At 44.3% G+C, this 128,343-nt stretch overlaps 4 protein-coding genes across 7 annotated transcripts; 1 reads left to right on the top strand and 3 right to left on the bottom strand.

The window, feature by feature from the left end:
- Positions 1–6,665: 6,665 nt before the first annotated feature.
- LOC100725733 (fatty acid-binding protein, liver-like) lies at positions 6,666–13,257 on the bottom strand. Of its 2 annotated transcripts, XM_063229694.1 has the most exons (4): positions 13,055–13,257; positions 11,348–11,520; positions 9,917–10,048; positions 6,666–6,787 (listed from the first exon to the last, which is right to left on the bottom strand). In XM_063229694.1, the coding sequence occupies exons 1-3, from the start codon at positions 13,119–13,121 to the stop codon at positions 9,935–9,937; spliced, it is 354 nt and encodes a 117-aa protein (XP_063085764.1). In that variant the 5' UTR covers positions 13,122–13,257; the 3' UTR covers positions 6,666–6,787; positions 9,917–9,934. The 2 variants fall into 2 exon arrangements, with proteins under 2 accessions (XP_063085764.1, XP_063085766.1); XM_063229696.1 differs by lacking the exon at positions 9,917–10,048.
- Positions 13,258–30,426: 17,169 nt separating this feature from the next.
- On the bottom strand, positions 30,427–35,075 carry LOC100726004 (fatty acid-binding protein, liver-like). The gene is made up of 4 exons (XM_003468944.2): positions 34,918–35,075; positions 33,374–33,546; positions 31,961–32,053; positions 30,427–30,541 (listed from the first exon to the last, which is right to left on the bottom strand). The coding sequence occupies exons 1-4, from the start codon at positions 34,982–34,984 to the stop codon at positions 30,491–30,493; spliced, it is 384 nt and encodes a 127-aa protein (XP_003468992.1). The 5' UTR covers positions 34,985–35,075; the 3' UTR covers positions 30,427–30,490.
- Positions 35,076–76,326: 41,251 nt separating this feature from the next.
- Positions 76,327–105,598, bottom strand: Smyd1 (SET and MYND domain containing 1). Of its 2 annotated transcripts, XM_003468945.4 has the most exons (10): positions 105,108–105,598; positions 91,266–91,442; positions 88,640–88,853; positions 86,726–86,856; positions 85,000–85,038; positions 82,851–83,040; positions 82,510–82,602; positions 79,388–79,551; positions 78,215–78,383; positions 76,327–76,786 (listed from the first exon to the last, which is right to left on the bottom strand). In XM_003468945.4, the coding sequence occupies exons 1-10, from the start codon at positions 105,242–105,244 to the stop codon at positions 76,628–76,630; spliced, it is 1,473 nt and encodes a 490-aa protein (XP_003468993.1). In that variant the 5' UTR covers positions 105,245–105,598; the 3' UTR covers positions 76,327–76,627. The 2 variants fall into 2 exon arrangements, with proteins under 2 accessions (XP_003468993.1, XP_003468994.1); XM_003468946.4 differs by lacking the exon at positions 85,000–85,038.
- A 9,823-nt stretch (positions 105,599–115,421) lies between these two features.
- On the top strand, positions 115,422–128,020 carry Krcc1 (lysine rich coiled-coil 1). Of its 2 annotated transcripts, none has more exons than XM_013151507.3 (4): positions 115,422–115,628; positions 123,031–123,134; positions 124,261–124,373; positions 126,678–128,020. In XM_013151507.3, the coding sequence occupies exon 4, from the start codon at positions 126,700–126,702 to the stop codon at positions 127,459–127,461; it is 762 nt and encodes a 253-aa protein (XP_013006961.1). In that variant the 5' UTR covers positions 115,422–115,628; positions 123,031–123,134; positions 124,261–124,373; positions 126,678–126,699; the 3' UTR covers positions 127,462–128,020. The 2 variants fall into 2 exon arrangements, with proteins under 2 accessions (XP_013006961.1, XP_003468936.2); XM_003468888.5 differs by having other exon boundaries at positions 124,199–124,373.
- The last annotated feature ends 323 nt before the right edge of the window (positions 128,021–128,343 follow it).

The raw sequence follows: 128,343 nt of genomic DNA, 5'->3' as shown, positions 1-128,343 counted from the left end.
TATCACTTTGTATGCTTTAATTTTGTAACTTGAGCAACTATTTCTAAGATGACGGTATGTAACTTATCAGCTGGTGATTTCTTACTGTTTATTTTTCTGAAATTCTGTATTGTTTCTACCATTTTTTCCTGTTTTTTTTTCCTTTCTCTTTAAATAAAAAAAAAGAGTTGAAACCTTAAAAGAGAGAACAATTTGCACACAAGGGAAGAGCAATAAACAAAGTAGGAAACACAAGTTAGCTGCCCCTCCCTACCTCTAGTAAAATCCAATGGAGACAAGGGGAGTAATAACTTCTAAACAAAACTTTATGTAATATATAATGACAAGTGTTTTCTTTCAGATCCAGACTTATGCTTAGAGATGCTTCACAAATTTCTTCAACACTCAAATGTTAAAATACCCATGGTTAATAGCCATTTAATGTTCTATGTTATGTTTACTGCCTATACTGCACTGTACTGTTATCAATCTTCTGGATGTTCAACAACTGAAATTAAGATATAATTATAAATTCCTTTTGGGTTCCTTTTGCTGGGATCCACCAGATCTTTCCAGAAAAAAGGTTATATGATATATGCAGAACAATGAGACCAGCACTGGGGCAGAAGCCAGGTTTGAGCCTTTCCCAGCCCATCTGCTGGCCCTAGCTCAGCCCTCTGCTGAGCCATAATTAACTATACTCAACTGGTGTTAAATGACACTAGCTGATCTCTCTCCTAAATAAAAAGGTAAAATTAATAAAACAGGTCATCCTCCAAAAAATCAGATGGCATTAGACATTCTAACAACATAAAAAAGTACTTATATATGACAAATAAATGACATGCCAGTTCCTAAAATTCCCTGGACCTTATCCTCCTTATGGGAAGCCATTACTAAAGTTATGATCATAAATACCCTGTTGATTATATTATTTGACTCCTGCATACTTAATTGATTCTACAGATACCTTCCACTGTAGGCCAGATCCCAAGACAAAAGGCTAAAGTTGGCCCTCAAACCCCACAGGGAGACCTTCTTAATATGGCTTTTTGTGTTTTCAACAACAGAGATAAAAAATAACAATCTGATCTTTTAGCAGTGACACTTGGAGCTCTGAGACAGGTAAACTGACACAAGGTGGGCTGCCTGAGCCCTTCCTGTACCATGCTTCAAGTGCAACAAAAAAAAGACATTGGGCAAGATAATGCCCCAATCCTGGAGTTCCTTTAGGGCCTTGACAGGGTGGTTAAAAGAGCGACTGTGCTAGCCACCAGGGAGTGGGTAAGCCATCCTCTTAGCTTCTACCCCTCACAGGAAATGCCATCACCGCCAGATTCATTGCTGACAGATGGGCTCGGACTTGCTGCTGAAAACTGACGGGGCTCTGGGCCCACAGCCCCCATTAAGGTGTCCTTCTCAGAGCCCCAAGTCCCACTAGAGGTCTCAGGTAAGACATTCTCTATACTTGTAGCCATAGAGGCCATGTATAGTGTTCTTCCTGAGTTTTCAGACCACTATATTAAGTCTTCAATCTCTATAGAGGGTGTTGACAGCCAACCTATGCAACATTTGCAGACAGGACCTATTTCATGCAGGTTCCAGACTCACTTCTTCTTTGGTAGATCCCATAGTTTGAGATACCTCCAGTCCCACCTACACTGCATGTGCCATGCCTATTTTAATTTGTCTCAGGGATCCTTCAATTTTCCTTGTGTTCCCCAATATCCCATAGCTTCCAAACATTTACAGGGACTTAAACCTTTAATTAAGCACCTTTTAGACAATCATTTTATTAAACCTACCCATTCATCCAATAATACTCCTATTCTCCCGGTACTCAAGCCTGATGGGTCTTACCCTCTAATACAAGACCTTACGGTAATCAATAGTGCTGTTACCCCAATCCACCCAGTGGAGCCAAACCCTTATACCATGCTCTCTCATATCCTTCCCTCCACCACTCACTTTACAGTCCTAGATCTTTTTTTTTTAATTTTATTTAAAAGGAAAAAGAGAAAAACACAAAACAAAACAAAGCGGTGTAAGGGTACATGTAATACAGAACTACAAAAAAAAAACAGTAAGAAATCACCTGTTAATAGATTACATATTATCATCTTAGAAATAGTTGCTCAAATCACAGTATCAAAGAATACAAAGTGGACATTCAAACAGAGAGACTGCAAACAGCTGTGCTCAATGATCCAAAAACATTAATATAGTCAGCTACTTAACAGCCCTAAACACACTTGCTGTTATATCCGTTAGAGCTCTTTTTTTCCCCTCTCTTTTTTACAACAAAATTTACACATTTTGGATTTTATTACTCCTTAGTTCTTATTACTTTTTTGGGGGGGAGAGAATAAAGTCAAATATGGCAAAACAAAGCTGTCAGTCAAAACCAAGGATAGACATAGCACATGATGTAAAACAGAGTACAAGGTTATCAACAATGGTTATCAACGATGTCTCTTGTTTCCTTAAAAAGAATTGTCTATCTCATTAGATATTATAAAGTTCTACAATACAGTAGAGAACAAGACCAATAAAACTTAGGCATTGTAAACATTATAGGACTTCCAAAGGAGACAATAGTCAAACCAGAATGGGCATCTTAGTGAATCTTATTGCCTTCAAAGTAGTTGCCTATATCCTCAAATTTGATACTATCATACAGAATGGAACAGAGTCTAATCAGTCAAAACAAGATCATGGGAGTATTACAGGACTTCAAAACAAGTTAATAGGAAATCAAAAGGAGTTACTATTATATACCCTGCTAATTTTTTAAATTTTTCCCCTTAATTAAAACAAACATAAGAAATAACTAAATAATTTTTTTAAAGAATAAGGGAGAGATTGAGATAAAACAGGACATAACAATATAACAATACAGGTCAAAGCATGACTGTTTCAGCAATCTAGTGCTTCACCACCAAATAACCCGAACAGTCCTAGATCTTAAAAATGCCTTTTTATTCCTTTGTGTTTATGCAGATTGACCCAGACACTCTGAGGTCTTAACAGCTTACACCTGTTATCTCTAGTAAACCCTCTCCTCAGGGATGCATAGCACCCCCTTCCTTTTCTATTCATCAGTTTCTCAGACACAACCCTGGTCAAGACTGACAGATAAATTTTACACACATGCCTTGCCACAAAACTCTCAAATATCTTCTCACCTTTGTTTGTACTTTTCAGGATAAATAAAAGCCTTACCTACAACCAGACTGCTGATATACTTACTAAAGTCCTGTCATAGCAAATCATCCCGAGGACTACAACTAAGGTGAGTGGCTCATACCTAGTGTTCTTGGCAACCCCAACAGTGGTCAAAGTTGCTAGACTGCCATCCTGGTTTCACATCACTCAGGCTAAGCAGTGCTCTCCCAGCCCTAGATCTAACCATCCTTTTGCCCACTCATCTCTACCTCACCAAGGCCTCACAGCCACAACTCTCAGGCTAAGTCATGTTTTGTTGTCCAATTTGGTTCCTAATTTCTTACAGCTATTAATTATCCTTTTTACAGCAGAACTCTCAACAGTCTTTCTTAAAGACTCCCACATCATGCATACCAGAGACAAGTCTTACCTATCTACCCTCTTAACTTTTACCCTTTCAGCTGGGGGAATAATCACTTCTCATAACTTCACTCCTCCTAACCCCACACTTATTTTTCAGAATTCTACCTCATCATAGTAATGATTTTACATATCTAAATCAAAGGCACCTTTTCTTCTACCTCACCTGGGTCCTTAAATATGATAGTGGCCCACCTCCTCATAACACTTTGCCTCTTTGTTTTTCCAGTCTAACATGCAGGCATTCACCAATGATAAAGTTGTCCTGGCTAAAACACCTGGCACCAGCTTCTACATGGGCATCAACCATCATCCTGTTGACCTTCCTAAACCCCAATACAGCGCTCCCTTTCAGCAGGAAATAGTAAAAGAAAAAAAACTTCGCCCTTTTCCTAATAATAAAAAGATGAGACTGAAAGGATTTTTGCCCTGGATGGGATGCTCCAGCGGCAAAAGGCTGGGAGGCGGAACCAAGGGGCTCTATCTTGAGTTCATCTTCCCCACCCCTAGGCAATTTACCTATGGCACAAAATGAATTCCAATGGGCTACTTGTGCATCAGTAATGCCCCTTAGGCACCACCCCAAACCTAAGCTATATGTATGCTCCCACACCACATGTCCGGTAGAGAGAAAAGCCAGACTTCAGTGGTCGTGGGGTTCTCTCTCCGCATTCTTAAAATAAAGGCCACTTTTATTTTGTATTTCTATCTTTTTAGCCACACCAAAAATTCTACCAAAGAAACTACTTACAAGACTCTTATTTAGTATATGAAAACATATATATTCCCTACAGTCACTGTATACACTACACTACATACACATGCATTCCCACACATCCCATTGCTAATTTGACCTTATTCATGAGGCTCCTCCTAATCAATCTATCAATTCGAGAAATAAAGCCCTGACAAGGACAAACAGACCCACTAGGAATATACACATAGGCAATTGTGTGGGGGTCAGTGTCTTAGGGACTGGGATCCATCTACGAGTCTAGAGAACAAATCAGCTTGCTACAAGTTCCAGATATTAACCCAGTAGGGACAAATATGATGAAAGGAAGCTGAAAACAAAGACTCACTAGTATTCACTTCTCTGAAACTCACTATCAACATCTTCCTGGGTAGCTTTCTGTCCCCTGCCTGTCTTCTTTGTTACCAATAAAGTGTCTTCCTGCTTAAACTTGGTTCCTTTAATTAGTTACTGAGTTGCTGAGATTATGATCGGGATTCAGACACAACAATTAGTGTCTTAACACCTATAAAAATTTCAGTGCCGGTATTAGTGTCTCTCTTCATCACTGAGGCACAGTACCTAGCATTGCAACTTAAAGAAGGCAAGATATATGTTGGGTCACGGTTTGTAGAGGTTTCAGTCCCTTGTCAGTTGGCTCCAAGGCAAGACAGCATGTCACAGGGGGGGTGATGGAGGAAAAGATGCCTTGGCATGGGTACTAGAAGGAAACAGAGCCTGCCAGGTGATGCCCATAGTGACCCTGCTTTACAATCAGACTCCACCACCTCACAGCAAGTCAGTTACAACACTGCCTTAATCCGGTCAGTTACCAAAGGTCACATCCATGATTGAGTGAGACGTGGTGGGAGCAACTAGATACAAATTATGGCAATCCCCATAGAGAAAATTTTGCTGGAACACAACCATGCCCATTTGCACCTCATCTGCAACTGCTTTTGTGCTGCAAAGGCAGAACTGAGGTCTGAAAACAGAGATCAGATGATCTACAAAGTTGGGAATATTTTCTCTCCAGATGCTTACACAAAAAGTTTCCAGACCACTAATGTGGATGCTTGGATGTGAGGATTAGTAGACTGACTGTTAAGCAACAAAGCATGACTCTAGACAACAAAGCATTAGGAGTGGTGTGTTTAGGAGAGATGACTCCAAGGAAGGGAAGAGAACACAGCTCAGGCAAGGACAGGGAGGTGGCGCATGAAACAACCCCCTCAACAAGTAATGAGATTTCAAGATTTCACCTCTCATGTGAAGGGTATAATCCTTAAGACTTACTTTGGACTAGGTTGAGTTCTGGGCCCTGAAAGACACTATGTAAGTGGAACAGCAGAGCTTGGCAACTCTCTGGACAAGGGATCTGAGCACTTTATTAATTTTCAGGGGTGTCTGTAGCAGAGACTGTGCAGCTCAAATCACAGAAATGCCTTCTTTCACAATTCTGGGGGCTGGATACCTGGATCCTGGTGTAAGCAGGACTGATTTTCCTCTGAAGATACTGGAAAGGAACTACTGGACTATGGCAGCCTGACACAGATACTACCTATGTGGGTGTTTCTGGGCCCAAGTTGTCACTTTTCATAGGGATACATAGCCGTACTGAGCCAGGCCCCACTCTACTGCAGTATGACTTCCTTTTTTATTTACTGTATTATGACTGGTACCAGAAATCAAACTCAGGACCTCTCAATTTCCCAGCAGGTACTTGCTCCACTGAGCTATATTCCTGGCCACTCTAGCACATCTCAATAAGGTCACAGACTGGGGTACTGAAGGTTCGGGTTTTCATGTTTGGATTTTTGAAAGCATAACACAACCCATAATAAGTACCTGTCAGTGTGACATAGCATCTGGGGACTTTCTCCTATATCTACTTCTGCCCATAGGGTGCTGCCGTCGGGCTCTGGATCCGCCCACTACAGCCTTCAGCCAGCCCTCCCATGGGAGGAGGAATTGCTCTCTTAATGAGCCAGTTCCTGACCCTTTTGCACCTGACTGCTGTGCAGTGGGCCATTGTCACCGTGCTCCTGGACATAATCCCCCCTTGCCTGCCCAGGGTTTTTGCCCCTGTCCCTGTGGGGAGCCACCCCAAGGTCAGCCCACTGCAAACCCTCTGATCTGGCTCCATGTCCACACAGCTGCCTGGGAAAGGCAGGCCAGAGTACCCTCTGGGTGCAGCCACACCTGCTCTTCCTGACATAGATGGGTAGCGTGAGTTCTGTGATCAGGTGAAATCGCACTCAGATCTGACATGGTAGAGGAAACAAGTGGATTAGCAAAGTCTACAAACATGCAGAGGTTTAGAATTCATTGATACCAACAGCATCATCAGTGAGAAGCCATCATAAAAGACCTTTTTTCATCAAATTCACTTTATTATATTAATTTTGCACAGTAAAAGAATATGGGATGCAGACTTGTCTAAATTCTCTTACTGATTCTCTTGAAGACAATGTCACCCAGTGTCATGATCTGAAGGACAGAAAAGAAATCATGGAATAGTCACTTGACATGAAATAGTAAAAATAAATAATGAAGGCCCCCCACATAGCTGCAGATATGGTAATACAGGAAATTACTCCATGCCACTGGACAGAGTGGCATGCACATGCATTGCAACACTCCGGAGGCTGAAGCAGGAGGATGACCATGCATTTGAAGACAATCTGAGTGACATAGTGAGTTTAAGGCCAGAAAGTACTACCTACCATGATTTTGCCCAGAGAGAGAAAGAGACAGAGAGAGAGAGATTACCTCCAATGCTCCTCTGTTTCTCTGTTTTCTATAAAACCAGGTAAAGGACTAGAATTTTTTTTTTTACTGAAATATTATGCAAGTCTGTGTCACTCCACTAATTCTGTGCAGAGTTGCATTGCCATTTCTTTTCTACATCAAGTCCTATCAAAACAAAATCACTCAGACTTGATCAATCCAATTCAATCTTGCAGTTTTATTGAACACATGCTGTATATCAAAACCACACTGAGCACCCAGGACACATGTGCATGGAATAGCAAGCAGATGGCCTGGGACCTCATGGGCACTGCCCAATTTCCCTCCCAAAGCTGTGAGTAAAGCAGGCAAAAACCTGGGAACATCAGCTTTGGAGTCCCAGAAGGATGCTCCTTCCATCACTCCATCACTTGATTCTCTTAACAAATTTTTCTTTTTTTTTTTTTGGTACCAGGGATCAAAGTCACAACCTTGCACTTGCAAGGCAGGCACCTATGCTGCTGAGCTAAATCCTCAGCCTATCACCTGGTTCTCTTGAGCAACACAGCTGCAGTGACACAGCCTGTCATCAGTGTGACAAAGGAACCCCTTAGCCTCAGCAGCAATGAGGTGGCTGCTCAGGGCAAACAGGAGCCTTGGTTCTACCACTTGTCAGTCAGATAGATGACCTTGGATAGCTGACCTGACTACTGAAACTGTGGCCTTCTCCCTCACAGGAGACAGGAGGACGGGGCAAGATGGAGCTACCAAAGGGTGTTGGCCAGGTCTCATCCCGGACAGCTCATCTCCTGTCCCCTGTCCTGCTGGGAAGGCCCAGTGTGGGCACAGGGACTGCGCATTTCACGGTTGATGCTCACGGTGTCCCTGGCTGAGGGATGCTGACATGTGAACCTGGGGACCACAGCCTCCTGGGCTGGTTCTGCCTTCTGTGATTTACTAAAGCAAACTTTGGGAGTCAAGAAGAGCAAGGGGGACACAACTGCAGGAGAAATTCTGCAGACTGACTCTGAAACTAGGGATAGGATGTGAGGATTAGTAGACTGACTGTTAAGCAACAAAGCATGACTCTAGACAACAAAGCATTAGGAGTGGTGTGTTTAGGAGAGATGACTCCAAGGAAGGGAAGAGAACACAGCTCAGGCAAGGACAGGGAGGTGGCGCATGAAACAACCAAGCGCTGAGGACCCCTGCAGACCTGGAGTGCGACACTCACAGCGGCCGTGCATTTGCCACGAATGTGATCCTTATGATGCCAGATAGACACAGGCATTCGTTAGACCCCCGGGGCATGAAGGGCAGCCGGGGCCCTGTGGCCTGTTGGTTAGTGCCAAGGCAGAAGGAAGGGCTGTGGCCATTAATTGGGCGACAGCATAGAAGCAAGAAAGAGCCTGATGTTCTGGCCTAACACAGCCTCCCTGTGAGGGGCGCTGTGGCTGTGTCTGTCAGAAGAGGAGCTGTGAGCAGTGAGCCCGCAGGAGGGCACTGAATGGGTTCCTGCAGGTGCGATGGATTCAGCTCAATACTCTGAGCCTTGTCCTGCTGCAGACAGAACCCGTGAGCTGTGCTGGTCACTCTGCATGACCCTGTGCCTTTCCTGCCAAACCCTATATGGCATTAGGGAAGGGGAGGGGAGATGGGGTGGGCAGTGGGGAGGGAAAGAAGGAGGGGCTGGCAGGGAAGGACAGGCTGAGTGAGGTAGGGACACCAGTAGGGTTGACACCTGCTCACATGGTGGCTTTGGTGAGTTAGAAAAGGGTACTCCTTGAGCCAGGCATGGCGGTACATGCCTGTAATACCAGCATTTGGGAGGCTGAGGCAGGAGGATCGCTGTGAGTTCAAGACCTGCTTGGGCTACAAAGTGAGTTCAAGGCCAGCCTGAACTTCATAACAAGACCCTGTCTGAAAAAGACCAAAAAAGGAAAAGAAAGAAAGGAAGGAAAGAAGAAAAGAAAAGAGCGTCCCATCTTCAAGATCCTTCTCTTCTGTCCCACAGTAAGTGGTCCATGGTGCTGGCCTGTTTGGTCAGAACAGGATTGCTACAAAGCGGTGGACACGCATGGGAAAAGCACAGTGAACATTTACACTAAGCAGATGATTGTCAGCATAAAGCACCTTGGCCTGAATGCCTCGGGAGAACTTGCCCCATTCCTGCCACCTTCCGAAGCAGTTCGGGTGTCTTCTTTTGCTGTCTTTAGCGAAATGGTCATGACTGCTTGCGTGCCCCAAATGACTCCAAGAAGTTGGCCTTCATGCTCATTTCGAGTTTGGCCAAGAGCCAGAAGCCCCCGGGGCACGAGTGTCAATGAGCCAGTAGGATGAGCCCACAGCACTGCTCCAGGCCTGCACCCCCTGGCTGGCACTGGGCAGAAGTATTCATTGTATTTTTGCCGACACTGCACACAGATGCTCACAGAAGCAGCTTCCAGACCTGCTCCCGAAGATGGCAAGGCCCTGGGCTGAGTCTGTCTGAGGGGAGATGGAGCATCTGGAGGGGGGACCATGGCACTGTGTCTTCACTGCGATACATCTGTGAGAAGTGTGAACCTGCACCGTGATTGCAGGCCTCACCCTCTAACTGCAGAACCCACATAGTCTGTGGTGTGAGGCTGAGTCTGTTCCCTGGGAACAGCTTGGGTGGCAGCCCCGAGAGACCAGTCCATCTCAGAGGAACCTGGCCCTGCCATTCCATGACTGTTTTTGCCTCAGTTTCCCCTTTAGAAAAATGCAGTTGGGAAGCTTAGAGATGCTGTGTAAACTACCTGCTATGCAAGAAAGCTCAGGGAAATGGTGGAAGATATAGAAAGGTACAGAATTCGGGGCTCAGGGGATAAAGTTAGACTTGGGGTGAGGAGTGCAGCTGCCCCTCACCCTTCACCTCCTCCTCCCTCAGCACCCAGAGTCACTTATGCTGGTCAGGGTGTCCCCATTGATTTCAATCACGGTCTTGATGTTTTTCAAAGTTGTCACCAGCTTGTTGGCTCCTTCCATGGTAACCACTGCCTGTCGGGGACAGAGAGGCCTATAAGGCAGAGTCTGTGGAGAGCGAGACCCTCGCTAATGATTGGTTCCCCTGTGCAGGTGGCAGCTGATGACAGCAATCACTGTCTGGTCCCTGTGCTCCTGACCCTGCATGTTGGCAGAGGAGAGGAGCATGGAAGACAGATGGAAAACATCAGGACATCTCTGTCAGACTTCAGTTTATGCTGTGTGATCTAGAAAAGAGCACAGGACAGCCGAGCGGTCCCAGGACAAATGCTGGAACACAAGCACTGAGGTCTCAGCTCTCCAAGCCAGTGGAGGGAGGTGGCATCTGAATTCAGGGCCTGCACACATATTGCTCTGGTCTGTGTGGGTCCTCCGGGAACACCTGTCATCCCTGCTGTGCTCTCCTCTCCAGCCTGGGCCACCCAGGAGGAGGAAGCACAGAAACACGACCAGGAGCACAGGACCCTGCTGAGCTTGAAAATTCCCCTCCATGGACACTTGGAGAAGGCCCATGATAGAAACATGATGGCCTGTCCCTTCCCACAGACACAACCCAGGAAGTCCTGAAATGTGCTCCGGTCTTCAGTGTGACATCTACAGAGGAGAAATCAAGAGCTGTAGGGAGAGGTGGGGACAGCACGCTGAGCCCAGTGCACAGAGTCATCTGGGGAGCAGAGAAGGTGGCTGCTTAATGGTGCCAGCTGCCCTGGGATGTGTGGTGTGTCATGCGAGGAGCAGATACCCAGGTCCTGGCTTTCAGGCTATGAGGTCTCAGTTCTGTGGAGACGGAGCTGCTCTGCACCCTGCCACCAGGTTAGCAGGCTGTCTTCTCCCTCTGCACAGTAGAAGTAGCAAAGTCTATCAGTTTAGTGAGCACCCCGTGTTTTCGTCTGAGTTGACGCTGAGATTCTGGTGTTACCATCACCTCTTTAAGACATCTTTCCCTGTTACCAGCAGCACTGGGCTCAACTGAGGCCAACGTGATTTCACCTGGGTTTGGGCTTTCACTGACTCCTACTAACCCCATTGCTAGACCCTGTTCAGGAGACTTTGAAAGCCAGGAATCTGAAACTGAGAAAACCCAAGACTTGGAATTTTGCTTTTTGCCTGGTTCCCTCCCATACTGCATACAGGACAGTTTAGGCTTGAGATCCACAACCACAATACCGCCAGGAAGGCCCGAGGTAAATAAAAACAGCTTCCCTACAAGTTCTCTGCTTCTCCACCCAAGAGGTAGCTCAGAGGTGGGGTACTCAGAATGGGAGATGTGAGACCCAGGAAATATTCCAGAAGCAGAGGAAGGGCTCCTCTTACCTTGACCTTCTCCCCAGTCATGGTCTCCATCTCACACTCCTCCCCCACGGTGAACTCATTCATGATCACATTTGTCCCCATGCTGCTTTTGAGCTTGAAGTGCTTCCCGTTCTGCACGATTTCTGATGTCCCCTTGAGGTCCTTCCCCTTCTGGATGAGGTCGTCAGCCATCCCTGACGGAAACCATCTGAGGTTTAGGAACAGCAGGGCTGGGGTCACAAGTTTAAGGCAGACAAGAGAAACTGTGACATGGACAGGAGGAGGTGACAGGCACTGGGGAACTGTGAGCAGCAAAGGCTGTCACCTGGGATAGAGATGGAGAGCGGCCTGGCCTGGCTGCTGCAGCCTTGAGCCTTTCTTCCCTGTGGGCTTGCTCTCGCTCGCTCTCTCTCTCTCTCTCTCTCTCTCTCTCTCTCTCTCTCCTCTCCCTCACTCCTCCTCTGGCAGCTTTGCTATAAGATTTAAAACATGTCACCTTCCATGCTTAGGGGGACCAGAGAGTTTCTTCTCAAACCAGATCACTCCTCAAGTGACAGGAGGAGCTACTAATAACTAAGACAGGCCACCATGCTGAAAATGGGGCTCTACAAGGCAAACATGGACTCTGGGAGTCTCCTGAGATGTCCTGACAGCAGGAGTGATGCATCCTTTGCGCAGGTAAAGGAATAAAGACACAGACATTGTTGAGATCCCTACAGAGGGTGACCTCAGTCAGGCTTAGTGGCCACACCTGCAATCCCAGCATCAGGATGATGAGATGTGAGTCTTATGAGTTTGAGTCTAGAAATATCCAGGCCAGTTTGAACTCATATCAGGACCCCATCTCAAAAAAAAAAAAAAAAATCAGGAAGAGATCTAAGTGCTCAGGCATCTTGAAGGTCCCCTTCCCCTGCCCAGGCTGTTTCCTTCCTCTTCTGCCTCTCCTCTCCTGCCCTGACCACACTGCATGCAGCTTCTGCTCACAGGGCTCCCCCTACCTGAAACACTGTCCCCTCCCCAGTCCCCTAGGGGGCACCTGCTCATCTTCCCAGCCTCCCCTTCACCACCCCCCATTCCTCCCTCCACACCCCTGCCCTGTGGGAGACAGGGGGTTAAAGCCAGGTCCCTGGGAAGCAGCGCCTGCTTCCAGTCCCTTCCCAGACACTTCCCATCATGTGACCCAAGTTCAGGCCAGCTTACCTTTCTCAAGCTGGGTTGTAAAGTGGGAAAGTAATTGTACCCAACTCAGAGCTCTTGGTGAGGATTAAATGGGGCACTGCACAGGAAATGCTCAGCCCAGTGCCTGGTACAGAGCCACCCCTCCTACATGTTAGGGATATTGGTCGCCTTTATTTCCTGTCTTCTCTCCCTAAATGCTGACCATGGAAATGTGGCTCTTCGTCTGGCATCTTAGTGCTATGCATCCAGCAGAGCGCTTGATTGTGGCTGTCTTTGAATCAGCATTTATTTGTTAGGAGACTAAGTGAACGCACCCATGCGTGTATGAATGAGTGAACAGGACCTCACAGTGAAGTACCAGTGATGCTGGCTGTCGGCTTTGAGCCAGATCTCACCTAGTTAAACTCTCTTTCCATTTGCCTTGGGGTGCCCTTGTCCAGTAAGTGACAGCACATCCCATCCCAACATCTGACACTGATTTGCCACTGCCTGTGAGGTCAGGTCTTCATGGCAGTGACCCATGGCCTTGGTGGCCTGTGCAGCACTCACCCACTGCCTTCATGAAGGCCTCGAAGTTTTCCTGGCTCTGCAGTTGGTACTTGCCGGTGAAGCTCATGGTGGCAATGAGACTCCCTCTCCACAGCTAACCCAGCTCAGTAGGACGGGCTGCCCACTGGGCTTCTTACTCTCCAAATGCAAACCATAGGTCACGACTCTAGCTTTTTATAGCTAGGTTCAAACATTAACTCTCAAGGCAATGGTCAACAGTAGACAGCAAGGCCCAGCAGAGGTTTGCTCTAATTCAGTAAACATTCATGAATGGTTAACACGCAGAGTCCCAGGGCCCTCTGGCATTCAGGGTGACATCCTATCACTTTCATGAACAGTGTGTGTGCATCAGATGTGTGTGTGTGTGTGTGTGTGTGTGTGTGTGCAATATGCACCTAGAAAGTATGACCAAAATAGACAAAGTTTAAATTTTTTAGTCTATTAAATAAAGGACATATGGTCACTAACTCCCTTCAGAGTAGTCCCCCTCTCTAAAACACACTTGCTCTATCCTTCTCGCCTCTTCTTGAAGCAGGTCTGGAACTCTTCTTCTGTAAGAGGGTCTTCATGAAGTGTAACTTTAAAAAATACAGTGACTGCTGCTCCCAAATGGCAAAGCAGGCTCTTAAATCATTACAGTATGGCCTCATCCCCTTATTTACTGGGTCTGCTGTGATACAACATTTGGTTCTCCTTCCAAATGCCCATGGAAGGTAAGGGCTTTGAATCCACTCAAGACTTTGTAGCAACCATGGTTCTGCAACCAGAATCTCATGAAAGGAAACTTCTAGAACTGTTTCAGAAAGTGGCAAGAAAAAGTATGTTTGAAGCAAGAGTATTTTAAGGAAGATTAATGACAACGTGACTTTTACAATAATAAATTTTTAAAATGGCCAACATTCATCATATTTTTCAATCACACTTCATATGTATACTTACATGGACACATACATGTATTGTGTGCATAACTATGCATGCACATGCTAGTATGCACATGTGTGTATATTCACATGCTTTGTGCATGTATACATACACTTGCATATAAGTATGTGGACCTGTGGGTATATATTTATGTTTATATATAGATATGGATTGTGTATGTGTGTATAATATAAAGAAATGCCTTTGACCTCAAAACTTTGTCCTTTACATACCCGTGGGATCATTTCCTATCTTTATTATCGTTATACACAGACAGTATTTATAGAATTGTCATCACCCTCTAGTGCTGGCTACATTCAGGGACTTCCTCTCTGATGATGTGGGTGACTCCACAGCTCCAAGAAGCCTCTCTTTTGAGATGGGAAGGTCACACATGTCACAGGCAGTGCAGACCCCTTTGCCAGGTGTGTGGAAACTGAGGCACATTTTATTAGGCAGGGACAAAGTAAGGGAAAGAGACACAGCAGTGTCTGCTCACTTGCCCCTCCCTGCCGAGGAGGCAGGAACAGGGACTTGGGGTGACATGTGGGGAACCTGGCTTCATGGAACCCCTGTCTGGCACTGGCCTTGGGAAGACAGCATAGAAATGCTTCCAGTGACCTTGGGGTGCTGCTGTTTGTCATGAAGCACAGAGGTGATGGTACCCAGTGGGTCTGCAGCCCCACTCCTTGCCTCTGAGGCAGCCCTAGACAAGCACCCTCACCCTATTTCTCTCTCCCCTCTCCCTGGACCTTGGCATTGGCCTCTTCACTTGCAGCCTCCACTCTCCCATCCTCCAGGCCTCTGTGCTGTGGTTGCACAGACCGCCCTCCAGCCCAGCCTCAGCACATCGCTTCTCTGTGTATGAACAAGAAGGAGAGGAGGAGAAGGAGATGCTTAGGAATCTTGCAGCCTAAAACAGTGAAATAATCATCAAGTTAAATAATAGTGATAGACTCATTACCACCCCTACCCAACCCCATTTACTAAATACGTACTTATTTTGGGAAGTATACCTGTCCACACCCAGGTACACCATGCTGTCTCATGCACCAAGCTGACTGCCTGACGTCCAGCCTTAGACAAAGGGAGACCTGGCATGGAAACCTCACATTCCCACCTTCCCATGATCATAGCTTCCACACAGTGCAGCCTTCTGGGCTCCAAAGTGGGGAATGGGAAGCAGGAGGGTGAAAGTTTCTTCAAAGTGCAAGTCACCATCAATCCCAGAAGCCTCTGAGGAAGCCTGGATCAGATGCAACTAACCCTTGTCCTGCCTGAAGAAGAGCAGGACCTTTGAACTGGCTCATGCCAGGGCTCGTTCCTGGCCTACCCTGTTCTAAGCAGCACTGAGAACAGCACTGGGGATGCGCCTGGCTTATATGCTGGTCAAGGACCTGGGCCAGCAGATGAAAATGTGACCACTTCCCAGGAGGTGGACAGCCCAACAGAGAAGGACCAGGAAGTGGACCAGGCTGATGCATGGGAGTCAAGGATGCCCTCTCTCCCTGACTCCAGACACAGTCATTGATAGGTAACTGCCCGGGCCACTTGAGTCCAGATTTGTTTGTGTGTATGTGTATGTGTGATTGTGCGTGTGCGTGTGATTGTGCTTGTGCTTGTGTGTGTGCATGTGTGTGTGCGTGCATGCTGAGGCCACAGAAAGAAATAGTCATTTCAAAAATCAGTACGTGTGGGTAGTTGTCCTTAAAATTAGGCAGGGGCAATGACATCTCCCACCCACAGGGTGAGCAAACATAAGAAGAGATAAGTTGAATTGCAATTACAAAGTTCAAGTACCTTTGGAGGAAAAATAGAAAGATTCCAACATCACAGAGACAGCATTGGAGTTTGGTCACCCAAAGACTTGTTTCCATCCCGGTGCCCACTGGATGCCCCTCCCCTGCTGCCCAGTCAGAAGCCCAGGGTTCAGACACAGAGAGGCGTCTCTCAGCAGCCAGGAAATGCCAGTATTCACTTTCCAACAGGTGCCCGTCAAATAGGACCCGAGCGAGGCGCCCTTCCTTCCACTAGACCAGAGTCACAGAGGAGAGGGTTTGGAGCTGGAACCAGCACTTCTTTTTGGTTTTTATTTGTTATTTATCTATTTTCTATTTTAAAACTTTTTACTTCTCTCTCTTCTTCTCAGGTGCATTTGTTCTCATATTTTAACATGTGGACTAGGGATGCACCACACAGCTACCACTGTCGACTAGGTGACAGGAGTAATATGCTTGACCTTGCCTGGGCAGGCATAAACTTAGGCACATTCCTGAGGGAACAGCTTGGCAATGTTCCGTGGCACCAAAGGAAATGCCTCTTGTGCTTACCCCATTGCCACTGGCAGGTGCACCCACACTCTGGGAAATCCGGCTGGAAGTCACTCCGTCACCTCCCCTGCCTCCACCTACAGACCGGGCGTTTGCTCTGCCTGAGCAATCCTCTCTCCAAGATGAGGTATATGCACTGGCCTTCTCCAGCTCCTTGTCACAGTACCTTCTAAAACTTAGCAGGACACAAAAACCATCAAGTCACACTTGCAGACTGTAGATGGGGGAATAGTACTTAAGGCCCAACTGGAAAGACACAGTCTAGGGCCTGGAATTTTCCAAAGGCTCACAAGTGCCTTGCAGCAGGGCGGGAGAGACTTCAGTCAGACTTGGGGCTCCTTGGACTTCCCACACAGCAGCTCTAGTTCCAAACCAGTTCTTCTTTGCATCCTGGAGCCTCCCGGGCCCCCATTTCCTTATTTATTAAATGGTCATAATCTTTGCCTAGTGGAAAAAACTGCATAAACTGCGAGATCCTTCAAGAATGAAAAGTTTTTATCACAAAGGATGAGAGCGATCTGTGTTTGCATCCACGGGGTGTCCCAGAGACCAATGTTTTCAGGCCTACATGTCCTCCCCAGGCCTCATGCACTCATAGGTGCTGCTTTTCCAGAGCTGGTTAAATGTAGTACTGGAATTAAGGAATTAAGTACAGTACTAAATTAGTCCATGGATTGGTATTAGCATACTCTGGGTGTGGCTGAATGGATTTGCTCAAAACAGAAGCCCCACGTTGGGTGTGGGTGGCACCACCCAAAAGGCTTGTACCCTGCGTTGGATAAAAGGGAAAGGCAGGCTGGCTGCTGCTTCCTGCCTGTCTTGCTGTTTCTCTGCTGCCATGTTCCTGGATCATGCCACCCTGCCATGGAGCCAACCAACTATGGCAGGGAACCTCTGCAGACTGTGAGCTGAATAAATCTTTCCCCTTTTAGCTTTGCGTTTGGGTATTTTGTCCTAGCAACAAGATAAGTAACTAAGTCACTGTCATTTTAAATTTTATTTTATTTTATTTATTGTTTTTTGAGACAGGGTCTCACTATGCAGCTCAGGCTCAAGTGGCCTTGAGCTCACTTTGTAGCCCACGCTGGCCTCGAACTTGCATCAATCCTCCTGCTTCAGCCTCCCGAGTGCTGGGATTACAGATGTGCACCGCCACACCCAGCTTAAATTTTAATAAAATAATTTCTTATTATATAGAGAGCCATTCCATTCATTTATTGTTGATACAATTTTAGAAATAATTTTTATAAAACATTTAGTGTTTGATTGGGAATGAATCCATGCATGGTAACATGATTGCTACCAATACAGAGTTCTCATCCCCCCCCCATTCTAACTGATTTTGAGACATTTTTAAACTACATAAAATAAGACAAGATCTCCATATATCATAATTCTGGCCAATTTCTTCATAGATTTACTCGCAAGCTGTAAAGGAAATGACTATTTGTATAAAAGGCGGAAGCCTCTTAGGCTCCACCCACCTCCTCCCTCCCTCGGCCCCTCCCCCCCTTCACAGACCACCACTGTCCAGAGTTTGGCCTGCAGCCTTCCAATTAATTAAGGAAACATTTGCACACACATACACAGCCATTACCAATACACAGTGCTAAAATTTAATTCAAATTTATAAAAATGTGTTGTACCAAATGCATCCCTCAATACTTGTTAGATCTTCTCATTAATGTAGAGGTGTGAAGCTCATATTTTATACATATTTTTCCTATTTTTCATTAATAGAATTTAAGTTGTTTCCAATATCAAGCTACCACAAATCCAGCCCCAGTAAATCTCCTGAGCATGCACACTCACAAGTACAACTGCTGAGTATTTTCACATTTGTTACAAGGCACAGTTTCCTACTCCCCAGATCATAACCATTTTAGTATGCAGTCTTTCATATTTCTGTCTTCAGTCTTGTGGGTTTTATTTTTGTAAAAATTCATGGCCTTTGTCCCTCACCCACAAGAACAAATTACCTCTGAGTAATTTTTAAGATAACTCTAGTATTTCTTTATTTCCTGATGCTGCTTCTTTCTTATTCCAAATTCTAACAAATGTACAGGTCTCTTTCTGGAGTCCCTTCTGCTCTGCAGAGTTAATATCACAAAAGTTCATTACCATATTTGTTGATAATGATTTGTCTCTACCTTTCTTACAATTACACCTTCTATTTCTTATTATCCTGGTGAAGAACTCCAGATCTATTCTGAAATCAGTAACAAAGTTGTTTTGTGTTCCCAAATAAAGGAAATACATCAAAGAATATCAGCATTACTTTTGATGGAGATTTTTTTGATTGAGCACAGTCTTTTCATCATACACTGTCTTTCAGTAGGAATTGTTAAAGTCCTCTAAGTTCTTGGCATTTTCTTGGGTTATACTGTCTGAGGATAGTCCTGTCACTCCCAAATACACCAGTGCTTCAAAGCACAAAAGAGATGAAAGCTAGGATGATTACTGTGTTTTTACACATTAGGTCACTGACCCTTACCCCAACACTGTCCTCTCCTCCACTTGTACTGAGGCAGACACTGAGGGTCCATTAGTTCAATATTTGCAAAGTCAAAAAGTTTTACAAGCTGAAAATCAGTTCCAGCAGTCTGATTTTAGAGACTTTGATCTCAGAGTCTAGTCTGTATAGCATATTTGCCAACAGGAAAGACTGAACACAGAGGAAAATCACTCATGTAAACACACATTCACAGTGTTGCTCAGGTTTTCTCTCAGGGTTTGAATCTCAGCTTTGCTCACTCAGTAACTACAGACAGATTATTCCCATTGCCTGAGCCTCAGTTTCCTCATGTGTACACAGGAAGGGGTGGACTAAGGCAGGTCTGAATCCCTCCTGGTCTAGCTGGCAATCTCTGGGCTTTCCTAAGGAAAGTCCAGCTAAGAGAGGACCCATCCTCAGAGAGCTCAGAGCATGCAGGGAGTGCCCCGCCCTGAGCTGCTACTTGCCTCTAAGTCCTTGGTGATGGGGTAGGAGGGTCCGTGTATCACCAGGAGAATGGCGTAGGCTTTGCAGATCACCTGTGCCCCACGTTGATATTACCAGCATGCCAGTTGGTCATTGGGCATTGTTGGGATGGTAGAGCTTCCTATAAGGGCACAGTAAGGATGCTTCATTGATTTTAATCAACAAGGGCAATTTAGAAGATTAGAGTGTCAAAGGAGACAGGCACAGACAGTTCTCTAATAATTCTGGGCTCAACAAAATGGTACCTCCTTGACCAAGGTTTGAACCTCTAAAAAGGAAGCAAGAGTAAGGAGCTGAAAGACACAGGCAAAAACTGGTGTGCAGGCACATGGTAATAAGACAAAAATAAAATAAAATCGTGCGAGTGATAGGTGAGTGACAAAATTTTGGGTCTGCTCTTCTAGGTGATACAAAGTCAACACAAATTCTTAAGCAGAGGAACATGGCCAGATCTGTGGCTTGGAAAAGCTGCTCTCCAGGCAGCATGAGAGGGGATAGAGAGGGGAAGAGTGGGAAGTAGGGATGCAGGTGAAAACACTCCTGCAAAACTTCTTGCAAGGGAGGATGAGTACTGACCTTGGTAGTTCAGGAAGGCAGGGATCGGATCGGAGAGAGACTCTGCTGTCATAAGAGAGAGGGCTTTTGGGATCCATTGTGGGCGGGCATTAGGGGAGAGAAGAGCTGACGGTGCACCCGGAGGACAAGTGTGACACCGTGGCATTGCTCGTGGCATCCTCTGTGGTGCTCGATGGGGGAAGAGAGGCATCCCCACCCACTCCTTCCCCCTTCTCCTAGTTGGGAGAATTCTCTTCTCACTCCGCACCTCCTGAATGAGTTCCATTTTGAGAGCCATTCTTCACCTAGGTTCCAATTTCCTTTTCCCTTTGGAGAACAATGTGCTTGATGTCAAGGTACAAGGATGCATTTGTGTCCCCAACCCAGCAAAGAGACAGACTTAGTGAATGACAAATGATGTAATGATAACCTTTGGGGCGGTGGGGTGGGATGGTACAGAGCAGGCAGGAAGGGCTCACCCCGTGTCCTGGCACCAGCACCAGCCAGGCGTGAGCTTGGGGAGATCACGCAGTCTTCTCATCTGAAAATGGGAACGACAGCTGCACTACAGGGCTGTGATGGGGACTGAACCAGATGCTGTATGGTCAGACAAAGGAGCACAGCCCTCAGGAAACTTTGATCCCACATTAGCCACATGGTGGTCAAGTATTACTGAGCAATTCAGATAGGGAGATCTGATGGACAGAGAGGCCTGTGGTCGGCTTGTCAAAGATGCTCCTGGTCCCGTAAGATGGCAACATGGAGATGGGTCAGGCTTACTGGCAGGGGCGGGGGAGCCTGGCAGATCTTCTCCTATTCCTCCTTTGTTCCACCTCCCCTCTCCCACCTTCCCTGCCTATGCAAGGTCGGTCCCTACATCAGGCTGCTGTCACACACGCCAGCTGTGTCTGGAAACGCCCTCACAGTATACCCTGCAGGGTGCTGTACTGCTTTCCGAGGCCTTTCTCAATCCAGTGACGCTGACACTCAGGTTGAACCTGACAAAGCCCTATCAAAGGCTCTGGCACTTTATAGACCTGTGGTTGGAGAGAGCTCAGGCGGGAAAGGATGGGGTATGGGAAGAGGTAGACATCAAGTCTGATGGGGAAGAAAGTCTTCTAAGTTGGCTCTCCTAACCCTTAAGGAGCCCTCCTCTGTGGAGGTATGTGAGGGGACTCAGCTCAAAGCCACAGGTAAGGAGACTCGGGGGAAAGGTGCCAGCAGTGTGGGTGTAAACCTGTGAATGAGGAGAACAGGCAGGAGGCTGAGTCTTCAAGTGCAGCCCCACGGAGGGTGCCATGTGCTGGCTGTGCAGGGGACACCTCTGTCATCACCTACACACAGGCCTAGGGACTCACGCATTGTTTTTAAGGAGAAGTTGGACTCCCCCGGGTGGTCCACTGGGCACTGCTACAAACCGCACAGTGCCTGCATGCATTTAAGACGTGTGTGCATGTGCGTGCGCGCGCGCACACACACACACACGCACACACACACACACACACAGATGTGTTGCTACACATCTCCTGCATCCTCTGTGTGGGCAGAAATTTGCTTAGAGCCAAGGCTAAGTGAACCCCTCAGCACCGATGCTGCGCCCCTCTCATGACTTTATTACTCAGGTCTCTGATCTTATTCAGGAAGAACTTTCCCAGCAGGAATTGGCTCTCCCCTTTAGCCCCAGCATACTTCAAACTCACTTCCCACAGAAATTTATTTTTATTCTTACTCTGTAACACTTTTACTCTATGTCCGTGAAAGTCTATCTCTAAGAATTTACCCTGCGAGGATACTTGAACCTACACACAGACGTATGTGGCTGTACTGTTTGGAAGAACGAAATGTTGTCAAGAACTCAGATAATGAGTGAATGGGAAATATTTAAGTGAGGGAAATACAAGAAACCTTCAAAATGAATGAGGCAGATGTTGGTGCTCATAGAGGCAATATTTTTAAGGGAAAAGAGTTAAGGGACCAAACAAATACACAGGCCTCGTGTATTTGACTGCTAGGGCTGCTGTGACAGGTACCAAAAGCTGAGTGCCAAAGACCACGGGAATCTGTCTGGCAGTTCTGAAAGCTACGAATCCACCATCACACTGTGGAAAGTCTGACAGTGAGGGAAAGACGCATTCCTGATCTCTCCCCTGGGGGCTTCTAGATGGCCATTTCCCACTGTGTCTCTTCACATCATTTCCCCTTTTTTCTTGTCTCTCCTTCTTCACTTGACAGGCACCATACTGGATTAGGAACCCACCCCGCTTCCTTCTGATCTGACCTTAACTAATTTATCTACAGTGACCCTAGCTTCAAATAGGGCCCCATTCTGAGGTACTGGGCGCTAAGGCTTCAGCACGCACATTTTGAGGCAATGCAATTCAAACCCATAGCAGAGTGGAGGCTAGCATTTATGGAAATCAAGAGACACATGCACAGACCAAGCAGCCTATGCCTGTGCAAGCAGAATGAGCTCCTCACAGACAGGCAGAAGGGAGCTGTGACTAACGGTCAGTAGAGATGGAGAATCGCAGATCGAAGAAAGGGGACAGCGTTAGGATATATGGTTTAATATGATAGATAGAACAACGTCTTCTTCATAGAATCAAACATTTGGTGTTCTAGGAAAAGGATGTCACACACGTATGTACCACAGAGTGCTGGGCACTCGGAGAGAAGGAGCTGCTGAGGCCACCTTCGCCCTGACTTGCAGCTGCTGTGGATGTCCTGTCTTTGGTGAGCAGCCCGCCTTCCCTCCTGGAGCTTGGCTCTGGGCCTCTGATTCAGACTTTGTTCCCATCGCCACCTCACTACTGTTAAATAGACAGGGTCCTCTTTTGTCATTTCCAACACTGTGCAGCGTGTCATCATTTCTCTAAACCTTGGAGTGTTTATCTGGCACTTTTATGAGTTCCGTAGGTGACGTGCAGACTTCAGTTCCCAGCCCTTCCCTTACAAAGGCTCTTCCTCCTGACGATGGGCCCGAGTCTTCCAGGCTGAACTGCAGAGCTGGCATCACTCTTGGTACAAAAGATTCATGATTTCTGCTTGAACCTAGCGGGACTCAAAGCAAAGCTTCTTATCACTTTAAAAAATATATCAAATTAAGTTTCTTTATTTTAAAAAAAAAACCTCAAAATACAAATAACTTCATCTAAGTAGTTGAATGTAAAAACTGAGTGTAACTTTTTAAAACCAAATGCAACCTCAGCCATAAAAAGCCACTATAAAGCAGTAAGAACCTAGCAAGAATCCTGGAGCAGAACGAGAGGCCTGTGTTCTCCTCTGGCTGAGGCCCTAAATGTCTGAGCACAGGCGATTCTCTTCTTTCAGAAGTTTCGTCTCCTCACTGATGAAAAGTAAGGTAGACCAACGTTGTCACGGCTCCTCCCACTGAACTATCTACACTGTCACCACTGCTGTTTTCCTTTCTTGTCTTTATCATGCTCTACCCCAGGTGGAGACACATGTCCATGGTGAGACTCCGCCCTTCCTCCCTTCCCTAATATGTAAGCCTCCCGGCTCATTACCACTCAACACATTACCAGCATCATTCTGTGAACTCCCCGAGGCAGAGGTTGTGTCGGTTTATTCATCTTTCAATCCCTAGAGTGTAACACGGGTCCTGGGAAATCCTCAGTAGATGTGTGTGAATGCATGAATGAATGAGTAAATTTGCTTATGTCAGAGCAAAAGAGACAGCAAATAGAATTTGAGTGTTTATGTTAAAGCAGGCAACAAAGCCCCTTAAACCTCTGCATTAGCAAACAGCTGTGGTTTCTTTCTTTCTCTCCTTCTTACAATCTTTTCAGAGCAGACCTGTCTTGCAGAAGTTTCTGTGACGATGGAAGTGAACTGCATCTGTGCCATCCAGTACAGCCATCACTGACGCTTTCTGAGCATGACGGAGGAACTGAATTTTAATTTATTTTGTTTCAGTTAATTTATGTTTAATAGCCAGAGTCCATTAGCTGCCATATTAAATTGTGTAATATAAATAATTGAGCAGGGAAAAAAAATGAGCATTAAAGCAAATGCATCCTGAGTCATAAAAAACCATCGTATAATGGATGCACATCTCTTCCATGGATGGCAAACAGATGTTACGACCGTTCCTCCTGCAAGCACAGCAGAGATTGTGGTCACACATTGTTCTTTTTACAGCTTTCTTTTTTTAATCAGCATGCTCTGAGCAGTTGTGATGAAACAATTAGAGCTGGCGCTTGAGATGCAGCCTGTGTGTCACCCCCGTCTTTTCCAGATCCTCGTTCCTCACTTGGGTGACATCGTCCGCTGTTGATAATCTTAAGGGCCCATGCAACTTGATTCTAAGGGCTTGGAAAGATTCTTTTTTCTTCCTAAGAATCAACACAAAGTTCTCTTTCCATGATGTGTTTATTGAAGGAAAGGGAGAATGAGATGGGTCAGTCATCCTTGCTTGTGAATTACATATGCAACCGCGTGGCCTCCCCCTGCCGATGTCCCCTCCTGTATCTTCACTTTCTGCACGTGGGCAGGCGAATCTGTATTTCTCACTAATGAATGAATGAAAACAAGAAGCCGTACATCTTTGAAAGGATGTTGTTTATACAAAAATAAAGCAGGTATACTGCACAGGTATAAAAAGGAGCCCTATCGATAGAGGCAAAGAGGCATGTTAAATTGTTCTTCCCCTTAAATTTCATTTCTCTTTTGTGGAAGAGGGCTGAGGGGCTAAGGAGGGCCGCAGGCTTCCTGAGCTCAGCATCAGTGCACCATCCTGGCTCCCTTCCCTATGAGGACAAGGCTTGGCAGCCCAGGTCAGAGCCCCAGCTCTCACAGCCTCACTGCAGGGTTGTGTGCTGGCACTTTGTGCCTCAGTCTCCCCTTCCTCCAGCAGGCAGATGCCTCACAGCACCAGGAGGAAGAACACATGGACCTAAGCAATGAGAACACTTTAGAAGTTGTTAATGAGGTGCAGGTACCAGGATGGTTATGATGGTTCTCTGTGCCCCTTTAGGAAGCTCTACCACCCCAACAATGCATGGTTGTGATGCGGGCATGGCTGACCAACTGGCACGCTGGCAACATCAAGGTGGGGCACGGGATGATCTGCAAAGTCTATGCCATTCTCCTGGTGACTCATGGACCCTCCCACCCCATCACCAAGGACTTAAGAGGCAAGTAGCAGTTCAGGGTGGGGCGCTCCCTGCCTCCTCTGAGCTCTCTGAGGATGAGAGTTCTTGTTCAGCTGGACTTTGCTTAGGGAAGCCCACAGATTGCCAGCTAGACCAGGAGGGGTTCAGACCTGCCTTAGCCCACCTCCTCCTGTGTACACATGAGGAAACTGAGGCTCAGGCAATGGGACTAATCTGTCTATAGTTACTTAGTGAGCCGATGGCAAAGCTGAGATTCAAACCCTGAGTGTGCTGTATCAGTAACCCTGAGCCTGGGCTGGGAAACTGAACAGCAGTGTGCAGGGTGTTTATGTGTGTGCCCTTGAGATTAATAATTTTCATATCTGCCCTCCCTGACCTTGCACATGCTCTTGGATCTTCTGCAATATCATCTCAACATGTCCAAATGGGACTCTAAACATCTCCTCTCCATCACATTGTGAGCTCTTAAAGACAGGCACCGTGTCTCTTTATTTATCTACCAATTCCCAGAACCTAACACAGGTCCTGGGGGCATGGTGGATGCTCAGTAAATGCATGTTGAATTAATGAATGAATAAATAAATGAGTGAATGAATTTGTGTATCTCAGAGCAAGAGATGGGAAACTGTATCCAAGTTTTTTATGTTAAAGCAGTCAACAAAGCCCATGAATTCCTCTGTGTTTCCAAGCAAAGAGATTGAGTTTCTTTCTTTCTTATAATCCTTTTAGAACAGCGCTAGCTCACAGAACTCCCTGAGATGGTGGAAGTGAATTATACCTTCAGTACTATCGTCACTAACATTGTGCAGTTACTAAGCATTTGACTGTGATCGACTGAATTTTTCAATTTAATTTAATTTCAATTACCATATGTTTAAATATCAAAGCAAGCAGTGCCTATTGCTTTAGATTGTGCAGTTTTAGTGAGATATGTTAGTGCAGTTTTTAAGAGCAAGGACACTGAGATAGCTATTCAAGCTTGCCTTTATCACAGCTTTACTAACTCGCTGTGTGACCTTGGGCTGATTATTTCACCCATGTGTTGGTCAGTTTTCCATCACTGATACAAAATACCTGACATAAGTCAACTTAAAATAAGAAACACTTTTTTTGACTCATGGTTTCAGAGGTTTCAGTCCATGATTGCTGGCTCCAAGGCTGATATAGCATGGCTGGAGGGCGTGGCAAGGGAGACCTCGGCTTTGGGAGAGACCAGGGGAGGAGCTGGGGAGGACGGGCTAGGGACCAGGCGTATCCTCCACATGGGCGCCACCTTCCAAGAGCCCATTCACCTATGGACTCGTCGATGGACAAATCCATTGACGTGATAAGCACTCTCATGATTCTAATGCCTCTCTAAACCCCGTTACTAAACAGTACTGCACTGCGGATCAAGCTCTCAGTAGGTGACTCTTTGGGGCCACTTCTGGTTTGAACCATGACAACCCACCCTCACTGATTCACCTGGGGTCTCCTGGATCAAGTCCAAGCCATCACCAGAGGTAAAGGAAATTCACAGTGGAGACTCAGTCCCTTCTCTCCCTCTTCTCTTTCCAAGCCCTACTTTCCTCACACTCCTTGGAGAGCAAATATTCCTAGATACTTTCAAACTTCCCCTGAAGTTTTTCTGGTAAGAAATACCGGAAAACCACGGGATTCTCACCGTGAATTTTTTTTAAAAGAGATTTTTTAAAAAGGCAACAGCAAGTAGAAACGAAGGTAGACTCCTTCCTCCATCCCAACTCCCCATTACTTCATATATATATGAAAATACAGCTTCTTTCTCAACGTGAACACCAAAATCCTGCATTACCAGTGTGCTCTCACTGGAAAGAGCGCCCCCTGCTGGTGAGATGCAGACAGGTCAGGCTCAAAGGAGGCGGAGAGATCAAGATAAAAATAGCAGATCCCACACACAGCTGTTCATTCCCTTAGTGTAAAGCAGGCTTCCTGCCCACAGCTCTCTGGGCACCTGCACAAAATCCAAACGCATCGTCTAAAATAAATTCTCCTATCAGGCAAACTCATCCAACACTCCCTCCCCGGAGCTGTTCCCAGGGGAAGAAATCTGGTTAGCAGGAGCCTGGGACTCTGGCAGATCCCTGGAGGCTTTGCTGAGAAGACTTTGTTCTATTTGCTCCTCCTGCAGCCTGAGAGTCACAGAGCCTCAGATCCACCGGTTATCAGCTCAGTGGACGTAAACCTCTTGTCCTCCCTGTTCCTCTGTCCCTGAGCTCAAAGGTTAATTTCTCTGGGCGCCACAGAGTTCCTGTCAAGGCTCTGCATATCACAGCCTACCGGCACTCGCACTCTGAAGAATCTGAGAACATCAACAGTGATGGGTTTTATCTGGATGGCATTTGGCTTACATCACTTCACAAAACCACAGGTGAAGCTATTGTGTTGCTTACTAGTTTATCTTAGAGATACTTCTATGCCAGTACCTTTAAATCTACTTACTGTATACATTTAATGTACTGCAGATCACTTCAGAGCATGGCTGTGCCAACATTTTTACCAATGAACATTTGTTTCTAGTTTCCGGTTATCAGGTCCTACACTTTTCTCTTTGCGCATGCGCACAAATACTTCCATACTGCCTTACACATTGCTGGGTGCTGGGGACTTCACATAGCAAATACTAAGGGAAGCCTCCAGGTGACGCTGCAGCCATCTAAACCTCATAGTTTACATCTCCGTCCCTGAAGGTGCCCTTGGTCACCATGTCCTTATAAACACTGGGTGTGATAAAAATTCCACTGTTTACTAGTAAATTCTTACTTCGAATATCTCGTGTCACAGGCTTCATTTTTTACTATACCTCATATTGCGAGTTGTCTAGCAATGCCTTTCACTGAATTCTTGGTGTTCTTATTAACTTGAGTGCGATTTTTACATTCTGTTAACCTTTGTTACATAAGCCACAAATATTTTCTCCCCTATCTTGCTTTTTTAAAAGCTATTCACTTACACTGTCTTCTATTTCTACTTCTCTTTCGGTGTCAGGGATAAAACGAGGGCCTTGTACACTCCAGGCAAGCTCTCTACCCTGAGCTACACCCTCTGCCTTTACATAATATTTCTCATATAAAACTTCAACTTATTAATCTTTTTCTTCATGGACATTACACTTACATAGGAAAGTGTTCTGTGCTTGTAATTATTTACCTACTGTCATAGCCAACATTTCATATTTGTCACTTTACTTCATCTGGAATGGCTTTCGGGAAGGGCATATTATCGTGTGCTGTTGATTCTTGCCTTGGCCCTAAGTGCTTCCTTCAGTCTGCCTTAGTTCCCTAAGGAACTGTTCTCTTTTTCCTCCAGAATTGCACTCCAGGTGGGGAAAAAAGAGCAACTACATGGAGGAAAACTATGGACAAAGTAGAAAGAATTCCATTCCCAAGAACTGGCAAAGAAAAACTTCCATAGAGAAGGAAAGAGCACTTTCTGCTTAGCTAATTGGGAAGAGTTCATAGAGATGGCCTCAAGTGGTGTGGAGACCCAGAGGTTGTTTTGTTTTGTTAGAAAATGTGTTACAGGCTGCAGTAGGACCAGCTGGGGTTGGCATATGAGAGCCTATAAGCTGAACCTTGCCACTTTCAATGTTTGTAATTTATCAGCTAATAAAAAATCAAGATGAGGGTAATATGATGTATAAACATCCTGTGAGCAAAAATTCAGTGTCTGTCATAGGCCCTTTCTTCATTGCTGAGACACAAAATCGGATACCTTCAAGTTAAGCAGGAGAAGTCTCCCTTGGTTCTCACTCTGTAGAGGTTTCAGTCCATAGTCAGCTGGTTCTAAGACATGGGAGCGGAGTAGAGGGGTATGGGAAAAGAAAATCTCTCAGCTTGCCTCTGTGAATTGAGATCAAACCTTTTGGATTACACCTGCGTGACTCACCTGTTGAATCAGGGCCCTACTTAATAAAGTCAGCTATAATACTCCTGTAATCCAGGCACTTTACAAAGGTCACACCTAGGATTGCATGAGGCTGTAGGGAGGCATCTAAGTATGAATCATAACAATGCTCACACATAAAAGTTTATTGGAATACAACCACACTCTTTTGTACATTGTCCATCACTCTTGGCTAAAAGGGCAGACCTGAGTGCTGGGACAAAGTCCAAATGGGTCAGAAAGCTGAGTATATTTCCTCTCCAGAAACGTACACAGAGGTTCCTGACCCCTGATGTGGGTATGTGGGTGAGAGAATTAGCAGTGTGACTCTTAAATATAGACCACAAACCAAGGGTCAGGAAAGGTATGTGTAAGAAAGGCGAGTCCACTGGGAGGGGTGCAGGTTACAGGTGAGGAGGGAGGGAGGCGACCCTGAAGCAATCAAGCTAAGTAGGTAATGAGGTTTCAAGTTGTCATTGCAATGTAAAGGATCCAACTTTTTCTTGAGGATGGCTGTTTCCCAGGCACAGTGCTAGGCGTCAAAAGACCTCCTGTGGGTGGAACATCAGAGCCTGGAGGGTCGGTCGGTGTACCACGTTAGATTTCAAGGCTGTCTGTCCTACAGACTGTGTGGCCCAAACATCAAAATGTCTCATTTCACAGTTGTGGAAGCCACAGGCCTGGATCAAGGTGGCTCGGGGCTGGCCTTTCTCTGAAGGACCTGGAGAAGAATCTGTCCCAGCCCCTCTCCTAGTTCTGAGGAACTGCTGGTGTGTGGCAGCCTAACTCCAGTCTTCACATGGACACTCACCATGTGGCATCTCTGTGTCCAGGCTTCCCTTTCTACAAGGAGGCCAGCATGTTGACTTAGGGGCCCCGCCTGCTCTCGGGTGACCTCCTTTTGACTCACCCAGTCCCACCTGCAGTGTGATCTTATTTCTGCACAAGCTCACATTCTGAGCTAGAAGGGTTTAGGGCTTCAGTTGTTTGCATTGTTGAAGGGTACAATTCAACACGAACAGTGTGACAGGTAGTATGTAGCGACTTTGTCCCTTTCTCCCATATCTGCTTCTGCTCTTAGGGCTGAGGGAGCTTTTCCCAAGCTGCTTCTGTCCAGTTCTGGCTGGACAGCCCCTCACTCAACCTTCCCACAGCAGGAAGAGCTGCTCCTCTGGGGCTCAGTGCTTGGCCCATTGCACCTGTCCACTGTGGTTGTGCTTGGGGACACAGCTGTCCCTTGCCTGTCCAGGGTTCCCGTCCCCATCCCTGTGGGGGAGCCATTGCCAAACCCAGCCCTTGGCACACCCTGTGTCCTAACTCCTAATCTATGCAGCTGCCTGGAAAGGGCAGGCCAGGGCACCCTCCAGACCCAGCCACATGCAGCCTCCCTGCCCTGGGGGCAGCATGAGTGCTGTGATCAGGGTGAAACCGCACTCAGATCAGATGTGTTAGAAGAGAATGTGCTGGATACCTAAGTCTACAAAACGTCAATGATCAGAGTTCACTGATACCAACAACAATATCCGTGAGAATTCATCACAAAAGAAAAAAATTTAAATGAACTTTATTCTATGAATTTTCCACAATAGAAAAATATGAAATGCAAACTTGTCTAAACTCTCTTGCTGACTCTCTTGAAGACAATGTCACCCAGTGTCAGAGTCTAAAAACCAGAAAAGAAATTATGAAATTTTCACCTGATATGGAATAGTAAAATTAAGCAACTAAGCTCCCACTCCCCTCCCACTAGTTGCAAATACAGTAATGCATGAAACAACTCAATGATTTCTCTATTTTCTATAGGACCCGAGAAAGACTAGAAACTGCCCCTGAAATTCTATGCCAAGACTTTGTCACCTCCCTCTCTTCTGTGCAGGGCTGTGCTGACTTCTTCTCCACACAAAAAGATGTGATAGCAGCATCACCCAAATTTGCCCAGTCCAATCCAATCTTGCAAAATGTTGTCCAACACCTACTATGTCAAAACCACACTGAGCACGAAAGATATGTATGCATGGCATAGCAGGCAGGTAGCCTGGGATGTCATGGGCACTGCCCGATTTCCCTCCAAAGCTGTGAGTGAAGCAGGCGAAAACACTGGGAAGGTCAGCTTTGGGGGCCATGAGGCTCTCTGGAACAACACAGCTGCAGTGACACAGCCTGATGTCAGGGTGACAAAGGAGCCCCTTAGCTTCACCAATGATGAGCCCTGGCTGGTTCTGTCACTTGTCAGTCAGATAGATGATCTTGGATCGCTGACTCGACTACTGAAACCTGTGGCCTCCTCCCTCCCAGGAGGCAGGAAGACTGGGCAAGATGGAGCTACTGAAGAATGTGGTCCAGGTCTCATCCGGACAGCTCGTCTCCTGTCCCCTGTCCTGCTGGGAAGGCCCAGTGTGGGCACAGGGACTGCGCATTTCACGGTTGATGCTCACAGTGTCCCTGGCTGAGGGATGCTCCCATCTGAACCTGGGGACCACAGCCTCCTGGGCTGGTTCTGCCTTCTGTGACTTCATAAACTACATTTTGAGGGAAAGAACCAGATACCCAGAGCTGCTGGTTGAAAACTACAGGTTTGCTCTGCCACTGGGAGAGGCTGTGGCCAAAGGCCAAGCACTAAAGTCTGTGTGAAGGGAGGTGGAGCATTCAGAGGAGAGGAGAGAGGGTGTCCTCCTCTCATACAGTTTTCAAATTCATGAACATTCACCGAATTCTTAGACCACTGCTAAGCTCCCAGATGAACATGTTCTGTGGTGTAGTCTGAGTCCCTCCATGGGAACAGCTGTGAGTGGCAGCCCCGAGAGACTGGCCCAGCCAGAGGAACCTGGCCCTGCCCTTCCATGGCTGTTTACACCTTAGGCTCCCTTTCAGAAAACTGCAGTTGGGAAGCTTAGAGCTGCTGTGTAAACTACCTGCTACACGAGGAACCTCAGGAAAGCGGTGGAAGATATAAAAAGCTGGAGAATTCAGGGTCCAGGAGAGGAAGTGAGACTTGGGGTGAGGAGGAGTGAAGCTGTCCATCACCCTTCACTTCCTCCTCCGCCCTCAGCACCCAGAGTCCCAGCACACAGCCCCAACTTACGCTGGTCAGGATGTCCCCATTGATTTCAGTCACAGACTTGATGTTTTTGTACATTGTCACCAGCTTGTTGTCACCTTCCAAGTTAACCAATGACTGAAAGGAACAGAGAGAGGCCTGTGAGGCAGGGTCTGTGGAGAGCCAGACCTCGCTAATGATTGGCTCCCCAGTGCAGGTGTCAGCTGGTGACAGCCAACACACTCGGGTCCCTGTGCTCCTGACCCTGCATGTTGGCAGAGGAGAGGAGCATGGAAGACAGATGGAAAACATCAGGACATCTCTGTCAGACTTCAGTTTGTGCTGTGTGATCTAGAAAAGAGCACAGGACAGCTGAGTGGTGCCCAGGACAAATGCTGGAACACAAGCACTGAGGTCTCAGCTCTCCAAGCCAGTGGAGGGAGGTGGCATCAGAATTCAGGGCCTGAACACATATTGCTCTGGTCTGTGTGGGTCCTCCGGGAACACCTGTCATCCCTGCTGTGCTCTCCTCTCCAGCCTGGGCCACCCAGGAGGAGGAAGCACAGAAACACGACCAGGAACACAGGACCCTGCCCAGGTTGAAAATTGCCCTCCATGGACACTTGGAGAAGGCCCATGGGAGAACCATGATGTCCTGTCCCTTCCCACAGACACAACCCAGGAAGTCCTGAAATGTGCTCCAGTGTCCAGTGTGACATCTGCAGAGGAGAATTCAAGAGCAGTAGGAAGAGGTGGGGACAGCATGCTGAGCCCAGCGCAGAGTCATCTGGGGAGCAGAGAACAGGGCTGCTTGGTGGTGCAGGCTACACTGGGGTATGAAGTGTGTTATGGGGAAGAGCAGAGGTCAGGTCCTAGATGTCATTGTGTCCCGGCGCCCCAGACCTGTGTGGACAGAGCTTCCCTGCCCACTGCATTCAGCATGGCAGGCTGATTTCTCCTTTGCCCAATGAGGAAGCCAACACTATCAACTTAGTGAGTAGCCCAAGGTTTGGACTGACGGCATGCCTGAGCCCTGAGATTCTGGTGTGGCCAGAGCTCTTCCAAGTTATCTCTCCTGTTATCATCACCCCAGAGGCCGGTCTATGGCCTCATCCATTGGCCAGTACTTTGGGCAGTGTTAAGGGTTTACAATAATCCTGATTGCCCCACTGATGGCCCTGCTCAGAGGTTTTAAAAGCCAGTAACCCAAGCCTGAAAGAGCCTGGGACTTTGAATTTTGCTCTGTGCTTTGGTCCCTCCATGAGCTACATACAGGAATCCCTGGAGCAGAACCCGGGGAAATAAAAACAGTTTCCCTTCAGGTTTTTCAAATCTCCCTCCGAAGATGTCAGTTTAGAAAGGGGGATCTAGGATGAGAATTATGAGGCATGGGAACCTTAAGGCAGAAAGCCCATGGAAAGTTCTGGAAAGAGAGCATAGAAGAAAGGGCACCCCTACCTTGATCTTCTCCCCGGTAATGCTGTCCATCTCAGTCTCCTCGCCCACGGTGAACTCATTGTGCATCACTTTGGACCCCGTAGTGATGGTGATCTTGAAGTGCTTGCCGTTCTGCACAATTTCCGTCAACCCCTTGGCGTCCTTCCCCTTCTGGATGAGGTCGTCAGGCACCCCTGGTGGAAACCATCCGAGGTTTAGAGAAAGCAGGGCCAAAGCAGACAAGAGAAACTGTGACATGGACAGGAGGAGACCACAGTCACTGGGCTCTGTGAGCAGCAGCCTCAGACGGGGAAGGAGGGCAGTCTGGCCTGGCCCCTGCAACCTTGAACCTTTCTTTTTGCTGTGGGTTCTCGGCTTCTGGCTCTTTCTCTTTCCTCTCTCCCTCTTCCTTCTCCTCCTCCTCCTCCTCCCTTAGCTGCTCTGCTCTGGGAGTTAAGGCATGTCACCCTCTACACCCAGAGGGACCAGAGTGCTATCCTTCCACAAGAGGTCACTGCTGAGGTGACAGAAGGAGCTACTAATGTTTAGGCCAGGACACCAAGTACAGATCAGAATGTCCTGCCAGGTATTCTGGACTCTTTGAGAGGCTTATGAGAGATGTCCTGACAGCAGGAATGGCAGGTCTGTTGCACAGGTGAGCACTGGCTATACAGGATCGGGGTGAATTTCCTACAAGAGCCCCGTGCTCTCACACACCCCTTCCCCTGCCCACACTCCTTCCTTCCTCTTCTTCTCTGCTCCCTCCTTGGCTACACTGCAGCCTCTGCTCACAGGGCTCCCCTGCCTGGAACACTCTCCCCTCCCCAGGTCCCTAGGGGGCACCTGCTCATCCTCCCAGCCTCCCCTTCACCACCCCCATCCCTCCCTCCACACCTCTGCACTGTGGGAGGCAGGGGGTTAAAGCCAGGGCCCTGGGAAGCAGCGCCTGCTCCCAGTCCCAACCCAGACACTTCCCATCATGTGACCCAAGTTCAGGCCAGCTTACCTTTCTCAGCATGGGTTGTAAAGTGGGAAAATAATTATACCCAACTCAGAGCTTTTGGTGAGGATTAAATGGGGCACACTGCACAGGAAGTGCTTAGCCCAGTGCCTGGTACAGAGCCGCCCCTCCTCCATCTTAGGAGAAACTATGTTACATTACTTCTTTTCTGTCTAAGGTGTGACAGAAATGCGGCTCTTCCTTGGACATCTCAGTGCTATGTGTGCAGCAGAGTACCTGGTGTGTGCTGAATCCATATTTGTTAGAAGAATGCATGCGTGTGTGAGTGAGGCAACAGGGTCTCACGGTGAAGTGACAATGCACATGGGCATCAATGCAGATCCCACCCTAATCGAGTGCTCTTTCCACTGCCACTTGGTGACCTTGTCCAGTGAGTAAGGGCCCATATGGCAAGAGTTCACCCTAGTCAGAAAAATGAACCCCCAGTTTGATGTAACTTGAATCTCTCCTCCCTTCCCAACAGCTGACACTCAATTTCCACTGCCCATAGGGCCAGGTCTTCACTGCAGTGACCAGCGGCCTTGGTGGCCTGTGGTGCACTCACCCACTGCCTTCATGAAGGCCTCGAAGTTTTCCTGGCTCTGCAGTTGGTATTTGCCGGAGAAACTCATGGTGGCAACAAGATTCCCTCTCCACTGCTGGCCACAGCTCTGCTCACCAGGCTAGCTACTGGTGCCTGTTTTATAGGGGCTTCTTCCTCTCTGAATTTGGACCATAAGTTAATGGCCATAATTTCTTTATGACCAGGTTCAAACATTAACTTTTGAGAATAATGCTCAAAGATAAAAAGCAGGATGGGCCCTGCAGAGATTTCCTCAAATTCAGCAAACATTTGTGAGCAACCATCATGTGCAGAGTCCCAGGGCCCTCTGAAATTCAAGGTGACACAGCCCATCCCTCGGAAACTGCGTGTGCGTCCGTGTGTGTGAAATGCCTCGGTAGTAGGCACAGCATACACATACCCAGTGTGATCAAAGTAGAAAGCTAAATTTTTCCCATTAGTACCTGTTTCATTATTATTTATATGTCACCAAATATTCCATGCACACTTACTGCACCATGCTTTCTATTTTCTGAGCAGTTCTGGAATTCTTTTGTAAGCATCCTTGTGATTTGTAATAATAATAATAGCAATAACCTGGATCCACTGCTGAGTGCATTCAAGGCTCTTAAAAGCTCTTAGTGTGTCCTCAACAGCCTTATTCACCGGATTTGGTTCCAGGCAACTTTTAGCTCTTCCCCAAAGTCCAAATGATTGTGAACAGAACATGAATTGAATCAATCAAAACACTGAAGCAGCCACGACTGTGCATGAAGGAGAGTTCCGAAACTGCTTCGGAAACACACAAGGATGATAGAAGAAGTACATTCCCCAAAGTGAGGGTGTGAGGAGACGCTTCACAGCAGTGCAGCTTAACTAGAATAAGCTTTCTTTTTCTGAGACAGGCTCTTACTATGTAGTTCAGGCCAAATTTAAACTTATTATGTAGCCCAAACTGGCCTCAAATTTGAGGAGATCCTCCCGCCTCAGCTGGGATTACAGATGTGATAGCCACAATCCTGTAATCCCAATGCTAAACTTTTGTTAAATAAACCTTCAGCTCGTGGCTGCAATCCCAGTACTCAGGATGTTGAGTCAGGAAGATTCCTTCAAGTTTGAGGCCAGCCTGAACTGCATAGTGAAACTCTCTCAAAAAAGTAAATAAACAAATAAATGATCACTTTTCTTTTTCAAACTCATGCATGTGCATCCATAGGGACACAGACAAATGTATGCACACTACGTGTGCATGTGCATGTAGGAATAAACACATATGCATATGTGTATATTCATGTGTGTTTGTGCATGTGTACACACATGTGCTTATGTGTGTGAACATATAGATATACAATTATATATCTCATGTATGCATGTGTGTGTGTGTATAACAGAAATATCTTGGAGTACAAAACTTTACCAGATTTTTTTTTTTTTTTTTTTTTGTACTAGGGATCAAACTCAAGACTGCGTGCTTACAAGGCAGGTGCTTATGCCGCTGAGCTAAATCCCCAGATTTACCTGATTTGCATAGTCTTAGGGTCGTTTTCTATCCTTACTTTTTACACACTTAATTTTTACAGAATTGTCATTAGCCTCTCGTGCTGTTTCCACTCAGGGACTTCCTCTCTGATGATGTGGGTGACTCCACAGCTCCAAGCGGTCTCTCTTTTGAGATGGGAAGGTCACACATGTCACAGGGCAGTGCAGATACCTCACATGCCAGCCAGGTGTGTGGAAACTTAGACACATTTTATTAGGCAGGGACAAAGTAAAGGAAGAGAGACAGCAGTGTCTGCTCACTTGCCCCTCCCTGCCGAGGAGGCAGGAACCGGGACTTGGGGTGACATGTGAGGAACCTGGCCTCATGGAACCCCGGTCTAGCACTGGCCTTGAGCAGACAGCATAGACATGTGTGTTTGTGCATGTGACCTTGAGGTGCTGCTGTTTGTCATGAAGCGCAGAGACGATGGTACCCAGTGGGTCTACAGCTCCACTTCTTGTCTCTGAGGCAGCCCTAGACAAGCACCGTCACCCGCATTTTTCTCCCTGGACCTTGACATAGGCCTCTTCACTTGCAGCTCCCACCCTACCCTCCTCCAGGCCTCTGTGCTGTGATTGGCCAGACGGCCCTCCAACCCAGCCTGAGCACGGCACTCCTCTGGGTAGAAGCCTCTGTCTCTGGGGCTCCAATTGCTCCTGAATACTCAGGAGGGTCCTGGTATCCCAATGGCACTCCTCCTTTGCTGCTGTGAGCTCCAATTCTGAGCTTGGCAACCCTAACCCACAAACTGGGAAAAAAATCTTAGTGAACTGTCCCTCAGACAAAGGACTTCTATCTAAAACATATAAAGAATTTTTAAAAATCAGAGCCCTGAAATTCAAAGACCCAATCCAAAAATGGGCATCTGAGATGAATACACAGTTCTCAGATGAAGAAATATAAGTGGCAAATAAATACATGAAAAAATGTTCATCATCATTACTTATTAGAGAAATGCAAATTAAAACCACACTGAGTATTAATGTTTTTGGTTGGATCATTGAACACAACTGTTTGCAATCTCTCTGTTTGAATGACACTTTGTATGCTTTGATACTGTGACTTGAGCAACTACCTCTAAGATGATAATGTGTAATCTATTAACTGGTGATGTCTTACTGTTTTTTGTTTTTTTGTAGTTCTGTATTACTTGTACCCTTACACCGCTTTGTTTTGTTTTGTTTTTTCTCTTTTTCCTTTTAAATAAAATTTTTTAAAAAACACACTGAGATTCCATCTCACTCCAGAAAGAATGGCCAGGATCAAGAAAACCACCAACAACAAATGCTGGAGAGGCTGTGGGGAGAAAGGAACTCTCCCGTTCTGTCGGTAGGAGTATAGACTGGTGCAACCACTGTGGATGTCAGTCTGGAGATTCCTCAGAAACCTGGGATTGGAAATCCCATTTAACCCAGCTATTTTACTTCTGGACATATTCCCAGAAGAACTGAAAATATCATACCGGAGTGACATACGTGCACCCATGTTTATAGCAGCACAATTTGTAATAACCAGATCTTGGAAACAGCCTAAGTGACCATCAACTGAGGAATGGATAAAAAACATGTGGTATTTTTATACAATGGAGTACTACTCAGCTATAAAGAAGGATCACATTGCAATATTTATAAATAAATGGACGCAACTTGAGACCATACTCATAAGGAAAATAAATCAAACTCACATGTATAAATACTGTATAGTCTCCCTAGTGTAAGAAATGGTAAGAGTACATAAGTTTATGGTAATCAGGATTCCCCATTACATTGTTTTGAAGCCTTATAATGTTTGCTTTCATTAGTCGGAATGTTTTTATTCTGTTTTGTTTGATTTTATTATGTGTGATGATGTGAACAGCTATTTTGAAGAAAACAAGACATTATGATAGCCAATGCTGATTTAATGTCATCTTGCTTTAAAGTCCTACTATGCTTTTGTTCTTCTGTTTCCATTGGTTCTATCATGTTGTGTCTTATTGGATTTTAATATGTGTGATAGTATAAACAACTTTTTATGGAAAATGAGATAATGAGATGTAGTAGCCATTGTTCATTTTCTGTTATTTGGTTCTGAATGTCTTGTAATACTTTCATTCTCTTGAATGGTTTTATACTATTTTGTTATGCTTGATACTATTGTATGTGAAGGTATGCTCAACTATTTCAAAGAAAGAGATATTATGGTAGCTACTGTTAATATCCAGTTGTCTTGTGGTGAAGTGCTGTGTTGCTTACATTGTTCTGTTCTGATCTGCTTTGTTCTGTCCTCTTTTGTCTTAATCTCTTTAAAATAAAATAAATTTAAAAAGAACCAATTGCCGTCACCTGAACTTAGAGCAGGGCCACAAACCTTGCAAAATCCAGCTCCAGTTTCACTCCCTCTGCAGGTCACAGACACCAGGTCAGCTGAACACATCAGGGTGTCCATGCCTCTGCTTTTGTGTCCATGTCACTCCCTCTCCATTTTTTCTGTCTCCTCCTCTGTGAATCCTGAGCTCAGCTCACAAGTGTCCCCCTGCTGACCTGCTGGGATGGTGTCTCCTGTGCCCTCTGTCCCTGTGCTCTCTCCTTGGTGTTTTCCTCATCCTGCCTTGAACAGGAGCTCGGTCTGTGAGACAGAGATGGACAAAAGATAATGAGGCGGTGGCTCCTCTGGTGAAGAGAAAATGAGAGTAGTGAGGTCAGCACTCCAGCTTTACAGCACTGGATGACTGGAGCTGGACAGCAAGGGTGTGCGTGTGAGTGTGAGTGTGTGTCTGTGCACAAGCGCATGTGTCTCGGGGGTTGCAGCTTGGCTGGGAGTGCAGTGGAAGAGGATGTGTGATCTTGGCCTCAGGATCTTCTTCCTTCTTTCCACCCCTCTCTGTTCTTTCTCCTTCTTCTGCACCTGCCTTCTGCCACTCCAGCCTGTGCCTAGCAGATGGCACAAGATTCCAGATTTCTCTGTCCCTGGCCACTCCCCCCTCCCCCCACTGTGGATCCCATGGATCCTTACTTGGCAGTACAACCTCCAAGACAACTAAATGTTTAACCTGCTCTGCACCTGGCAGATTGCTGGGTTGGTGAAGTATCTGCTCCCAAAGCCTGGAAGCCTCTGATTCTGGGGGGCAAGAGAAGAGTGAAATTTGAACAGGAGAGAGTTTATATCAGAAGGCACTGTTGTCCAAGAACACAAATGCGAGGAACTCCCAAGCAACACAGATTCTAGCCCACAGAAGGGATGTACGCTGTGCCCTAGCTCTACACACATCCATGCACAGTCTCCAGAATTTCCATCTGCTGAGCCTGCAAAACACTCTATATTCATGCATCCACAGGTCCAGGTTAGGGCCTGTCTCCAGCATGCCTGACACGTGGCATTCACGTGCACATCCTCCTGTAGGGAAGTCACTACTTTTGGAACAGTGAGAACAGAGATGCTAGTACAGTGTGCTGCCACGTGAACCCTGGTACCAGCAAACATTCCCTTCAGCACAGAGGGACACTCTGCCCTGTCCTCCCTGCTCAGTCTCTCCTGAGTGTCGGGGGCACAGTGTGTTTCCCAGGCCATGGGGCAAGCTAGGGCTGCCCCTGGTCATGCTTGAGTGTCCTTTCTAGGCCCCACAACAGCCTCAAAACATGACCCTCATGGGTCTTGTGGTGAGTCTTGACTGTATACCTTTTAATGTGTCTCATTATTCTGAGGGAAGCCATTTGACCCTGATTCCAATGTGTGTTTCATTTTCCTTTATGTAAGGAAATGAAATATCCATTATTTTTAAAAGTGGCATGAGAATTCTTCTAGGAGAGGAAGTGTGTGTGTGTGTGTGTGTGTGTGTGCACATGTGTGCACACATGCCTATGCGTATGTGTAAATAATGATATGCATAAGCAGCTTGGGAGACATGGTGAGTGAGACCTCCAGGTGTGTGTGTCAGCAAGAGCCACACTGGCCCAGGAAAGGCCCATCCTGTTCATGGGAGACCCAGGAAGGCCAGGATGTCTTCCTCTCAAGAAGAGGAAAGGATGCTAGTGAGAGGATTTGGGGCAAAGAACCATTAAGACACCCACTGTAACCACAAGAGAAGGTCTCTCGGAAGGCTGGTGTGGAATATGCACCTGCATGTTTGCTGCAAAATGAATTCCCATCCATCTTTCTTTGCCTCCCTTCCCTACCACTTCCAAAAGTTCAGCGACTTGTAGCATAGCACAAGGACCATTGGATACACACGTGGAAAATAATGGAGGGCTGAGTTTCATTTCTAGATTGATGCGATAGAGTTGAAACAGCTATCCTAAAAGCAGTTCAACAACCAGAAACCATGAGGATGTCTTCCTGTTGTGGTTTATATCTACAATGCACCCCCAGCTCTCATTCCCTCATAGGTGGGACTCTAGAGAGGTGACTGGATCATGGGTACATGATACTGGAATAGTCACTGTGGGTTTACAGCTGGGCAAGAAATTGGAAGGTGAAGCAGTTGGGAAGAGGTGGGTCACTGTGGGGAGATCCTGGAGGATATATTATATACCTCTCTCTGTTTCTCACCGCCGTATCATGAGCTCTTTCTTCTCTGCCATGCCCTTCTGTCATGCCTCCCTGCCTTGGAGCCAGCGGGTATGACTCAAACCTCTACAAACTGTGAGCCAAAATAAACCCTTCTTTATTTAATCTGTGGATGTTGGGTGTTTTGTCTCAGTAACAAGAAAGTAAGACAACTTTAGGTACTAAGAATGGGGTTATTTCTATGATGCTACTTGTCCATGTGGTTCCGAAGCCTTTGGGCCTGGCTTGTGCGGGAGTTTGGAAAGGTTTGGACATTCTGGTTGGAGAATCAATCCTAGAAAGCTGTGAGGTGAGCTTGATGGGAGATTCTGATTAGAGCTCAGAAAACCAAAATATTGTCAGTAACGCAGCCAGAAAAGAGAGCCTCGGAAGTTTTCATTTGGGAACAAGGACACAAATGGCTGTTGGACTCCAGGCCATGTGCATACTGTTCTGACAGAAAATGTGTCAATATTTTGCTCAGGTTGTTAGACGCTGACATCCAGAGACTTTGAGAGAGACTCAGATTAAGGGTGGTGGCCTATGTACTCTGGTGGAGGAAATGTCAAGTTGCTAAACATTCAGGCTGTGACTTGGGATGTTTAGCCAGCTGTATATTGAAAATCCAGATCAAATAACCCAGCAGAATGATTTTAAAAGTTGTGAACTTGACCAAAAAGCAAGCTCTGATAAAGTTGGGGCCTATAAAGATGGACCAGAGGAAAATTTGGTTGCTAAAAAGATTAGCATTAAAAAGCCAAGTACTATAAAATGGATCATTAGAAATTACCTACAAAAGCATTGCATGAACCACCCTTTGAAGCTTCAAAATTACAAACTTGAAAATTACAACCATGAACATGATGCTGTAGGAGCAAGGCACCTTGGAGAAAACAGTCCCAAGACACAATGTTCACTGGGAAATTAGTTCCTATAAATTGGGTTCATAGGATGCACTCATACAGGCACTCAACCTCTACTGCCAAGAGGCAAGGAAACCTGCCTACTTCAGCTGGCAGCAGACTTGGTGTCACGTACATGGTTCTGGTTTTAGGTGTATGCAGAATGTAAAAGGCATGGGGTGAGGAAGGCTTCCACCCAGATTTTAGAAAAAGGCCTACAAAGCCAGGCAGTGTGGGCCTGTGAGGGCAGTGTGTGAAGCTGTGAGTGTGTCACCAAGTGTAAAGGAAACCCTAAAATTTAGAAAATCCAGGAACACGGATTGTCTGAGGAAAGGAGCAAGGAGTGAACAAAGCTGGTCCAAGACAGAAGCCATGAGGGCTACAACCATCAGCATGATGCTGTGGGAGCAGGGCTCCCAAGTCCTTTGGAAGTCACGTCTTGTCACAGGTTGCCCCAAGTGCTGGATATGGAGCTATGAGATTTTATATTGGCCCTGATGTTGTTTGATATTGCTTTGGTTTCATTCCTTTCTATCCCTCAGTTTCTACCTTTGGGTATGGGGATGTTCATCGAGTGTCATTGTGTGTTAGAAGTATCTTTCTTTCTGTTTTGACACTGTCTTGACACTGTCTTGTAAATTTTGCCTTAAATCTCAGAGAGAACTTGATGAATTGTGCTACAAGAAACACTGATATGCATGTATCATTGTAATATGATATCTTCAGTTCTCTTGGAATGATACCTAGAAAGGAAAGTGGAATTTCTACTTTTAGATTTTTGAGAAATCTCTACAATAGCTTCTATAATGATTGTTCTAATTTACATTCCCACCACAATGCAGAAGGGTTTCTTTTTCACCACAGCCACACTGGCATATGTTGTTATTTGATTTCTAGAAGACTGTCATTTTTTTCTGCTTTAAGATAAAATCATAGCATTGTTTTAATTTACATTTCTTTAACGATCAGAAGTGTTGAACTTTTTTTTATATATTTATTGTACTGCTTCCAAGAAATATCCAGTAATTTCACTTGTTTGTTTCCCAACTGGGTCTTTTATTTTGAGTGGTGTAACTTTTTTTCCATCCTTTATATACTATAGATATTAGTCCTCTGCATAACAAATAGCTGGCAAACTTTTTTCCAATTCTGTAGGTCATCTCATCACTCTAATTGCTTCCTTCAATTTACAGAAGCTTTTTATTTTGGCATAATCCCATTTGTAGATTTTTTATATTATTTCTTGTGCAACTGAGTTTTGTTCAGACAGTCTTTTCCTACCCTATGACTTCAAGTGTTTCACATATTTTATCTTCCAGTACATTTGTTGTTTCTGTTTTAATGTTTAGATCTTTGCTATATTTTGATTTTCACTTAGAACATGGTGAGAGATGAGTGTCCAATTTCAATCCTGCAAACAGCCCGTTTACCAGGTCCCTTTGTGGAATAATCTATCTTCTCGTGTATGTTCTTTGCCATTTCTCATCACTGTTGCTTTGCCGTATATCTTTAAGTCAGGTATTTTGATGCCTCCTGCTTTGCTCTCATTGCTCAGGCTTCATTTTGCTATCTTGAATCTCTTCCGGTTCCATATGAATTTTAAGACTGCTTTCTCCAGTTCTTGAGGAATTCTGTTGATAGTTGAATTTTGCTTTTTTTATTCTCAAGTTCCCTACCCCCTTCTACCTTCCCTAGTCTTAACTACTAACTTCTGTGAATCTCTAGACAGCTAGTTAATTTCATGCTATTGCTGTTGAATACTGTTCTATTGTTAGTACAGGCAAAGTTGCTCCATTTAGTAGATTTACTGTAGGTAAATAGTAGGGCAATATTTGGTTTGCCTTATGTTCATACTGTAATTATAGGTCTGTTTTCCATGACCAAATATGATACAATATTAGTTCTTAGATTTGGGAAACAGTTTGTCTTTGACTTTTATAATTGATTCGGATTTTATTACTATAGCCAAGGTGGCATAGCTATTGCTACTCATTGATGTTTTCTTGGGATGCCAATATCTAGATTGCTTTTAACAGTACTGTGGGCTATTCCTGGAGAACTGGCAATTGAGCAAGTCTGGTGACTTGATACCTGAAACCTTCCATCCCAAGTAAATGGAGGTGGTTGGATACTGGGAAAGAGGAAAGTAATAGTTATCCATGCCCAGCGGACACCTTGTTTTCCACTGTCATCAACCCAGGAGCCTCAACACAAAAACAAAAAGCAAACCAAAAAATAGGAATATGAGAAGACAAGCCAACAAAGTGCCTCCTCAAACTTCCAATTCCTCTAAAATTGATCAATGAGGCACTGAAGGGAGGAAACTAAAAGCCATACACTTGGATTATTTGAAATGATATCAGGGAGATAATGGAAGATCAATAGGGCATTAGGGAGGCCACCGAAGATGTAAGTAAGCAGTTAATGGGCCACATAAACAAAATGATGTCCGAGTGTAAAAAAAAAAACCTAGATCCTAAATGAGCCAAACAAGATGAAGCAAAACATAAATGATCAGGAGAGAAAAGAATTAGAGTTCATAAAAAGGATAAAAATTGAATTCACCAGTGTGACAAAAGTGTCAGAACTAAAGACAGGGTTGTCATCAGTGACCAATTAATAACGGATACCTTAAAAACAAGAGACCATGAAAAGTGATCCAGTAATCTCAAGGTGATGTAAAGAAGACTAACCTATGATTAATTAAAATTAGCAAAAAGTTAGGAGACCACACAAATGATATAAAAATCTTTCTTACTAAAATAACAACAGAAAAGTTTTCAAATAAGGAAAAGAATATAACATACAGATAACTGAGGCATACAGAACTTCAAATAGTCATGATAAGAAAAGAACCTCTCCAAATACATCAGAGTCAAAATGCCAGAAATTCAACACTAGAACAGAATCTTAAAAGCAATTGTGTTTCATTAGTATAAGAAAAAAAACATGTATTTTGTCCCAGAGAAAATGACTTCAGCCAAGCAACACCTCAGGCCACACCTGCCTTTACTTTAACCCACTGTGAGCCATTTTGAGTTGACTTTTGGATGTCTTAAGAAATTTTTGATGTGCTATAAGGTTTGAGTTTCTTGCATCTAAATATCCATCATATTTATTGAGAGTGCAATCCCTTCTCCACTTAACTGCTTTTTCATTTTTGCCAGAAACCAACTGTCTGTTATGTGAATATCTATTTGGGACAATTAGTATTTTGGTAGTTTGTCTATCTTGGTATCAATACTGTTTTATCATGATTGGCACAACTTTGTGATAAATCATGGGGTTGGGGAGGGTTGGAGCTCTAATTTTGCTGTTTTATCAAAGTGGTTTAGACTATTCTGAGCGTTTTCTATTTTTACAGAAATGTAAGAATCAAAATGTTAATTTTTAAGAAAAATGCTGTTGGCAGTTTGAGGAAAAAAAGAAAATTAGAAGAAAAGCAACAAATTAATTATAAAGATGAAAAGATTTACAGCAGATGCCCCAACACAAACCTCAAAGGCCAGGAGAGCCTGGAGTAAAGTGTTTCAAGCCAGGCTGATAAATCCTACAAGACTGTTTTTCAAAACTGCTGGATAAATATAATATTTTCATGATCAAGAGCATCTAAAGTAATGCATGACCACCAAACCAGACTGCCAAAAAAACCCAAAAATGTCTCAGGATATTTTAGAGACTACTAAGCTAACACAACAAAAATGTCTCAGAAAATGAATACACCAGATAAGGTGACTATATACAGGGGAAAATGGGAAATCAACAGAAGGAAAATAAGAGCCAAGTGTGGTGGCTCATGCCTGTAATCCCAGCACTCGGGAGGCTGAGGCAGGAGGATTGTTGTGAGTTCGAGACCAGCCTAGGCTACAAAGTGAGTTCAAGGCCCGCCTGAACTGCATAGTGAGACCCTGTCTCAAAAAGACAAAAAAAAAGGGAAAATAAGGTAATGACAAGAATAAGTCAATAGAGATCAGTTATAACTCTGTGTGCACCATGTCAGTTTGCATAATCAAAAGACACTGATGGCAAAATGGATCAAGACACAAACTCCAGAGGACTTCCAAGAAAATGACAGTGTAGTCAGCAACAATAATTTAGATTATCTAAGATTTGGAATCCAGACACTGGGAAATAACAACTTAGAGAAGAAAAAGAGGGAGAGATTAGATCACTGGTAATGAAGAGAGAACTAACCAGAAAAATTAAAAAACTACCAAGAAATTGAAGAGACACAACAAACACAAAGAAGTGAAAAGACAGTCTTTGCCTTGTCGCTGGCTCCTGGCTCACGACCTCACAGGAAAGGGAGATCAAGTCTACAGGGACAGAGTTAAAGCTGGGGGCCCTAGAAGGCTTCGGGGAGAAACACGGTGATGAAACAGCAGGAGGTTCTGTGAGCCGCAGGGAGAGCACAGGATTCTGCTGTCACACGAGACCTTTGACAGGCAACAGCTGGTGAGTCCAAGTACCCACCACATGCCCTGGAGAGAGTCCTTGGTCAGGCGCCATTCCAGGAAGGGTGGATTGTTTGAACCCAGAACAAAGAGCAGCCAGTAGACAGCTTCGATTCAGTAGTCCCAGAGCTGGCATCCCCACAGTGACTGCGTGAGAGAGAACCACAGCAGACAGCTGTGGTCAGGGAGCCACAGTCAGACTGGAAAGAGACCCCCGGGGGGGTTACACTGCGGTACATAGGCAGGTCCCGCTGCCATGTCAGAGGCCAGACTCAGTCTGAGCTTTCCAAATTTGAAAGCTGTGGCTCCCTACTCCCACTGTCTGCTGGTGACAGTACCTAGCCTGGATCTGGGTCTGACTGCCTTATTTGCAGCATGAGCAGGGACGTGTCTTGGCTTGGACACTGCCCCCAAATTGTAGAGCCTGACAAAAAATGACATTTGAAATCACAGAGAAATTTCTTTGTTTGTTGTTTTGTTTTGTTTTTTGCTTTGTTATTATTGTTGTTTTGGTTCTGGGGGGGATTGGGAGTTGGTTTTTCTATTTTAGGTGTGTGTACATTATTTTTTGGTTTTATTATGTTTTTTCTTTCCTTTTTTCCTTTCTTCTTCACCAGTATGGAGAATTTTCTTTTGTCCTTTCTTGCTTCTTATCTCTTTTCCTTTATTTTTTCCACTTCTCATCTTTGCTTCTCCACCTTTTAATTTTTTCTCTCTTACTTTTACACCCTATATAATTTCTTATCTTTTCTCCCTCTTTTTACTTTACCTTTTATTTCTCATCCGTTTTTTCTGATCACTCTGCCTAAGGTTATAAACACTCTTCTACTCCCCAATAGGATCCTTTGTACCACTTCCTTCTCCTACGTCCCTTATCATAAGTTTCAAATTTTCCCTTTTGCATTGCCCAAATCACAGGCCCTCTATCTTTAATAGTATAACCACAAAGTTGTGTTAATCTTTTCATAGTTAACTCTGCATAATGGATGAGCCCTATTCTACCATTAGCTGTTGTATTTAGTACATATTAGCTACATTAATACCTGGCTTGCCTTAATATTTACATCATAATTGTGTAATTCTTCTCTAGACTTAAGGGATCATATATTTCATTCTTACAGTATGTGAATATTCAATTTGTCTTGGAAAATATTACTATAGTTGATTTGCTTGTTAATAGGCTTGCTTAATTGCTACTATTTGTCTATAAGTTAACTTCAGATTACTTCTGTGACATTAACAATGCTAGATTAAATTCCCAGAAAACTCAGTTGTTGGCCTAATTATATTTCCCCTCCCAAGTTAACCAAACTGTTTGGAACTCAGGGCTGTGGCAAAGTACTATAATTATGCACACTCAAAATGCATCATGAAAAGCAGCTAAAGAGATCTCTACACTAGCAACAAAATTTTTACACTGTAACATAAAACAAAACTGTAAGTGTCCCCCAAACCTTGTCTGGTCCCGCAGAGTTTACAAATTGTAATACCAGGAGAAAGTTGTTGGAATTCTCACCAGTAAATTCCAACCTACCACTTCCAATGCAACCCACCCCAAGAGAGGAGACAAAGACTTATCTGCAGTTATGGAGAGCCAAGGGAGTCCAAAGTCCAGGCAGAACAAAACCCAATAGAACCAAGGCCACAATGTAGGGTTTTATTAATTCGTGCAAGGGAGAGTGACTCAGGGCTTAATGTCAATGAGAATGGTGGAAAGTTCGTGAATACTGTGAGCTGTACTAGGTAGGAAGAACAATGGCGCCTCTACAATATGCAGAGGGAGGTAGGAAGAAAGAGGTCTGCATTCCCGTAACAGCAGCCTCTAAAGATGGAGGGATCTGTGTAACAGAATCTGAGGAAGTATCTTGTATTTTGGGTTGGCTGCTTCAGCTCTGATGTCTGACCTTTACTGTCCAAGGGCACCACTTCCTCTTTCTCCAAGCTCCATCCCAGTGGACAACGACAGACAGCTCAGTTTCTAGAGGAGGGAGCCTGCAGACCTGCCCACGTAGCTTGCTTCAAAGGCTAGCATCAGCTCCTCTGGCCAGACCTATTTGCACTGCTTGAAGCAATTGGGACTGAGCCTTTCTCTAGCCAAGTCTGTGCATATCAGCCCATGGGAGGGCAAAGGTGATCCAAAAATGGAGGGAACCTGCCTTCTTTCAAGATGAGCCATCTCAGTGGTTCTCCACACAAAACACACAACAAAACAAAACAAACAATGGAAACATGAGAAAACAAGTCAAAAAGTGCCTTCCAGACTTCCGGTGTCATGGCTGCCCTGACCACAACGTAGTGCTGAGAATTTCTGTCCCGGCTAGACTGCTTACTGAGACTTCTACGGCCTACAGGCCTCATGGAAGGACTCTTGCAGACCGGAAAGACACACAGTGGTATTGTAAGAAGCAGGAGAAAGTCTCTCAGGGAGACGAGTGGGGACCTTCAGAGTTGAGTCACCAACAAATCTGGATGTAGTACCATTTTGCGTGGCAGAGATAACATCCGCACCCCCTCTCACGGTCACTGTGCTGACGCGATTCTAGGATCTTTTAATATATTATGGAGGATGTCAAAGATGTAAGATCTAGCCAATTGCTCAGTACACACAATTAAGTTGCCATTTGACTCTTCCGGGAGAACATGGCGGACAGATAACAGCAACTACCGGCGGCTCTCTGAAAGACTCGGCTCAGAAGCCAGGAATGGTGCGGACTAAGGAGACATAAGCAGGTGGAGATATGCTCTGCTGACTCAGGAACGAACTGGGCTGAGAGAAGCCAACTTGGAATGCAGTCCTGGTGCTAAAACAGGAACAGAAAAGACTCGGTGTGGAGGCTGGAACCACGCCATTGTAAGCCGTGATTTGGGTTTCCTGCTGCGCAGCGGCTGGCTGCCTCTACAGCGGCTCGGCAAGGGGAGAGACGTGCAGAAGCTCTGAGAACGGCAATCTGCGAACGGCAGGGAGGCGTGCACTGACTTATGGTGAGGTGAGTGAGAGAAACTGACACTCTACCACAGTTTGACTCCAGCAGAGGACTTTCTGGGCCCGAGCAGTCCTGCGGGAGCAGGGTGCGGTGGCGACTCCAGCCACACATCCCCCTCTCGGGCGGGATTGGTGAAAAGTGCCTGGCCTGCGTGACGCTGCCGGCGGACCTGGTAGACTGTCCCAACCCAGATCCCAGAGCCTGACGGTGGCTGGGAGGGGAGACGCGTAGGCTGCCTGGTCCGTAACTCCCTGGTGCGCAGCGGTGAGCGGGAACACCTAACTGGCGCAATTCGATCAGGCTGTGGCTGACTGGGAGAGAAGCTGGGCCTCTTATATAAGCTTGCATATATAAGGAACAGAGAAGAAGAGGCAGCATGGGAAGAGGCAGCAACAAGAAAGGCTCCTCGGCCCCCAATTCTGAGAAACAGGCAATAGCAGACACCGCACCAATACACATAAGGCACCATATAGAGAGCCTCATAGACCAATTCAGGAATGAAGTTATCAACGACCTGAAGCTAGAAGTATGCAGAATAGTTAGAGAAATGCTAAGCACCACCCAAGAAAAAACAGGTGGTGGAATGGAAGAACAGAAAAAAAGGGGAGAATTGTTTGATGGAGAAAACAGAGAAAGCATAGAATACGTGAAGCAGGTTCAAAGGGACTACCAAGATACTAAGAAGTCTATCGAAGACTGGCATAACAGCTTGAAAGAAACTAAGGACAGACTATCTGAACTGGAGGGCAGACTTGTAATATGGGAGAATGAAATGAAAAACTTCTTAAAAATAACAAAGAAACAAACAGCAATAATACAAAGACAAGAAGATGATAAGAGGATCCATAACTTAAGGATTAAGAACATAAAAGAAGAAGTAGGGATGCAAACAAGTGAACTACAAAAGCTACTCACAGAAATAATCAAGGAGAATTTTCCTAATTTAGCAAAAGGTAAAGATACTCAGATGTATGAGGCATACAGGACCCCAGCTACCTACAACCCAAACAGAGCAACACCCAGGCATATAATAATAAAAATTCCAGAAATTCAATACAAGAACAGAATATTAAAAGCTGTCAGAGACAAGAAACAGACCACTTACAAGGGAACACCCATCAGAATTACAGCAGATTTCTCTGCACAAACCATCAAATCACGAAGAGCGTGGGGGGAAATAATTCAAGCATTGAAAGATAATAATCTCCAGCCAAGATTGAGATATCCTGCACAACTGTCCCTGGAAATTGATGGAAAAACAAGGTGCTTCCAGGATAAAGAGGAACTGGGGGAATTTGCAACCACCAATTCAACTCTACAGAAAGTATTGCAGGATATTCTAAAAAAAGAAAAATACAAAGAACCCAGAAATAGTGGCGGGGAGGCCACAACAAATGGAGCAGAGAACAAAATGAAGACAAACTGACAGCTACTGACAGAAAAAGAGCTTAACAGAAATGAGGCAGAGAAGATTGGATGATAGGAACAGCTATTTTGGAGAAAATGACATCTTAATAGGTAATACTGATTTAGTATCATCTTGTTTTGAAGTCTCATCTAGCTTTTGTCCTTCTGTCTCCAATGGTCTAAATAGGCTGTATCTTATTGGATTTTATTATGTACGATAGTATAAGCAAAAACCTTTTAAAGACAAGGAGATTATACAGAAACCATTGTTCATTTTCTGTTAGTCGATTCTAAATACTCTGTAATGCTGTCATTCTCTTGAATGGTTTTACATTGTTTTGATATACTTAATGCTACAGTATACGAAGTTGTACTCAAGGATTTCAAAGAAAGAAACAATATGGTAACCTACTTTTAGGTTAGGATTATCTGGTGGTGAAACACTATTCTGCTTAAATGGTTATGTTTTGATCTGCGCTGTTTCATTGTTATGCCCTCTTTTATCTCAATCTCCACTCCATTATTTACTTTTTTATCTTTATCCTTTTAATTAAAGGAAAAAAATAGCAGGATATATTATAGTAACCCATTTTGACTTTTCATTACCTTGATTTAAAGCCCTGTATTACTCTCACCATCTGGTTTTTAACTGATGTTCCCCTATTCTGTTTTGCTGGATAGTATCAGGTTCGAAAGGTTAGGCATCAGCTGTGAAGATAATGAGATTCATTATGACGCCCATTCTTGTTGACTTTTAGCTACTTTTGAAGACCTACAATGTCTCCAGTGTTTTGGTTTTGTCGGTTTTATTCTTTACTGTTTTGTTCAATTGTATTATAACTAATGATATAGGCAATTCTATTAGAGATAGCGGGAGACATTATGGTAACCATTGTTGATCACCTGTATTATGTTTTTACATTATCTATTATGTCCACCCTTTTGACTTGACCGATTCTGTTCTGTTATGTCACATTTGGTTTTACTCTCTTCCAAAAAAGTAATAAAAACCGTGGGAGCAATGAAACCCAAAATGTGTAATAGTCATGGTACAAAAGAGAGGAAAAGAAAGTGCTCTAAACTATATAACTGCATGTATATTTAAGTGTATAAGATAGAAAATGATATCACAGAGTTTTATTGGATCAATGAACAGAACTGTTTGCAGTATCATTGATGGAATGTCCACTTTACAAGCTTTAATTTTGTGACTTGAACAATTATTTCTAAGATGACAATATGTAATCCATTAACTAGTGATTTCCTACTGTTCATTTTTTTTCTGTAAATCTGTATAACTTGTACCCTTTCCCTGCTTTTTTTTTCTTTTCTCCTTAAATAAAATTTAAAAAAACAAAAAAAAAAGTGCCTTCCAAAACTCCCAACTCCCCAAAAGCCAATCTGGCAGGCACCAAAGGACAGAAGAGCACAAACCAAACACCTGAAAGAAAAGCAGGAAAATAAGGAGCAGATCAAACAGGTGTTAAGTGGGATCACAGAAAATACAGCCAAACAGATTGTGAAAGTAATAACAAATACTATCCAGGAGATTTTAGAAGACACTAATAAAACTAAATGAGCCCAAGGAAACTATAAAAATCATGAATGATCAGTTTAGCAAAGCTTTAGAATCCATGAAACAGTCAGAAATCCAGAAGACCAAAAATTACATTGAAAGTATGGGCAGCAGAAGCACCCAGTGCAAAAACAGACTTTCAGAACTAGAAGACAATGACCCCTTCAAAGACCATCTAGTCAAAGACATTAAAAGTAACAAAAGAACATGAAAAATGGATCCAACATCTGCTAGATGATGCACAGAAGATTAATCTAAGAGTAACTACAATAGGTGAAAAGTCAGAAGACAGTACAAATAGCATAAAGAAATCATTCATAGAAATAATAGGAGAAAACTTCCCAAAAATAGGGGAAAAAATAAGCACATAAATAAGCAAGGCATGTAGACTCCTAAATATCCATGACAAAAAGGGAACTTCTCCATGCCCCATTATACTCAGAGTACCAGAAGTCCATCAAAGGGACAAAATCTTGAAAGCTGTTAGAGGCAGGCAACAAATCACATCTAAAGATAAAACCATTAGAATCACAGCAGACTTATCTCCACAAACCTCAAAGGCCAGGAACACTTAGAGTGAAGTGTTTTAATCCCTAAAAGATAACAACTTTCAATTCTGACATATGTATCCTGCAAAACTTTCCTTGAAAATTTGTAAAGCAAAAGGTATTCCCATGACCAGGACCACTTCAAAAAACTCATGACCACCAAACTAGCACTGCAAAAAATTCTCAAAAATATCCTAGAAAAAGACAATGAAGTCAGTATTGTCAATAACCCAAAAAGAATGAATACACCTCACAGGATGAGCATCAAAACAAGCAAAAAAAAAATATATATATATATATATATATATATAGAGAGAGAGAGAGAGGGAGAGACCAGTAACAAGAAAATAATACAACAATAAGACTATGTCAATATTTTTCAACAATAACTTTCAGTGTGAAAGTTTTCAAATCCCAACTCAAAAAACAGATTGGCAGAATGGATCATAAACAAACCCCAGGGGCTGGGATTTAGCTCAGCAGCATAAGTGCCTGCCTGGCAAGCACAAGGTTGTAAGTTCAATTTCTGGTACCAAAAAAAAGTGCAGTATCCACTATGTAAGAACACATCTCATTCAAAATGAAACTCACAAAGTAAAAAATCAAAGGAAGGTAAATAATATTCCATATAATGGGAACCTGACAAACGCAGTAGTAATTTCAGATAAAGTAGATTTCAAACCCACACTGTAAGAAGAGATAAAGAAAGTCATTACCTGGTTAAGTTTAAGGTTAAATTGGCTCAAGGAACAATTTAACAGGAGAAGATAGCAATTATAAATATACATGCACCAAATACCAGCACACCTAGCTTTATAAAACAAACACTAAAAAACAACAAAAAAAATCAAACACCAATACTATTAGAATGAAGGAATCTCAACACCCCATTGTTATAAATAGATCAGGACTAAGGAGATAGCTCAGCAGCATAAGTGCCTGCCCGGTCCTGAATTTGATTCTGAGTACAAAAAATCCAAACAAACAGACAAATCTCAAATCAACCAGACCAAAAAAACCAACAAAGATATATCAGAATTAAACCAATTCTTCAAACAAATGGACTCAACAGGCACCTACTAAGTGTTCCATCAAACGGTGACAGAATACACATGCTACACAGCAGTACATGGAACATTCTACAAAACATCACACACTAGCTCATGAAGCATGCTTAAATAAATGCTAGAAAATTTGAATTATCCTACACGTATTATCAGATCATAATGCAGTGAAACAAGAAATCAATGGCCAAAGAAAACACAGAAACTATGCAAAGATGTAGAAACTAAACAATACCCTCCTGAACAATCAGTAGGTCATAGATGAAATTAAAGAAGAAATTAGGGAGTTCCTACAATCAAATGATAATGCCAGCACAAAGTGCCAGAACCTATGGGACACAGTGAAATTAGTCCTAAGAGGGAAGCTTATAGCTGTGAATTCCTAAGTCAGAAAAATCAAAAAAGCTCAAATAAGTAACCAATGATGCACCCCAAGGTTGTCAGAAAATAAGGACAATCCAAACCCAAAGCTAGTACAAGAAAGGAAATTACAAAGATCAGGGCAGAACTTAACATAATTAAGACTAAAAATGCAATACAAAGAAGCAATGAATCAAAGATCAGCTCTTTGAAACAGTAAACAAAATAGACAAACCTTTAGCCAGTCTTATCAAAATGAGAAAGAAAAGACCCAAATGCCAAACACTGAAAGATCATTGGTAACTACTCTGGGGAGCAGTACTCTAATAAAATGGAAAACTTTAAAAAAAAATGGATACACACACACATCTGAACTACAAAATCTAATACAGAAAGCCTGAATATTAGTCAATGAACTTTCAAGTAGTAATAATGTTAAAAACTACCAAGAAAAGCCTACATCAAAACAGATTTACTGCTGAATGCTATAAGAACTTTAGAGAAAGTCTAACATCAATATTCCTCAAACTCTTGAATGAAACGCAAAGAGAGGTAGAACTCCCAGTCTTTCCTGGAAGCACGCATTACCCTAACTCCAAAGCCAGAAAAGAGTCCAACCAAAAAGGAGAACCAATAACAAGCCAGTCACTTTAGTTAACATAGATATAAAAGCCCTCAATAAGATACTGTCAAACAGTGACCAATAAATACATCACGACCACATAGAATTCATTCTAGGAATGCAAGGATGGTTGAACATATACACATCAATAAATATAAATTGTCACATACACATAAACAGAAGCAAAAACAAAATTCTCAGAATCAACTCAATAGAAACAGAAAAGGCATTTGACAAAATCTAAAATCCATTCATTATTTTTTTAAAAGGTCATGAATCTATCAGTTTAGGAAGACTTTATTTCAACTTGATAAAAGCCATCTATGACAAACCAATAGCCAGCATCAATACTAAATGAATGAACTGAAAGCTTTACCTCTAAAATCAGGAATAAGACAAAGATGTCAACTATCACTTTTGTTCAGTATAGTTCTCAAAATGTTAGCCAGAACAGTTAAACAAGAGAAAGAAACAAAAGGGCCATGAGGAGAAAAAGGAAGAAATTAAGTCATCATTATTTGCAGATGACATGATCCTTTACATAGAAGATCCCAAAAACCTCACGAAAAGACTCCTAGAATTGATAACCAAATTCAGTAGCATGATAGGATACAAAACTAACACTCAAAAATCAATAGTGTTGTTATACACCCATAATAATTTCACCAGGAGAAATTAGGGAAACATTATCTTTCTCAATAGTATCAAGAAAAATGAAATACTTTGTAAATAAACTAATTGGGGAAGTGAAAGCCCACTACAATGAAAACTACAGTTCTCTGGAAAAACAAAAGAGGACATCAGAATAGGGAAAGACATCCCCTGTTCCTGGATAGACAGAGCCAATATAGTCAAAATGGCCATACTTCCAAAATTGTTATAAACATTTAATACAATCAAAATTTAAATACCAGTAACATTTTTCACAGAACCAGATAAAGCAATCATAAAATTCATATAAACCAGAAGACACCTAGAACACCAAAAGTAATTCTGGCCAAAAAGGGCAATCCTGGACTTCAAGTCATACTACAAAACTTCCATGATAAAAAGCAGCATAGTATTGGGCTGAAGATTTAGCTCAGTGGCTCAAGCACATGCCTAGTAAGATCCAGATCGTGAGTTCAATCCCCAGTACCAAAATAAAAAAGAAAAAGAAAAAGGAAAAAAATGAAGAAGCATCGTATTATTAAAAAGGAAAAAAATAGACTTGTAGATCAAGAGAACAGAATGAGGATACAAACACAACTCCAGGCACACTCAACTACTTAATCTTTGACAAAGGGCCCACATACAGTCAGTGGCGGGACAATAGCTTCTTTAACAAGTGGTGCTGAGAAAATTGACCATCCACCTGCCAAACACTGAACCTACATCCCATCTCTCACCATGTGTTAAACTAAAATCAAAATGGATCAAAGACCTAAATATTAAAACAGAAACACTTAATTCGCTGGAAAACAAAATAGGTAAAACTCTTGAATGCATTGACACAGGCATCTGAGGACAGACACAAGTCCAAGGGTGCCTGTTGTTAAATGAATTCGTGGCATGTCCTAGCCACCAAGAGATAGCTCCCTGAGTCTGGCCATTTAAGTGGGCAGCATGGGGAGGCTGTGTCTATGGGAAACGGATCAGACCTGAGGCTTTGGATGGCCAAAAACTAAGGTTGTTTCCATGGCATTGGAAGCTTAATTTCTATTTTTCTTGGAAATCACTTGAACTTTGAAATTGCCAATAAACTCATCTCTTCTTATGTTTGCTCACCTCATGGGCAGAAGACGTCATTTCCCTTTCCTTATGGACAACTACTCACATTTTTGAGATGACTACGACCCTCTGTGGCCTCAACACACCTCTGGACACAAGGAGGCCCTTGGAGTAGCCTATGAATGGCTGTGTCTGGTGTCAGGGGAAGGAGAGTGTCCTCGACTCATATCCATCAGTGCCCCGCCTGCTCCTCTGCCTATCGGGCTGTCCGCCCACCAGGAAACAGTCACACTTTACCTGCTATGCCAGGTCTTTGATCAATACCTGAGCCAGGAACATCCCAAATCCTGTTCCCAGTTGGCATGTCCTCCCTAGAGTAGGGTAGATAAGAAATGCAGAGCCAGGTGGTGACTTGCCCTGTGGAGAGACATTCATCTCCCTCCTTCCCCTTCTCCATGTTGAACCCAAGAAGGCTCCCCTGAGTGGTATATCACTTGAAAGCTGCGATCAGGGGAAGGAGGTCTGGATGTGAGATTTATATGCCACCTATCTTCTTTATCTGATGACAAACGTCAGGCAGTCAGCTTGGTGCCTTAGACAGCATAGTGTACCTGGGGTGAGGCCCCTAGACCTTCCCAAACCAAGTACTTGGTAAATGATATGGAACTGAGGTGGGTAATGGTTCTATCACTGTTGTTCTCTTTGGTGATTATTTCATTGGTTTTAGGCTGCAAAACTTCTAAGCTGCTGCCTAGAGACTAGGAGACAGGAGGCTGCAAGTGAAGAGGCCGATGCCAAGATCCAGGGAGAGGGGAGAGAGAAATGGGGGTGAAGGTGCTTGTCTAGGGCTGCCTCAAAGACAGGAAGAGAGGCTGTAGACCCACTGGGTATCCTCGTCTCTGCGCTTCGTGACAAACAGGAGCATCCCAAGGTCATGGGAAGCATTGCTACGCCGCCTGCCCAAGACCAGTGCTAGACCGGGGGCTCCACAAGGCCTGGTTCCCCACACGTCACCCCAAGTCCTTGTTCCTGCCTCCTCGGCAGGGAGGGGCAAGTAAGCAGACACTGCTGTCTCTCTTTCCCTTACTTTGTCCCTGCCAAATAAAATGCACCTCAGTTTCCACACATCTGGCTGAGGGGTCTGCACTGCCCTGTGACATGTATGACATTCCCATCTCAAAAGAGAGACCGCTTGGAGCTGTGGAGTCACCCACATCATCAGAGAGGAAGTCCCTGAGTGGAGACAGCACGGGGGGCTGAGGACAACTCTGTAAATATTAAGTTCTTACAATGATACTAAGGACAGGAAATAATAGTAGGGGTATGTAAATCAGACAAAGTTTTGCACAAGAGCCACTCCATGTGTTATACACACTCTGTGTGTGTTATACACACTGATACACATATGGCCTAAGTATAAATGTGTATCTACATGTCCCCATACACTGCATACATTTACATGTACACAGCAAACCCACATGAATATACCTATGTATACGTATGTATACACACATAGACATACACACAATACATATAAGTGTTCATATGCACATATACAAAATGTGATTGAAAAATAAAGAGAAAGAAGACTTCCGGGAGAACATGGCGGACAGATAACAGCAACTACCAGAGGCTCTCTGAAAGACTCGGCTCAGAATCCAGGAATGGTGCGGACTAAGGAGACATAAGCAGGTGGAGATATGCTCTGCTGACTCAGGAACGAACTGGGCTGAGAGAAACCAACTTGGAATGCAGTCCTGGTGCTAAAACAGGAACAGAAAAGCCTCAGTGTGGAGGCTGGGCCCCGCGCCATTGTAAGCCGCGATTTGGGTTTCCCGCCGCGCGGCGGCTGGCTGCCTCTACAGTGGCTCGGCAAGGAGAGAGACACACAGAAGCTCTGAGAACGGCAATCTGCGAATGGCAGGGAGGCGTGCACTGACTTGTGGTGAGGTGAGTGAGAGAAACTGACACTCTACCACAGTTTGACTCCAGCGGAGGACTTTCTGGGCCCGAGCAGTCCTGCGGGAGCAGGGCGCGGTGGCGACTCCAGCCACACATCCCCCTCTCGGGCGGGATTGGTGAAAAGTGCCTGGCCTGCATGACGCTGCCGGCGGACCTGGTAGGCTGTCCCAACCCAGATCCCAGAGCCTGACGGTGGCTGGGAGGGGAGACGCGTAGGCTGCCTGGTCCGTAACTCCCTGGTGCGCAGCGGTGAGCGGGAACACCTAACCGGCGCAATTCGATCAGGCTGTGGCTGACGGGGAGAGAAGCTGGGCCTCTTATATAAGCTTGCATATATAAGGAACAGAGAATATGGGAAGAGGCAGCAACAAGAAAGACTCCTTGGCCCCCAATTCTGAGAAACAGGCAATAGCAGACACCGCACCAATACACATAAGGCGCCATATAGAGAGCCTCATAGACCAATTCAGGAATGAAGTTATCAACGACCTGAAGCTAGAAGTATGCAGAATAGTTAGAGAAATGCTAAGTACCACCCAAGAAAAAACAGGCAGTGGAATGGAAGAACAGAAAAAAAGGGGAGAATTGTTTGATGGAGAAAACAGAGAAAGCATAGAATACGTGAAGCAGGTTCAAAGAGACTACCAAGATACTAAGAAGTCTATCGAAGACTGGCATAACAGCTTGAAAGAAACTAAGGACAGACTATCTGAACTGGAGGGCAGACTTGTAATATGGGAGAATGAAATGAAAAACTTCTTAAAAATAACAAAGAAACAAACAGCAATAATACAAAGACTAGAAGATGATAAGAGGATCCATAACTTAAGGATTAAGAACATAAAAGAAGAAGTAGGGACACAAACAAGTGAACTACAAAAGCTACTCACAGAAATAATCCAGGAGAATTTTCCTAATTTAGCAAAAGGTAAAGATACTCAGATGTATGATGCATACAGGACCCCAGCTACCTACAACCCAAACAGAGCAACACCCAGGCATATAATAATAAAAATTCCAGAAATTCAATACAAGAACAGAATATTAAAAGCTGTCAGAGACAAGAAACAGACCACTTACAAGGGAACACCCATCAGAATTACAGCAGATTTCTCTGCACAAACCATCAAATCACGAAGAGCGTGGGGGGAAATAATTCAAGCTTTGAAAGATAATAATCTCCAGCCAAGATTGAGATATCCTGCACAACTGTCCCTGGAAATTGATGGAAAAACAAGGTGCTTCCAGGATAAAGAGGAACTGGAGGAATTTGCAACCACCAATTCAACTCTACAGAGAGTATTGCAGGATATTCTAAAAAAAGAAAAATACAAAGAATCCAGAAATAATGGCAGAGAGGCCACAACGAATGGAGCAGAGAACAAAATGAAGAAGACAAACTGACAGCTACTGACAGAAAAAGAGCTCAACAGAAATGAGGCAGAGAAGATTGGATGATAGGAACAGCTATTTTGGAGAAAATGACATCTTAATAGGTAATACTGATTTAGTATCATCTTGTTTTGAAGTCTCATCTAGCTTTTGTCCTTCTGTCTCCAATGGTCTAAATAGGCTGTATCTTATTGGATTTTATTATGTACAATAGTATAAGCAAAAACCTTTTAAAGACAAGGAGATTATACAGAAACCATTGTTCATTTTCTGTTAGTCGATTCTAAATACTCTGTAATGCTGTCATTCTCTTGAATGGTTTTACATTGTTTTGATATACTTAATGCTACAGTATACGAAGTTGTACTCAAGGATTTCAAAGAAAGAGACAATATGGTAACTACTTTTAGGTTAGGATTATCTGGTGGTGAAACACTATTCTGCTTAAATGGTTATGTTTTGATCTGTGCTGTTTCGTTGTTATGCCCTCTTTTATCTCAATCTCCACTCCATTATTTACTTTTTTATCTTTATCCTTTTAATTAAAGGAAAAAAATAGCAGGATATATTATAGTAACCCACTTTGACTTTTCATTACCTTGATTTAAAGCCCTGTATTACTCTCACCATCTGGTTTTTAACTGATGTTCCCCTATTCTGTTTTGCTGGATAGTATCAGGTTCGAAAGTTTAGACATCAGCTGTGAAGATGAGATTCATTATGACGCCCATTCTTGTTGACTTTTAGCTACTTTTGAAGACCTACAATGTCTCCAGTGTTTTGGTTTTGTCGGTTTTATTCTTTACTGTTTTGTTCAATAGGCAATTCTATTAGAGATAGCGGGAGGCATTATGGTAACCATTGTTGATCACCTTGTATTATGTTTTTACATTATCTATTATGTCCACCCTTTTGACTTGACCGATTCTGTTCTGTTATGTCACATTTGGTTTTACTCTCTTCCAAAAAAGTAATAAAAACCGTGGGAGCAATGAAACCCAAAATGTGTAATAGTCATGGTACAAAAGAGAGGAAAAGAAAGTGCTCTAAACTATATAACTGCATGTATATTTAAGTGTATAAGATAGAAAATGATATCACAGAGTTTTATTGGATCAATGAACAGAACTGTTTGCAGTATCATTGATGGAATGTCCACTTTACAAGCTTTAATTTTGTGACTTGAACAATTAGTTCTAAGATGACAATATGTAATCCATTAACTAGTGATTTCCTACTGTTCATTTTTTTTTCTGTAAATCTGTATAACTTGTACCCTTTCCGTACTTTTTTTTTCTTTTCTCCTTAAATAAAATTAAAAAAAAAAATAAAGAGAATGTTTACCCTTCAAAAATTTATCACAGAAACAGATACATTGCCATTAATCTTCCTAAAAATACTCCCCCTTTCTTCCAACCCACTTTTTCCTACTCTATATGGAGAAGTTCTGGGCATCCTCTTCCCTAAGGTGCACTGTACTGGTTGCCTTGATGTCTTGGATTGATTCATTTTATTTAACTTTCACCAGCATTTCAACACTGGGCAAGAGTCAAGGTTGCACGGTAGCACCTCCTGCGAATAGATGGATGAGAACACACCATAATGCTTTTTCTTTTTTGTTTCTTTTGGACTCAGGCTCTCACCATGTAGTTCAGGCTGGTCTTGAACTCACTATGTAGCCCAGGTTGGCCTTGAACTGCTGAGGATTCCCCTATTTCAGCCTCCTGAGGGCTGAGATTACATATGTGCACCACCACACCTGGCTAGCACCGCAAGGTTTTTAACAACCTGCCTTTCCATTGGATGGCGCTCAGCAGAGGCACTTACCATAATTTTTTATTACAACTTATGAAGACACTCACAAAAGAAGACTTCCAAAACTGCTTCAAAAAGTGGCAAGCATGATAAGGCAGATGTGTTTTAATGAGGGAAGTACTTTGAAGGGGATTGATGATACTGTGACTTTTACTTAATAAATTTTAATAATGTAAACATTAATTGTATATTTTGATCACATGTTGTAATTGCATAAAATGCTTACATACATATTTCACACACACACTGAGCTCCTGAGGTATAGGATGTCACCTTGCCCTGCGGTTAAAACTATTCATTAATGTTCACTGGAGAAAAACAAACCTCTGCTGGGCCTATTCTGTTGTTTATCATTGAAAATTTCTTTTGGGAGTTAATGTCTGAGCCTTGCCATGAAGAAATCCACAGCCACTGACCAATGATCCACGCAGAGAGAAAGAAGCCCCCTATAAGACGGTCACCAGTGGGCAGCCTGTCCGACAGCTGTGGACCTGCTGTGGAGAGGGAGCCTCCCTGTCACCGTGGACTTCTCTGGCAAGTACCCACTGCAGAGTCAGGACAACTTCAAGGCCTTCATGAAGGCAGTGGGTGAGTGTACCACAGGCTACGAAGGCCACTGGTCACTGCAGTGAAGATCGGGCCCTACGGTCAGTGACTATTCAGTGTCAGATGTTGGGATGGGAGGAGAGGTTCTCATTACACCAAATTAGAGGGCCTTTTACTGACTGACTTCGGTGATCTCATGTCAGTGGGTCATCACCCACAGACAAGGCCACCAAGTGGCAAGTGGAAAGAACACTCCACTAGCTGGGATCGGTATCAAAGCCCACATCCACAGTACTTCACTGTGAGACCATTCATTCATTCATGCATGCAGGCATACATTCATTCATTCTCCTATCAAATACTGACTGGAAGACAACCATACATCAAGCACCTGCTGAATATAGCACTGAGATGCATAAGGAAGAGCCACATTTCCAAGATCAGCATTCAGAGAGCGAAGAGAAAAACTAAATGTGCCAAGTATTCCCTATGATGCAGGAGGACAGGCGCAGGACCAGGCACTGGGATAAAAACTTCCTGTGCGATTCTGCGTTGAATTCTCACCATTAAACTGAGTTGAGTACAATTATTTTCTGGTTTTACCTTGCTGAAGTCACATGATGGCAAGTGTCTAGGTTGGGACTGGAAGCAGGCGCTACTTCCCAGGGACCTGGCTTTAACCCCTGTCCCACACAGTGCAGGGGTGTGGAGGGAGGGATGGGGGGTGGTGAAGGGGAGGCTGGGAAGATAAGCAGGTGCCCCCTAGGGACCTGGGGGGGGGGGGAGTGTTCCAGGCAGGGGAGCCATGTGAGCAGAGGCTGCAGTGTGGCTAGGGAGGGAGCGGAGAAGGAGAAGAGAAAGGAAACAGAACAGGCAGGGGAAGGGGACCTTCAGGGCCTGTGAGAGCTCGGATCTTTTGTTTTGTGTCTTTGCAGGGTGTCATGGTTTATGTCTGTGGCCCCCAGGCCTCATGAGTTTGCATTGTGCATTTGTGATTGGTTCATTGTCTAGTGCTTGGATTGATGGTGTCAGTGCTCCACCCACATAGGGGTGGAGCCAGGATGTGATGTAATGGCAGGAAGAAAGCTTGTCTTGCTCTTTGCTTGTTCTTGTTTGCTTTTTGCAGCCGCCATGAACTGCGGCCCAGCCATGCCCCCCTGCCTTGGAGCCAACTGAGTGTGGACTGAAACCTCCAAAAACTGTAAGAAATAAACCTTTCCTTTCCCAACTTTGGGCTTCAGGTATTTTGTCTCAGCAACGAGTAAAAATTAAGTAAGACAGGGGGATTCTGAGGGTTTGATGCCTCCTGACATAAGTACCCCAAGCAGCCTCAGATTCGCAGTGATCCCCCTGCTCATCCTCCCAAGTGTTGGCTCAGATCTTCTGTAGCAGCTCAAACTTATCTGCCCGGAGACCCTTGCCTGTGTAACCAGACCTGCCATGTCTGCTGTCGGGACATCTCATCAGGCTCTGTAGAAGTCCAGGTTGTCACACAATGATGGTTAAATTTTCCGATTCTGACCGGTGTTGTTATATTGATATGTTCTTTTTTTTAATCTCAGTCTCCCCCCTTTTTCTTTCCTTTTTTTTAAAAAAATTGATTTATTTCTTAGTATCTTTTAACTAAGGGAAAACTAAATTAAAAATAGTGCGATAGATTATAGTAATTTTTTTTGTTTCCCTATTAACCTGATTTGAACCCCTGTAGTGTTCTCCATATCGTGTTCTGACTGATTTTATTATATTCTGTTTCGCTTAATAGTATCAAGTTTGAGGGTATAGGCAACCATTTGGAAGGCAACCAGATATTCTATGATGCCCATTATTATTTGACTATTATCTTCTTTGGAATCCTGTAAGCTCTCCAATGTGGTTTTGTTGGTCTTATGTACAGTTTTCTCAATTCTTTTATACTAGCTGATATAGGCTACTCTTTTTAGGATAACAAGAGGCATAATGGTAACCATTGTTGATCACCTAGTAATCCCCCTTTTTTTTTTTTTCATTTTATGCTATGTCCATCCTCCTGATCTAAATGACTCTGTTTTGCTTTGTCACATTGGGTTTTTCTTTGGTCCATCTTGTTTTGTTTTTTGTTTTTTGGCCTCTTTTTTCTTTTCCTCTTCAAAGAAAAAGTTAAAAAATCTGTGGAAGTAATGGAAACTAAAATGCGCGATTGTTAGTGTAAAAAAGAGAGGAAGGAAAGTGATCTCAAGGATATAACTGCAAGTTTATTTAAATGTGTAGGAAAGAGAACCATATTGCTGAGTTTTTCTTGGATCATTGAACAAAACTGACTGCAATCTCACTGTATTAATCTCTACTTTGTATGCTTTAATTTTGTAATCTGGACAGCTGTTTGTAAGTTGACAATGTGTGATCTATTAACTGGTGAACTCTTGCTGTATGTTTTTTCTCTTGAAATTCTGTGTTGCTTCTAGCCTTCATTTAGTTTTGTTTTTCTCTTTAAATAAAAAAAAAAAAAAAAGAAGTCCAGGTTGTCCTGGCACAGGCCCATTTTCAGTGTGGTGTCCTGACCTGATTATTAGTAGCCAGCCGGGGGTGCAGGCCCGGAGCAGCGATCCTGCTGGCCTGCTGGCACTCATGCCTGGGGGCTTCCGACTCTTTGCCAAACTCAAAATGACCATGAAGGTCAACTTTTGGAGTCATTTGGGGCACTCATGGCAGTCATGGCAGCGTCATGGGACAGCGAAAGGGACACCCCAAACCACTTCACAAGGTGGCAAGAATGGGTTCCCAGTGAAGGGCAAGTTCTCCTGCGGGATTTATGCCAACGTGCTTTACGCTGATAATTATTTGCTTAGTATAAATGTTCACTGTCCTTTTCCAGAGCTGTGTCCACTGCTTTGTAGCATTCCTGTTCTGACCAAACAGGCCAGCTCTGTGGGCCATTTTCCACAGGATAGAAGAGCAGGATCCTGTCTAACTCACCAAAGCCGCCACGTGAGCAGGTGTCAACCCTACTGGTGTCCCTACCTCACTCAGCTTGTCCTTCCGTCAGCCCCTCCTTCCTTCGCTCCCCACTGCCCACCCCACCTCCCCTCCCCCTTCCCTAATGCCATATAGGGTTTGGCAGGAAAGGCGCAGGGGCATGCAGAGTGACCTGCAGCAGGATGAGGTGCAAGCTGAATCCATCGCACCCACAGGAACCCATTCAGTGCCCTCCTGCGGGCTCACTGCTCACAGCTCCTCTTCCCGCAGACACAGCCACAGCGCCTCTCACAGGGAGGCTGTGTTGGGCCAGAACATCAGGCTCTATCATTGCTTCTATGCTGTCACCCAATTAATGGCCACAGCCCTTCCCTCTACCTCGGCGCTAACCAACAAGCCACAGGGCCCCGGCTGCCCTTCACGCCCCGGCGGTCTAACGGATGCCTGTGTCTATCTGGCATCAAAAGGATCACATTTGTGGCAAATGCACGGCCGCTGTGAGTGTCGCACTCCAGGTCTGCAGGGATCCCCAGCGCTTGGCTATTGGCCAGGTGCTATCCCCAGTTTCAGAGTCAATCTGCAGAATTTCTCCTGCAGTTGTGTCCCCCTTGCTCTTCTCAGCTCCTGAATTTGCTTTATGAAGTCACAGAAGGCAGAACCAGCCCAGGAGGCTGTGGTCCCCAGGTTCACATGTAAGCATCCCTCAGCCAGGGACACCGTGAGCATCAACCGTGAAATGCGCAGTCCCTGTGCCCACACTGGGCCTTCCCAGCAGGACAGGGGACAGGAGACGAGCTGTCCGGATGAGACCTGGCCAACATCCTTTGGTAGCTCCATCTTGCCCCGTCCTCCTGTCCCCTGTGAGTGAGGAGGCCACAGTTTCAGTAGTCAGGTCAGGGATCCAAGGTCATCTATCTGACTCACAGGAGATAGAACCAGGACTCCTGTCTACTCTGAGCAGCCACCTCATTGCTGCTGAAGCTAAGGGGCTCCTTTGTCACACTGATGACAGGCTGTGTCACTGCAGCTGTGTTGTTCCAGAGAACCAAGTGATGGAGGGAGCATCCCTCAGGGACCCCAAAGCTGACCTTCCCAGTGTTTTCACCTGCTTCACTCACAGCTTTGGAGGGAAATCGGGCAGTGCCCATGATGTCCCAGGCTACCTGCCTGCTGTGCCATGCATACATATCTTTCGTGCTCAGTGTGGTTTTGACACGGTAGGTGTTGGACAACATTTTTTTGCAAGATTGGATTGGACTGGGCAAATTTGGGTGATGCTGCTATCACATCTTTTTGTGTGGAAAAGAAGGCAGCACAGCCCTGCACAAAAGAAAGGGAGGTGCCAAAGTCTTAGCATAGAATTTCAGGGGCAGTTTCTAGTCTTTCTCTGGTCCTATAAAAAATAGAGGAATCATTGAGTTGTTTCATGCATTACTGTATTTGCAGCTAATGGAAGGGAAGTAGGGGCTTGGTTGCTTAATTTTACTATTTCTTATCAGATGAAAATTTCATAATTTCTTTTCTGGTTTTTAGACTCTGACAATGGGTGATATTCTTCAAGAGAATCAGCAACAGACTTTATACAAGTCTGCATTTCATACTCCTTTACTGTATAAGTAAATGTAATAAAGTGAACTTTGTTTTTAAAAATATCCCTTTTACTTTTGGCTTCTCATTAGTGATGTTTGCGGTTAATATCATCTATGGTTTTATGAAATTGGGTAATTTACAAGTTCTCCTCACCAGATCTGGACCTGACCACAGCACCCATGCTTTCCCAGGGACAGGGAGACCAAATGTGGCTGGGTCTGGAGAATGCTCTGGCCTGCCCTTTCCAGACAGCTGCATGGATCAGAAGCTGGGACACAGGGTGTGCAGAGGGCTAGGCTCCCCCACAGGGACGGGGACAGGAACCCTATACAGGCAAGCTGTGCCCGCAAACACAACCACAGTGGACAGGTGCAATGGGCTAGGCACTGAGCCCCAGAGGAGCAGTTTCTCCTGCTGTGGGAGGGCTGAGTGAGGAGCTGTCCAGCCAGATCTGGACAGAAGCAGCTTGGAGGAAGCTCCCTCAGCCCTAAGAGCAGAAGCAGATATGGGAGAAGGGGACAAAGTCCCTCCATACTACTTCCTGTCACACTGTTCGTGTTGAATTGTACTCTTCAACAATGCAAACACTGAATCCCTAAACCCTTCTAGCTCAGAATGTGAGCTTGTGCAGAAATAAGGTCACACTGCAGGTGGGACTGGGTGAGTCAAAAGGAGGTCACCCGAGAGCAGGCGGGGCCCCTAAGTCAACATGCTGGCCTCCTTGTAGAAAGGGGAAGCCTGGACACAGAGATGCCACATGGTGAGTGTCCATGTGAAGACTGGAGTTAGGCTGCCACACACCAGCAATTCCTCAGAACTAGGAGAGGGGCTGGGACAGATTCTTCTCCAGGTCCTTCAGAGAAAGGCCAGCCCCGAGCCACCTTGATCCAGGCCTGTGGTTTCCACAATTGTGAAATGAGACATTTTGATGTTTGGGCCACACAGTCTGTAGGACAGGCAGCCTTGAAATCTAATGTGGTACACTGACCGACCCTCCAGGCTCTGATGTTCCACCCACAGGACGTCTTTTGACACCTAGCACTGTGCCTGGGACACAGCCATCCTCCAGAAAAAGTTGGATCCTTTACATTGGAATGACAACTTGAAACCTCATTACCTACTTAGCTTGATTGCTTCAGGGTCGCCTCCCTCCCTCCTCACCTGCAACCTGCTCCCCTCCCAGTGGACTCGCCTTTCTTACACATACCTTTCCTGACCCTTGGTTTGTGGTCTATATTTAAGAGTCACACTGCTAATCCTCTCACCCACATACCCACATCAGGGGTCAGAAACCTCTGTGTACGTTTCTGGAGAGGAAATATACTCAGCTTTCTGACCCATTTGGACTTTGTCCCAGCACTCAGTTCTGCCATTGTAGCCAAGAGTGGTGACGGACAATGTATAAAAGGGTGTGGTTGTATTCCAATAAATTTTTATGTGTGAGCATTGTTATGATTCATACTTAGATGCCTCCCTACAGCCTCATGCAATCCTAGGTGTGACCTACGCCTGGATTACAGGAGTATTATAGCTGATCTGCTTGTAGGAGGTAGAGCTCAGTGAAAGAAGTGTATTATCATGGTGTGCCTGGAAGCTTCTGTTGCCTTTCCCAAGCACCATTCCAAGAACAGATTTTCCTCTGCTCTGCCCCTTTGCTGTACCCACTTGCCTTGGTAACAGCTGGCAGTGGGTTGGCACTTCCACAAAATGAACCAAAATAAGCTCCCTTCTCTGGAATTGTACACATCAAGTATCGTGCCTCAGTGATAAAAAACACGATTATAACATGCTTGAATTTTTTGTTTCTTACAGTTTTCCTATGTCATAAAATATTAGCCTTCTTTTGATTTTTTTCAGCCATGCAGCCCTCAGTATCCTAACTGGGATCCTACAGCGCAGAGGCTGGCGAGAGTTAGGTCACTGAGTACAGGATGTCCAGCCTTAGTCTGTCACACTTTCTAATCAAACTGTACAACCACACACCATGTAAATACCACCTTCTTTAAGAAATATCAATTTGCTCAGCTCAAGGTGCTCTTTCTAGCTCTATTGAAATTCATCTATGTCAGTCGTTGGAAATCAAGATTCTCCTACCTTGCATATACTTTTCTCCATGTATTTGCTCTTCTTATACAACTTGGAGTGGAATCCTGGGGAAGAAGTTATTTGGAGGACTAATGTAGACTGAAGGAAAGAGTTTTAGTGTTTTAATAAGGACTCAGAAGTGGGAGCTACATGGGAAAAATCAATAGCACACTATAACACACCATTCACGAAAACAGTTCCAGCTGAACTGCAATGGAACATGAAATGTTAGATATGACCATAGATTTATAATGTGCTAAGTCTACAAAGAAAAAGATTAAAGAGTTTGACTACTTGAGAAATTTTAAGTTGTAAATGAAAAAGACACTGTAAAAGCTGAGGGTGTGGCTCAGTGGTAGACTTTGCATAGCAAGTGCAAGGCCCTCAGCCATAGCCATCAAAAGGGGGGAAGAAAACAAGAAACACTATAAACACACTTCCTTTAACAAAAAGAAGGAAAAACAATATGGAGACAATATTTATGGTTTATATAACAAAGGCTAATAGACTATAAAAATCATCCCCAAATCAATAAAACCAGGAAATTCAATGGAAAGATGAGTTAAAGACATTTCTAAGCAACTCACAAATTCAGTATACTTGTTTTTGAGTGATCAGAAATGAGGGAAGTAATGAGATATCCAGAGTAAAAATCTACCTGGAAACACGAAATGTTGCCCAGATAGATGGAAAAACATTTGCTGGTCTCCCTTAATATTTTTAATGTGAAGTTTATAACACCTAACAATGCCACCATGACATATCACCCTAGAGAAGTTTTTATGCACATGCACAAAGAAGAACATAAAGGATGTAGTGACTTGGAATGGGAAACAAATGTTCACCTGCACATTTTGGTATGCCCATGCTCTGAAATAATCTACAAGAAATTAATTGAATACATTAAGTAGATCTAAATGTGCTGACATAGAGCTATTTGTTGGATAAATCATATTATTAAAAAAAGCATTAAATGGCTTTGACTGTGGTTTTTGTGAGGATTCCATGAAACGATGAAAGCCAAATCTGTCCATATAAAACCTGCCAGCACTGACAGGCCCAGAATCATGATAGTTAACTGTACTGTCAATCTGAGCAGGTCATGCCCAGTTAATTGGCTTAGCATAGTTCCGGCTGTGACTAAATCATGGACTTACTGTAGAGAGAAGACCCACCCTAGGTGAGTGGCACCAACCAATAGGCTTGCAGCCTGAATGGAACAAAAAGGGAAAGGAGAAGGAAGTCCTCCTTCTGTTTCCAGGCTTCATCATCACTGCCCGAGATGACAGTCCTCAGGCTTCTAGTGCAAACTCTTCATCCTTCCAGCACAGACTCCTCAGAATCAAAGCATGGACTCCAGTGTGAAGGAGTCCTTCGTTCCTGATACGGACTTGGATAGGACTTTAACATGAGCTGCAAGCCCTTGATTTTGATTGATTATTTGGATCTCCATTGGGCAGATGGCTCTTTGCATTCTTCCACACTTGACTCTGCAGGCAGTCATTGTATCCCTGCCTTGTAAGGAGAAATGGGAGAAGGGAGAAGGGGAGAAGGAGCGGGATGGGGTGCCAGAGAGAGAGGGAAAAGAAGAGAGAGAGAGAGAATCCACAAAAAATATATAAACACTTCTCCCATGCTATGTATTAATAAATGTCTGAAATCTAATGACCACCACTTTGAGCATCTCTTATAGTTGTAGAGAACAAAAGTAGCTTGTATTAATCTCATGGTATCTCAAAAAAAATTGTATTAAAATATTTGTGCAACTTTTTATTTCCTGATATATACATTCTTTGGTGGACTCTCTCTCTCTCTCTCTCTCTCTCTCTCTCTCTCTCTCTCTCTCTCTCTTTCTCTCCTCTCTCTCCTCTCTCACATCTCTCCTCTCTCTCCCTTCTTCCACTATGTAGTTCAGGTTGGCCTTGAACTCACTCTGCACCCAGGCTGGCCTTGCAATTGTGGCAGTCTTCCTGCCTCTGTGCACTGTGATTACAGGCACGTGCCACCATACCTGACTCCCTTTCCCTTTAATCTCATCCAGGCTACAAGACTTTTGAGTAGTGCTGCCCACGCCCAGGGTGGAGTTTCCCATCATCCACACCCAGAGCTATGCCACACCAGTCAGTGGAGAGATTTAGCAATCATACATCCTTAATCCAAATTCACACACCCTAGACCCAGCCACATCCAAAAAAAATTCCCACCTATAAACAGAGGAGGCTTTCAGGGGACATCTAGATGCAAGCCATAACACTGTTGTGCTCAGAGAAATTAACCTCTGAGGACAGAGGCAGAGAAACAGGAAGAAAAAAATTGCTTTATACTCTGAGCTGATAAATGGTGGACTTGATGCTCTTTGACTCTCAAACTGCCAGAGAAACAAATAGAACAAAACTTGGGGGACCTGACCTGCTTCCCAAAGAGTCCTCCTAACCAGGGTTCTTCCCTGAGGAATAACTCAGTGGAGAATTTGTTGTTCATGTGTTTTGCTGATAGGAAGAATTCACTGTAGATGCTGAATTTGGACTTCACATATAAGTTCAGAGAACTTTGCACTGGAAGCCTCCTTTACATAAATTGAATAAACAGCTGTGGTTTGGATCAGCTATTTTTGCCTTGATCCTTCTCTCCTCCTCTTCATCTGTCCTGTGGGTGTCTCACCAACAATGAATGATCTTTACTGTGAGAGGATACTGCTTGGTAATGGAGGGTTCTGATGTCTATAGTTGCAAAGAAATAGTCACTGCCTTTTCAAAAAAAGTAAGAAGTAATGGGGAGCTGGGGTGGAGGTGGGAATCTAACTTGCTCCATACCTCATCTTCAGAGCACAATTTTTAGACACATTGAGCATCCCAAATTTTTCCACAATTCCTTCTAGAAAAACATCAGGTCTGAAAACCCCAAGGGGTATTTGCTCTTCAATGAGTATGATGAATGTGAGGTTTAGGAAGAGAAGAAAGGAAGGGGCTGAGTCACCACCATGACTTTCTTGTTACACTGGTAATGAGCTGGAACTTGATTGGGGAGCAGGAAACTCATGAGAGCTTTTTAGCTCAAAGAGTAAGCTGATATGGGGCCAGGCATTGTGGCACATGCATATAATCCCTGCAGTCAAGAGGCCAAGGCAGGAGGCTCACTGTGAGTTCTAGTCAAGTATGGACTACCTAGTGAGTTCAAGGCCAGCCTGAACTACCTGGCAAGACCTTGTCTCAAAAAAAAAAAGAAAAAAAGAATAACCCGATATGAAATGCATTGTAAAGAAATCACTCTGGCCACTGTGAAGGTCTCAACTATACAGACATTCTTCACTAGTGACCTATCTTCAACGACTATTCAGACTTACAACCAAGGAATACTGTTTGGATTTAGCAACACAGCAGTTGGACTTGTGACACCATTTTTTATATAGTTCTGTACATCTTGTTTAAAGAGCCTCAGTCATTTTTGGGCAGTATGCCTTGTTTATACAGTACTGTAATTTTTGCTGATTGCACTGTGCAGTATAGTGCTATCATTTTGTGTTCTGTTGTAATTACAATGTTGTATTAAGAGTTATACAAATAAAAGTAAAGTCATCAAGTTGGAGTTTTCTTTGACTATTTCTTTGTTCTGAATATTGTGACGTAAGTACCATACACAATTCTTCATTTAGCAACCAATTCATTTAACAGCCTAGTCATGGGAACAGAACTTGGTCATTAAACAACAAATATCTATATTTGTTCCCTTGTAGATTTTAAAGATAAGTGAACTCAGAGATTTGGCCAAGTAATAGCCTTTAACAAATGTATTTGTGGATACAAAACATCTTGTTCAACTAATCCTTCTGTTACTCTCATGTAGCAAAATCCCTTTTATACTGGATCAATTTAAGATACTCTAAGACTGAGCCTATTAGCCAATTTCCACCATGGCCAGTTTGAAGTCGTAAGTGTGAGAAATGCACAGCTGGGAAAACAGGTGCACGGTCAGCCTCTACCCCTCACCTTCACTTTCTAATTAGGAGATGGGACACAGCACACAGTCAAGTAAGCACTTGACAGGACAGGCACTGTTTGAAGGGTTTTATTTGCATTTAAGAAAATCAGTCTTCAAGGAAACCCAATGCAGAGGGAGAAATGAGGAAATTAATACACAGGTTGTCACACTTTAACCGTGGCCCAAAGACTCATGTATGGAGGGCTTGATTCCTCAAAGTAACATGTTCAGAAATGGGCTCCAAAGAGGCAAGTGAATCATGAGAGTGCTGACCGAATCAATGGATTTGTCCATTGATAAGTTCATTGTTCAGTGAGCTATTAGGAGGTGGAGCCAAGCTGGAGGAATAGTTCAGTGGGAGCAGACCTTGAAGATTATATCTGGTCTCTAGCCCCTTCCTCTCTGACTCTTTCTCTTCACTCTGTTTTCTACATACTGTAAGTTAAACAGTTTTCCTCCACCATGCCCTTCCACCATGCTATTTCTGCCTTGGATCCAGTTGACCATGGACTGAAACCTCTGCAACCATGAACCAAAATAAATATTTTATATTTTCTATTGACTTATGTCAGATATTTGTCCTAATGATAGAAAGATGACCAACACATGGGTGAAGTAATCAGTCCAATGTCACACAACTACTATAAGAGAGCTGAGATAAAGACAAACTTAAATGGTTTCCTCAGTATCCACGCTCTTAAAAACTACACAAAAATGGACTGGGGATGTAGCTCAACAGTACACCACTTGGTACAATAAAAAAAAAAAAACCTACACAGAAACATCTCTCTAAAACTGAACAATCTATTTTTTTTAACCAGGGATCAAATTCATGATCTTGCACTTGCCAGACGGGTGCTTGTGCCACTGAGCTATATCCCCAGCCAAAACTGCACAATCTAATAAAGTAGTCACTGGCCATTTTGAATATTTAAGCCTAACAAATTAGACAAAATTAAAAATTCAGTTCCTCAGCCATATTTGTTGTTCAATAATCATATGATATTAGTGATGACTGTATTGATCATCACAGATCTAGTTCATGTTCATCATTACAGAAAGTTCTAGGAGACAATAGAGCTCTAAAAAGATTATAAGAAAGAAAGAAGTCACCCTTGTTTGCTTGGAAACACAGATGGTTTAATAAGCTTCATTGACTGTTTTAGCATAAAAATTCAAAGACAGTTTCATGTCTCTTTTGCTCTGAGAGAAGCAAATTCACCCAATTGGTCATTCATTCACTTATTCTACACGCATTTACCGAGCACCTACACTTTCCCAGGTCTCTGGGAACAGGAAGATAAATAAAGAGGCACAGCCCCTACCTCCAGGAGCTCACAATCTGATGGAGGAGGTGATGTTTTTGAGTGACATTCTCAAGGAGGGGAAGGAAAAAGTCTCACTGAATACATGCAGAATTTGATGTGTTTTCAAAACAGCCAAGAGGATACACAGGGCTGGAGTCAAGTGCAAGATCAGAGAGTGCAGATGTGAAAGTCATCAGTCTCAAAGCAGCCATTATAGAAAGGGTCTGTCTAAGGTCAGGCAGGGAGTATTGCAGAGTAAGAAGAGAGTGAGTCAAGATCAGAGCCAACCCAAGGAACACTAACCCACTGCAGGCAGGTGGAGAAAGTAGTCAAGTAGAAGAGCCTGAGAAACATCAGAGAACATCCCAAGCTTACTGGGGCACAGAAATCAAGGTCAGGGAGTGTTATTCATGGAGAGATGGCAAATAATGTAAGGACTAACAACTATCCGGTACAGTTTATCTTGGTAAGGGCCATTTAGTGAAGGATCAGGAAAGGAAGCCATCTGCAGTGGGTTCTGAAAGACATGAAAATTGAGGACAAGCAAACAAATACTATACACCAAAGAATACCCAGCTATGAAGATTATGGTCCAAGAATCCTCTGCATATTTGTCTACTGCATTAAAGCATGTCGATGGTGGACAAAAGTCAAGGATTCAGGAAGGAGAAGGAATATTTACCAAGGTCTCAAAGACATAGGAGAGCAAAGAGTCCAAGGCACAGGTACAGAATTTAGCTTTGGTGGGAGAAGAAATACTCCCTTTCCATGGGCTAAGAAGGAAGAGAGGAAAGGAGGTGCACAGACACAGAGCACAGTTCACTAAAGGCAACAAATCTATGATGATGGCATCGGAGAAATAACGGGAATATGGGAGAAAGACCAGTGGGTAAACAGACACCAGTGACAAAGGGGCGGATGCTAAATAAGGGGACATGAATAACAATTTCATTGTGCTTGTTGGAACCCAGAGAGAAGATCAATACCGTCTTCACCTGTGGGGGGTGGGCTTGAAGAACTGTCAGAATTCCTACATAACATTCTAGAGAAGAAAGTATCCTCAGCAAAGAGCCAAGCGTCAGGCACATACTCTGCAAAAAAATGACCTATTTGCAGAGTTTTCAGCCACTGGACAGGGGTCAAAGGGAGGCAGTGTGTCACTCTGGGGATAAAAGGTGGAATAGGGGAGTTAACATTTTAGGCAGAGATAAATAAATATGGAGCTTGGTGGGAACAGTTGCCTTTAAGATGTTAAGTAGACAAAAAAAAGATGTTAGGTAGAGTTCTGGGTTCAGTGATAGGTCAGGGGTGTGTAGAAGTCTTGGTGACACCTCTAGTGTAAGGGTTATGTTCTAGAAGTCCCAAAAACTTTGATGAAAAGTCTGGTCTCAGAAGACAAGAAGCTATGCTTGGGATTGGTTGAGTCCCAAGAATTTTATTTATCAGATGGAAATCACAGCACCTCCCAGAGAACGAGGATAAATTTGTCACACTTCTAATGAGGTCCTAACTCAGGTAAGAAGACTTCCTCTGGTGCAAATAGCAGAACCCCCAGGCAATGTGCAGAAAAGGAAATTAAGCAAGAGAAGCCAAAGCGAAATCTGCTGCAGCCATGATCAACATGCATGTGTGTTTCACCCTGAAAAGATTCACTCTGGAATGACTTCTTTAGTCCCTCCTAGGCTAATGGCCAGAAAAATGTCAGATATTTTGGTAAGGGTCACATCCAGACACCCACAAGGCTCAGAGATGAGAGCGAGGAAAGGAGACACTCATTTTCTTGTGTATTCAAGAATTATTTGTGTATTCAAGAACTCCACATCTGCCAGAGGAAAGTGGGTATCACCAACTCTAGTCTTCTCAATGCTGAATGTTCTAGACCATGGCTGAGACCAACAGCCCCAGAGACATCTGCATAGACAGGGGAAGAGCCAATGGGACTCCAAGGACCTAGAGTCACCCTCAAACTGGATGTCACCCTTTCCATGACTACCCCACTGCACACGCGCACACAACACATGAACAATACGTACCAGACACACACCCTTCTCTGAACTACCCCTCTTGCCATACAATTCACCATTGCACATGATATCACATTATGTTTTCATTGTTTACTTTTTATCTCCAATTATATTTGTGTTCCTTTATTGGGTTCTGGGATGTAGCACCCAACAACTACTTATACAAAGAGTTCTGCAAGAATGAGATAGAGTTAAATCGTATTAAAATAAATTGACTTGAATCAAAATGACACTGGGGATCAAGGGCGGTGCATCGCCTCAGCTGCAAGATGGAGAATTACTCTGATTTCTTCGTCAAGAGTCTCTTCACAGAACCACCAGGTCCAGATTTCTCCCCAGCCCCCAGCCACATCGCTCCCCACCTCGGGTCCTCACTGCTTCTTATGGAACAAAGCTGGGGCTGGCTCACTGCTCGGCTCGGCCATGACCTGCATGGGCTGGTTGTTGAGGGCAGCCTCGCGCATCTTGTGGTACATGAACTCATTCTGGCGGAACATGCGCAGCTCCATCTCCGTCTGCACCCGCATGGCCTGAGGGACACAGATGCATCATAAATGGTGAGCAGAAGCCCCCCACGACATGCTGACTCCTGACTGACCTCAGAGCAAATGGGCCCTGTCAGTGACATTCGACTTGCCCCTCAGAAGACACACACACACACACACACACACACTGCACAAACTCATCCACTGCAGGCTTGGATCTCAGCAGTGGGTCATTTGTAAGGAAGAGGAAGTCAGACCTCTGAGACCGTAGCTGGATTCATGGTTCCCAACACAACAATTTTTTTCTCATAAATTTTCAAGTGGGCACCTAGATTTAAACACTGGCTCCTGAACTTACTGGTTGTGTGACTTCAGGCAACTGACATAGCTACTTCCCCTAGTTTCCTTACCCATGCAGATTCCTTTGTGCTCTCCAGTGGACTGGGAAGATTGTACTGTGTGGCACACAAAAAACTTCTTGTTCCTATGAAAATGTGGCTCGGTGGCCCAGGTCAGAGTCCCAGCTCTCACAGCCATAGGAACATTTACTGAGGGCCATGTGTCGTTCGGGAACTGAGGCCACCATAGTGAATAAGACAGTAATTACACTGCTTGGACAGCTACTACGCTAGATGTAAAGGTGGTTCCCTCCATCTTCCTGCCCCTATGTGGTCGCCTAGGCTTTGAAGGCCTAATACATTGATTGTGTATTTTTATTGATAAGGAAATTGGGGACATAGGAAGGAAAAGAACATTCACATCTGAGAACAACTGATCTTAAATGTAATCATTTCAATACACATTTTAACACCAATATCTCTCTGCTTTCCCTGGGTTACACTATATGAGGACAGACCTGTCATTCCCAAATAAACCAGTACTGCAAAGCACAGAGGAGAGCAGCAGCTATAATGATCATGTAACTTGCCAGCCACTTTAGCTCACTGCAGCTCCCCACAATCTTACCTTCTCCCTTCTTATTGCCAATGCACAGACTGAGGCACATGCAGTCAATAGTTGCAAAAATCACAAGGCTAAAAATCTTTACAAGTGAAAATTGAATCCTAGTGATCAAATTCCAGACTCCATTCTATGGAGAATATTTTCTAATATGAAGGACTGCACACACAGACACACACACACACACACACACACACACACACACATAAACACACTTGCACACTGCTGTTCAGTTTCCCTGCCCAGGCTCAGGGTGACTGATGCAGCAGACTCAAGGTTTGAATCTCAGCTTTGCTATTGACTCACTAAGTAACTATAGACAGACTATTCCCATTGCCTGAGCCTCAGTTTCCTCATGTGTACACAGGAAGAGGCGGGCTAAGGCAGGTCTGAACCCCTCCTGGTCTAGCTGGCTATCTGTGGGCTTCCCTCAGTGAAGTCCAGCTGAGCGAGGACTTATCCTCAGATAGCTCAGAGCAGGAAGGGAGTGCCCCGCCCTGAGCTGCTACTTACCTCTAAATCCTTGGTGATGGGGTGGGAGGGTCCATGTGTCACTAGGAGAATGGCATAGGCTTTGCAGATCATCCCGTGCCCCACCTCGATGTTACCAGCATGCCAGTTGGTTAGCCCTGCCCGCATCACAGCCATGCCCAGTTGGGCATTGTTGGGGTGGTACAGCTTCCTGAAGGGGCACAGAGAACCATCATGACCATCCTTGTACTTGTACATTATTTAACAACTTCTAAAGTGCCCTGATTGCTTAGGTCTGTGTGTTCTTCATCTTGGTGCTGTGAGGCATCTGCCTGCTGGAGGAAGGGGAGACTGAGGCACAGAGTACCAACACACAACACTGCAGTGAGGCTGTGAGATCTGGGGCTCTGGCCTGGGCCATTATACCTTGTCCTCATAAGGAAAGGATCCCAGATGGCACTCTGAATGTGATCCCCAGAAGGTGGCATCCCTCTGGAGCACTCAGCCTCCCCCACACAAGTCATAGGAAGCCCTGGAGAAAACTAACTTGACATCCTTCTTGGAGCAGCACTGTACTTTCACTGCAGGGCAGGGCCCCCTTCTACCATGCTGCACTATTTGCCTACATTTTTTAAAATACAAGTAACGTTCTAAAAAAGAAATGCAACCTCTCGGGTCAACTTGCTCACTTACCCAGAAATACAAATTGGCCTATCCACGTGGATACAGTGAATATACAAGAGGGTTTAGTGGCAGAGACGATAAGGAAACTGCATTTATAACTTATAAGCAAGAATGACTGATCTATGCTTTTTCTTCTGTCCCTCTTTCCCCATAAGTAAGCAAACAATAGACAGAAAAACATATTCCAAGCACTTAGAATCAAGCTCCATTGTGAGGTTCCATATGCACCGTCAGCACTCTGGACTCCGAATCAAGCTGCATGGAGCCTTAAAATGATCAAGAGCAGACGATGCCACCCAAGTGATAAATGGAGATCTAGAAAGGACCAAGGATGACACACAGGCTTCATCTCAAGTGCCAACTCAGTTGTTTCATGACGACTGCTCAGAGCTTGTGGATTTAAAGAAAGAAACCATGTGTGACCACTGGTCTCTGTTGTGGGTGTAGCAGGAAGGGTTGCAGCTTCTATTTGCTGTCCCTGAAAGAGATGCACACCCAGGAAACGACTGGAGCTCTGCGGTCATCACCTACATGTAGCCGTCCACCATCCTCCTGGCGTAGTGCGCGGCCTCCCCAAAGGCCTGGAGGTAGGAGAGGACCTCGGACACCACGCTCAGCATCCGCAGCGTGTACAGGTTGGTGTCGGCAAACACCGGCTCCTGCTTCTCCAGGCACTCCCGGCACAGCTTCACGACCTAGAGATAGAGAGAGACAGAGACAGAGACAGAGACAGAGACAGAGACAGAGACAGAGAGGCAGAGAGAGAGGCGCTGCCCTTCGCCACTGCGCCTGCACACATCGCGCTTCACGCAAGGAAGCAGCATAGCTGCCCTGGGCGGGTATTTGGTCTTTTGGGATTGGGGAAATTCCTGGCATTGGTGGGAAAGCAGGGTTTGAGAGCTGAGTGGCAAGATGATCCCATCTGGCCAAGATATAGGAATGGAAACGGTAATGATGAGACATTAGCAGTCAGTAATTAGTAGGAGCAGGGAAAACTAAATTAAAAATAACGGGACATATTATAGTAACTTTTTTGTTGTCCTATTAACCTGACTTGAACCCCAGTATTGCTCTCCCCATCTTGTTCTGATTATTATATATTCTATTTTGTTTGATAGTATCAAGTTTGAGGGTATAGGCAATCACTTTGAAGGCAGTAAGATATACTATGATGCCCAATATGGATTATTATCCTTTTTTTGAAGTCCTGTAAGGTCCTCAGTGTAGGTTTTGTTCTGTACTGTTTTGATCAATTCTATTATACCTGATGATATAGACAACTCAATTTAAAAATAGCAAGAGGCACAATGGTAACCACTCTTGATCACCTGGTATTCTATTTTTGCATAGTGTCTATGCCCACCCTTCTGTTCTAATTGATTCTGTTTTGCTTAGTCACATTTGGTTTTATTCTCTTCAAAAAAGTAATAAGAACCGTGAGAGTAATAAAACTCTAAAAGTCTAATTGTTACTGTGAAAAAGAAAGGAAAGTAAGGTAGACTAAGGGTTATAACCGCAGGTATGTTCGAGTGTGTAGGATGGAAAACCATATAACTGAGCTTTTGTTGGATCATTGAACGGAACTGTCTCCAATTTCACTGTATGAATGTCCACTTTATATGCTTTAATTTAGTGATATGGATAACTGTTTCTTGGAAGATAATATGTAACCTATTAATTGGTGATTTCATACTATATATATTTTTTTCTTGAAATACTGTATTATTTGTACCCTTTTACAATATTGTTTTTTTATGTCCTTTCTTTTTTTCTTCTCTCTTTAAATAAAAAAAAGTAATTAGTAGGAACTATGAAAGCTGTATATGCATGTATGTGTATATAACTACATGCAAATATAGGTATGTGTATGCAAATATAGGTAAATAGATGCTTCTCCTCACATTAATGCAATCACATAGGATTTATTAATATTCTCATTTTATCAGAGGAGGAAATTGAAGCACAGACAAGGCTGGAACTTTGCCTAAGGACGCAGATCAAGGATTCAAACCAAGCTTTTGACATCCTATGCACTTGATTCCTGAGATTCTCTACCTTGACTGTGACATGGAGCAATCTGGAAAGCTTTCTAAAAACACAGATGTTCAGGCTGCAGCCCACACCAGTTGGAACCAGTTAGTGAGGAGAGAGATGTTGGGTGTGCAGTCATGCAGCCCCCAGATAGTCCTTCAGCACAATGGAACTGGATAGCCAGGCTCTGTTAACTGTGTTCAGAGAGTTGGGCAGGAAGAGGTTCCCACGAAGCTGGAAGACCCACCAGGAGGACGCTGCCTTGGACCTGGGGAGAAATAGGATGCTTTTCCCCGATCTGGTCCAGGTGTAGATGTAGGCTTTGGTTGCACCCTACAAAGATGAAGGGTCTCCAGGTTTCAGGCATTCATTGTTCTCTTCCTCCTCCCTTGATGCTGTCATGGGAGAAATGCCCCCAGATCCTTTCCATCTTAAAAGTAATCATTTCCTGAGACTTCCCCAGGGCTCCGGTGGGAACAGGTTGGGGGGTGGCAAAATGTGGGCTCTCGAACAGCTCATTCTGAAGAAAATCCTCTTCCATCCACGGGGACAGTGTCCAGCCCCTTACCTGGTTGCACCAACTTCAAATGAAATGAAGAAGAAAGTAGGAGAAGAAGAGAAGCCAGGGAAATTGAATTTGTGAAGTCCTCTTCTTCGCAGCAGCAGCTCCTAACCCACACCCTTGACAGAGACTTTCCATATTGTATGATAACACTTTGTTCATGTGGCCGTCTCTTTACCTGACAGAGCTCTTAGCAGGCAAGGAGCACGTTTCATGTTGGTCACCTCCGCTCATCCATGTGCAATGAATGATTTAGGAAAGGAAGTGGGGGAAAAGCAAACAGAAATGAAGAGATGCTAACTTCTCAGATTGGCCTGTGCTAGCAGCATCCAAACCTGCCTACACTCCTGAGTCACTTAATCAGCTTGGGAAAGAACACTGCTTCCTGGTCCCTGTGTGCTGGTGCAGGTGGGATGAATCACATTGTAGGGGTTGAATGGGAATTGCGTTTCAACAAGCTGCCCAGCTTAATTCAAAGAAATTTCTTTGCAGGCTAGAATTTGGCTCTGTCTCAGCTTTGACTGCATGCTGAAATCATATGAGGGCTTTAAAATTCCTTGATGTCTGGGAACCCTTTACAGAGAGTCTGCTGAAATCATCTTGAGTTGGGGTCTGGTCCTTAGGATTTTCAAAGGCGATTCCAGTGTACAGCCAGATGAAAATTCCTATTGTTTTGATTCCTATTGTTTCAAGCATAGGCAGGAACTGTAGTATGCAGGCATTCAGTTATGAGAAGGTAAGCAACCCACTCCCAGTGTGTCGGACTGCCATGCTTTCATCTCTGATGCCACCTGAGTTGTCACAGATCCTCCAGGTACATTGATCTGGCTGCCCTTGTGCTCCTTAAAGCCCACTTTTAATGGACTGAACCGTCACTGAGAAGATGGCTTTAACAGGTTCAAAGTCCAAGGACAAGAAATGTCACAGTCTCAACCTAAAGACATCTTCCCAAAGAACATCCTGCCCTGCCCTGAGGCCTCCCCTTCCTCCTCCTACTTCCCTCCTTTACTGGAGAACATTTGGACACCTTCCCCATCCACTCCGAAAAGTGAATTCTCACCTCATGATACAAACCCTCCGATCGAGCTTTGTCTATTTTTTCCAGTGTATCTTTCGAGAATTGTGTCATCTCCTTCACCACTTCTTGAGAGGGCTGGGGAAAAGAGGGACAGTAAGTTATAGACCCCACAACGAAGCAGCCTGTTCTGTCTCTGAATAGCTGCTGTCTTTGACATTGAGTACTGTGCAAGTTTATGCCGGGTGAGACCTGCATGCCTGCTTCGTGCACTGTCCTACACCACCTCCCTAAGGATTTGGGCCCGCTGACAGGTGGTGAAAATCCCCCTTGTCTGGCTCCTGGAGAAGACAGTGACAAACACCCAGCAGTAGGAGTGTGTGTACCTTGGGGTCCTCTTTCACCCCCAGGAAGAGGTCATCCTTCAGCCCTTTCTGGCAGTGCTCACATGTACAGTCAAAGTAGTACTGCTTCTTCAGCTGCCTCTTGCGTTCTTCGCTGACATTGAGGAAGTCAATGTAGGACACTGTCAGTTCCTCTCCTACTGAGATCTTGCCCAGGGCCCGGAGCTCAATCCTGGAGCAGGGTGAAAGAACCAGAATCAGGGGGACCCAGGCCTGCCAGCAACACGTTAGTGCTTTCCACACTTTGAGAAGTTAAGTCAAAGACAGCAACTTCCCCTAGTGCTCTGAGAAATTTTCCATTCCCTCCAAACAGGGGAAACGTGACCTATAGCCCAGTTTCGTAGGTTACTCCACTCCACTTAGTAGAACAGTCAAATAGGCACCACTCAGTTCATTGTTCTGCAATCAGCTCTGCAGGGCTGGTAGGATAAGGAAGCAATTCCACCCTCACTAATCCCTTTACAGCGTGTGATCTCATAACTCAGCTGTGACTCATTGGTCAAGCAGATTGCAATGCAGTGATTTTGGCTCCCATTATGGTTGAGCCAATTCTTGCAAGATCTCCAAGTATCTCAGATTATTTAGAGTTCTCACAACCAAATTAATTGCATGACACTGAAATATGAAAAGTGCACCTGTGTCTACTTTGCTTTACATTACAAATGTTCCTCAACTTTCAATGGGGTTATCACCTAATACCTTACCTAGGGTAAATTGAAGATATCAAAAGCCAATATGCACTTAACACATCTAATCCACCAAACATCATACCTTAGCCTCATGTTAAATGCCACAGAACACTTACATTAGCCAGTAGTTGGGCAAAGCCATGTAGCACAAAGCCTAGTGCTAAATATCTCATGTAACTTATTAAATGCTATATTGAAAGTGAAAATTGAATAGTAGTATGGGTAAATACTTGCAGTATCATAATGTAAAAAATTACAAATCAAAATATCATTATTTAGAGACCAACTATATTTGTAACTGAAGTTTGAAGGATAACAGGTGGCTAAAATAATAGCTGCAGAAGAACTAAAAAGATGAGTTTTAATACCAGCTCTTCCTCTGTCCAGCTTCCTTGGATATATTATATCCCTACCCAGATCTTCTCCATCTCCAACATTCTGCAATTCAGCTAACTGAGCCACGGTGGGCAAGTTATTCAAACGTTTCTTGCAGAGAATAGAAACAGAGCAAAAGCCATGGAGACCCAGTGCTAGGAAGGTGGGCAGAGGCTCTCCTCCAGACTCCACCCTCCAGATGTGAGCTCCGAGCCCAGCAAATGATGTAAATTATCCAAAGTCAGGTGCTGTGCACACCAGCAGACACAGGTGCACCGACCACTCCCACCCCTCACTCCCAAAGGCCAAGTCCCACACAGAACTTTGTTCTCAATCCAAAAATCAGTTTAAAAGTTTTCAGGCCTGGGGCTTGGGATTTAGCTCAGTGGCATAAACACCTGCCTGGCAAGTACAAGGTCATGAGTTCAATCCCTGGTACCAAAAAAAAAAAAAAGTTTTCAAGCCAGCCTGAGCAAAAAGACCATCTAGAGCAATTTGATTGGCATTAAGAAAAGTAAAAAGCCAAAGTAAAATTTGACCTAAACCATGAATTTATAGTTGGCTATATCGCTTTTCACCCTTTTGGCTAAGAATGCAGTATACTATAAGTAGTGAACAAATACTATGAATAAATATTTATCAAAATATTGCGGTTAAGGGTGCTATTTCTAGAACCCAGTCTGGATGAAAAGTTGGGGTTATAAACACTCAGTCCTTTAATAGGTCGGTGACAACAACTGTCCTCATTTTGTGGTGAGCAGGATTTAGGGTTTAGAGGTGCAGTGCAGGTTTTGGCTAAGAGGCTGTGAGTTAGCAGGGTTCATGCTTTGATGTAGGCAAAGTAGGAAAAGTGGGGAGTGAAAGGGAAGAAGAGAAGAAAAGGCAGGAGCTGAGGAGGAAAATGGTTAGTTTAAATGCTTCACAAGTAAGCCATTCAATCAAGATGAGACACTGGCATGCAGAAGGAAAATGGGCCAAGGCGACTTGGGCAGGGGCAGTCCCAGCAAACCAGGGAAAGTGAGGGGGATGGGTCAGAGCAGCAGAGGTGCTTGGAAAGCCTGACCCACCTCATCTGGGTGTGAAACATGGATTTCACTGCCTCATGACTGAAAGACAAAACAGACACCCGAGTGGAAATCAGTACCATTGGCTGACAAGTGCAGCTAGCCAGACTGCACAGCATTCCGGTTACAAACCAAAGCTCTGGCCGTCACACGGCCTGTATCCCAACCCCTTCAAGCTGGGCTCGCATAACAGGGCACCGCCTAGAGTAGTGAAGAGTGCACCGGATTTGGCATAAGAAGCTCTGGGTTCTATTCCATAGGCCTCAGGGTCTCACCTGTCACCCGATAATGAGACTGTCAATGCATTTAAAAGAACAGCACTGAGAAACATATGGGAGCTTTTACTACTGCCCGACTCCGAGGCATCCCAATGGAAACACTACCTGTTTTGACGACTGTCCTGGGAAGAGTTTGAATTGCATATTGAGGCTGGTTAGAGCACCTGAGTACTATGTAAATGGTGAGGGTTAGCATCCGGGACTTTTTCCAGTATGGCAGCTAGGCAGTGACCACAAAGACATCTTCTTTTGCACAAAAGCCAAGAAGCCCAGGTAAGACAGGGCTGCTCAAAATTAGTGGATGCCAGCAAGCCAACACAGACACCAGAATGACCAAAGACAGTGTTCCCAGGCAGGTGCCGTAATTGTTATTCATAGTGACACTAGGAGCCCTGGGTCACCATCACTGAGGGAGAACCATCTGGAAAATCAGGCCCCATGTATGGCAAAATAATGATGCTCTCTACCGAGCCTGGTCACAAGGCCCTCTGGGAGGATTCCATGAGGTACAGGCCAGTGACCCCAAGAGGTTTAGGAAAAGAAACACAAGTGCTGGGAAAATGTGACCATCTGGGTATAAAATAAACTTTCCCATGTTGAGCTTCTTTCTCCATGGCCTAAAGCCCCAATGTCAGAAATAGGAATGAAAAGCAAAATCATTGCTATGTGGAGGCTTAGGCCAAGTTCTCGTCTGAGAATGAGAAGGCATTGTCTCAGCTTCTAGAAAGTTTCTGGGGAGGACTCTGCCCGTTGTTGATGGCTCAGTGTAGGCTTGCATCTGTCAAGAGAGCTCATCTTTAAAAGCAAAAGCAATTAATACTATTCAGGCCTCATCCCCAATCTACCCAATCTGTGCCGTGGACAGCTGAGCTCACCTGCTGATTCTTCTCCATGCATGCCCCACCACTGAGATATGTTCTTTACTCTTATGTCACTGATCTGTCCCTTTTTGGGGACACAAGGCTAAACTTGAATTCTGAAGGATGCATCACCCAGATTCCTTTGCCCTCTGGCCTCTGGCTGGGGACTGGCCAAGGGGAGGAGATGAAAATGTTTCAAGAGAAAAAGATTGGGACATTTGGACCATGGTTTGACCAGTGATTGGTTTGTCTACAGGCACAATTGAAAGCCACAGCAGAGGGGTATCTGTCCACAGTTCAGACTCTCACAGGTTGTAGGGGAGGCTTCCTCTATGCATCCCTCCAAGGGTAGAGGTGGTACTACCTCCCAGTGCTCTGGGTGCTAGACACCTAGCACATCTAAACAGTCTGAAAGTACACGTCAAGACTCAGAAATGACCCATGTGGAATCTTTTGATGTATGCCTTGATACCTTTCTCTATTTATTCTATATCAAGATTCCAATTCACTCCACACTGGAAACGCACAGTAGAAAACAAATCATACAGTCTCCCCAGCCCTATCTCACACACCAGTTAAAGACATACTCACTTGCCATTGTTGAATATGACTGTGCAGTTGGGCCAGCAATCATGGTTTACCAAGCCCAGGTTGGGAAAGATGCCCACACCCACTGCCTGTAGGCCTCTCTGGTCACTGAGCGTGAAACCATTGCAGTTGATCTGCCCAGAGGAAAAGATGAGGGTCAGGTGACTGACAGAAACAAAAGACAGAACTTCATCCCAGTGTTGAAAGGAGTATGTTAAAAACGGGCTCTGCTTAGAAAATCTGGAAACAGTCTTCTGTTCTCTATGTGACTCCAAATCACACCCACAAAAAATTACACAAAATTTCTACCTCATATATAAGCACATACATGAATACATGTGCAAAACATAAATATGATGCATAACAAATACAATATACAATTATGTACTCCCATGGCATTTATTATAGATATGAAGGGGGGCCACTTTCTCCACTTATTTTTACCAGACATTTACCAAATGCATGATGGAAGCACGTGAATGCCACTAACACATTGTTATCTCAACAGAACTTTTTCTGCTCTGAGCTCCAGTTTTCCCATCTACAACCCCTACAGGATTGCAGGTGAACTCGATGATCTCTAAGGATCTTCCCAGATCTAAGCTTTGTGTGTGCTGTGTGGTCTTTAACAAGAAGGCTAAAAGCATGAACCTCACTTTCTGTTGTGTAACGCAGTACTGGAAGCTGTGCATTTATACATCAACATGGCGGGGTCATGGTGCCCCAGTATCTTATGTGGTCAAACCTTATTAAGTATGCTTCTGTGGAGTTGTTTTCTGGCTGAGATCGGTGTTTAAACTGATAAACTTTGAGGAAACCCAAACACCCTTCCCAATGTTGGTGGGCTTCATCCAATCTGTTGAGGACACAAAGAGAATAAAGCCCAACCCCTCTGGACAGAAGGAGTTTACAGCCCTTCTCCAGGTGTCTAGCCTCCACAATTACAGTTACAAGAGCTAGTGCCTTAACCTCTCTCTCTCTCTCTCTCTCTCTCTCTCTCTCTCTCTCTCTGTGTACATGCATGTGCACACATGCATACACTCCCAGCTCCAAAGATGCTGAATGAGGTCATTGTTGTTATTACAAAATCCTTGCTCCTTGTCCTGATCACCATCACCACAGAAGGGGCATAATCCTCCATCTGAAAGCATCTAATCCCCAAAATCCTTAAGCCTGAGACCCAAGCCTTCTGCTCCAGGGCTCCCACCTCCACCTTCTTGACCGTACTGGCCTCAACTGGCTTTGTGACCTCCCTGTCACAAGCTCACACACCCACCCCACCTTGCCCCCCATCAGTCCTGCCAGGTACCCATGGGGGGAAAAAGTCTTATTTACAAAGTGACTGGTGGGCAGGACAGGATGAGAATCTGGTCTTTGTTATCACTATGGACAAGAGGCATTTAGAAAGTGTAGATAGGAAGACAAATTACCATCTAAATGCACCATTCCAACATGACAAATAACTTGGTCATGGGTACGGATTCAGCTAGGGCAGGAATAACTTCATAGTAAGGTCAGAAAGAGTGCATGGGAGAGGCCTTTATTTTAAGCTTGGTCTCCCCAACTGACTCTGGCCTGGGCTTCTGGGAATCTCTCAGCTGGACAGCTTCCTGTGTCACTATCCCCTGTTCTTTATGGAGAACCATACAGGAGGATCTCTGGGCTTTTTAATGGGGTCATTTAGGGGTCTGTCTATGGATTCAGCAGGGAGGGGCACAAGTGGATCTGCTGCAGCTGGTAAGTAGTGGGCGGCCTGCACCAGCCTGTTACCTGGGCTCGACACAATCACCATGGAAAAGGAAGTCACTGGGCAGATGAGGCCATTGGCCTAGGAGAAGGCCCAGCCTCCTCCCAAAGCAGGAGAAGGAGAAAGAGAGGATGTCAGGGGGGGCACTGGAGAAGGGGAGCAGGCCATACCACTCCGAAGATGTGGGAGATGTACTGCATGCTGAACTGCTGGCTCTGGGGCGGCCAGTACTGCAAGAACGTGTCCACGTCCACCCGCAGCTCCTTCTGCTCCTCCTCCCCAAAGTGCTCCACGTGGTTCTGCAAGTCATCCACGGACACCAAGCAGCCCTCGGTGAGCCCGGTGCCCTCTCTCTCCACCCGCCACATGATGCGGGCCGCCAGCCTAAGGAGAGGGACAGTGTTACCCGTTCATTCATTCATTCAGCAGACACTGGGTGCCTAGTGCATTCTAGGTACAACGTCAGATCCTCAAACTAGACAGATGAATCTTCCTCTATCATGACGCGTCTCATATATGGGGAGATAAAAGTAAACAAGATCATTTTAAGTAGTATTAAATGCAGTAGGGTGCAATGCACCCAACCAAGTAGGGTGAAGCAAGACAGGCCGAGGGAGGGGAAGCCAAAGTGGACAAGAGGAGTCATGGAGCCAGGACATTTGAGCAGGAGCTGGAATGGACAGAGGAGCCAGCTCTGTGGGGCTGGGGACAGAGCAGTGAGTACAGAGGCTCTGAAAAAGGAATGACTTTAGCACCACAGACAAACAGCCAGAGGGTCCCAGTGGCTGGAGCCCAGGAGCAAGGAGTGGAGAGCAAAAAGGGCTGGAGAGTCCAGCAGGCGCCAGGTGACACAGGATCTGGGGACACCAGGAAATGCAGCAGCCTGGGTCTCTCCCGACAGTGTGGCTTCCTGGATAAGTGCTAGATAAGGTGTCTAATGACCTTTCCATGTCTTCCTCTTTCCATGTGTGGCATTAAGCAAGTCGCTTGACTTATTTGAACCTATCTAATGGTTAGTAAAATAAAGCTAATATTCTCTGCCATATACTCTAGGGGTACTAAAGGCAACGTGAAGCCATGTACACCCACATCATGTGTGATCTCCTCCTCTTCCTCTTCTCCTCCTCTTGCTCTTCCTCCTCTACCTTTTTTTCTTCTTTCCTTCTTCTTCTTTTCTTGTGACACTGGGGATTGAACCCAGGGCTTTTTCAATGAGCTACATCTCCAACTCTTTCTTTATTTTTAATTTTGAAACAGGGTCTCACAGAGTCACCAATTTGCCAAGTTCAGTCTTGCAATCCTCCTGCCTCAGTCTTCCAGAGAGCTGGGATTACAGGGTGTGCCACCACACTGGACCTGGTCTTATTCATATTTATAATGATTGAGTAGAAAGTAGAGACAGCCATCCCGGTAAAGAAACCTCTTAAGCAAAGGCCTAGAGCGGCCCGGGGTGTGGGCCATGCAGAAAGCAGAGAAGGTGCTCTGGGAGAAGACAGGGAGGTAAAGTGAGGCAGAAAGGGGCCCTGGGGACCCCGAGTGTGACCAAAGGGTGTGCTTTACCTTGAGGGTGTCTGTGTGAACCCTGTGGGTTCAGCTCTGACTCAGACACCCTGAGGGTGTCTGTGGTCCCTTCCCACAAAGCAGCTCCTATGACTGGAGGTTTTGGTGCCACCCACCGACCGCACGCTATCCAAGTGCCTGAGAGGGGCTGATGGCCAGGGACAGTCTCTGGCCCTGCAAAAAGACGCCTCCCATCCTTGACAAAGCACAGGCCTTTCTCATCTCAGTGGGTCACAGTTATTTCTAAAGAGATGTCCCACTGAGGTCCCCAGGTGCGCAGGAATCAGGATGTCCCCCACCAGAATCACCAGGAGAAAGAGGTTCAAGATAAGGTAGAGGACAGATCTGTTGCTGCCCAACCCTGGAGAAATGGCTACCGACCTCAGACAACAGAGGCCAGCTGGAGACAGATTTCAGAAGAAACTGTCAGTGAGATTGTGCAGGCAGGGCATTGAGTGCATGTCTCAGGAGGTGACAGTTACTCTGGATCTTGAAGAGCAGGTAGAGACAGACTGGGGAGGCCCCTGGGTCACTTCATCCTGCAGTTTCCTGAAAGCCCCCAGGACACAGCATTCTATTCTGAACCTAACTGCACCCTGCCCCAGCAGTGCAAGAATGCTCTGTGTCATCCCTCCTCTGCTGCCCGCTGCAGCTTCCTGAGCAGCTTCCTGTGGCCCAAGACTGGGTCCCACAGGCTGAGCCTCCAGGACTGGGAGCCACATGCTGGCCCTGAGACTTCTGGCAATCGTCACTGTGGAAGCCACCAGTGTCACAAACCCAAACGTCCCTGTTGAGTGCATGTGACTAAGTATAGGATCATAGCAGGGAGTGCTGGCATGGTAGCACACACCTGTGATGCCAGCCCTCGGGAGGCTGAATCACAGCAACCTCAAAGCCAGCCTGAACCACAAACCAAGACACTGTCTTCAAAATAAATAAATAGGTGCTACTGAGCTCCAGCGCATCTTGTCACTTCTTGTTGTTTTGAGTTTTTCTTTTGTTTTTTCCAAGGTGAACCAGAAACCTTATTTTAATATAAAAATGTTAAAAGCTGAATGCTCAGGGACCTCACAGGGCATCATGATCGCCATCCCAAGTCACCCTCTCCGACCTGAAGGAGTGACCGTGACCACTCTCAGCTCTTTCCCCATTTGCTCTCAGCCTGGCCTCCTCTGGGCTGGCACTGCTGTCCCTGCTGCCACACTCCCCCCGACCTGTGAGGGTCCCAGCTCTGACCTGACATTCTCGTTGGGCACCTTCCCATATCTCTTGATGGCAGAACACTCGTGCTTGTGGTTCAGCCAGGCATCCTTCTGGCAGGTGCGGTCACAGTAGTGGGCAAACTTGCACTGCCCGCAGCGATGGAGCTTCTCCTGCCTCTTGAAGCAGGTGTGGCACACAAAGTTCACCAGGCTGGAAAGGCAGGGGCAGAATGCAGGCTCAAGGGTGGGCATCTTAGGCCATTTACATTAATCTAGATGAACAGTAAAGAAAAGAGGTTTATCTTGGACCACACTTCAGGTCTGCATCTGGCAGTGCCCTATGGTGGGTGACACGGGACATCACAGGGTCACAGACAAGCAACACAGGCATCTGTGTGCATCTCCTCTATTCTCTCCCTCTTCTTCTAAAGCCACCAGGACTCAATTATGGTGACTCCACAGCAATAACCATATCGAATCCTAATCACCTCCTACAGTCCCCACCTCTGACCGCCATAGTCAAGTTGGCCCCATCCTTTACTACCTCATCGTGGAGGCTAAATCTCTTGGGCAATGCACACAAGCCAGTAGCCACATCACAGCAGGGGACACGGCAGGAAGGACTCGGCTCTCAATGGGCTGCTCCTGGTCTTTCTAAACTTCAGGTTCCCACTTTTCAAAGTAAAGGGATCTGGGCTCGAGCTCCCAAAGTTCCCTTCAAGTGATAATTGGTCCTTTCATAGACATTTTTAAGTGATCCTGGTGTGAAAAATACTATCACCCTCTGTAGACTGGCCACTTAGTTAGCTCAGCACGGGCCCTGGGAACCCCACAGGGTGCCTACAAAACAACTGTGCGCCTGTGGTCACTGCTCAGGGTGCTGAGTGCCTGCAAGAGGAGCACAGGCTGTTCCTGGGAGGAGCCCCAGAGTCTCCTGGACTCATGGAGTGCACTGAAGCTCCTCACAGGTCCCTTGCCAAAGGCACTGCGCCACCAACATGCGTTGGGAATGTGTCAGGAGAGGGGCATATTGTGTGTCACATCCTTCTCATGGTAATGACAAGGTTATTGATGTCATCTGATGTGCTCTTCCAGCTCAGCCAGAGGGCAGAACTAAAGAAGGAAAGAGATGTGGGGAGATGAGGCCAACCAGATGAGCCCTGTGTCTCCCATGTTAGTCAGATACAGAAAAGGACACAGACTATGGCGTAGGAAATGAATTTAACACACGGTCCTGCTCTAGAGTGAGTGACGTCTAGTGTCCTCCCTGGTCCCATAATGCAGGGAAGAGAAATTCCAGCCATCGAAGCAAAGTCATGATGAAAACTAGTGCAGAGATGTACAGAGAAGCCCTCGGCTCTCTGGGAGGAAGTGGACAGATAAACTCAGATTGGAGCTGGAAGGATCTCAAAAGTTTAAGAAAACAGGGACTTTTAGGGTAATGGAATTCTAAAGCCAGGAGGAAAAGCTCCTCAGAATCTCCAAATGCGTAGCTGGGTATAATGGCCCATGCCTGTAATCCCAGCATTCAGAGACTGAGGCAGGAGGATTATTGCAAGTTCAAGACCAGCCTGAACTGCATAGCAAGATCCTGTCTCAAATAAAAAAAAAAGAAAAGAAAGAAAGAAAAAGAAAACACTCCATATGTAGAAGCTCTATGTTCATCAGTCTTCTAATACCCACAGAAGAAGACAACCCTGCTTCTAAGAGCACTTAGTTGATTGGTGGCTGGTCCTAACTGTCACAAACTTTTTCCTTATTAAGATTGAATCATCACCCACCAAAATGTATTCCTGTCCCCTAAATTGGCCCTCTGGATCCTTGCCCAATGGAACCAGCCTGGTCAATTCAATTCTGTATGAATCTGAATACCACTGCCCTTCATTTCCCTTCTCCAAAGTAAAAGCTCCCAGTCTCATCAACAGGTCCCTGTACGGTGTGATTTCCAGGATTCTCCCATCACTCTGGTGGCCTCTAGTACATCAAGATCAGATCTCTGCAGCCAAAGGACATGGATGTACACTCAAGCAAGATCCTGTAGCTAGCGCTAGAGGTCAGGCTCAAGGGCCAGTCCAAGGTCCAGACCTTGGCTCGCAGTTTAAATGTCCCACTGTGGCATCAAGAAGGAGAGAGGCAGGCACAAATTCAGCTGAGGATGCCATGAAGTTTACTGCTCCACGCTAGGATCTGGGCTTTCCCAGAGTCCAGGCAGTTCTCAGCCTCTGGCTGGTGACTCAATACACTGCTCTGTCCCCAAGAGCTGTGAGATGCCTTGCTAGTTAACTTGTTAATAGTTCTAGAGTACTCAAGGGTGTGGAAGGTCAGTGATTATTTATAAACTACAGCAGATTCAAGGTCATTCAATATCTTCTTTACTCTTATCCTTGTGTTCCCTTATTTCTCCAGTGCAGGATGAGGATTAGAATTACCCTAACATAGTTAGAATTGCACAGAATCCAGAGCCTATTATAACTGTACCCTAGATGGTGAGCTCTACTTGAAAAGATCATTTGTCATGAAATGTCTCAACAAAATACAGCACACAGAGCTTACATGGTCTCTTACATGGGATCTTGAGTGAAAATCTCCAAACCCCTGGAGATCAAGCACTGTAGGCTACATGCTTCTGTCTCAAGTCAGGATTGCATTCTCTGGCAGGCATTTGAGGTTATTAGCAAGGACTTGAGTGCTGAAGAACATGAGTAAATTAGACCCCAGAAGGCTCCAAACCTTGTCACCTCGTCACTCAAAGGTGAAGACATTTTACAATTATGACGCCTAGGGGAAAAAATAGTTTCTAGATGTGGTGCCTTTTATACTTCCTGGAGCTTGGCACTGGGCTTCCATTAGTTTCTTTTGAAAAAAAATCTCACGATAGTTTAAAGTCAGTTTATAGATTAGTCACTAGTACTCCTGAGTTTTCTCAAAGGTGCTACAGCCAAGGGAGAATTTCTCTATTTCCATATGACACTGATTTTCTGAACAGACTTATAGAGGTACAATTGACATACAATAAACTATACAAATTTGGTTAATAATCATATTACTAAGTTTTTGTTGGATAGTTGAACAGAACTGTTTTCAGGCCTGCTGTTTAAATGTCCACTTTGTATGCTTCACTTTTGTAACTTGAACAGCATATAAGAGGATAATATGTAATTTATCAACTGGTGACTTCTTACTGTTTATCTTTTTTGAAATTATGTACTATTTCTACCCTTTTTGGTTTTTTTTAATTAAAATTTTTTTGGAAATTAAAAATAAATAAACTATACATATTTTATACATATGCTTTTAGGCTGGGTGTGGCAGTGCACATCTGTAATCCCAGCACTCAGGAAGCCAAGGCAGGAGGGTTACTGCAAGTTCAAGGCCAGGCTGAACTACATAGTGAAGCCTGGCCATGAATGTGTAACTCAGTGGGAGATAGCATGCTTATCATGCACAAGCCCCTGAGTTCAATCCCCAGCATCCAAAAAAGTATTAGATCTCTCTTACTGTAGGAGAATATCTAAGATAATCAACTTTTAGAAAGGAGAGTTGGGCTCACAGTTTTGGGGGTTCAGTTCATGGTAGATTGGCTCATGCCTATGACAGCACATCATGGGGAGTGCCTGACAGAAGAAACTCCTCACCTCAGAGCTGTTGGGAAGCAAAGAGAGAAAAAAGGAGGAGACAGCGTCCCAATTGCCCCTTCAAGACTACACTCCCAATGACCTAAAATCCTTTCACACAACCCACGTCCTAAGGTTCCACCACCTCCAGTAGAGCACAGATTAGGAGCCAATATATACCTCTTTGCAAGACTTTAGAAATGTACACTACATGATTCATTCAGCCCCCAAAGCTCCTATCCATTTCACAACGCAAAATGCATTCAGTCTGTTTCCTGGAGTGTGTACCCTACATAGGTGCTGGTCAGTGCAGCTGCCCACAACACCATCATCAATAGAGTGAACACACCCTCATCCTCACAATTCTCCCTTGACTCTGAGCTGTTTAACTGAGTGTACAGCCTTCACCTTTATCGCTATTTGGCTGCTTTCAGTGTAGCATTCCACAGTGCCAAGAACATCTTGAATATTTAGTGCGTCATCTGGTGTTACGCTGGTGGGCTAAGCTTAGAGTTGTGTGCAAATCTGAGAGCCTATCTTAGGTTGGGAAAGGAGAAGGAGAAGCAGATGCTGTCCCTGGGAAAACAAGACACAGACCAGGAATACAGACTCAAGGCAGGAAAGAAAGGGAGGAGAAGCAGGGAAAGATCTGGAGACTGAAGAGTTAGAAGCAAGCCCAGTCCTTCTGGCTGTCACCAGCCACTGGTCACTTGTAGCTTCTTGCTTGTCTGTTCCAGGGCCACCCATCAGAGAACAACCCTACACTGGGAGTGCTGTAGTATCTTTCACCCAAAATGATTATTTTAGAATATTCTAGGATACCACCTTCATATTTTTATTCATATGCATGTCTTTCAATCTAGGGGATGTGGTCAAGTTTGCATCTACTGAGCAAAAGTATTACACCATACATTTGCATTCAGTTTTACTGTTTTAAATGCTAAATACATAGAGCTGAACATACAGCTCAATGCTAAAGCACACGTCTACCCCACATGATGCAGGCCCTTTGTCCAATCTAACAATCTACCCAAATTTTAAATTAAAAAGTTTAAACCAGCATGGTGATACACACCTATAACCTCAACTACTTGGAAGGATCTCACTTTTGAGGCCAACTTGGACAACTTAGTGAGACTTTGTCTCAAAATTTTAAAGAAACAAATTTTTAAAGAATAGATTTTAAGCAGGGTATGATGGCTCACACCTGTAATCCCAGCACTTGGGAGGCTGAGGCAAGAGGATCATTGCAAGTTCAAGACCTGCCTGGGCTACATAATGAGCTCAAGGCCAGCATGAACTGCATAGTGAGACCTTGTCTCAAAAAGGACAAGAAGAGAAGAAGAAGAAGAAGAAGAAGAAGAAGAAGAAGAAGAAGAAGAAGAAGAAGAAGAAGAAGGGCACTTGCCTAGCAAGCAAAAAGTCATATAACATACACACACACAGACTACAAATTTTAAAAATAAAAATAAATTTTAAGCATACGTAAAAACTCTAGGCATAACAGAAGTTCTTTTTCATTGTTATAATCATTACTTCTTACCTGCTTAAAATATGGAGTGGCACAGGGACTGGACACATAGCCTGTGGCCAGCACAGTATCAAACAGTTCTGAACCTTAAGGACAAATTCTCACCATGAAAGCACACAGATCCAAGCATGGTGGCACACTCCTGTGATCCCAGCCTTGGAAAGCTGAAGCAGGAGGATCATGAGTTTGATCTCAGCCCAAACAACTCTATAACTTATCAATACCCCATCTCAAAACAAATATATTTTTATAAAGGCTGGGTATGTAGCTCAGTGTAAAGGCCCTGGGTTCAATCCCTTGTACCACCAAAGATACATTCATTAAATGTTAAGAAGCCTTCCAAAATGAAAACATGCAGCTGAGGCCACACGTGTTAAAGGATGACTACCATAACCGGAGGATCTGTTGAACTAACTTCTGGGCAGAGGAGAAAATGAATTTGTTTTTTTTAAAGTGCTAATTTGAAGCTTAGTTAACAGCAATTACTTTTGAACATTGTCATGGTTTGTGTCTGGGTGGCCCCCCAAGCCTCATGCAGTCATGGAGGCAGCTGAATCTAGCATTTGTGATTGGTTTGTTGTCTAGCACTGGGATTGGTGGTGTGAGTGCTGCACCTGTCCAGGGGTGCATATCTAGCATACAATATAAGAGAGATAAAGAGGTGTGCTTTTCCCTCTTCTGTTCATTTTGCTCTTGTCACTTGCAGCTGCCATGAACAACTGCCTCTCAGCTGTGTCACCCTCCCTTTGAGCCAGCTGAATATGGACCGAAACCCCCAAAAACTGTAAGATAAATAAACCCTAATTTGGGGCATCGGATATTTTGTCTCAACAACAAGAGAAAAGTAACCAAGACAAACATAGACCATCACAAATGTTCAAAGGGAAGAGTATTTCCTCTCTAACAATGTGTAGAATTTCTGGTACATAGTGATAGCAAAATAAAAAATAAAAATATTTTTAAATTGGCTTCTAGTAGGTCTGTTATTGCTTTATAAATCTGTGCAGACAAGTGCCCTTATTCCCTGCTTGGGGTTGGACCCCTCATCCTTGGTCAACACAACAGCCTACAACTTATGAAGACAAGATTTCCTAGCCTGGCTCAAAAGGAGAGAATATAGCAGGCCTGGCATTTGCCTCCAAGCTCTATGAACTGAGCTAATACACTTCCAATAGGGCCCAATCATAGAATAATCCACCCACTTTGAACTGCAGCTGAATTGCACTCCAATATCAAATTCTGGTACAATGGACCACATGTCTTCCAATCATGGATAACTGCCTTGACCAGCATGAACCTGGAGAGAGAGCCTTGAGTGCTGCAATAAACTCTTCAGCCCAGGCTGCGTGGCAGGGAGGGCTTTACAATCACTGATCTCATCTTTTATCAGGCCTTGAGTCCACAGACTTATCAGCTCAGTGATATCTTGCCCTTCTTCACAATCTCTAAGAAACTTTTAATTACTTTTCATAAAATAAAGAGTAATTGGTTTGGAATGATTGTTTGTTTTCTTACTGTGAACTCATAGTTTCAAATGCAAACCACCAAAATATCTGCTCCAGGCTCACCAGTCTGTTTTATTGTACAATGTAGCTAACGATTTTGGGAGGGTCTAGAGCCATGTTTGAAAAACTGTGGCTGAGATGTAATGTATCCATGGATCAACTCCCCATGATGAACATACTTTCATTGTTTCTGAATGTAATATACTATTTTTTAAAAAATTTAAGCCACGGCCGGCCGGTGTTGGTGGTACATGCCTGTAATTCCAGCAGTTGGAAGATTGCCATGAGTTCAAGACCAGCCTGGGCTAGCGAATTCAAGGCCAGCCTAAACTATACAGTGAGACCTTGTCTCAGAGAAGGAAGGAAGGAAGGAAGGAAGGAAGGAAGGAAGGAAGGAAGGAAGGAAGGAAAGAGAGAGAAAATTCAAGCAAGAAGAAAGTTACAAAGAGTTCTAAAATCCCACCACTTTCAGAGTGGTTCTCAGGGTTCAGTGAAATAACCTGTGCAAAGGCCCAGCTCAGAGCCTGGCACCGCATCTGTACAGACATCAGCCTGGTCCTCCCAGCCCACCTGTCACAGGGGGAGGTTGGGCCAGGCGGTCTCTGACTTCAGCTCCCCCAGCATCCTGTTATTCTCAGGCAGTGGATGACAGGAAAAATTCATGTGAGGACAAGGACATTTCCTGGACAGAAATACTCACCATGATGTCCTCCAGGGCAGGAAACTGTCTAAAAAACATAGTCCTCAAACTTCTTTTGGGATTCCAGAAGAAAGAGTGCTTCTCCCAATCAAGCTTCGCTGGTGACCTTTATAAAGTGTCATGTCTCCCTAAAGTATCACTCTTCCAAAGTGGCACCTTCCGTTTATACACAGCTTTGCAACTTGCAAAGAGATGTTTTTAGCTGTTCTCTTTTTCTAATCTTCATAAGAAGCCTTTAGAGCCACGGTGTGGTCACTGTCCTGCCAGGGATATTACGCTCATCAGTCCCTCTGCTGCCTGCTGCTGCCTGCAGAGGGCGGATGCCTGCAAAGCCCACCTGCATTCCCAGCTGCCCTGCATGTTCCCAGCCTAGCCAGCAGGTCCCCACTCAGTCCCCACTCTGCAGTCTTGTTCTGGGTTCTGTTATTTGTCAAAGTCAAGAGGGCTGGAAGGGCAGCTACTGGATAGCTCCTTGTATGGAAATAGTTACTGACAGATAAATGTAAAGACAAGATGCCTGGGTGGTGGGCAGACGAGCCTTGCAAAAACACATCCAAAGAGGGCTGCATCAGCAGTTCTGTCTCCCCAGGCTCCTCAAAAACACTCAGCCCGATAGAGAGTAGGAAACAGAGAGAGAGAGCTCTTTAGCAAATGGGACCAAAAGATGGAGGGTAGGCGGGATGGAGAAGAGATCATAAAAAGAACCGAGATGCGCTAGGTACTTGTATCAACTTCCCATGATGAATGTGATTGTTATGTACCCCAAAGGTGTGCTAATTAAAAAAAATCAGCTTTCAAGATTTCCTGTTCCATAACTCACATGACAAGGTACATACACACCCCTCACCCAGGATGCATTTCCAGCCTCTGGCTGTGTCCACACTCTTTCTGAATTTGAGGGTGATTTTGGAAAATGTAACAGTACAGCTGCCAGCAGGCACATCGGCACTTCTTACCTCTGCACCTAGAACTGCCAGATTAAAGGCATAAATTCCAGATCTCCTGTGGTTTTGTTTTATTTTGTTTTGTTTTTGTGGTACTGGGAATCGAGCTCACAACCTCAAGCTTGCCAAGCAGGCGCTTATGCCACTGACCTAAAGCCCTGGCCCTCCTGTGGTTTTCTTCTCAAGTACAAACCTTGATGGTGGTAACCTGAATATTTTGATAAATACTCGCTCACTTTCTGAACGAATTGCTCAGGAATCTCTCTAATCCTTTTATTAAATTATTTCCATTTATAGCACCCTGTGTCCTCCAGTGCCCACTCCCCAGCTGTTATCCGATGAAAGGGCACACGAATGTGCTGGCTGGTGTCTGCCAGGGCTCACGCTGGCTGCCCCACATGCGGCTCACACAGATTTACACGGGCTGAAAGCCCAACTGTCCCCATTCAATGGCAGAAGCTCCCAACTAGTTCAGTTTTCAAAAACAGACTGGTTGGCATTAATTTTTTTAAAACTACTCCAGTTTTTTATCATATTCCCCTCAGTTTTTCCTCTACACACATATATGCATACTCTCCTGGATACTTTTAACTTATTTTTTAATTGTGCTGGATATTTTTTAATTTGCATTAGTAAGTGTCTGCAGCATACAATGATTCTATTTATCAGGGGGAGCTGGTACAGGCACATAATAAATACATCATTAGTTCTTTTTACTTTCCCTTCTTCTCCCCTTGCTCCATCTCTGGGTCTCCTTCACTTTTCAAAAAGATCTATAATGGTGCCTCGGCTCATGAACTCGATTTTCTGCATGATTCTGGTTGCAAACTGAACTGGATGAGAACCCAATCAAATTTCCTCACAAAGTCATCACTGAGTGGAATTGAATTTGATTTGGTGCATATCAAATTCAGCGTGCCACTAGAATTGTGGAAAGAATCAAGTTCATGAACTGAGGTACCACAGAATCTCTGTTCCCTATTTTATTTCGCTTTTTAATTTACTTATACTTTAAGTTCCTCATATAAGAGAAACCATGATTTTTTTTTTTTTTTTTTTGTGACAGGATCTCATTATGCAATTCAGGCTGGTCTTAAACTCACTACGTAGCCCAGGATGGCCTCGAACTTGCAGCAATTCTCTTGCTTCAGCCTCCTGAGTGCTGGGGTTACAGGCATGTGCTACCACACCCAGCAACCATGCAGTATTTAAACTGTGTATCTGATTTACTTCACTTACCGTTATGGCCTCAATGCTTGTAAATTCTTAACCAGAATCACCTTGGAACTGGTCCCATTTTTATTTGAAGAACTTAAAAAGGGGACTAGGATTGTAGTTAGTGGTAAGGAGCTGCCTAGCACATGCAAGATCCTAGGTTCAATTCCTGGGGGCAGTGGAAAGCTAAAAAACCCAGGACAAATCTCTGTACTTCTTAATGTATGCTGACATTTCATGATGAATAGGATTAATCTAGAAAATGTATATTTTTGGCTGAATAATAGCCTCCCAAAATGACCATACCATAATGCCTACAGCCGGGGAACTTGTCACCTTATATGGCAAAAGGATTTTGCAAACATAATTAAGGAGGGGAACCTTGAGACAGGTGCAGCATCCTGATTCTCCAGGGAGATCCAGTGTCACCACAGAGTCTCACAGAGGAGGCAGGGGCTCAGGGTGGGCAAGATGCTACTGCTGGCTTTCAAGAGGCAGGATAAAGACCAGGAGTCTTTTTCCTGCTTGTGGGCAGCTGCAAGACACTGGAGACAGCAAAGAAACAGAAAACTGAACCTGGTTTAAACGTCTAACATCTGGAACTATAAGACAGTAAATTTATGTTGCATGAAGTCACCGTGGTCATGGTAACTTATTATAGCAATAAGAAACTAACACGTCGACTTATTATAATAAACACTTGGTCCTTTTTTGAATCATGTATATATTCTTATTTCTTAGCTATGAATTTCTGGGATCTAACAATTCTCAGGCCCTAGAATGAGTTCTTGATTCTTCTGAAACTGATAGTGGATGCTCTTTCTTTTAATACAACTAAATATTGTTTATTGTTCCTACAAACAGAATAAAATTAAGTAGACTACTTTTCGGGTAACAAGCAGTAAACAGTGATGACTTTGGGAGGATACAGCGGGATTCTATCTAGCGCTGTTCCTCACCCACAGGGATCCAAACCCCCTCCAGACCTCTCAGTTTCTCCATCCATCAGAGAGGATTAAATAAATCCAGTGGTGCTCAACCTTCTGGTTGGAGGGCCATTTGAAAGTGATGAAAACTACAGATTTTCTAACAGAAATAGAAAGCATGTGTGCCCACCACCCCCACAAACTTCTGGTTAATGGTATTTCCCCAGCAAGAATCCATGGGTGCAGGTTAGGAATCCCTAGGCTAACCTAGGTATAACGGTACACACCTATAATCTCAGCATTTGGGAGGCCGAGGAGCAGGATGGTCAATGAGTTTGAGGCCAGCCTGCATTAAACAGTGAGTACAAAACCAGGCTGAACTACATAAGGAGTCCTTGTCTCAAAAAATTAAAAAAATAAAAAATAAAACCCTGGCTAAATAGATTCTACATTCAAGCATCTGAGACTGTCAAAAGGAATAATTGAGTAGTATTTTGCCATTTAGTCTCTCCCATAACAACTATTTCTGTGCCATTTCTTGTATTTGATTTTAAATTAAAATAATAATAACTTTAAAAAGCTCTCTCCTCCTGTTTACCTAGCACTCCTCTCTTACCTCATGGAGCCTTGTGCATGAATTGAAAAAATCCCACTGCCTGTAGAATCTCAGACTGAAAGGGACCTTCGTCCCAATTCTGTTTCTGCCTCCTGCCTCTGTACAGCACCCTTGCCAGCTCTTCATCAGGAGATGCTGAACAGCCTCCAAAATAACCCATCCATCTACAGAGAGCTCCCACAAAACCATCCTGCCCACCAAGAATATGAGTTCAGTGTCCAGGCTGCCACCTTCCCCAGAGCACAGTATGTTATGACTCCCATTTTATGTATTTATTGTGGGTTTTTGCCTATGTTTGTGTCCCTTTTCTTTTTGAGACAGGGTCTTGCTGTGTAGTTGCATCTTGCCTTGAATTCATTATGTAGCCCAGGCTGGCCTTGAGATCACAGTGATCCTCCCACCTCAGCCTCCCAAGTGCTGAGATTCTAGGCATACATCACCACCCCCACCTTCGTTTAAAACATTTTTTAAATGATCTCTTTTTTATCTTCTTCCATCTTTTGTCTTGTTTTGTGGTGCTAAGAATCAAATCCAGGGCCTAGTGATGCTAAGATTGATTCTACCATTGAGTGACGTCTACAACCCCCTCATCACCATTTTAAAGATCATTTACCCCAATCGTTCTACTTTTTATTACCTTTGTAGTAATAATACACTTATATAGCATTTAACTGCAAAGTTTTTGGAGTTATTCAAATGAATGATAAATTATTTGTAATAACAAAAGCATGGATACAGCCTAAATGTCTATTATGAGCAAATGGTAGAACATGCAGTCCTTACATACTATGTCTCTGAGGAGTGTATAATTGTACAGAAGATGTCTAAATTATTAACGGAAAAATAGCCTAGGACCCAAATATGTAGTACAAAGGAGTGAAATTGTGTGGTACAAATCATTTGACTTTTTGAAACAGAGTCTTGCGATATAGTTCATGCTGGCCTCGAATTTGCTATATATACAGGCTGATTTTGAACTCACAGCATCCTCCTGCCTCAGCCTCTTGAGTTCTGGGATTACAGGTATGTGCCATCACAGCCAGCTATGAAGCTATTGTAAAACAAGCTAGAAGAAAAGAACCAAACATTAAGAGCAGTTGTTGTCGTGTGATGATATATTGCTTCTTTCTGCATTTTCTAAAATAAGAATATGTTCCTGGGAGACAACACATCACTCTAAACATTCTTGATTTTTTTTTCTTTTTTGGCCAGAGAAGTGTACCAGGAATCAAACTCGGGACCTTGTACATGCCAGGGAGGTGCTTTACCACTAAGCTAAATCCCTAGCCCTAAACATTCCTGAGAGGGAAACTGATTGGCTGCTTTGATTTTGGAGAATCAGAAACACCAAATGGAGGTGTTCATTTAAGGTCAGGTGGCAACTCAGTGACAGAACAAAGATCAGTGTTCGCATTTCTAAATTTCTGTGTTTTAACTGGATCTAGCTGACCCCCTACCTGCCCTCACGCCCCCTCTGACTGACGTGTACCTAAATCAGTAAAATAAAACAACGTCCCCTGAAGAGCTATGACTGTCATCTCAACTCTTGATATTCTGTAGGTGGTGATGAGCCTTGTGTTCCAATTCCCTGCCTTTTCCCTAGAGGTCTTGGTGAGGGGGCAGTCAAGAGAATCTGAATGCTAACCAAGTCATCGATGAAAAGCAGCACCCACGCCCAGGGTGGCTGGGACAACAAGCCAATCACAGAGCCTGGATTATGTGAGCTGATGTTAATTCAGACCACATAGCTATCAGGCTGCCCACTTCAATTTTGGACTCGGAAATTGTCATTTTAATGAAATCACCATGGAGAATTTTTTTTAAAGATTTGGTGGTCCCATTTGGATAAGACTGTGGAGAAATGGAAATATAAATTTAATAACACCTCTTAAAGCTGAAAACAACATAGCCTATGCTCCAGCAATCCCCCTCCTGGTCTATATCCTAGAGAGCAACCCCACATTGGCAGAAGTAGACTTGGGAAAGCATTCTGATTGCAGAAGTGTTCGGTTTTATATAAAAAAAGTAAGCTATTAATCGTTTGTCATTGGCAAGTGGATAAATAAATTTTACGTATTTATAGAATGGAATCTCCCCAGCAGTTAAAAGTGGTGATGCATATAACACATGAATCAATATGGATAGCCCCACAAAAGAAAGAGATCTGTGAGGGTTGAAAGAAATATCTATAGTTATATCATTCTCACAAGAGTAGACATCAAAAATATGTCCAGGGAAAAGAGCAAGATCTAAAATGAAAGATGAAGTATACCATTTCTATAAATATAAATATAAATATATATATATATATATATATATATATATAATAAACTACCCCTGCCTATTTCAACAAGTGCAGACACATGTAATTCTATAAGAACATTCTAGAAAGAAACACATTTAAATCAATACAGGGCTTACTTGTTGTCAGCAATCACTTTATCCTCTAATATATTTATATGGATTTTAATATCCCAAAAAGATCTAAAAAGAGATCTCTGTAAGAGTTCCCACAGTGCCCCACCCCCACCCCACCAAACTCTCAACCAAACCAACTAATGTCAGGAGAAAGTGTCCCAAAGCCCTCGCTCACCTTTCCAGCCCTTTGGGGGATCACAGAAAGTCACTGGGCAATGGCTTCTTGCAAAAAAAAAAAAAAAGTTACACAAGAAAACAGTGGTCAAAAGTGCCATCATGTTAAAATAAAAAAATAAATAAAGACTCCATCAACTCTGGTCCTTCTCCCATGGTGCTGGAGCTAGAGCACTGTGGAGTTTGGTACCATCCAAGCCAACAGTGGGACGGGAACCCCCACATTTTCATACCTGTCAAAAACCACCGCAGAGTAGGCCCGCTCGGCAAAGATGACGTCCGCAGCCCAGAACTCCTTCGTGGCCTTCAGACCTCTGCCTTTGCCCTCGGAAGTGAAGATCTCCACGTTTTCCATGCCCCCTATTGTCATCGCAGGGTCGGTGCGGCCAGCTCGGTGGGTCCTTCACTGTGCCAAGCCTCTTGTGTCGGCCTCTATTTCAGCACCTTCAGCATCCCAAAGAGCAGGACTATAAATGGACCGGCCACCTCCCCTTCCCACCCCCTCTGGGCCCCTGGGCTTTCACCTCCCCCTTCACCGGGGTTCCTAGAGTCAGGGACAGAACAGCGAGGAGGATAGTGACCCGGGGACAGTCTCATTCATCACTCCACGGAGCTAACAGGGCAGAAAATAGCTAAGGGCTACTGTGGTCAGTCCTGGGATGGGGCCTGACAAGTTAACCAAAGCTGCTTTGCAAGAAGTAACTGTCCGCGAGTGCTGGGCTCTGGACTGCAGTCAGATTCCCGCTGGAACTGAGCACTTGGTCACTCAGATATTTTTAGCAACCAGATGCCTCTGTCCATCAAAAGCAGACAGCTGGAGTGGCCCAAGAAAAGAGCCGAGGTGATATTAGCTGTTCTGGGACCCTTCAGCTGTCAGGCTCACACTTCCTCAACTAAGACGGGCCCAAGAGTCTCCTCCTGTGGGGACAGCCTGCAGGACGAAGCAGAAGCTGGACTGAGCCCTCCGGCATATGTGGGGCAGAACTATGGGAGTTCTCAGGGGCCCTCCTCCTTCCCAATATAACCTGAAGGTCCTACAGCACCCCAGCCACGGTATGGAGGTCTGAGGGGCTCTTAGCTTCACTAAGGACACAAGTATGCCGGATACAGGCAAGGTGGACTTGGAAACTAACAACCCCTTCTCTATGTTTCTATCAATTTCCTTGAAGCATACATCTGGTACCAGGGATGCTAGCATGCTCTGTGCTGCTTCTTAGCCTGGAGGATTTTACAGGCATGGTTTGAACAAAACCCCACTTACAGGCCCCATTGAACTAAACATCATTCTTCTTGGCCATCGAGCAGAACTTACACTACAGTGGAAAAGAAAGACACTTGCAGATCTGCAGCCGTGGCTTGCCTTCCATGTGATATCACAGTTTCTAGATGCACTTTGTTGTGCTTTGAATGCAGATCCTGAAGTCCACGCGTTGGCCCATGCACAGTGTGAGCACAGATGCATCAAAGTGGTGATTAGCTCTGAGGGTTGCACCCTCGTGACTGGATTAATGCCATCATCAAGGGTGACTTATGTGGGCAATGGGTTCCTTATAAAAGAAGAATCCCTGGTATCAGGCTGGGTTTGGTGGTGCACGCCCATAATCCTAGCACTCAGGAGGCAGAGGCAGGAGGATCAAAATGAGTTCAAGGCCAGCATTGGCTACATAGTGAGTTCGAAGCCAGCCTAGACTTCACAGAAAGACCCTGTCTCAAAAAAAAAAAAGTGGGAGGTCTCTCAAAAAATGCAGTGGTTAAATCTTGAACTTCGTAGCCTCTAGAACTATAAGCCAATAACATTTTATCATCATATATTGCCCAATCCTTGTACTATGTTACAGTGGTACAAGTGCGCTAAGACAAACCAATTTATGGGGTATCCTGTGTCCTGGATCTTTGTGGGTACAGTATCTCATAAGCACTGTCTCCCGCTTGCCCCCCCCCCCACTTCTGCCTGGAGATCAAACTCAAGACCTCGAACTTGCCCAGCAGGCACTTATGCCACTGAGCTAAATCCCCAGTCTGAGTATTGCTGTCTGAGTCAAATACACCTGACCTTGAATTTTAAGCCTGCTATTACCACCTTGAGACAGACTGTTCAAGGCAAGGATGATCATTTCTACTTCCCTGGAGTGTTATGAAGTTTAAGTGTGATAATATGCATAAGGACATGACACAGCACTCAGAATTTTATAAAATATTCATTAAAAGATGGCTATTTATTTATCCTCTAATGTTTCCTCCCTAACTATTAGGATGTATCAAAATTCTAGTGTCTTCAAACAAGTTGTATCTCTTCCAAAATTCCTTTGACTCTTGGAAGCACGTCAAAAATCTTCATGAACTCATTTTTAGACTGTAAGAGCATACATCCTGGTTTTTTAGATCAAAATGTGTATCCCATCAGAGCCAAAGAATCAGTGACTTCTGATGAATCTCGAAGAGCAAACCAACTTAGACGTGTAAGGCTTGTACCTCTAGAAAAGTAAACATCACATGCTCCCAAGGGAAAATAAATGGCAGGAAGGAGTTTTTTGATGCAAGTTAACTTCCTGAATTCACATTGCTTGACAGCTCCAGGCTCTGCCACTGTAGTCTCAGCCTGGTCTTCTGTAGACTGGAACAGGGTCAACCCAAACCACAATCAAGGACGCAATCAACCCTCTCTGAGACCAGAAAGAGATGAAGCAGCAACTGAAAGCGTTAATTATATTCGTGAGCACCACCCACCCAGAACCTCAATTACAGTATTATTAAAGCACAGCAGGCAGAGCATCAGTCACCCAAAAACATCCAGGTCCAAATCCCCAGAGCTATGACCGTGTTGCCAGTGGATTGAATGTTTCCCCCAAAACTCATGTTGACAAGTCCCCATTATGAGGAATGAAGAAGGTGGAAACAGCCCAGTCTTGGTGTCTGGAGGTGGGACCTGTGGGAAGTGGTTAGGTTAAATAAGGACCTAAAGGCAGGGCCCTGAGCCAGCTGGACCATGGAGTTCCAAGAGGACGGAGACCGGAGGGAGGATGCTCTGTTTCGCCACGTGATGCCACGTGACGCCTTCGGTGTCAAGCAAGAAGCACCACTCTAGGCGCAGCCACCTGATCTTGAACCCTCAACCATCAAAACCCCAAGTCAAATAAACTTACTATTTATAAAGTGTGCAGCCTGTGACGTTCAATTATAGCATCAGACTATGGGCTAACACATGGCAAACGTGATTAAGTTAAGGATCAGGAGATGGGGAGATGATCCTGGATTACCCCTGCGGTACCCAGATAATCACAGGCCTCCTTGTAAGAGGGAAACTGAGGGTCAGGGTCAGGGAAGGAGGTGAAGCTGTAGAAACAACAAGCTCAAGTCAGAAATAGAAGGATATGATGTGGCTGAGGTTGAAAGTGGAGGACTGGATCATAAGAAACTAAATTCAGGCACCCTCTATGCAAGGGACCAGAGTCTCACCAGGACCCCAGAGCGGGCACAGCTTTGCCTGCACCTTGACTTCAGCCCCAGAAACCGGCTTCTCACTTCCAGAACTGCAAGACGATGAGTTTATGTTTTTATTTAGCTACTACGTTTGTCATAATCAGTTATAGCAGCAATAGGAAGCTAGCTTATAAAGCATTACACTGTCTTGTGTCACAGTAAATATTAGCTAAAGTCTCCCTGCTGCCTTGAAGTGAAATTCCTACAGAATATAATTTACTAAGTGTTATTCCAAAAAACACATGTAAACTATTAGCCTGCCCTAAGAAGAGAAAACTAAAGTGAAAGTTAACTTATAATACATTAATGTAGTAATTGTGAATTAAGTATGTAAATGTGCTCATTAATCATATTCTTGGATACCATTACACTAAATGTCATGCTAAAATAAGATAGAGATAGAGACTGAGGCAGAAACAGAGAGACAAAGAGAGAGAGAGGGGGAAAACCCAAAGTTGAATCATGTGAAACATGTTTTCTTTTTTAATTTTTTAATTTTTATTAGCACATGCTTGCAGTACACAATGATTACATCCTCTTGGAGAACTGGTCCATAATACATCTTAATTCTTCTTCCATCCCTTTCCCCTCTCCCCTCCCCACCATCTCTCCATCCCCTTCCCATTTACAAAAGTTCTATCATGATTTTGGGGACGCAAATACCACACGGGACATTGCTGTCTGTGCCATGTTTTTTTGAAAGAGTGACTATCCCTTAGTGGAGTTCTGAACCAAAGAAAGTATAACAGTTCTCAACTCATGAGAGGTTGCTTTCTTAGAAAATTCAGTACACATTTAAACTTACAAACACTATCCTGTGACAAGGAGTGTTTGTAAGACAAAAGGAGTGTTCTAGACTCAGAAAATTATAAACAGGTTTTCACTGACCTGAAATGGGCATCATCTGTATACTGGCATTCCTGTGAATGGCAGATGGTCTTCATTGCACACGGCTGCTCTCCATTTCCTAGCACTTCTACAATCTCTGGCCAGGGTGAGGAGTCAGAGGGCATTGGCACCTGTCCCCAGGCTGGTGGTGGGGAGGGGAAACGGGCCGGACTGCACTGCTTAGCAACACAAATCTGGTGAAAGATTTGGTGCCCATCCACCCTCGCCATCACAGTTTTTTGTCTTGTGTTTGTTTTTTGTTGCTGTCATTGTTGCTGAAGCTGTTTTCCAATGGGATTCAAACCTTTCTCAATAGCCCCAGCCTTGGTAATAACATGCGAGAAGCACCCCTAATCATTGCAACACCCAAAAATTCTTCTCACGTTCCTACATAGTGCAGTTGTCTCCATTCAGAACTGCTGGTCTTGGCTGCAACCCCTCCAGGGGCAGAAGCACCAGTGTCTCCTGAGATCCGCGACATGTTGGAACTTAGGATGCTGGGAAACCAAGCAACCAGCCTGACTCCCTGCTACGCAATAGTGAACCTACTGGTGCACAGGGTGAGAGTCAAACATCCCACTTCCCCTGCCCCCTGTTAGCAAATGGGAACCAGAGATCTGAGCATCTCCTGGGAGGTTGACCATAGCAAATAAGGGGGATTTCCTTCTACCATCTCTTTGAAGGCAAATATTTTTATTATTGTTTTGCTTTATTATGATTAATAAAGTACTGCTCTATTCAATATTTTGTTTTGATCAGTTCTATAATGTTCTGTATCTCACTTTATTTTGATATACATGATTGAAAGAACAACTATTATGAAGATAATGAGATATACTCTGATACCTATTACTGTTATCACGGTAACCTGCTGTGAAGTTCTGTACCAATTTCACTACACAGTCTCAGTTGGCTTTTTCTATCTTGTTCTGTTGTATTTTACTACCTTCAAAATAAGATTTTTTAAATAATAATAAAATAAAGAACTGCTGGTCTTTGTCAGCGGGAAAAACAAGTCTGGAGTTTTGAAAAGATTTCTTCTTGCCCTACTGAGATGCTAAGTGGTCGGAGAAGACAGGACGTGAGAGTCTGCTTTGACCACACATACCTCAAAGTATGGAAGAGGAAACTGCTTCATTCCGCGCTTCCTGAGAGACCAAGCCAGGAATAGGCCTGGCAGGACCCAAGTGAGTGACAGCACGGTGAGGTGGCCAGGATGGCAAACTTGAACTTCATAGGCCTTCGGTGTCACGCTGCTATCCCAGAGCCCTCCTCCACTCAAAACGGGTTCCTTTCTTCATGAGTTTCACAGGCATCCGGTCTCCTTCATGTGAGTGGGTAAAGAAAAGAGATGAGAAAGGGATGAAATGAGACGGCTGGAGACGGCTGCTCCAGGGGACAGGAGACTCCACCTAAGGGGACACCGGGAATGGCCGCTGGGGAGCCAGACATGCAGGTGTCACTCTGTCTCTGTTTCAGCACAACTCCCCCACCCCACACACCCACCTGGAACAGAACCATGCTGACCCCAAACCTCCACGGCCTAAAGCAAGTTCAAGGCCGCTGCTGCAGACTGTGCTAACGGAAGCTGATGCCGGGTCCTCTGTCGTGCACCTCGAGAGCAGAAGGTGACATAAGAGGCCAGGAGGAGGGGCTGCTGTGGAAGCACTAGCCACATGCCGGTCCCAAGCGTAGGCTGCAGGTGCGTTCTTAATCTAAGAAGGGGTCTCCACTCAGCCTGCATCCTGAGCAGAACCTGGGTCCAGATGCCACGCTGAAGCCCCAGTTTTGAACTGTAGCCGGGTGTATCCTGAGCCATTCAGCAAATAACCTAACGAAGTCTCAAGAACATGACTGTGGGAAGTAAACCTGTATGATTTGGGGTAAATTCCAAATCGTTGGGACAGTGTGCATAGCTGTATAAACCTTGCAACCTCTAATCTGCCAAACCCTGGAAACCTGCAGTAGTCCCCTGTGTCACCCACTGGCTGAGCCACACGATGGCAGGGATCTCCCTCTAGTGGCAAATTCAGAAACTACAAATTTTAACTCAGGCCTACTCTCAATGACTGGGTTTATCTGACCCCCTATGCACCTGATGCTAAGGATCATTCAGACTGAAGTCCACAGGAGTCCTTAGCTGAGGGCTAAGAACGGTTTGTGCCTTCTTTAGTGGTTGGGAGAGGGAGAATTAAAGAATAATATGATGTGACACATGAAAATTACATAAACTTCAAGTTTCAGTAATTATAAAAGCTTTATTAGAAAAGTAATATTAATTTGTTTGCATATTTTCTTCTATTTCTTCTGGTTGCTGTTATTTTTGGAGACAGGGTCTCACTATGTAGTTATGTATGATTTTATTATGTAGCTCAGGCTGGCCTCAAATTTACAATCCTCCTGCCTCAGCCTACTGAGCACTGGGATTACAAGCATGCACCATCACACCCTGCTACTTGTTCACATGTTTTCTATGCCATTTCCACAAACTACAAAAAAAATGACAAAGTTGAATATTTGCCCCAGAGAACACATGGTCTGCAAATATTTACTAGCCAGCCCTTCATAGAAAATGTCTGCCAACTTTTGCCTAGGCCAGTAATAGCTGAAAGACTGGCAATTCCAAATAGGCCAGGGAGCTCACTACCTCACAGTACATTCACGGGCTGGTCCATTCATTCATTTCATAAGTAATGTGAGAGACACAACCGAAGAGAAAGCTCTTGTACGCACCCAGCACTTGCATTCCATGATGAGAAGTTCCTTTAATATCCACTATGTCCTGCATAATTACATCACTGAAAAAACCTCACATCCTCTCTGGTCCCTGTTCTCACTGGAACAGCATGAAGCTGGGGGTATGACTCAGTGGGAGAGCCCTTACCAGCATGCACGGTACCCAGGGTTCAGACCCCAAGTAAAAGAAAAGAGCATGCTTGCTTCTCTCTTCTTCTCTCTAGCTCTAAGAAATTCTTATCCACAGAGTGCTTTCCTCTAAAGAATTCCTAAAGTAACTTATTCTGCACCTGCCTATCAGCACATCTATCAGGCACCATGATCAGCACTAAGATTCCAAGATACATACAAGTGGAGGATGCGTCTGTAAGACATTGAGCATTTAAGGGACTGGAAGGAGCCTCTGGGGGTAGTTTACAGGGAGACAGGAGGTGAAGAGGAAGTCCTGCCAGCACAGCAATCTGTGCAGACTCAAGGCAGACTTCAGAAAAAGTGGTAGAGAAAGATAAGGAGGAGGAGAAAAGCCAGAAGCAGGGGCGCTCATCTCAGCCCTTCTCAGCAGCTCGGGCAGAGACGTGGAGGAAAGACGGAGACAGAGGCCTACAATCGGCCTGGTATTGTGGGGCTGCAGGCCCACAAGTGTTAGACTTCTCCGTTGTATTCTGGCACCAGAATGTTGCCTTTTATGTCCTGGTGTTCCATACACATTTGAAAGCTCTCCCAACAGCAACAACTGTTTGAATGATTGACAGTATTCTTTGCTTGTATTACCACATTTTCACAGCATTCCCCACCCCCACTGGGTACTGAACTTAAGGCCTTTGCACCGAGCTCCATTCAGCCATTTTTTAAAATGTATTTATTTGTTGATTTATTTTAAGCTGGGGTCTCATTAAGTCACTACACTGCATAAGCTGTGTTCAGACTTGCAATCCTCCAGCCTCAGCCTCCAGTAGTGCTGGGATTACGGGACTGCACCACCAGGCTCAGCTTCTTAGCAGCTTCTGAAGGGAGTATTATCACCATTTTAAAAATGGAGGTTGAGGGAAATAAGGGATATGCTTAAGGTCTCCCACTTCAAAAACAGCAACATCTAAGCATAAACCCTAGGGAAGCTTTTATTCATGTGAACAAGAACATTAAGGCAACACTCTGTAAAACTGGGAAGCAGGGTCAATTTCTAACAAAAATGTCTAGCAATAGATAACCCATATGATGGACAATTACTGAGCCAGGAAAGTGCATAAATTAGAACCCTACATATCAGCATACATTAATATAAGAAAGTGACATTAATATTGAAAATAGTGAGTTAAAAAAATACAAGCTACAAGCCAGGTATGGTGGTGCATGCCTATAATCCTGGCATTCAGAGAGACTGAGTTGTGTCTCTCCAACTAGATTGTTAGTTGGATCAGTGGCTAAGTGAGGAGTCCCATGTAGTATGTACATTATAATCTTCAGAACAAAGAAATGGCCAAAGGAAACTCCGAACTTGATAACTTTGCTTTTATTTACATAACTCTTCGGTGTAGCAGTGTGCTATGTAACAGAACATAAACCTCAAGTACTATACAGTACAGGATAATCACCAAATATTACAGTGCTGTATAAACAGGGTGTACTGTACCAAAAAAAAAACATTGAGATTCTATAAACAACACAAACATGGGCCATAGGTCTGAACAGCAGTTAATTGGGTGTGGCATTAAACGAGGAAAATCTGAGCCCAGTGTAGTGGTATATGCCTGTAATCCAAGCACTCAGGAGGCTGAGGCAGGAGGATAGTTGCAAGTTTGAGACCAACCCGGGCTATAAAAGGAGTTCAGAGTCATTCTGAACTGCACAGCGAGACTTTGCTCAAAAAGACAAAAAATAAAATAAAACGAGGACTACATAATAACAAATGCAAAGCAATGTGCCTGTTACCTTCAGATACATATACAGTAAAAGTCTGAAAAAATGTAGAGGAATGAGAGACACTGAATTCAACACATTACTTCTGAAGAAAAAGGAGCCCGTTAGGACAGAAGGAAAGGGCACTCCAAGAAGAGGAAGCAGCGAGTTGAGAACCTGCAGTAGGGTAGTGTTTACAGGGATTGGCACAGGTTTAATGGGCTGATTCAGAAGAGGAAAGCAGGGTGGGGAGGGAGAAAGGATGAGACTGAGGGTGCTGGGGCGCTGTGGCTTATAACTGGAATCCGTGCTGAGACAGGCAAGCATGAGGCCGGCCTGGGCGCCATAGCGAGTTCAAGAGCAGCCCAAACTACATAGCAGGACCCTGTCTTTAAAAGCAAAGAGGGAGGGAGGGAGGCAGAGACAGTGGGAAAGGGAGAGGAGAAAAAGGAGAGGGAGGAGGAAGGGGAGTCGGAGGGAGAGGGAGCCAGATATCATCCTGGATGAGGAATGAAAAGCCCATGGTAGGACCAATTTCATGTTTCTCAATAGACAATGGGCAGCCAATAACAACCTTAGTGAGAACCCTCGGTAGCACCAGGGAAAGTAGATTAGAGCAGTTGGCATCCAAGGAAGGGAGAGATGCTGAGGAGAACCTGAAATAAGGCAGTCAGTGATGGGAAAGTAAAGTATACCAGTAAGAAATTTGTACCATCAACCAAGAAACACGCCTATCAACAAGAAACAGGTAGAGGGCCAGGGACATAGCTCAGTAGCAAAGTGTCTGCCTGGCAAGTAAAAGGTCCCCAGTTCAATTCCCAGTACCAAAAAAAAGCAAGAGGTGAAATATTGTACACCACTGAACTGAAAAAAATTACAGCTATTCTCAATAGCTTAGATGAATCTCAGTATGCTGAGACATTCAAGTGCCAGCATGCTGTGCAGAGGAAAATATAAATCTTAATGAAGCTTAAAAACAATCTAAATACTTTAGCCATATGTAAGTAAATAGATATGTGTTTATATGCATACATGTGTTTGAGAGAGATGGAAGACGGAAATGAATGCAAACAAGGGTACTGACTTCTTTGGGACACGGGAGGAGTCGCATGAGTACATTTGTATGCACCTATGTGCTATGTACGTACACGCATCACCTGGAAAGTCATTCGCTGACCAATGATGTATCATAACTAAGAATTGTGCTTAATCCATTCTGTGTACTAAACGTCGTAACGAGAAAAAAGATAAGGTAGGAGATTATGTATTTTTGAGATATTTTTCAGGGAACGCTCGAACTTGCAGGCCCACTTCGCTGGCACTTAGGTGCAAGAAAGCCGCCCCGCGCGCTCTTCCCGCCTCCCAATGGGAAGCTGAGTGACCGGACCGAATTCCAGAGCTCTAGCCGAGCTAAAGCGGAGCCCGGCAATGGCGGGCCGAGAGGGCGGGGGCGAGCGGTGGGCGGGGCTAAAGAGGCGGTCCGGCGCAAAGTCCTACTGCGCAAGCGCAGCAGAACGCCTCGCCGCCATGGCGCCGGCGCCGTCCAGTCAGCCGCGGGTGGTGGCGGCTACTTCCCTTCAGGAAGCCGGGTCTCCGCCTCCTCCTCCCACCCCGCCTGCTCGGCGGCGGAGGCGGCGGCGGCGGCAGCGGTTGTTCCTGCCTCTCCGCCACCTCCACCGCCGCCAGTCCTTCGGCCGGCGGCGTTGGCGGGGAGGGGGACAGTAGTTGTAGATTCCTCCCCTGCCTCAGCGAAGGTGAGTTCCCGCCCGGCGGCGGGGGCGTCCCGTTCTCAGCGCCCCGGCTCCCGCGGCCCCGCGCAGGCCCCGCGCGCCGCGCCGTGTCGTGCCGTGCCGCCCCGCCCCGCGTGTGCGCAATGGCCGCCCGGGGCGCGGCCGGCGTCTCCGGAGCGCGGCGCCCGGCTCCCCGCAGAGGACCAGGGGACGCCTCGGAAGGGAGAGAGGCGGCCAGGCAGGGCGTGCGCCCCTGGGGCGTCAGGGAAGGGAGAGGGGGGCGGGCCGGGGACCCCGGAAATCGAAGGGGCAGACCTCGGCGAGCAGCGCCCAGGCCTGGGGAGTGAAACTCAGCGTCCAGGAGAGTAGTGCTTTCACGGTAGGAATTTGATCAGTGGAGTTAGGGATGGGGACGGGAGTCATTCTAGGAAATAGTTCGGGACTTTAAAGTTTGCAGAGCTTTTCTGGAGAAGAAGGGGTGAAGGGGAATCACCCTAGAGTTTTCCAAGCGCCCCTTTCCCATACTGCGGATTGAACCCAGGGCCTTTGTATATTCCTAGTCCTTACTTTAATTTTGAGATAGTCTTGCAGCAAAGTTGCCCAGGGCGGGGTCGAACTTGGCGATCCTCTGGTCTCAGCCTCCCAGAGTTCTGGGATCACAGGTCTGTGCCTTCCCTAAACTTTTTGAGGACGTGACACTGTAAGATAAGTTACTAAGATTACAAGCCCATTTTAATAGTTATCTGAGTCTTAATGTGTATCTACCGGGAGTAGAAATAAAGGTGGAAATTAGAACAGTGAAAACAATTTATTTCTTCACTACAGATAGTAGGGAGAAAAGTTGAAACTTTATTCGTTTTTGCTCAGAAGAGACTGGGTCTTTGAAAGGAGACTGCCGGGGCTGGGGATTTAGCTCAGCGGCATAAGCGCCTGCCTTGTAAGCAGGCAGTCGTGAGTTCGATCCCTGGTACCGATAAAAAGGAAAAAGACAAAAAAAAAAAAAAAGAAAGAAAGGAGACTGCCTAAGGAGGGGAGGTGAATAATCACAGAGGGTTAGTCATTTTGTAAAGTCAAGTGGGCCAGCTGTCTGCTGGCTAGGAATTAGCAAGTTAATCTCCGACACAGACGGCCCACCGCTCCTTGAGAAAGACATTCCTGCGTTTTGGCCGCTGTCTGTGCTTCTCAGAAAAATAGGGAAGAGGGCTGGGGTGTAGCGCAGTGGTAGAACTCACACAAGACCCTGCCTGGATTCTATCCCCAGCACCAAAAAGAAGAAAAAAGGCACCAGGGAAAGGTTTACAATTGTAAGCCCTTTTTAGTTAGTGCTTTTAAAAACAGGTCGGCGCTGGACTTGTAGGTCAATGGTAGATTTCTCTTGCTTACCACGCCTTACCTTCAGTACCCAGCACAAGAAATAGGTGAGACTACAGTGTAGCCAGATGTAGTGGCACACTCCTATAATCCCAGGCTTGGGCGGCTGAGGCAGGAGGATCAGGGCAAGTTCAAGACCAGCCTGAACCACATAGCAGGACCCTGTCTTTAAAAGGAAAAACCAAACAGGCAAGGTCAGTGGCCGGTCATCAGGTGTTGGCTAGAACAAACTGAATTCTTCTGACTGCTCAGAGCTTTTCCCAAATGGGAATTCAAAGTGGGAGGGGAGTTGCTGGGTTATCTCAGAGACCTGGTCATAGATGGCTGGAGGTCATGTTCAGTTTTGGTTAAGTCTCTGTACAGAGTTACGGAGTTTTTACAGTTCTCACCAACACATTTCCCTTGACACAGCTATTTCCTGACTGTCCCAAGCTAAGAGATGTTTGCATTCTTACAAGTAGGATACTATAACCTGCAAATAGCCTGTTGTTAGCTGGCAGAAAAGGCTTTAAAGCAACTTTGGACTTGGTTTTAGAGTATTTATTTCCCCTCAAAAGATCTCAGTAAAACATTCAGACATTGACTTTTATAATTTTTAGTATTTGCTTTCTTGCTTCTGGTTTGTTTTTGTTTTCATCTATAGAGTATGAGATGATAGAAGCTACAATATTACAGAGTAATTTAGAGTCCTTTCTCTAGGAGGGACAACCATAAATGTAATAACACTGTAAATCATTTCTTGTGGTGTGGACACCAACAATCCAAATACTCTGGGAAGCTAAAGCAGGAGGTTCACAAGTTCCAGCCCAACCTAGGCAGCTTAACAAGATTGTGTCTCAATAAAAGACTGGCTAGGGTTGTAGTTCTGCAAAAGGCCCTGGCATCAGTCCCTGTAAAACATATATAATAAAGTTCATTAGAAATTGATTGCAACCAGGTAAGTGACTGAAGACAGCCTAGAGGATAAATATCATTCACTGTTCTGAGATACAAAATAAAATCATTTTCCCTTTTAAACCAAACTACCTGCTTGTCACCAAGTACACCTGAGCAGCTAGTAGGTGTCAGTGTGGTTCCCATGCCAGATTTGAAAACAGCTCTTACCAGACTTGATACTTAGAGGGTTTTATTTGTTTTGTTTTGTTGCAATGACTTTGCATGTGTGCAGACTTTAAAAGATGGCAGTTCATACAGTGCTAACAGTGACTTTTCCATACACCTTCAAGGTAGTAAAATGAGAATACTAAACTCAAAAAGTTTGACTAGTAATAGATGCTCCTTTCACTGCTAGCTGTGACTCTTCCTGGGCTTGAGTTTTGTCATCTGTTGGGTGGGTTATTGGGACTGGTCTGGCAGTTCTCAGTCAAGGGTGATCTCACACCAGACACAGTGTCTGGAGACATTTTTCCTTGTCACCTCCAGGTAGGGAGGGACATGGTGAGGGAGCACAAGTGCTACAGGCAATTTGGTGTAGGCCAGAAGTGTCACAAACATCCTAAGATTTATGGGCTGACCACACAGAAACACACAAATAGAATTAACCAACCCAGAATGTCAGGGATATTCAAAGTGGACCCTGCACTAACTGCACATGACTTTTAACAGCATTAGCGGTCCTGTGTTGGTGTCCTTCCATCCCCCAGTCTGGCTGTGTACAAGAATTGTGATTAATGAAACATGAAACTGCCCTTTAATGATCATTAACTGACATTCAAAGACTAATGAAATCTCTACAGCGTTGCAGTTGAGATTATTTAGCAAACTCTTACCTAAAAAATTATTTTTTGCCCTGGTACCAAAAAGAAAAATTATTTTTTGTCACTATTTCAGGTACGTATCCTTCATTAGCAGTTCAGGTAACTTGGCAGATGGTAAATATTTGGTATGTTACACTATTTAAAGCACAATTAGGACTTAGCATTTTCTTAGGTAGTTACAAGAGCCTTAAGTAGCCGGGCATGGTGACTACCATTTAGGAGGCTAAAACAGGATGATAAAGCTTCTGGGCTACAAGAAAAAGATGGCTTGATACTTCACCAGGATCTTTTTTTCCAGAGGGAGTGGGGAGAGACCTTGTTCGGAGATTTCTCCAGAACTTATCAAAGAAGTATCATGCTCAGATATATCACAGTTCCATCCTCCCTTTCAAAATCTTAGTAGGAACCAGGCATGGTGGCACACACTTGTAACCTTAGGAGACTGAACCAGGAAGATGACATGTTTTAGGCCAGCCTGGACTACATAGATGCTGACTCAAAAAAACAAACGGGGGCTGGGGAATTTTCGTCATTAGCAGAATGTTTGCCTAACGTGTGCAAAGTCCTAGGTTCAGTCCCTGCTACCACACAAACAAAAAAATTACCCAGGTGTAGTAATGCATGCCTTTAATCCTAGCACTCAGGAGGCTAATGCAGGAGAATCCCTGAGGGTCTGAGATCAGCATGGACTATATATTATATTCAAGGCCAACCTATCAAGATCCTGCTTAAAAAGAAATTCTGATGGGACCATTAAAACTGCTTTGAAGCCTGAACCAATTTGAATTAGCTCCCAAGTTCCCGCTACTAGGGAGACTGAGGAAGGAAGATTACTTGGGCCTGGGAATTTTAGACTAGGCTGGGCAAAAATGGTGAGCCCTTGCCTATCTTAAACCAAAAAGGTAATATAGTGTATCACCATAGTCAGTTTGTATATAGTCTGAGTTAAAGGAAGTTCTGTAAATCTCTGTAGTTAATCTTCTTATCTTGCCGACTTTAGAGTCAAATCACTTTAAAATAAATAATTGAAAGATAGTATTTTTTTTTCTTGAGGTAGTATATTTTTACCAAATTTTTTTTCTAAAATATTTCTGGTTTAGAATTATTACTTGGAGCACAATATTTGTAAGGAAAAAAAATTTTGAGACGAAGTATTGCTATATAATCCATTCTGGCGTTGAACTTGTAGCATTCCTCTTGCCTGCCCAAGTGCAGGAATTACAGGTGTGTACCACCAAATCAAGTACAAGCAAACCCAACTTAACTATACACTGACATTAAGCTTAGTTTTTGAAGATACCCAGTGTAACAATTATTTATGGAGTTTTTTTAGTTTTGTGTTGTTTTGAGACCAGGTCTTACTATATGGTTCAGGCTGGTCTTGAACTCTGAGATCCTGTTTCCCCATTGCTAGAATTACAGGCATGTACCACCATGGCCGATGGCTGTGGAGTGTTTATAAAATCATGCTTTTGCAAAAATTAAAACAATACAGACATACAGAGAACAAATGTTAAATGGTTCCTGTATTTCTTCTAACCCCACTTCCAAGACCCAATTGAGTTGAGTTCATACGTTTTCAGGGTTTTGTTTTATAAAAATTGAGCTGACACACAGGATTGGACTATCAAATCAGATTGACATACTTCTGCAGTGTAATCCAGGAGTGAAGCTTAGTCATTAAGTTCAGAGGTACAGGCAACTGAGAGCCTCAAATGAGATAGAGAAGCGTCTAGCACATAAAAGATGGCTCTGCCTGGAGTGTTTAACCCTGGCCCAGGATAATAGGGTTTCCAGGTAAGGCTGGCAGGGGTGCTGCCCAAAGAGATCATGAATTACCTCCATATTCTACTCCAGGAATATGTGGCTTTTGTAACATAGTCTGTACTGAGATTTGGGGCCTATTACTATCAGCAATCCCTAGCCAGGGACGCTTTACTAGGGAAATTTTGGAAATGAGGTGTCCTCCCTCTTGGCATGTAGAGGCCCTCAGCTCAGGTCTGGGTGTCACCTATATGACCTGTGCCTTCCCCAGAAAGGAAGGAAGTCAATCCAAAACCATATAGTAGTTCCTTCCCTACAGTAAATACACATATACACATTTAATTTTTGCTTATATGTTTTTTTGTTTTTCTGAGACAGGTTCTCCATATGTAGTTAAGGCTGGTCTTGAGTTCGCAGCAATCCTCAGCTTCCCGACTGCTGGGATTACAGGTGTGTGCCACCACGCTCAGCAGTTTTCGATTGTGTATCTTAGATTGTTTATAGCAAAATTGAGTTTTTGAATAGCTACTTAACCAGCATCCTACATTTTGTTTTTCCCATTTTTACATCATGGACGGTTCTGACTTGGCTATGTAGTCCTGTTTTCCAGTTGGCTTCTGTGTCAGTCCATGCTGTGTTTCTGTAACAGTACCACGGCTGGGTGATGTGTGTAGGAAGGAGATTGTTCCTCACAGTCCTGGAGGCTGGGAACTCCTGAATGATGGGACCAGCATCTGGCAAGAACCTTCCTGCATCCCTGTATGGTGGAAGTGTGTGTCCCTCAGCATAGGCAGTAACACAAGGATAAAGGGACCATGCACGTACCCTGAACACTTCCCACGGGCCCCACCTCCCAGCACTGCTGCATTCAGCAGTACAGTTCCATCATGTGCTCCTTGAGCTATATATTCCAACCAGAGCATCCTATTTTTAAATCTGTAATCCCAGCACTGAGTGTGGGTTAAAGCAGGATTTCCATGAGTTCAAGGCCAGCCTGCACTACATAGCAGGACAACGAATATTTCTACTGTTGAAAACTTTGTCTTCCCACAGTTGGTCCTGGGGGTTGAACCCAGGCCCCACACACTGAGCTACATCTTCAGCCCTTTAAAAAAAATAACCTGTTAGTCTTGAGACAGGGTCTCAGTGAGTTACCCAGGGTGAATTTGAACGTGTGACCTTCCTGCCTCAGCATCCCTAAGTGCTGGGTTTACAGGCATGCACCACCATGGTCAGCATTTTTAAAACTTTAGATTGAAGTGTAGACATCAAGTGTAAAGGTAGCATCGTGGAAATAGATTCTTTATTATGAGAAAAACTTGGTTGAAGTTGATACATGAATGTAATGATAACTTTGAGGAGCTTACATGAGTCTTTTAAATGAAATGCATATGATCACATTAGTACCAACTATACAAGGACAAGTAAAGGAGAATCATTTGTGGCTTCCGTCTGATGCTCAAGTGACATTAGTGGTGTCCAGTCATCTTTCAGTATCGGCAGGGGATTGGCTTGCTGCAGGTAGCAGAATCACAGATGTTGACATCCCTTCTGTGAAGTGGGGTAATATTTGCACATGGCCTGAACCTGTTCTCCCATGTACTTCAGATCATAATAATGCCTAACACGTTATGCAAACATGTTACATTATGTTGTTTAGAAGATAATGACAAGGAAAAAAGACTGCATGTTTAATATAGGCACAATTTTCAATTACCAGCTGTCAGCAATTGGTTTAAGCCAAGGATGTGGACCCACAGCTGAGAGGGACTGCCGAAGCTAGCATCAGTGACTGTCCTCAAGTGTACTGCGGCTGGGTGTGCTCTCACACACCTGTCTGTCATCCCAGCACTCTGGGAGGCAGAGGTAGAAGGATCATAAATCCAAGCCCAGTGAGACCCTGCCTCAACAATAAGTGTTAATTGGGAAATGGGAAGAAAATGTTCAAGTGAGATGAGGGGAAAAGAGAGAAGGAACAAGGAAAAAATAGGGGAAAGAATGGAGACAAAGCTTTGTAAATAGGACAGGGAGGGAGATAGAAGAAGCAAAATATATCATGTGCGGGTACAGATTCTCTATGGTGAATGTGATCATTCTGAATATCTAAAATGTACCAAAAAAGGGGGGAATGTTCGTGGGAGTCAATCCCCAGTACCACCAAATGAAAAAAAAATTTTTTTTTGAAATTTTGCTGTAAAACATAAAATGCCATGACTGAATTTTTAGCCAACCTTCACATATAGGTGCCCCTGACCATTTCCAGAAAGTTTATAATTTTGCTAGTGCTACAGAAACTTCCTTCAAAATGCTATTTTCTGAACCAAACAAAAATAATTGTACCATATTAGATGTTAGAGGCTTACTAAACATTTCAGATTGCCATTCTAAAGAGCAGAAAGCTATTACTGTAGCATTGTCAGCACTCAGGATATTAGGAGTTGAGGTGGTGTATGGGATAATACCAGTACATATTTAAAAACATCTTAAAGGTTTACTGCGATCTTCTGTCTTACCCCCCTTCATCTTCTCCGTAGGTACCATATTGAATGAAGAAAGACTGAATTTACAAGTGCTTTTTGTAAAAGTCACCTGTGGAGTAGTGCTACAGTTTGAATAATAAAACATTTTACATTATGAGGTAGGTTGAAAATGAAAGAAATAGGTCCTGTTGAAGCTTTTCAACGTAGCAGATAAATGTCATCTATGTCATCTTATTTGATCCTTGCAAAAACCATGTGCGGGAAGGCAATGTCCTCTTAATGGACGAGGAGAAAGACAAAGAAAAGAAACATGACTTACATTTGGGGAATTACAGTTTAAGCTCAGGTCCTTGTAACTTTGAAGCTCATTTTCTTTTCCCCATGTCTTCCATTGTATCCAGAAAGCCACTGTACACTTAGTTCTTACAGAAAATAAAAAAGGAAACAAGCTTATAATCCAGTCCTCTGGAAGGGTGAGGCAGGAGGATCACAAGTTCAAACCCAGCCTGGACAACTGAGTGGCTTATTGAGATCCTGTGTCAAAATTTAAGGCCTGGGGCTGTAGCATAGTGTGAAGGCCCCCAGTATGGCAGGAGTGGCCAGGAGGAGAGAAAGATAAAGCAAGAGTAGGATTATAAAGTTTGAACTGGAAACTACTAATATGAGTCAAGAGATATTAAAGCCTGCCCAGAGGCTTCTCCTACAGTAGCTAAAGATTATAAATACCATATGTAACAACCTTATGCTCAACTTCTCCCCCCACTTTTTAAAAGAGCCTTAGAATTGTAGATGCTAGAGTTAAACGATGACTTAATGTCCTTACTAGTCCAGGCATGTCTAAGCCTGTAAGTGAGGTCAGACTCCCTATCCGGTGTTCTTTCCCTTTATGTGACGTGGCTTCTCATTCTGTATCATCTTTCCTGTGTAACAGTGTCCCGGAAGATGAACGGTCTTAGTACACTACATTGCAGTACTCTTAAGTCCTGGATGAACTGTTGGATCCATGAACTGTGACACTGATAGCTGGGATACCAAAGTACTAGATAATACACACACACACACACACACACACACACACACACACGTGGAAAAAAGGCTTCGTTTTCAGGTTTATAGGAAGTAAAATAGTAAGGTAGAGTTTATGCGTATGAGATAATTAGTTTATGTTGTACAGTTCAAAACTTTGAATTAATCTTCATAACAAGATTGTGCTTGATTTCAGGTGAATGGGAGTAGAATATTGGACAAAAATAAATTTTGTGATCTCTGCATCATGATTTTTAGCTACCTGATTGTTGTACAGTCTCACTATTTGGGGATAGTTCATGCTGAAAAACTGAAGCAAGTACTACATAAATATGACCAGATTTCTCCAGCCAGTCCTCAGCCTAACAAAGGTAAGCTTCCTTCACTTCTTCACTCATATCTGTGCCACCACTGGTCTTTGGGACTGTCTTCTTTGACTTAACCTACTCTCTTCAGGGTTTGTCCATGTTGCACTGTGTATCAGTATTTCATTACTTTTTCAGTGTAGAATAGTATTCTACTGTATGAATACACCACATTTTGATTCTCTTACACAACTACAGCCACTTACCAGCTGATGAACAATCGGGATGGGTTTCCACTCTTTATCACTGACAGTATTTATTCCATTGTGTGATTGTACCACCATTTGGTTTACCCATTCACATACTGAGTGAAATTTCAGGGGGGTTTTCTTTTGGGTACTACTACAAATAAAACTAAGAACATTCATGTGCAAGTCTTTTGCTAGGTATATATTGTCTATTATTTGGGGTAAATAGGATTGGTAAGTATGTGTATAACTTCTCACGAAACTGCCAAACTTGCTAAGTGTTTATACCATTTTGCATTCCGACCAGCAATCTGTGAGCCTTCTTGTACCACAGCCTTACCACTACTAGTATTGTCAGTCTGGATTTCAGTCATTCCTGTGTGTGTGTGTGTGTGTGTGTGTGTGTGTGTGTGTCTTGGTTATTTTTCCTCTCATTGCTGAGACAAAATACCTGGGAGCCAAAGTTAAAAAAGGAAAGGTTTATTTAGCTCACAGTTTGTACAGGTTTCAGTGCATAATCAGCTGACTTCAAGGTAGAGTGTCATGACAGAGGGCAACAATTCATGGCAGGGGAAGACAGCAAGAACAAAGGGGGGAATAAACCTCTTTCTGCCCCTCTTATCCAGACTGCTGAGATTAGGATGGTGCCAATCCAGTCAGTGAACTGGTCCAGCAAGCACTCAGCCTTAATCTCAGCATTGCACTATGAATCATTCACAAACTGTAGATTCAGCTACCTCTGAAAAGGCCTGTCGCCCATCACTGCATGAAGCTTTGGGGAGACATTAGGACACAAACAGTATAGAAATACTCATAGTGATTTTAATTAACATTTACATGATGGCTAATGATCATCTTTCATGTGGTTCTTGGCCATTTGTATATACATTCTTTACAAGTGTCATAAAATATTTGGCCCATATTTAATCAAATATTTGTTACATTGTTATCATAATCAGAATTTTCATACTACTTAAATTGAAAACCAGCTAATCTTCCTAATTCATCAAATCAGGCCTCACTTAAAACTCCTTTTCTCCCAGGAAAATAATTGATTTTTAACAACTAGAGATCTGTATCAGACTTCCTTTTGTTAAAGGGAAGAAGTTTTCATTTCTACATGTGTTTTGCTGTTCCTTCCTAATTTTTGGAGATAAAATAGTCCCCAGAAGTGTGTAGGGTGAGAAGTGTATAGGGTGTTGATTATGGTAAGTACACTTTCTGCTGTATTTATATTTATTCAGAATTGAAGTGGAGGTAAGAAAAAGTATCAGGAGCAGTGAACGGTTCCCCTCTCTCCCTCCTGTAAAAGAGTTGAGCAAGCAAAGTTCTGATGCATCTATGATCTTCCGAAGCTGTTTTCTGTGTCAGTTCTATCTCTTCTAGCTTTCTGCTCCATGTCCTCCCCTGATCCTCTCACCAGTACTTTGAGAGAACAAACCCAAGGTGTTCTAGAATGCTTTTAACCAATCAGAAGTCATAGAACGAAACCCAAGTGCTACACAGAAGACACAGAACTCTGTCTCTCACATCCCCCATACACTACACCTAAGAGTGGTTTTCAGCTCCGAGCTGAATCTCTCATTTCCAGCATTCCCAAACCATTTTACAAACATCCTTTTATTATTAAGCCTTACAGTACTATAGTCAGGTGAGTGTGTTTGTTTATCCTGTTTGAGTAAACTGAAGATTCTGAAGATCAAGTTACCTTTTTGTGGTTCGCTAGAAACCAATGTACAGCAAGTTGATTAACCAGAAAAAAATTTCAGAACTTTAGAAATTACCTAAATACAAGATCAGCCTTCCCATATTCCACAGATGTGTGGTTCTCGTTCAAACCTCCCTGTGCATCTTACCCTTTAGCTTTACAGCAGCACCCTCTGTCCTTTGTGTCGGCTCCTTTCTGCCCTCTTCTGCCCACTTTAGAGAAAGAGACCTTACTTGTGAGTGCCCTGGGAGAGGTCTGAGCATCCTGACTACTTTTTGGCACATGTTGTCATAGTTAACTTTATGCGGACATAGGTTTTAATTTGTTTGGGCTGCTTTATTTTTGAAACTAGAGCAGAGGAAATGTTCAGAACAAAATAATATAATAAGGCTTTTCTCCCCATCTTCCCTGCAGAGAATCCCTTTTTGTCAACCTAATGAAGCATTCAAAGTCATATGACTCTTTTCAAGATGAACTCGAAGATTATATTAAAGCGCAGAAAGCCAGAGGCTTAGAGCCAAAGACTTGTTTCAGAAAAATGAGGGAGGACTACTTGGAAAGCTGTGGGTACAGGGAAGAAGTTGATTCCAGACCCAGCTATAGAATGTTTGATCAAAGACTCCCGTCTGGTACCATCCAGACTTATCCGAGATCACGCAATATTTCCCAGACAGAAAACCGCTTACCTCAGTGGTTCCCAGCTCACGACAACAGGCCGAGACTAGAGTCTCTGAGCTACTGTCAGTTTCCCAGGGACTGTTTCTCAGAAAAACCAGCACCCCTGAACCTCAGCCAGCAAGAGTATAATCACGGTTCAGCCAGTGTAGACTCGGGAGTCCCCCAGTACCTGTCCTCAGGAGCCAGGGCTGGTGCCCATCAAGCCAGTCATCAGAAAAGAAGAAGGCGCCCAGAGGAAGGCAAAGAAAAGCCGAGGGAGGAGCGGCCCAAGCACAAGAGGAGGAGGAGTCTTGAAGAGGCAGATTTAGAAGAGCACTCAAGCATCCAAAGAAAGAAAACAGAGGTAGAAACGGAACCTGTGCAGGGCGGTGCAGAAAAGCCTAAGCATCGAAAGGAGAAGAAAAGCCGAGACGTAGGCTCTAGGAAGGAGGACCGCAAGCGCAGGAAGGAGAAAAAGGAGCAAGGCGAAGAAAGAACAGAGGAGGAAATGCTCTGGGACCAGTCTATCCTGGGGTTTTGAAGCTCTTGAGTCGGCTCTCCTGAGGTTGAAACTGAAAAAGTAGTTGAGGAGCTTGGTGTTATGATGTTCATGTTCCTATCACTTAAGTGAAAAAGTAGTTTAATTCTAACAAAGGCCAGGTGAACACGAAGTATTTAGGATGCTTGCTGTGTTGGAAATTTTCCTCATTTTCTAAAAACATCACAGTTTTCTTACATTTGATACAATTTTCCTTTAGGAGAGTGGTTCTAGTTTATTCAGATTGCCATGATGGAATTATTTTCTCTTGGGGAATAATTTATTTTAAACTGGAAGATTAACAGGCTTTGCAGAATATTTCTTGATTGGATTTGTTTTCTCTATGAGTTGGGTATTTTTATGTTCACTGGTTTTCTCTATAAAGCCGTTTAGATTTTTTCCCCCTTTGTTAACTTGCAGTATATTTTCTAGGTTGGAAAATGGAATATTATAATAATAATAAGCTTATGTTACATATAGTTCTAAAAGTTTCAAAGAGTCTTGATACAAAATCAGTTTATATTCCAGAGAAGTTTATAATAAAGTTTTATTAATAATAAAATTTCTATGTATTGTCAGTGATTTGTTCCTACTCAACAGTGATTTTTTTCTGAAAAGGAGAAAAGCAACAACTAGACAGTCAGTATGTTCTTCCATGGCAAGATGTTTTAGTAACATTTTCAAGTTGTAAAAATTCTTTCCTTAGAGTCGTGGTGGTGCACGCCTATAATCCCAGCATACTGGAAGCTGAGTCAGGAAGATCACAAATTGCAAGCCAGCCTGAGCTACAGAATGAGACCAAAAGGAGAATATCTCCTGTCTTAGTTATTTTTCTCATTGCTGAGACAAATTCCTAATACCCAAAGTTAAAGGACGAAAGGTTTA

This window comes from Cavia porcellus, unplaced genomic scaffold (assembly GCF_034190915.1).
Source record: "Cavia porcellus strain 051 isolate PalLab524CR breed Dunkin Hartley unplaced genomic scaffold, mCavPor4.1 scaffold_18, whole genome shotgun sequence".
NCBI classification, from domain to species: domain Eukaryota; kingdom Metazoa; phylum Chordata; class Mammalia; order Rodentia; family Caviidae; genus Cavia; species Cavia porcellus.
Note: the sequence above shows the minus strand (reverse complement) of the source record. Positions and strands in the feature narration are given on the sequence as shown.

Coding starts and splice junctions, on each gene's coding strand:
- Smyd1 (XM_003468945.4), bottom strand. CDS start 105,244: ATGACAATAGGGGGCATGGAAAACGTGGAGATCTTCACTTCCGAGGGC. Junction 91,443..105,107: donor TCTGCGGTGGTTTTTGACAG/GTATGAAAATGT, acceptor CTGCCTTTCCAG/CCTGGTGAACTTTGTGTGCC. Junction 86,857..88,639: donor TCTCCCACATCTTCGGAGTG/GTATGGCCTGCT, acceptor TCCTCTGGGCAG/ATCAACTGCAATGGTTTCAC.
- LOC100725733 (XM_063229694.1), bottom strand. CDS start 13,121: ATGAGCTTCACCGGCAAGTACCAACTGCAGAGCCAGGAAAACTTCGAG. Junction 11,521..13,054: donor GGCCTTCATGAAGGCAGTGG/GTGAGTGCTGCA, acceptor GGTTTCCGTCAG/GGATGGCTGACGACCTCATC. Junction 10,049..11,347: donor TGACTGGGGAGAAGGTCAAG/GTAAGAGGAGCC, acceptor TGTCCCCGACAG/GCAGTGGTTACCATGGAAGG.
- Krcc1 (XM_013151507.3), top strand. CDS start 126,700: ATGAAGCATTCAAAGTCATATGACTCTTTTCAAGATGAACTCGAAGAT.
- LOC100726004 (XM_003468944.2), bottom strand. CDS start 34,984: ATGAGTTTCTCCGGCAAATACCAACTGCAGAGCCAGGAAAACTTCGAG. Junction 33,547..34,917: donor GGCCTTCATGAAGGCAGTGG/GTGAGTGCACCA, acceptor GGTTTCCACCAG/GGGTGCCTGACGACCTCATC. Junction 32,054..33,373: donor TTACCGGGGAGAAGATCAAG/GTAGGGGTGCCC, acceptor TGTTCCTTTCAG/TCATTGGTTAACTTGGAAGG.